This window comes from Lutjanus erythropterus, chromosome 9 (genome assembly GCF_056507025.1).
Source record: "Lutjanus erythropterus isolate fLutEry1 chromosome 9, fLutEry1.hap2, whole genome shotgun sequence".
NCBI lineage: Eukaryota > Metazoa > Chordata > Actinopteri > Lutjaniformes > Lutjanidae > Lutjanus > Lutjanus erythropterus.
The window spans coordinates 1,200,813-1,344,991 of NC_139325.1; the positions used below are offsets into that span (position 1 = coordinate 1,200,813).

A 144,179-nucleotide genomic window follows, 5' to 3' on the forward strand; every position below is an offset into this window, starting at 1 on the left:
CTTGCATAAGAGCAAATGTGATCTTACAGTAAGCACACAATCATTTCCCCAGCAGTGTCAGTGTTCATTACTATCGTCTTGCTTGTATCCTGAAGATTAAACCCACATCTGGTCAGAGACTGTGTACACACATTCCAACAAGCTGATTAATCCTGGACTTGAGCTTACATAATAAAAGCAACAGTAATAACTAGAGTTAGGACTGTAATCATTATCAGTCATAACCATTTCACATATGGAGCCCAGACACAGATTTGCTTAATAATTCAGTTTGACTTTTGCAACATAACTGCCTGCTTTTATTCTCATTTTAAAGGGCTATACATTTACATTGTGCAGGGGTGATGACTGGAAGTGCACTATTAAAGTTTGTGTTAATGCTCTGTGATACATCAGGACATTATATTTTTTCTTACCACAGATGAGTGTTTAAAATCATAACTTAATGTGGTTGGAATTGCCTTCATTCTCCCTTTTCTGCCTCCTGCTCTGTCCCTGCCATGGCTGTTCTTGCTGTTTGCCCCAGGTATGTGCCGAAAACACCTTTCGTGCACAATTCAACCTGCACTGCCTGTTATAGTTGTCTTTAATTTAGCAGTTGTGATATGCTGTGCAGAATCTGACTGTCCTCCTGCCCACCTGCATCCAGTTAGAGCACCCTGCCAGAAGTGGTGAGGGGATGTAACACAAAATTACAGTGCAGTCTCATCAGGTGTATTCTGCCTTTCAACAAGTGGACTTTTCTTAGTTTCCTTAGTTTCTTTAGTTTTGTTTATTTTGGACTGAGTTTTAGATTTTGTAACATTCACTGTTTTTAGAATTTATATCAAGGCTTTTTTAGTATTAATTGTAATAAAGTAATTTTTTCCCTCACATTCATTTTTGGTTGTTTTGATTTGTCTATTAATAACCTTGATTGCCTTGATTATGTTGATTATTACAAATAAAATATTCGCTTTAACTGTGAAAACGCATCTCTGCCTCCATCAGTAATGACCCTGTGTGCTTTACTATCTACTTTCTTAACAGTATTCAAGGTTCTTTTTTTGTAATAATTAAGTCTTTATTGGTTTGAAAGGCTCAGTACATGGCATACATATATTACTTTATGAGAAATACAAGGCACATATTTTTATAAAATGGAGGTGGACTCCAGTACATAAAGAAAAATTAACAAATAAGTCTAGAAGGAGAGCAGAAAACAAACAAACAAACAAAATGTCACACATATGTCCCCATACATCACTCTACAGGCTCACATAATCACAGGGCAAGTTCATAATTACGTAGGCCTACGCTCCATTTTGATTTAAGTCCATAACCAGTCCCAAGGAGATACTCCTTCCTCCTGATCGCCAGTTATTTTACTGAGCAGACATTCATAAGATGCTATTTCCACCATTGCATTAACCCATTCTTTCAATTCTGGGCCCTCTGTTGCATTCCAGTGTCTTAAAATATCTAAACATACGGTTATTAGACCCACAGTAATAACAGAAAATGCACACTTGGACATGTTTGGCATTTAGGACTGACAACATTGCACTTAAAGGGATTTCTGAACCAAACCAACTACTTAAAATATCTAATACTCTAATCCAGAGCAGTCTGACCGAATTGCGTTCCCATACACAGTGCAGGAAAGTTCCTATTTCAGTTTAACATTTCCAACAGCTATTATTATTTAACACCTTGATTCTGTAGCGTTGTGACGGTGTATGATAATATCTAGGCAGTACCTTATCTTGTGTGAGCTTCCCCCTCGCTTCTGTCACATATTTACCACATCCTGAAACAATTTTAGGCCATCTGTCACCGTCAGTTTCTTCCCTGACGTCCCTTTGCCAAATCAATTTCATGTTAAGAGACATATAACACAAAAGGGAATTAATTACTCAATAAAACTGTGAGGCCTTGTGGTTTTCCAGTGGTAATTTGAGGTAGTTTATAATTATGTTACCAGTATTCAAGGTTCTTTAAAGCATTTCCTGGGGTGAAATTCCCCAGGTGGCGTCGGCTTTTTCTCTGTTCTTCCCTTATTGACACCACCTCACCAACCAAACCCCTCACCACATTTGCATTTTTAATGCAGTGCTTACCTTCGAATCAAAGGTATGAATAAACAGCCTGCTTACAGTAATATCACATGTGAAGCCAGTAATGAGGCAGATCTTTTGCTATTATTATATATTATGCTATATTTAATTTTCTATTGCATAACAATAGAAAAGGAACATTTTGTTGCATCAAGATGTCTTTGGGAGAAATTAAAGGAATGTCATGTGTATAATATATCCCTGCAGGAAAACAAGCATCATGGGTCATTTTATTAAATGCCTAAAATGACTGATGTTTATGTTTTCCAGATAAGGGTTCCTAGAGACGGTGCAAATTATTACTCTTATGCAAAGAGCATGACTTTTTTATAGAGCAACAAAGTCTCATGGGGACACAGTAGACTGCTATTATGCATCCAGTTCTACCAACAGTGGTTTCTTTTAACCTTTCCCTAACTTTAACAAGTAGTGTGTGTGTGTCTAAACCTAACCAAACCTTAACCACAGTGGTGACTGATGAGAAAATGGTCATCTGAATACTTGTTGCAACAGTTATTTGCAACAGTTTGCGAAGGCACTGACAAACAACATATTTTTGAGACTGAGGGTTTGTTTAAACTACAGTCTGCCAAGAATGACTCCTAGAGATTCTGTTAATAAAAGCTATGTGAAAAAAACTTTCTTTCAAAACATAAAGAGCGTATTGTTGTAGTGAGCATATTGAAAAAGTCGACAGGGACTCTAAAAGCAAATTCCCTCTAAAACTGGCACATTACGTCACTAAAATAAAATTCTTGCCAGGGAGCATAGTACAGGCAACAATTATGTTTCAATTGGCTAAATCAAATTAGTAGTATATAAACATAGTTTCTAAAAGACTTTGACATAGTAGTCAGCTGTTTTCATCCCATCTCCTACCAAGTGTCTGTATTAGTTTCTTTTACCTGTGACCGCATACCTTCCCTGATTTTGCCTTATCAGATCAATCACTCAACAGTGACAAATTATGTCATCTTGGTGATGTGAGCACAATTGCTTTGGATGAAGATAAAAAAATACAGCAAATACAGTAGGGGGTCAGTTCTTCTCAAGCTTCAAGCTATGATTCTGTAGGTACGTCTCTAGCATCATTTCTGGGGGTGCGGCCCTACTGTTATGTTTATATCTGCCGTTGAAATCAGGTGACGTAGTGTAAAGAGCGAGAAAGTCCAAGTATGGAGGAGGGGTGATGGATGGTTGTGTCAAACAAACACATGACTTTCATCCTGGAGATCAGGGTTTGAGTCCTGTGTGAAACCAATAGTCAGTGCTATATACATATTTGCCAGCTTTGGGAAAGAATACAGAATAATTCAGCCTTCTGGTGTGAATTTATGTAAAACTGTGGCATAAATTAATGTCCATTAATTTTTTTTTTTCTCCCTGCCCCTACAGGAAAATGAAGACGTGAGATTTTACAAATTCCATGCCAATGTCCTTTAAAGCCATTCTTAAGAAACAGGAATTATTAATTCCAGGAAGTCTTCTTTGGTGCTGACCGGGTGGAAACTGTAGAGTCATGGGTCTCATACACACGATACAGTGCCAGAAACAGGTTGTGATAATGAAAAGGGGGAAAATAAAGTGTCAAATATAGGAAAATTGTAATATTGGGAGGAAATAAAGAGAGTCTCTAGGGAAAATCAGGAGGGTTGACAAGTAAAGCTATATACATAAGTTATACAACTTTATTTTTCTACCTGGATGTTGTGAATTTATTATTGCTAACTTATTGGAGCTAAACTGACAGTAGAGGATACTTACAGTTTTGGGTATACTTCATAATTTGATGCATAGAGCCACTGAATTAGCTGCCATATTTGAGTTCTGGAGTGAGAATGAAGTGTGAAATGAAAATTGACACATTTTGGCGATCAGGTAGCTCAGTTGGTGTAAAGCATGCAAGCGTTGTACAGAGGCTCAGAGTCCTCAGCATCAGCCATGGGTTTAATTCTGAACCTTTGCTGCATGTCTTTCTCCTTCTCTCTCCCCCATTTCCTCCCATTTCATCTCTACTCTGTCCTCTCAAAATAGAGTACTAAATAAAAAAAAAGTCTTTAGAAAGAAAAATCACATATTTTGTTGCAACTTCTTAACTGCAGACTTGTTAAATTTTATAGCCGCTTATATCCTGCTCCATTTAAAATGTAAAAACTGATGCCGGAACAAGATAGTCGCAGGATGACAACGCAGGGTCGCAAGAAAAATACAAACAAATCAAAGTAATTTTTTAAAGACATGGTGCTGGCTCATCTGACCCAGCAAGAAACCAAATCCTAATCCAGAGTTCACCGCTGCATAATCAGTCTCTCTTCCTACTTTCTTGTCTGTCATTATTGTAAATGGTCAAATAACAAGAAGCCTTAACCAGAGTCAACCCATGTCATGTAATTTCCTGAAAAAGATTTCTGAGGAATTGCATCAGCTGATGATGATGATGATGATGATGATGATGCATGTTGACAGTGCACTTTCTTCTTTATTATGAGTAACTTTCATGTCTAACAGGAAGTAATACAAGGCCTGAGCCAAAACATGTCCATTCCAAACTTGAAAACTTTTACTTTACTGTCAGTGGAGCCGCTGAATCTCCACCCAACACTTTTTTCACTTTTTCTTGCTACACCTCCTTTATTTCTGTTTTATTTTGCACTACAGGATGAAATTATCCATCACTCCCACAAAAAAAAACAAGTCATTTTATTGTGCATGCTGACCTCCTTTCTATGGGCCTCCTTTCCTTTCCTTTCCTTTCCTTCTTTCTTCATCTCTCCTTCCTCACCTTCACCTCCACCCTCTATCGGCCTCTCCCTTGAAGCGAGCGAAAACAGTTTTGACAAGCATGCAGTTTCTCAGCGATTTCAATCCATTAAACTTAATGATAATAGCCCTTCACTCTGCATCCGACCTCCAGCTCCTCTCACTCCTTATTTGTTATGAGTGATGTAGTGTTTGGCACTGAATGCCCTAATCTGTCTCTATCCAAAAAGGCCCTGCCCTCCTCGCAGCCTTTCCCAACAGTGCCTCGCTCTGCGTTGCTGACGTCTGTCTTTCCTGCGTCTGTGCCAGGAAAACCCAGATAAGTGATGAAGTAGAAAAGGAAATGCAGGAAGAACCGAAAGAGAGTATTTGGAAAGGCTTTTCTCCTCGCTGATGGGCAGATCCTTGTTGTTCATAGTTGAACAATGAATGCGATAAAGAAAATTCTATTTATATTAGAGCTTTCCTTTTTACTGTCAAACATGATTCACTCGTGCCATCATTTCCGCCCTGAAAAACAAAATGTAATTCTGGATTACTGCTCTTTTTATGATGTTCTAAAGTCATTTATTCACAACACTTTATAACCTATGCAACCTGTAAACTGCTTTGTGGGTTGTTAACGCACTGTGAAGCGAATATGATCTGTGCGTGTGTGTGTGAGAGAGAGAGCGAGTTCATGGTATGTGCAGTGCAGTACAATGGAGGCGCATTCCATTCTTGCGGGGGCTGGACGACTCCTGCAAGAACAAATGCTCGCCTTCTACGCTGACACACATGCACACACACACACACACACATAAATGCAAACACATGCAGCATGACCGTGTGCACACACACACTCCACATGCTCCTCCGCCCACTCTTATCAGCTGTTATTTGTTCCCATACTCACATTAATCCTGGCCTCCCGCTCATGTTGTGGAGATAAGGACGGCCTGACACAAGGTGCAATTAATCATTAGGGACCGATGCTGGAACAAGACGGTCGCAGGATGACAACGCAGGGTCACAAGAAAAATACAAACTAATCAAAGTCATTTTTTTTAAAGACATCCTGCTGGCTCGTCTGACCCAGCAAGAAACTTCAGCATCCCGGGTTCAAATCCAAATCTAGAGTTCACTGCTGCATAATCAGTCTCTCTTCCTACTTTCTCGTCTGTCTTTATTGTAAATGGTCCAGTAACAAGAAGCCTTAACCTGTGTCTTAACCCATGTCATGGAATTTCCTGAAAAACATTTATGATGCATTTAAAATGCTGATCTGTTACTTAAAGGTCATGTTGCACAGTTGACAGTATTGAGAAAAATTAAGGATATTAAGCACTGTATTTTGGGGAAGGCCTGAGTCAGTAAGACTTTTTTATTACAGCTTTAAAGGGGGAGTTCACCCCAAAATCAAAAATGCATATTGTTCTCCTGGCCTGTAGTGCTATTTATCCATCTAGATTTTGTGTGTGTGTGTGTGTGTGTGTGTGTGTGTGTGTGTGTGTGTGTGTGTGAGTTGCAGAGTTTTGGAGATACCAGCTGTTCTCTCTAATATAATGGGACTAAATAGCTTGTGGTGCTCAACACGCCAAAAATACGTTTGAAAAATTCAAAACCAGTGTGAGCAGTTTTAGGTAGGAACTACTTTCTATGTAGTATAAAAGAAAGTAGTTCTGGTATATTTTGCTGCAGAAAGAAAAGAAAAATACTTTCTAGATGGATAAATAGCACTACAGGTCAGGGGAAAAATATGTAGTTTTTATTTTTTGGTGAACTGTCCCTTTAAACCTGTGCAGTGATCTGTTGTATTAAGTTAAAGGAAAACTATGGGTATTACATCTTGGATTTTTATTGTTACTTATCTTGCATATCAGTTATCATGGCACTGAACTCACCAATGATTTTGGAATGTCACAGCATTGCTAAAAAAGGGTTTGTTAGGGAAAGACATTCAAAATGTCATGTTGCCAGACAGGTTGTAAACAAGGTCATGGGTTGGCTAAACATATTTAAAAGAGAAAACTAAGGAAACATTAAAATTATTTATCCCAATTGTCTGTTGTACAGCCACCAGCATCTTCCTGGTTCGACTTTGATCTGTCCTACTTGCGTTGGTGTTGCACACTTGCTGTTTTCCGGTGCAGTGAGGAATTACTGGCAACTTTCTGGGTGTGCTCACTTTCAGTTCTCCATAAAATACAACAGCAGCTAATCTGGCTAAAGTGCCGACTTGTTTACATCCCCATCTAATTGACTGACTGCTGTGTTTTTTCATACTTATCCGGCCAATTTTTGGAATGCCACAGCAACCCATGATCTCAGGAGTTACTTTATAGAGAACTTGTCAGTTTGACATATATGCTTATTCATTTTCCTGCAAGGAATGATGAAGAGTTACCATTCTCATGTCTGCATGAGCATAAAAAAGATGCCAAAGCAAGGACTATATACAGGTCTCCTGTTGTCACTGTGGAAATGCCAGAAGGGTAAATGTCCAACCAGCACATTTAACCACAATTTAAGATTTTTGTACACATTAAACAAACAGGATATAAAGGTAAGAGGCATCTTCAGGGGTGTTTGTGGGTGCTTTTGTCATGTACATACAATGGTGGTATCAGTCCTCTAATCCACTGGTTCCCAACTTGGGGGCCCAGAAATCACAGACAGTCCCCAAGACTCAAAATCAGATTTGCACATGTCAACTAAAATCAAAATTTCCAGGGTTCGTACACTTTTTTTCAAAGCCAAATTCAAGCACTTTTCAAGGATTTTTGAGGTGCATTTTCAAGCTTTTCCGGCACCTTAAAGCTGTGGTAAATGACATATTTATACGCAAATTTATACGCAATGTCACCTCTTCATTGCATTAAATCAGATGTTACTGTACTGTTATTGACCACAATTATGTTTTGTGATAGAATTCTACGGGTGACCAATTTCAGGGAAAACACATTGAAGTTTTATGTTTCAAAATGTGCCACCTGTCACTGAATAGACTTGACTTGCAAATTTTGTGCATTCCTTAATTGATAGTTGAAAATGCTGATTCATTGCTTAATCTTTAACAATTAATAAGATGCAAAACATGTTTTTTTTTTCTCATTTTTTGCTGTTTATTTTGGACAGTAAAACTTTTGAATGAATTACTTATTCTTTTGGTGAATGTGTGTGTGTGCTTTTGAGCTGAGGGGGCCCCATTTTCTTTAGATACAAGCAGAGGGGGCTCCAAGGAAAAAAGTTAGGAACCACTGCTCTAATCTAACTCTCAGCAACAAAGTCGTGACAGTTTTCATAACCAGATGATGACAATGAAAAAAATGCAATAATGAACTCATCTTTAATAAATAAGTGAATACTGATACAGTAGAATAGAAACTAGAAAGCAGCACAAATACCAATCTAAGTATAATGGTTGATGTTCGCTGTTTGTAAAAACTAATTCATATTTTGTGCACAACTAGGTTAATTACAGTAGATCAAAGTTGGAGCAGGAAGCCACCCTGTAAACTGTGATTCATGTTTACAACACACAGTTTGGGTGATAATTTTGCTGTTCTCCTTCATTTTATTTTCCAGATAAGTTTGTAGTAAAGTGCAGGTTTAAAAGCTGTAATTGTCTGATGACTTTTGTTTATTGCCTGTTAGTTATTATTTTAGCAGTGTTCCCATGTTCCTACATCCCAGCAATGAACTTTGTGATAATAACATTAATATTATAGACAAGAATGTAGAAATAAGACCAAAGTTCTAATCTGGTAGAATCATCCTTTAAGAAAAGTGTTTCTGTGTGATTAAAAGGGCTGCAGGTTTGTCTGAGAGTCTCAGAAAACACATCCTACACACATCAGTTCCTGTTATCCGGTAATTGCTAGCTGCCTCTGATCCCATCAAAAAAAATTACAGAGGAAGAAATAATGATCCCTGGATTACTTTTGAGGGTTTTTGTGGAGACAGCTGCTGGATTACAGTTAGCTGAGCTTTCCCCTGAAAGGAACAGCAGAATGGCCTGCGAAACAGACGTGTGGTCACTTAATGTACACCACGAGTCCGCAGGTTTCATTCCCATCAAACACAGCTCATTTCACTGCTTCATTTGCCTCAGGTTCAAATAAGACATACGTTTATCGTACCACAAAGCTGTGTGATCCCACAAGAGTCGATCCCTGGGCCCCTTCTTTTCCCTCTATATATAAATGGCTCAGCCTTTGTCTCCAAAACTGTATTTGCTGTCATATTTGCACATGATACCAGTGTGTTTCAGTCCAATAAAATCTTTGAAATTCTAATGAAATCAATTAAGACAGAGATGTCTAAGGTTACAAATTGGTTCAAGGTAAGTAAACATTCAACCAGCCATTCTCAAACTTAAGAAAGCTATGGCCCAATATGAAATCTGAAAAACTTCTGCGGCTGACCAAAACCTTTAATCACAGCTCTGACCAACAGACTAATCATAACCACGATGAGAGATAAGTTACACTCTAGTGTTAATATGACAGGTCACCAAATACAGTTTAACAACTTTTAAACTAGGTCAGAAAATTAAGGAATAACACATAGTTTAAATCCCATGGCTTTGTGTGTTTTATTACTTCTGATTACTTTAAAGAAAAAAATATTATAATTTTAAATTTACAAAAATGAAACATAATAATGTTTTATTATTTTTTCATGACCTCTGAAGGCCTACCTGCAGGCCACACTTTGGGAACCACTGTATTAAGAAATATAACATTATCATTTTTGCTACTAAAAACAACTATTATTGCAGAGATAAGGCAAAGATAAATACTAATGGTGTACCTATCACCCAAGTCTCTAGTGCCTGATTTTTAGCTGTTGTAGAAGACAGAAAGCTTTACGTGGAAGCAACAAATTGACTACATCTCCAAAAAATTGCAAAAAACATTAGAGTCACCAATGTAGTCGATACCATCATTAACACTAATATTTTTTATTACAACTTAATATACCCATATTCTCCTTGTTGTAATATTGTAAGGGCCAGTACATTTTCAAGCCACTTTTTCTTCAGAGAAGGTACATTAGAGCTGCAACATTTTCTAAATTGAGGACACCCTCCGCCCTGTTGTTTCATAAGCTGAATATTTTGTCCTTATTTTACATTAATAGTTTTGGATTTTTGTTTTGTCGTAGTTTTCTTTGTTTTTTCTGTGCACATCTTTTATCTTTTATTATTTATTTTTGCATCATAGTTTCTTCTATCACTTCATCTATCTGTGTGAGACCTGTGCTATAAAAAAGGAACTTTAGGTTCTGAATCTAAAATATTTAGACTCAATATTGTAATCAGTCATTGTAGTTGCTCAATATCAATTATAATGGGGGAGACCCACGATAAGCCTTGTAGGCTTTTGGCCTCCCTTGCATATTCTTGTTATTATTTATATTGTCATGTTTATGCGTTTTAATATGTGGTAAATAAATCAAATCAAGCTGCAGCAAAATCTTCCTCTGGTCTGAATTATTTCAAGATATTCTCCATGTTCTTTATCTTTTATTCTCCATCCTTTTCATCCTTCCTCTGAGTTTCTCCTCTTTCTTGGCTTCAGGTCTTGGCTTTCCTGTCAGCGACACTTCATAGCGCAAACCGAGCCACTTCCCCTGCATATGATGGTTGTAGTTGAGAAAATCCCCCTTTCTCAGACAAACACTGGACAAACAAGGTCAAAGCATTAAGTGGAATCAAATGTTGTTTGTCTGTGAGTGAAATGAAAGTGAAAGAGTCAGGATAGTGTTTGTGAGAGTGAGTGTTAAACCTGGAACAGCTGCCAGCCACGGTTGTATTACAGTCATACACTTGCAGCTTCTTGCCTCACACAGTTTCCTTGAAATGATAAGCTTGTGGAAAATCAGAGGTGACGTCCTTTACCTTTGACCTTTTCAGATTTCTCATGCTAACACTTGTATTATCAGTGTGTATTTACCCTCCTGGCCTTCACCTATGACCACCTCCAAACAGGACAATGGTGTAGTGTAGCAGGGAGAGGGTGGTCTCTGTGATAGCGCTGACCCCGATACACTCCACGTTTCCACTTCCTCCACTGCTCCCAGACGATGCATCATTCCTTACCATGTGACAGTTACACTGTCAGCTCCATGTATAGTGCTCTCATCAGGGACCTTTCAGCTTTTTCCTGCCTCCGCCTGGACGTCTGTCTTTGTCTGCCTGTCTGTCTGGATATAAAAACACCCTCCAGCAGATAATTTACGAGTATCTGTTTCTCTGCTAGACTGCTATACCTAGATCAGACTAGACCCACATTTCTATCTCTACAGACTGTCATAATATTTGATTGTGATGCGTGATGCTGTCAGAATATGCTGACCACAACTATTAGCTTGCTGTCCCGCAAACCCTGTCTGCAAACATTTTCAAAACTCAAATTTTTTCAACATCTATGCATGGCAACTAGACAATGCTTAAGGTTAGGGAAAAACTGTGGCTTTACCCAAAACATTTGGGAACACTCATAGTTACAATTGATAACTAGAATTACCCAAGTTTAAAGAAATTCCATCCAGCTGTACCTGAGAGATCATGTTGACAAGAATGGGATGGACATGAGATCACACTGATCTTGACCTTGGACCACCAAAATCTAATCATTAATCCAAGTGGATGTTTCTGCCTTGTCTGAAGAAATTCAAGGCGTTCTTGTGATATTGTGTTCACAAGAATGGGACAGACAGACAATGCCCCCCAAAAAAGGATAATAAAGGATAAAGGATGATATAACAAGGTGTGGCAAGGCAGGGAGTCATCCAGTGAGTTGTGTTGTGTAGTTATGGACCGGGTCTTCAAGGCCTTCCATGATGTGAAAAAGGTGATTGGTCAGGAGTGGGTAGACTTCCGGGATCAAAAGGTAGACCCTCAGAGAGAACTGGGTAATAGAAGGCAGAGGATTTTAGGTGTCCTAATTGCAGATTCAGATGTCTACCACTATGACATCTTACACAATTGTAGTGCCCAAAGCTTACTTTCCTGACGTCCCAAGTCTGTTGGATCATGCCATTTTTTGGTTGATCCTGGCATACATAACCTTCAAGAGAACCTTCTGTCACGTTTGCGACAGGTATCAGGTTAGTCAGCCGGTCTGTCTCTTGGTCCAAACAAAAATGTCTCAAAAGTTATGGGATGGGTTACCATTAAATTTTAACTTAATAACTGAGGTGATCTCACCTTTCTATCATCATATCAGACTTTTGATTAATCCAGTGCTTTTTTTTGTATATATGTGGGGCCTTTTCCTGGCTACATTCACAGGACAGCTGAAGATGTAGGAAACTAACCAGGAAAGGTGAAGAGAGAGTCAAGGGATCACTTACAGCAAAACGCCACAGGCGACAGTCGAACCCACGGCTGCTGCTGAGGACTCACAGCCTCGTTACATGGGGCGCATGCTGTACCAGCTGAGCTACCAGGGTGTCTCCAGTGCTTTGGTTTTTGACCTAATACTTGCAAAACTAATGGCACTCTCATCATCCAGCTGTTCTGGTTAAGTCTTCATAAACAAGTGTTTGCATGCAGCTACAATGAACTTGGTAGACATCATACCTGCTAACATCAGCACATTCACATTTGTCATTGTGAGCATGTTAAGCACATTGGCTTTAGTAATCAGCTCAACACCACAATGTGCTTAACTACAACCTCTGCAGACTCTTGGTCTTGTTTGACCCTCTAATTGTGGGACCTGTCAAATATGTTGGTTTAAAGCAAGATCAAGATTGTGTAACATGAAGAGATAAAATTTAATTTGCAACTTGATGGTCCCCACATGAAATTCTGTTGACACCTGACCTTCCTTCTGGCACTGACATTCGATCAAATCTCCGACTTGTACGCATAGAACCTCCAAATGTAATGAGTGTCATGAACTTTACTGAGCACATTCATGCTCCCCAAAGAATGAACCCTTTCCATCTGCACACCATGTGGCTCATGATCTAATAAGCATAGAGGAAAGAACTGTGCTGAGCACACTTTGCTGCTCCCAAAGAGATAAACCCATCCATGTGTCCATTTTCTTCCACTTATCTTGGGTTGGGTCCTAGGTCTATCCCTGGTCTCCTCCCAGTTGGACATACCCAGAAAACCTCCAAAGGAAGGAGGTCTAGGAGGCATCCTAATCAGATGCCCGAACCCACTTCAGTTTGCTCATTTTATGCAAAGGAGCAGCAGCTTTACTCCGAGTTCCTGCTGGATATCCTCACCCCTGACTCTGTCTCTAAGGTTGATCACTAAGGTTGATCTCTAAGTTTCCAGCTTACAGAGGAAACTCATTTAGGCTTGTATGCACATCTCATTCTTTCAGTCACTACTCAAAGCTCATGACCATAGGTGAGGGTTGGAATGTAGATCAACTGGAAAATTAAAAGCTTTGCCTTCCAGCTCAGCTCCCTCTTCACCATGACCGTCACCACACCTATCCACCTGTCTCACGCTCCATTTTATGCACTTGTGAACAAAATCCTGACATACTTAAACTCCTTTTTTTGGGGGGAGCAACTCACTCCCAACCTGGAGGGAGCAATCCACCATATTCTGGCAGAGAAACCCTTTGGATTTTAATGACTTCATGATCAGGAATCCTGCAAATGGAATTGAACAGAACACAACCCCATTCACTGTGGAGTTGTATTTCTCACAGAGCGTTTGCGAGTGGAGTCATTTGACTGAACAATGCTCGTTCCTCAGCACTGCTGGGTGGAGGATACCACTGGGTGGGAGAAGAATTACGGGTGGGGGTGGAGGGTACTTCCCAGAGCATTAAGAACTGCTGAGTGAGGATATGATGAAAGGGTCTTGAGTTTCCAGTGGGGCTGATGAAATGAATGACCTCTATATTCTTACGGAGAATGAGTCTTTTCTGGACTCTAAATGAAGCTGTGAACAATGGACAGAGAAGCAAAACATGAGTGAAAAGAAGACAAGCAACAAGCAAGTGTCAGCTGAAAATAATAAGTGTCCATTGTTGGACAGTAATGAGCTTTTATTGTTGGGCTGTTTGACATAAAATTACTACTTACACTTTTTCCAGTTAGCCATAAATGATGTGGCATATTGATGGTGAGGTTAAGATGGAAGAATGTGTATTCCGTCAACAACATGTAATTCATTCACTCATTTCTACTGCTTTGCCTTGCATTCTGGTTACTTAATGAACATTTCAGCCTAAAGCCACATGCCACAACATTAGCTTTCCCTCAACCCACAAGGCAGCAGGTGGAGAGGCGCACACTGCACGCATTTCAACACGCTGCAAACGGCTGCTTTCAATTAGTGGTGTGAATGTGTGTGTGTGAGAGACCAGGGTTTACATACACGGCCATTTTCGTAACCCCATGTGTTGGACTAATCACCCCAGGGTGTGTAGATTAAATAGCGATGCAAATGTGTGTGTGTGTGGGGCCGGGGGGGGTATTTGTATGGAGCTGCTGTAGGAAATGCTCTTATTACAAGATCACCTAAAGTTAGGATAACAATGCACTGAAACAAATCTAAGCCTGTTGACTTTTCACTGTTTGGAGAGATTTTCTTTAATCAGTTTGCTAAATTCCTTTAAAACCCCTCCTGCCTCCTGCCAGACAAACTGCTCTCTTTGACAGTGCGATATGTTTGGACATGTCTGAAAGAGTGAAAGAGTGAGCAACACACAGACAGGAAAAACTATGTGTAAATATGTATCTACAGTCAAAGAGTCACAGATATATATTTGTTTCTGATTATTTAGGTATTTTTATTTAGCTTTTCACACAAAATGTGTGTTTGTTGTATTCAGAGATAGTATGGATATCATTAATTAATGAATCAAGTGGCTCCCCAACTTTTCATGGCATTCTCTGAAAGGGGAAACAAAGTCATACCAACACCATGTAAAGTGATAAAACCAGTAAAAATATTTAGCAAATCAGGCCAACATGACATGAATTTATAACATTATCTAGAACATGATCTGGATGTTTCTTTTCATTCACATTTTTTTATGAGGTTATTAAATTGTAATTAACACTGAAGAAGCTTTTTCTGCTACAGTGACAATGAAATCAAGAGCAACATTGACTTAGTCTTCTTTTGGATTTGACTGATGTGTTTGCCTGGCCATCTTGTTGTTTATATGTTTTGCCTTTTGAATAAATCATATTTTCTTGAATACTGACAGTTTTGTGAGAATCAAACATGCTTCGTTAAAAAAAAAAAAATTCTCACACATTAATTAGATTAATTCACTGTCCTCTATTGCCATCCTTTGCAATCGTACTAAATCCCTAATTGTCAGTGTTTCTGATTTTTTTTTTGCACTACATATCACCACAGAAAATAATAAGCTCTCCAAGTACCACCATTATGACTGATGTTAAAATACATTAGCATAGGCCTACCCTACTTAGCTAAGTTCACACAGGAGGCAGAATTAACTCTAATTTATTCCTTATTCATTTCTAATTTCTAAGATTATTGTCCTTGTATGTTGCCACAGCCACACAGTGTAGCTTGTAACAAATCATTATTGACGTATGCGTGTGCTGTGTCTGAACGTGACCGTGTAGCAGGCTGATATTAAAATAAAAATATGACAGGACAAACTTATATTAAACTACATTTCAGTGATTTCACATTTTAAGTTTTTTCATTTGAAACTTTGTAGTACTTTGATATGTTTTAAATGAATTTATTTCACTTTTAAAATCTTAGGAGATTCTTCAATGTACCATTAGAGGGAGCTTGAGTACCACCAGTGGTATTTATACCAAAGTTTGAGAATCAAGGCCAAATGTCAGAAAGTCATTTGTTAATTGTCAGAAAATATTTTTTAATTGTAAATTGAATCTTTAATTCAACTTCAATTTAAACTATTTAGTAATGAGCAAACCATCTGACAATTTCTTAGCTGCAAAAGACAGTTTTAGCTCGCTCAGTCAGTTAGTTGGTTGCTCCACTCTTTTGTGGTAACAAGTTTCTCCCCTGGAGACTGAAATTTGTCATAAAGATCAAGTGCCTGTGTGTGTGTGTGTGAAGATGTTTGTTTGTGTTAATGCCAATGCTCTAAAAGGGGACGTGGCAGTGAGAGTGGTTGATAACAAAAAGGTGCACAACATCTAAACAGATTCATTTAACATGACCGAAGTCATGAACCATCGTACACTCTTGTTGGAGGTGTCACTGGACTCAACAGAGCTCCTTTCTCATTGCTGAATCTTAGACTTTACTATAGTTGTGCTCACTCTCATAACCAGAACTGTTTGTAGAGCTGCATGTCATTTTTCAACCAAAAATATAATTTTCTGGATCCAGCTTGAGAGAAGTCTTTGGGTTTTGGACTGTTTATTGGACAAGAGAAGCAATTTGAAGACATAACTTTGAGCTTTGTGGTGTGCATTTTTCTCAATTTGTTAATATTTAATTAACTAAATGATCAATCATGAAAATAATCGGCAAATTAATCGATAATGAGAATAATCATTAGTTTTAGCCCTAACTGTTTGCAATAAAGCCGTGCGACAAGTGTTACTGAACTTGGCAGAGGCTTCCTTTTTCACTGGTGTGAGTTACTGCCCCTGCCCCCATGTACTTTCTGGCTGTGGAGGTCAAGTGTTTGTGAGGTTGTGTGTGTGTGGACGCATGCACGTACATGTTTGTAGCTATTGCGGATTCACAGTTGTTTTAAAACAAATTGGAATCTGAGAAAGAGAGAGGGAGGCAACAGAGCGTCATTTGCTCCACCTAACATGACCCCAACTAGGATAAGCTATTTGAAAATAGATGGATCAATTGATGTTTGCTCCTTTTAAATATTTGCACAGGCTCAAGTGTGTGTGTGTGATTGTGAGGTTAGGTTTCTGCGTAAATTCTTTGGGTCATGTCCACAGCTGTTCTCAACATTCCACACTGGAGTCTGCTGGACTTCCAGGAGCTGGCACACACACTCTCACTCTCTCTCTCTCACTCTCTCTCTCTCTCTCTCACACACACACACACACACACACACACACACACACACACACACTATTGCATCATGCCACTATGCACAAAGGTCAACTGTGTACTTTGGCAGCGTCAGTTAAAGTAATACCACTAATACAAAGGTTTAACCATGACTGTGTGTTGCTTCATTAGCCAACAGTAAAGCAGCAGTAAAGAGTGTCTATACGTTATGAGAGACCTTCTGCTACAGCTGTGTATTAGCATTAGCTGCTAACATATGTGCCTGAAAACAGAGGTCAGTAAGTCACTGCTTGTTGAGCAGGTTGTCATGGTGATCAGTGATTACAACCTATAGGAATGCAAGTGTGTTGATAGAGAAAGAGAGGGGGCAGATCTGACTCACTTGAGAGTTGTTTCTGTGGTGTGTGACAAATGTGTGTGTTGGTTTGCGCCTATGCACTTCTCAGTGAGTATGAGTGTGTGGGCCGCTGTATATTTTTTATAATGAGTTGAGCAAATAGGGACTTTACATACAAGCCACACATTCACCACGTAGATACCGAAAAGCACTTCATGCAGATGTCACATACATCTTGCAGCATACACACACCTCTCAGGCGGGCTTGGGGAGTGACAGATTAAATACAGAAAAAAGGCATAATCAGATTACATACATTTAGTAAAAATGGGGACTGGTGCAGGATTAAAACAATACAAGAAAATGAAGAACGATGTTCGACCATGTGCACTGTACACACATAACATCACTTCACGAGTCTCAAAACTACACTCTGGTTTCAGTGAAACCAGCTAATCATACAGTTGCCAATTCGTTATGACGGCCCCTAAAATGCTTTCACTGGGTGACAATTTCAACATTATTTTGTCTTTAAATCAGAAAAAAGGAACAGCCTCACAGAACAGTGCTCCTGTCAGCTGTAAAAATGCAAAAAAACGAAAATCCAAGGACTCACCACTACTTTAAAGAAACATTTACAGATAGGATCTACACAGACCAACTGCTAATGAAAAAGAAATCAAGTCAAGACTACTGATACTACTGCCTCTGAGAACTATTTTAGGGCTGTGGGTGGTGAACAGGATGATGTGTGGGTAAAACTGCAAACTGCAGATAAGTTTATGGCAGTTTACTTTAAGTTCGAGCATGCAATGTTGATCATATAATTAAAAAGGTACATTAAAATGTGTACAATTACCCCTATTAATCTATACGTGCAATCACACATGATAGAAAAAGGAATAGATGGGAAAAAAAGTAAAATAACAAATTAGGTTACAGTTTCACCATATATGTTATTAGGGGAGATAATCAGGTTACATTATTTTAATATTGTGATACTAGGATTAGGTTACTGACTACATTTTTTAACAGTAATTAGTGGTATTAGAATACATTTATAGAGTGACCCTCCCAACCCTGCTCTTGATACTGTACTATCACTCAAACCTTATTTTCTTTGTCTTTCTCCATGCAGCTCAGAAAAGTGCTTGCTTAGAAATAAATGTCACTCCTCTGTCTCTGCTTCAGCATTGTGGTCAGAAACAGAACTCTCACACATGCAGAAGGGAAAGTGCAGTTTGACATCTGAATGTTTCCTATACGCCCTACAGTGCAGAATGTGGTCTTAAATCAAAGCGCATGAAAGAACCAGATACTAATGATAAAAATGCGCACAGTATAAATATACACTGAAATGTGAGATTATCTACAACATTAACCACCAATCTGAGTTTACGATCACCCGGCCTTCACTGGGAAATCCCTCTGTCCAGCAGCTTCACCTCCGTCAGCAGTTAAGAAAACAGCACCCTGCCATGATGTCACCAATAAAGTGCCCTGAACACGAGCTGATGTGAAGTACAAAACTGTGGCTGGCAGAGTTTCAGTCCAGACAGGTGTTGACATTTGGAATAAATAAGACGTGCTGATAACTGTTCTGAAAGCTCTTTTGGCAAGCTCATCCAGAGCTGTTGCATAATAAGGTGATGAGGGAAAACATTCATCACTTTATGGCCTTTAAAGAATTAGCTCCATGTTGAAAACCTCCCTTAGTCATTACTGTAATTGGACAATGAAATAAAATCATTTATCAAACATATTTGGAGCTTAAACACATCTGCCAACATCTGTATTACAGGTGCAGTGCTCTGCAGACTGAGCCCTAATGGTATAACCAAAAGATGACAGGTAGCAAGATTAAGGAAATCCTCCTTGAAACTTTTTTTAATTTATACATCCTGGTATTTTCAGGAAATTAAGTGACATTCACATGACTTTGGTGATCACTTTTTAAAAAAAATTATTTTTCAGTAGTCAGAAGAAGTTAGTTGCTAATAAACTGCAAAGACATTCATGACATTCATGTTGTTCGTGATTTTCAGTCTGAATCAGCCCAGTAGTTCACTTTAGCTCACTTCAGTTCCAACAACCTGACACAGAAGAAAAAACAAACATCCTGTCACCCTCCTCTGGCTCTGGTGGCTCAAACATGTCTGGACATGTCCAATAAAGCTGCTGGACAGAGCATCCACATTTCAGGTCGTTTTCAGCAGAGAAAACTGCTAATTTATTCCTGATTTTGTGTTCTGCTTTAATATACTTGGGGATCTTTTAAATCAAATTTCTATGTTGTGACAAACTCACAACACACATTTATTGTTGCTTTACAATGTAAAGGGGGTGTCAAACTCAATCACAGAAGGGGCCAAAATTTAACTACTGGAGCACCTGCCCCTTTGACCCTTGATGCCCAAAGTGCCCTTTTGTCAAAGTGTTTTTTGTTTGTTTGTTTGTTTGTTTTTTGTAAGTGTGTGTGTAAAAGTCTGTCTGTGTAGCCCAAAATAATAAATAAAACAAAATAATAATAATTCAGATCTACCCTCGGTTGGTCACATGATCCACGTAGATGTGCCCTCACTGCCCAGATGTGCCCTGTAGCTAAGCGCTGCTAAGCAACGGATCGCCCTCTACAGTTCGGCACGCATGTGATCCGCGGACCACATGTGAGCATCACAGTTTTACTGTCACTGTTACTTTTGTATAAGTTATAATAACTGAAATCTCAATGCAGAGTTGCAGTGAACAGACAGGACAGATGCTGCTGTGTGCAGCGCATCTCTGTAAAGAGCAACTGATTTAAAAGCCGTCACATCACCTTGAGTGAAATCCAGACCATAACTTTTTTCACTGATGTAACTATGCTATCACCAAAGAAACAGATCATAAAACTGTGATGTTCATTGAAACTTTGATGATATCAGCTGTCTTAACTTCTACACAGCTCCTCCCTGCTCACCGGTGCAGCTCTGTCTCACCCCGTCTGTAGCACAGTGTGTCTGCTGATTGATTGATTGATTGTGACTTCTAACCAATCAGATGTGCTGCTGTAGGCGGGACATTGAGCCAGACTACAGAGCATAGTTGTGTATTATACTGTACAGTGTATAATGATCTAATATATGTATAGTATATACATAGTACAGCACTGTATAAGTTTGAAGTTTTTAATATTATTACCATTATCATTACTATTATCATTATTATTACATTACATAACTATGGTGATAATTACAGACAGACAAAGATCAAAGACAAGTGCGTTTTTAAAATAATTTAACCATAATCCCACCACTTTTTTATTTTTTGCTGATCCGAAAAATGATCCGATCCGTTACTCAAAACCGTGATACGATCTGTGAGCATCCTGTGTGTGTGTGTGTGTGTGTGTGTGTGTGTGTGTGTCTCACTCTGCACACACCTCTCATAAGTTATAGCTGCTAGTTAACCACACACAGCGTGCTGAGGGGAAAAAGTATGTCAGGCCTCTTTTTGTTTCTATATGTTTCTTTTGTCATGGGCAAAGTGCATTAGAGATCTGTATCATTTAATGTCAAGTGAGTTGCAGTGTTTTTTCAATGTTTCTAGAGGCAATGAGGCATAGGCTGTTATTTCACTAAAACTATGCAATGTACATGCATATTCACATAATTTTGGACTATTACAGTATAAATACAACAACAATAACAATAATAATTAGAAGAATTTGAATTGTGATTTTCTCAACCTCTCATTTAAACATATCAGTACTTGTTTCTAACATTTGTATATATACACACAAATTCAATATAATATGCATAAATAAATATATAACTTTTATAACCTTGCTGTCTTGCGCAAAGTGGATAGTCAAACTGAATAAAAGCACAAATACATTTAAATACATGATTTCTATATCATTTAATTCTTTTTTTACTTTATTTTTAGCACTACAAATAATAAAGGGCAGATTATGAATCAGCACCATGGAGCAAATTTGTGGGCCCCTTTTAACTTTGAGCACCTGCCCCTCCAAAGGTCTCTGCACGGCCCTGCAGGTGGGGGTTACATTTGAAAATGCTTGCTTTTTGTCTGCACACAAGATATCGCACACTTTAAGCATACAAACCCTCAGTGGCACTGCATTTGGCATAAAAATATGCTCATATAATAATATTACAAACCCATCAGTCCATCAGGTACAGATGAACATATTGACCTGCTCAATTTAACATTAAGGCCAAAACACACTGAGAACTTCAACAGAAAAGTCAACTGTAGCTTCTATGGCGAACTGCAGGCTTCAGATTTAAAATGTAACACCACAGAACCAGCAGTATTTTAGGAAAAGGTTAAACTGCACACTGACACACACTGAGGAGATGAAGAGGAGAGACAGTCTGGACTCTTCATCATCACTTACAATAATACAGCAATTAAGTATTTAAAAGTACACAAATCAGACTTGGAGTAAAAAAAAATCACGCACCACATAAGTGTACATTAATATTATGATTCATGATCATAAAAAGTTTTTTATATCAAGTCGACACATCTGTCCATATTGACTCTCTCTCTCTCTCTCTCTCTCTCTCTCTCTCTCTCCCTCTCTCTCTCTCTCTCTCTCTCTGCTGTGGGTCAGTCTTATTTTTATTTTTACCTGGTTTCAGGTGGAGCTGCAGCTCATCTCCCTCCTCATATACTTGTGTTCCTTTGTACTGAGTCAGTTGCCTAAACAGACAAACCTGTTTACATTGTCGTTTGACAGAAGCTCGCGTCTTCGCGACTGCGAGCTGATTTATTTCTCGAGTTGCACGGCAGCTGACGCAGTGCATTGTGGGACTTGTAGTATGAGTGGTGGGAGTGCTATTTACCGACGGGCCATTCATAATAGACTGAATCACGGGCCAGATGTGGCCCGCGGGCCTTGAGTTTGACACATGTGCTTTACATGAACTTCAACAAATGTTATCATGCTAACATGCTAAAGTAAGATGGTGAACATCATAAACATAACACCCACTAAATATTTTAGCATCTTAGAGTTTTTATTGTGAGCATGTTAGGATTCTGATGCTAGCATTTAGCTCAAAGCACAGGTGTACACAAGTCTCACAGAGTCACTTGCATGGCTGTAGAGTCTACTTACCTTTAAAAAAAAAAGGAAGAAATCACCCATGAGCATGTCTACGAAATTGGCCAATTCCATTTACAGGCACTCTAGATGTTTTGAACATGAGTCGCTGTGTCAAAAATCACTCCCTATTCACTAAGAAGCGTTCTATATTACTGAGCACTTTTTAAGTATCTGAATTCTGAGTGTGTAAATGTGTCCACAATGTTACGAGTGTGGAGTGTGACTTTTCAAAAGTAAAAGAAAAAAAAGAAATAGCACATAGTGTCCTCAAAAGTCCACACCTTGCAATGCATGGGATTTTATAGATGCATAAATTATTAATTGAGTGTCTATTGCATAGGGATTAGTGAATGAGGAAGTGATATAGCCAGTGTCTTGAGTTAGTAGAGAAAAAGTGACAGAAAGTCTCATCACCTTGGTAAAATGATCTTTGTCAGTTAAGGTCATATGATCCATTTTTCATCATTAACAACAGAAAACATCAGTTTCTGCTCTGCTTAAAACTTGTGCTGTGCTTTTCATTATTCAGTCAGACCATGTAAACCACATGTGTCAAACTCAAATATATGAGGAGGAAGATGAGCTGCAGCTCCACCTGAAACCAGGTAAAAATAAAAATAAGACTGACCCACAGCAGAGAGAGAGAGAGAGAGAGAGAGAGAGAGAGAGAGAGAGAAAATATGGACAGATGTGTCGACTTGATATAAAAAACTTTTTATGATCATTAATGTACACTTCTGTGGTGTGCGATTTTTTTTTTTACTCCAAGTCTGATTTGTGTACTTTTAAATACTTAATTGCTGTATTATTGTAAGTGATGATGAAGAGTCCAGACTGTCTCTCCTCTTCATCTCCTCAGTGTGTGTCAGTGTGCAGTTTAACCTTTTCCTAAAATACTGCTGGTTCTGTGGTGTTACATTTTAAATCTGAAGCCTGCAGTGCACCATAGAAGCTACAGTTGACTTTTCTGTTGAAGTTCTCAGTGTGTTTTGGCCTTAATGTTAAATTGAGCAGGTCAATATGTTCATCTGTACCTGATGGGCTGATGGGTTTGTAATATTATTATATGAGCATATTTTTATGTCAAATGCAGTGCCATTGAGGGTTTGCATGATTAAAGTGTGCGATATCCTGTGTGCAGACAAAAGGCAAGCATTTTCAAATGTAACCCCCACCTGGATATGTGAGCTGAAATATTCTGAGCTGAAATATTCTCGTTTTCTTTTGCTATTTGTTGAAGAAAAAAAATACTTTAAATCATATTTATTTTATTGAGGAAAAAGTTGTCGCAGTCTGGCTGTTCAAATTCATATTTCTGAATAAATTATAGTCAGTTTTAGACAGTTTAATAAATGTTAATCCTGTTTGGCCCGCGACTTAGACTGTGTTTTAAATTTTGGCCCCTTCTGTGATTGAGTTTGACACCCCTGATGTAAACAATCTCAAAGGAAGCAAAATGTCAGCAATCCATCAAATGCAGTTTGTTTTTGTTTTTTTTATCACTGTGGTACTAAGCTTTCATTTGCATATATATACAACAAAAGAGCCTCGACCATGTTTACGAGTTTCAGCTGTCAGCAGGCAATTCAAGTTCACTCTAGCAAGAGAAGCAAAAACAGAAACAAGAGAGGCACTATTGTTTTTGTGGTCCAACCACTCTGGATGTCTGAAACTTGCCATTTTACACCATTTGGTTTGTCATCAAGCTTATCAAAATGAAAGTATGAGCCCTACCCAATCATTACACGGTCTCTGTTTCACAAACCATCATTAGGTGAAGAGAATTGGAGACCGGCCCACTGTTCCACTCATTCAGTACAGGACTACAAACGTCATTTTACTGATGAAAATGCCGTCTGACATTTAGCTCATGGTGAGTGATAGTGGTCAACAAACGGTAAAATTACAACCCAATCTCCGGTGTAAATATCCACTACAGTTTACAGAACAACATCCTGGAGTAATTTGACCCACAGTACTTCACATACATACTATTGATCAAGGCCGTACAGCCAGGGCAGACTACAGGTCCACTGACATCCATGTGGGTTGTGGAAAGATATTAAAAAGCTCATCTACTCTTAAATTCATGATAATTCACTCTCTGCTGTCTGATTCTCTGCTCTCTGTACCATCAGCCCTCATCACCAACGTTCTATTCCCTGAGATCAAATGAAAAAGCCAGCAAAATATACCAATGTAAATAGTATTAAAAGTGTTAAGTTCAATTAACAGAAATTACCATAATTTGTAATTAGAGATCAAGGAAACGTGTTACACGTGAATGCTACAGCTGTGGAGTCTCCCTTTGAAATTTCTGTTTCACAGTGGAATAACTGTTTTGCACATATGGTTCACATAAATCAGAGTCCAGATTAATGCAGAATTTTTGCAGAATGAGTTAGTGTCTGTTTATGAGTTGTAGGAAATCATTAATAATCTTGTAGAAGGCGTAGATGTTTATAACTGTAAAATTGAGCAAAATGTTAATGGAATTTGGCAGCAGTGAGACAGGCAAGCACTTAACTCATCATTTAGGGTGTGTTATTTCAGAGCAATGGGCTTTTGTTTTCAGGATAACCGGCTTAACTTTACATTGACAATTATAAGCATCTCATCGACTCACAGTGGAGGACTCGTCGTCGCTTGTTATTTTCAGTTTACGCGGTTGTGCACATCCTGTAGTCCTGCAGGAGCTCTGCGGGAGGTTTCAAAGGGAAACAACTTGGTTCAACCATAGAACATACAGACTATTTAAAATGCAAACTATGACCAACTCCAACTCACTATTTGGACTTCAGTTCTCATTTTTACATGCACAATGGCAACAAACTGCTCCTTTAAAGATATCAGTATCAATTTTTTGGTATGTGATATGACAGTAATGGGGGATCATACTGTGTTTTGGGGTTCAAGGCAATTTAAAATTGAATTCTGTGGTGTCCATAATCATAAATATTGAAATTATATTAACAAGGATCAGAGCATGCAATATGATTAATGCAATGCTTACGACTTCAGGTTTGTTTTTTCATTGCTACTCGAATTACTTAAAGGCAATTCACTAGCTGCTGCAAACACAACTGTTTAAAAATAGCCAACAAACAAATGCAAAGTGATCTTTGGATAACTGTCTCAAACAATGTCAGGAGACTGAGTGGACTGTGACATGCTGGTTGCCATGGTAAGTTTCATTACAGTTGGTTGCCATGAATATTAATTAATGCAAGCTGAAATAACTCCTTGCAGACGCACACTGCACATCTAAACTAATAGATCAAGATCAAACTGGGCTCAGGACACCCTCAGTGTCTAATTCAGACACACAGGTACTCTTTAGTGTCTGTATGAGAAGCAGCAGTATTTAAATAATTTTGATGTAAACCGACCCGTAATAGGTGATGTAGTATAAAGAGCGAGAAAGTCTACATATGGAGGACGAGGACAAACAGACTTTTTCCAGATGGCCAGGGTTCATGTCCCATTGAAATTAAAAGTCAATGTAAGGGTTTGGGTAAAGTTTTAAGGCACATAACTTGCATGATTTACTTCACTTACGTCATTTGACTTAAGCAGCTACATGTACTCATTGTGACCCAAACCATGATCTTTTTCTAAAGCTAGTAGTTTTGGTGCCTGAATTTAACCTGACTGCAACTGTTTCACAACATTAACCACATGTTAAAAGAGAGGAAGAGGAGAGGAGAGCAGAGAGCCGCTTCTGAGACGCGTTGAGGTGCTGCTGGTGGAATCACAAGCAGCACAGCTCCAGCTGACATGACGCAGCTTTAAAGCAACGCAGCCGCACCTGGTGAAATTTACCTGTAAAGTTACCTTGAGGCTAAGTATGTTATGTCATTGAGAGTTATCTTGACTAAGCACACTGGAACACTGTGAGGAGAAGAATGAGCTAAAAGTCAAGCTAACCAGTGTAGACTAGCCCTGTCCACTGCCTGCTGGACAGCGCTCACAAGCTGACGTGTGCTTCTCACTCAGATCCTCTCCGTCTGCTGTCTCCATGTCCTGTGGACACCATGAACATGTTTTGGTATGGCTGAAAGTTGTCAACCAACTTCACTGAGAAGCTGACTAGTGTCATGGAGACATACGGACAAGAGGCATCTCTTATATTTCATGTCATTTTCTTTTTTCCTCTCTAAAATCAACCTGTCAGTTTCCAGCTAAAGGATGTCTAACAAAAACAAAACTGAAACTGACATCCCTACCTCTACAATAAAGTGTTTTAGATAACCTGGTTAAACTGTTGGCTTATTAACAACCAGTCTGATCTTCTGAGTAGCTGCACATCAATAGAACAGGTTGCAGAAACATCAAAACATCTTAATCTGTGCTAAAGACCACAGATAATGTTTTTATTCTCTACTAATATAACTCATCCTGGATAAAAATGATTTAGCTTGCAGCACTTAAACAACTACACAGGACTGCACGGATGATTTTGTCCCAGAGCCAGTCCCCTAAAACATGGTGTATCTGTTTGTTCGTCTCCTGGGGCAAAAGAAACAAAACAGACACCACATGAATCAAAATAAAATATTCTTTTAATAGCTCACTTGGCCAACATGACAGCAGAAAGTCTATCCCATCTGTGTCCAAGTTTCCGTTATTGTGAAACTCCCCTGGCAGAGACGTGCAACCAAACCAGAGAACTTCAGGATGTTAACCATCACACACAGCGAGGACATGGCAAACACGATGATCTGACGGAGATTACAGAAAATTTAATGACATTTAATGAAGTCATGTTGGCAGGTGTTTAGCAGCATTTACAGTCCAGCATAGAACTCATGGAGCTTGTAAGAGATGGACAACTGCTGGTGTTGACAATTGGAATTAATAATGAAGAAATTACACACACCCACGCCTACACACACTGTCACATCCTGTACATAATTCCAGCTCTCAGGGATCAATTTAGCCTTAAAAACATCTTAATTTGGAACTTGAATGCATCCAGTAACACGCATGATCTCAGCATCCCTGTTATGACCTGATCTACGGTTGGAGGCTTCAGAGAAATAAATTGTTTGTGGTTTCAGATTCTCTGAGTGACGGAGGAGGTCTGATATAATGTTGCAGCAACTCCACCCACTCCCCTCAGAAATGATCATCAATCATATTAGTCAGTGGTCAGTGAGATTTACAGTCCATATCATACAGTATTGTATCATTTACCACTCTGTGGAGATCCAGTGTGGTTGTCAGTGAAAGCATGTGGATTCTTTCCGCCTGCTAACAGCTCACATTTGTGTATTTTCATCCTCATGGTCTATGTGTCAGCTGTTGGTCCTTGAGACTGGAATGTATAATGTGTTTAGGCTTCACTATACTTTCTGTACATATAAAGTGGGTGTGAATTAAACACTCACACTCACCCATAAACAGACAGAGAGCTTGCAGGACATTGTTTGGGTTCACATGGAGCCTGGTGGTCACAAATAAAACTGTTAGATGGTTGCATCCAGTGGTGGACTCGGTCAGCGACGAGGTACCAGCGTGACAAAAGTTGTGATGCATTTATGCTGATTTATATGCTGCTGCAATCCCAGGTTTAGATTCATTAAAAGAGGGCACTGTATCATGTTTTTCCCACTGGAAGCTCACTGCAGAGAGCATTTTAGCAAGTTTTTCCCCCTTTTTTACTTTTTTTTTTTTTCACTGACAGGGCTCCTTAAAGTGCACCTTATCATGTTTTCTTCACTGGAAGTTCACTCTAAAGGGCACTTAACCATGTTCTCTCCACTAGAAGGGCACTCTAGAGGGTATTTTATCATGTTTTCTCCACTCAAACGGTGCTTTTTCATGTTTCTTTCATGAACCTTATCACATTTTCTCCGATGGAAGGTCACTCTAAAGGGCATTTAAGTATGTTCTTTCTAAAGGAAGGGCACTATAGAGGTCTCTTTAGCACTGAAATACACTCTAGCAGTTGCTTTATCATGTTTTCTGCTCTGGAAGATTATGTCAGAGAGCACTTTGGCACATTTTTTCCACTGTAACGTCAATTTGAATAAGACATAGCTTTGGTCATCATCTCAAATACCGAACCAGCTGGTGATATTTTCTATTTTCCATGAATTTCTAATGAATTTGAATGTTTCTTATTAACAAGTATTGTGTGTGACATGTCTTCTTCCTCTGTTCCATGGAGCTCAATTTTATCCACAAACTATTAAAAAAAATCAATGAGTCATACCATTTCTTCGGATGACATGTTCTTTCTTGCATGAACACGCACGAGTTTACTTTGACTCAATGCTGTTATACTCAGTAGAGCCCCATGTATACAGGTATTAATCCACAGGTGAAAATAATCCCTGACAAAAATACCTTTTCTTTCTTGATCTTTTTTCTAAGCTTTGTTGATGTGGGGCTGAGAGGTGGAGATGGCTTCTTCTTTTTTCTTGTTCTCATGGTGAATCGCAACCAGGCGGAGCATTATAGCCACCAACTGCCATGTTACATCATTCCTATATCCTGGTATCAGTCCAGTGTTTTGGAGTGAGCTCTCCGATTGCAAACACCTTGCCTTGCCCTTGCTTTCAAGTGTGTAGATTAACCTATAGTGACTGACAAACCTGTGAAAAACACAAGAGACCATATCTAGAAGCAGTGTTTGGTTTGACCATCTGGACTAAAAACATGATTTCCTTGTAATCCATTTTTGGCAAGATGGCCCACATGAGCTGCTACCCATAAAACCTGTTGATCAGTTCCACCCTAATAATTCTGAATAAAGATAGAAACTTTCATAGAGAAAATCTTGTGTGCATGTTGAAGAGGTGTGTTTGAGACTAGCCAGAGCTGAACATATTTCAATCAGGAGAGACTAAGAGTAAAAGAGAAATGGTTTATTGGCACGTGCATGATATATGAACATGAACAGTCTTTGGCGGTTAGACCCCATTGAGGTGAAACAATATGTATATATATAAATGGGGGTGATGAAGCTGTAGTGAAGAGAACCCCCCGGGGTCTAGACACTGGTGGTGGAGAAGAGGTGCAAAGCAGAGACTGGTGAGGTGAAGTGGCTCTGGACTCCTGCTGCCTGGACCTGAAGATTGGAGGAGAGGGCTTCAGGGAGGATCGCGGTGAACATCTTGTGGCTCTAGACTCCTGCTGCCTGGACCTGAAGGCTGGAGGAGAGGGCGTCAGGGAGGATCGAGGTGAACATCTTGTGGCTACTTGGGTCCAATGACTGGAGGAGAGAGGGGCGGAGGAGGGTCGCGCGACTGTCTGAATGACAACTGATGGAGCAAAGACAGAGGCAATTTAAAGTTTTGACAGCAGCAAATTGACTGGCTATCGCGACCATGGCAAAATCTGATTGGATAGTAAAGACGGAGGTGAACGCCCACAAACAGCTGATTAGAGGGAATAGGAGGAGAGAGCTGGAGTAAAGGAAATTTATGAATGAAGGCAGTGTAATAGAAGGTCTTCCTGATTGAACTTACGCTGAGCTTCATTTCAATCAGGAGAGACTAACAGTAAAAGAGAAATTGTTTATTGGCACGTGCATGATATATGAACATGAACAGTCTTTGGCGGTTAGACCCCATTGAGGTGAAACAATATGTATATATATATAAATAGGGGTGATGATGCTGTAGTGAAGAGAACCCCCCCAAAAAAAATAAAATAATAAGAGACGATACACAGATTAAATCATGCATCCTTACCTCAGCAGACAGCACGATTCTAATGAGATAAACCATAAGAGTTAGGCACAGAAATAAAAATGAAAGCACAACAAGCTGAAAAGGAGATGGTAGTTAGCAATAAAGAAATGCGATCAGAATACGATGGACTGGGTGAAATAGGCAACTAGGATCGTGCAAGCAGAGGTGAGAGAGCACAGCCAATGTGGGGTCTACCGCAATAGGCTGCATGCAAAGAAGGAAGTAGAGTTGACTGAAGGAAAAACTTAACCCCCCCCCCAAAAAAAAGAAGGCAGCCACAGAATGGCTGAATGACCATAGGGTTGGTAAAAGGAAAAGTATGCCTGAGGTGAGGAGTAGTAAACACTGTGATGAGGACTAGAAAATACTTAAAGAATGAACAAAGTGTGATCTGGATAGGGTTGGAAGAAGGTCAGACCAACTAAAGAAATAAAGGTGTACAATCAAAGAAACAGACGGAGATGCACAGATAGGCGACGCTTGTAGCCCAAAAGACAGGATAGGGAGGCAATGCCGGCATTTGGCCTGGTCATTGGAAATAGAGTTGCAGCAAAAGGATTTTTTTTTTTTTTTTTTTTTTTGAAACAAAGGATAGGGAGGCAATGCCAGCATTTGGCCTGGTCATTGGAAATAGACAGAGTTGCAGCAAGAGGATTTTTTTTTTATTTTATTTTTTTTTTGAAACACAGGATAGGGAGGCAATGCCGGCATTTGGCCTGGTCATTGGAAAGAGACAGAGTTGCAGCATGGAGGTTTTTGCATGAGGTCCACTGACCAGTTTTCACTTATCTTGATGAAAGACACAATAGGGAGGCAATGCCGGCAGTCGCCTGGTCGTTGGAAATAGAAAAAGTTGCAGCATTGAGGTTTTGCATGAGGTCCACTGACCAATTTTCACTTAACTTGAAGAAAGACAGGATAGGGAGGCAACACCAGCGATCACCTGGTCGTTGGAATAGACAGAGTTGCACCATGGAGGTTTTTGCATGAGGTCCACTGACCACTTTTACTTATCTAGAATGAGACAGGATAGGAAGGCAATGCTTGCTGACCGCCTGATCGAATAGATGAGAATGGAAAGGTACAGAGAACAAGACGAATGCTGAAATTGCACAGAAGTGAAATAGAGAAGATGTAAACACCATGGATCAAGCACCACCACCAGTTATATGTTGTTTAAACTGAAAATAAGAGTTCAGAGGTATTTGATTAGCACACAGCACTGATGTCTGGATAAATGTAGGACGTGAAGCAGAGATGACCAGCAGCCTGGTTGTAGCAGGGATGAGGGAGAATGCCTTGATTTGCATAAGAGGCAGCTGAAGAGGCTGTCCTGAATTTGCTGTGGATACAAAATCCATTATTAAACATTAACAAGAACCTTCTTGAAAGATAGTAGACCAACATTTGATAAGGAATTCCCTGAGTAGGAACAGTGGAGAGTGAGGCTAGTGATTGGTCAGATTTTATATTTATTTAATTATCTATTTATTTATTTTATTTATTATTATTTTATTTTATTATATATTTATTTATTTATTTATTTTTATTTATTTTTTATTTTTATTTTTTTCAACGACACCACGCGAAGCAGGCGCTGCCGCATTAAGTAACAGGACTTGATGGTAGTGATGAAATGAAACCAGATCTAACGTAATGACTATATTAGGGTAAATGATTTAGAAGGAGTAGCAAATCCTCTAGTTCCAAGAAGCTATAAAATGGTAATGAATACTGCGTTGAGTCCATGTAGAGAGAAAATTGCATATTGAGAGCTATAACACCTAGACAAATAAAACAATGAACGGACAGAGTGACCGGGTATACTAGGAGAAACTGAAACGCTCTTAACAACACTTAGCCAGGTTGAAACAGTCTGGGGAAGAAGGGACCTTGAGTGGGAGCCTTAGCAGGAACTGCTGGCACCTGGGCAAAGTCGTCAGAAAGTCTGGAATTGATGGGAGAGAGCATCAGCTCAAGAGTTGGAATGATCAGGCATGTGTCGGGCAGTGATGATGAAGTAAATGATGGAGACTACGTGATGCTTCTCAGGACTTAAATTCTTATTACTTGTCTATAAGCACTGAAAGGTCTAGGCCTAAATACATCTGATTACTGGTATGAAAGAAGCAGACCCCTCAGATAATCTGGAACAGGTTATCCAGTATTCACAGGATCTGAACCAAGCAAGGTGACCAGCCTTACTTTCTATGCTCTCCCTTGTGGAACAACTTCCAGAATACCTGAGGTCAGCTGAACTATTAGCTCATTAAAAAACAGGGCTTAAACACTATTACCTACTACAGCTTACCAGTGAAGTCAATATGAACCTTTTATTTATTTATTTATGTTTTGATGTTGCTTTGCTTATGCTTTAAATGCCATTCCCGTAACGATTTAACAATACACTTGCTTGTCTTAATGAATTCAAATGCAATTTTAATGATTTCTAAGATCTGAAAAGCACCTTTAATTGACTCGAGTCTGGATGGTGCTATTAAAATAAAGCTGCCTTTGCCTTGCCTCATGATGGCATGATCTCTTGAAGAGGAGCGCACTATATTGATGATGCCGACATGATTGACGCATAACACTGAATGCGTTGCACTTCCTGCAAGCCCCAAAACCTGGCATGAGACTGAATAAATATATCTCTTATAGTGCAGGGTGCGATCGAAACTGGCAGAGGAGGGAGGCCGGTGGCAGCGACCACTGCCTTGAAGAAAACACCCCCGAAACTATGGATAGACCCGCATCCGTGAAACCCCCACCCCCCCCAAAAAAACTAAGAATCAGAGGACTGCGCCAGCTCATATAGTGGGAGCGCCAACCAGCGAACTAGCATGAAGACACCATGCAGTCGGAGCGCAGCCTTCGTCTAAGAGATAAATCCTGCAGATTGGCACAGAGGACGCCATATGCAGGAGCTAAATAGGGGCGACTCTGAAGATGACGCGCTGACAAAGATGAGAGGCTCATGGAGGGAGAGAACTGAAATTTTGATATGTATGACAGCGCAGGAGGAATTTGGAAATCATGACTGTAGTTCTCTAAAGGGAGGACTGGGCTCACACTGATTGCACTTACCTATCAACATAATTCCCTGTATGGCTGCCGGCTCTTGCACATATTATGTTACTAGGTTTTTTTTTTTTGGTTTTTTTTTGGTTTTTTTGTTTTTTTTATCGTAACTATGTGCCAAGAACTACCAAACGAAATTTCATTATGTGTAAGCATAAGGACAATAAAGACACTTGAACTTCATCTCACGGCGTTACAGGTCTGCTTGGGCTGCAACAGCCGAGAAGACGCATGGCAAATATTGGAATCCCTCCTGATGCCATACGGCCTACCTAGGAGGGTCTGGAACGGCTGAAGCTGGGGAACCTGAGAGGTTCCCGTAGCGGAGGGTGACTGCAGCATGGGGCCTGACAGCACAGAGTCGCTGAGGAGCGGACGGGTTGAGGCGGTCTCCGGCGCTTTGAGGCGTGCGTCGATGGCATGAGTAGAGTCGGTAGACTGCAGGGAGGAGGGCAAGGAGTTGTCCACGTCGCCTGGGATAGAGGAGAGGAGGGAGCGGAGATCGAGGTGCAGTGGAGGCCTCCTCTTAACGCTGAGGAAGCCTGGTTTCCTGGTTCTTAGTGGCCGTGAGAACACGGCGGGGGCCGACTGACGTTGAATCTTGCCCTGGGAGCAAACTCTGATGAACACGGCACTTGTTTGGCCAACTCACGATTTAGAAGAGCGCATGCCCGCTGCAGGAGAAACGCTGGTTCACGAATATGGATAAGAAGCTTGGCCTCGTCTGGAGGCCATCAGAAGAGAGGGAGGAAGTCGGGGCTGGAGCCCTCGAGGGAATCGAGGTTGTAGTAGGACTCACTTGAGGCACACCAGGGAGCAAATGGTGAGTAAAACATGAGCCAGTCGCGTGACTGACTGAATGACAACTGATGGAGCAAAGACAGAGGCAATTTAAAGTTTTGGCAGCAGCAAATTGACTGGCTATCCCGACCGTGGCAAAATCTGATTGGATAGTAAAGACGGAGGTGAACGCCCACAAACAGCTGATTAGAGGGAATAGGAGGAGAGAGCTGGAGTAAAGGAAAGTTATGAATGAAGGCAGTGTAATAGAAGGTCTTCCTGATTGAACTTATGCTGAGCTTCATTAGTATTCACAGGAGTTTTATTTCCTCTGTCCACTGTAAAACAGATAAGAGCCTCATTTCAGCAGCATGTACTGATGCAACTTGAACAACTTGTTTTGTGACATTCTGTGGATTTATAGACCCATCAGTAAATATCTGTGAAGATAGCTCATGAGAGCAGTGCCCAATGAGTTGATCGGCACAGCTTGTGCTCAGTGACAAATTATGCCTCCGCCCGCCGAAGGTGCCAGGCCAGAGGCATACTGTTCTCTGGTTGTCCGGCCGTACGTGAGTCCGTGCGTCCGTCCGTCACAGACTTTTGTTTGCGCGATAACTTTTGAATGGGTGGACAGATTTGCACCAAATCTTGTGTGCTAACACTCTATAACAGGTACATGAACTGATTAAATTTTGGAGACCAATGCTTTCAAGATGGCCGCAAAATGGCCGCCTGACAGACCTGTCTCTAAAAACACACTTATGCCAATAACTTGGTCAATTTTAAACCTTTTTTATATTTGACTTTGATATATTTTTGAATAACTATGTTGGATACTTTTAGGTAATAAAGGTAATGGCTTGTTCCTTGCAATCTTTTCTCATTAACTGTATACTGAATCAATAGAGCCATAATTCTCAAACTCCTGGGACACTTGCAAATAGGATTTATAATGAATTAATGGTTTCAATCAGGTGTAGGGAACACAGAAAGTCACAGTTGTATGAAACTGTTGCAGGCAGAGGCATCAGAATCGACGATTTAGCGTCGACTTCTACCTGTTGTCATTATATTTTTCCCTCTGCAATTTTGCCTGACTTGTGATGACTGCTGCTCATCAAGGACAGACGGCAATATTGTTTACTAAACATCTGAAAATATTGCTTGTGGAGTATTTTTGGGACTTAAAAGTGACTGGACTGTGCATAGGAGAAGCCTGGCAATCAGAGGCACAAAGTCTATGTGTGCAGTGGTCACAGGAAAAGGAAAAGTCTGTGACAGGACTGTCGTGTCTGTGTTTTGTACTGAGCAGGGGCAATTTTAGAGGGAGGCATGAGGGGGGTATCCATATGCCAACATTATCCTAAAGTATGATAAGTTATCTGTCCAGTGAGAGTTGGACTTCTAGATTCTAGATTCTAGACTCTAGACTGTTTGATGATTATTTCTAAATGTACATTGTTTTCTATTTAAAGTAGCCTACTTTTAATTGTTTACAAGTAAATTTACTTAAATAATAACTCATTAAAGTAAGTAAAGTATTTTTCATGATGGAGGGTACATGCTTAGTAACGTAATCTATTGGAGTACAAAAAGTAATCTAATCTGATTAGTTTCATCATGTTTGGATTACTTCAAAATGAAACATTCAGATTATTGCATCTTATACAAAAATAATGTCTGCAGCCTCAAATATTTGAGTTCCACAAATATTTGCATTTCTTTTTAAACATTTCAAAACTTTTTCAATGCAAATAAGATAAAAAAAAAGTCCACAATGTGATATTTATCACAATATTAAAAAACAAAGACAAATTACAACTCCACATTTGAATAACAAATCTCATGTGTACAGCATTTATGTCTGTATATGTTTTTTCAGACAATTGCACAAGTCCCTCCAATCCGAGTCCCAAGAAAGAATCAAGTAATTCGGCCCAAGTCTCAAGCAAGTACCAAGTTTTTTTGTCATGGGCAAGTCAAGTCAAGTCAAGTTACAAGGTTATGTCGAGTCAAGTCGAGTCAAGTCACAAGGTTGTCAAGTCAAGTCGAGTCAAGTCACAAGGTTGTCGAGTCAAGTCAAGTCGCAGATTATTTCAAGTCAAGTCTCTCACTATTGTTCTTCATCCAAAAAAGAGCATGCAGTCTAGTCTGATCTATTCTTACATTACATGTTTGATCATTTAGACCAAGGTAGATGGGGAAAGGCTACATTCCAATAAAGATGTGACATGTTTCAAACAAACTTGTAGTTTTTGTATCCAAAGTTGACCACTTTTGGGACACTCGCCGTTGCCATGATTCCTGCTGAAGGGGGAAGACTAACAGTAGTCAGGTCTGTTGTCCTGGGCCCAGGTTGGAGGGTGCAGGGGGTGCCAGGACCATAGATAAAGAAACAATAAACATTAAATTATGGAGTAATTATTTAAAATATTTCAAAACAGGCCTATTTGTGGAAAAAATCTAATATTTGAGTTATCATAATAGCCCCCCCCCCCAAAGTTGTCCTTAATATAGTGAAGAAACAAAGTATAGTGAAAAACTAACAAAACAAAAACAAACAGCGAAGCTATATGTTTACCAGCCTTGTAACGTAATACTGTCCAGCTCTAATGTTAACATCCATAGGTATAAAAGCCACGACACGTCATGTTTTTGACAGGAACAGCTGACTGACTGTCAGAGAGGAGGCAGAGAGAGGAGGAGAGCAGAGCGCTGCGGTCAGGTGAAGGAGGGGCTTGTTGCACCGTGGTGAAGCGGGCGCGCGCGGGGGGAGGAGAGAGAGGAGACAGCAGCAGTCAAGTGAAAGAGTGATGTGGGAGGGGCTCGTTTGTCGTGTCTCAAGTCGAGTCGAGTCTCAAGTCTCTGACCCTCCAAGTCCGAGTCGAGTTGCAAGTCGTCAAATTTACTCGAGTCCGAGTCCCTATGACTCGAGTCCAATTGTCTGTGTTTTTTCCTTTTAACAGGGATAGTAATGATTAACCATTAATCGATTATTTGACAGCAATTAAAAATGCATTAATCAATAGCAAGAAATGGCAGTAATTATGACTCATTTGATATTGCTCTGTCTGACAGAGAATGAAGACACTAAAACTTCAACTTAAAATTAATAAAATGAGGGGAAAAAAAGATGAATAATTGATTAATAAAGTTTTAGCTTTTTCAATTGCTGGTTAAGAAAATTTCACAAAATTTGCTTAATGTGCTTCTGCTTTACTTCTTCAAAAAAGTCAAATAAAAGTAGCCATCTATGACCTAAGTATGCAAATAATGAATTGTCTTTAGCAATGACTGCTCAAAGTATGAATAAATTGCAAAACAAAAACAATGCAGCAGTCACTAGCAGCACCTTATGAAATAGAATAATGAACCATGTAATTTCACGAAATGTATTATCACTGTGCAATACAGTTACAATAGAGGCAATTTTTTTATTGTGATATTGCAATATTTGATATAATGTCACAGTACATCCTTAATAATTATTTGATATCTCTGACTGAGTTTCATAGTAAATAATAATAATTTGCTTGAGAACACTGGTGGAAGCCATTAGTTCCAAAAAAGACTTCATGTAAACCCCAGAATTTCCCTTCATCTCCTACTTATTAAAAAGGATTTATTTTTTAGACATGAAGCCAAAAGTTTATTTGTAGTCCCAGGCTATACAACATACTCTACTACGGCTGTCATGTGGGACCCAAAAACAAACAGAGCTGCGACCCGCTGGGCCCTGCCCTGTGGCTGAAGGAGCTGGACTCCAGAGGACTGGTGAGGAGAGGGGTCGGCAGGGGCTGTGAGACTCTAGAGAGTGTGTGGCTCAGTTCCAGTGTTGGTACAGAGCAGCATGTTCAGACCTGCTGCCTCAGAGGAGCAGACAGACAAACAGACTGGCCTCTGTTATCTCTCTGTCAGTGTACAGGCTCGGTTTCTGTGCTGCAGCTGAGATCACTGCCACTCATCAGTCAGCAAGCTCATCAATCACACACACACACAAAGAAATACTTCGTTACTGTAGTTAAGTAGACTTTTCAGATATCTGTACTTTACTTGAGTAATTATTTTCCTGAGAACTTTTTACTTTTACTTTAACATAGATATCTACTATATATACTATATATTTTATGCATTTTCAAAACAGGTTTGTCACCTTAGTTTGAATGCATCTTTGAGGATTTTTTATTTATTTTTTTTTTGGTATCATTTTGTGCCTCCCTCCCAACATCAAGCCTGTTTTCAACCTCAGTAGATGGGACAATAACACATAGGAAAGATGACTCCTTGGTGTATCCATCAGTGCATATCATGAATAACAGACAAAAATGACGTAACAAGACATAACAAGATATAAAACAATGTAAAAGATGTAAGAAAATAAAAAATTACATGACAAAAATGGCATAACAAGATGACAAATTACAAAAAAGATGAACAGAACATAACAGGATCAAAAACTATGTAAAAAAAAAAAAAAAAAAAAACAAGATGAAAATGATGGACAAAGAAGAAAAACCTTGTAAAAGTCAAGACCAAAAAGAGGTAACAAGATGAATAAAGTGTAACAGGATGAAAATGTAATGTAAAGTGCATAATAAGATGAAAAAGTTGTAAAAGTCATGACAAGATGTAACATGATGAAAAAGACATAACAAGACGAAAAAACGTAACAAGACAAAAAACAACATAAAACGACGAAAAACGGCATACCAAGCTGAAAAAGGTGTAACAAGATGAAAATCAATATTAAAGGTGTAGCAAGAAAAAAGACAGAACAAGAAGAAAAATTATGTAACAAGACGATAAAGACGCAACAAAACAAAAAACAATGTAAAAGATATAGAGAGATGAAAAAACAAAAGAGACGTAACAGGAAGAAAAAAGGTAAAAGAAAAAAAGGATGTAAAAGAAGTAACAAGACAAACAAGACGCAAGACAAAAAGACCTTTTGTGACTGCATCTTGCACGGTTGTGATGATATCATGTGGTTCGCCTTTTCATAAACTCATGCCAGCTTGGTTTGACTCGGTTTGACTTGGCCTGTCAGCCCAGCGAGGCAGGGATTTGCATTTCCATTACAGCAAGGCTACCCACTTAAAGGTGTGTCTTTAACTGAAGACAAACTTCATTCAAGTTGAACAACGGTGGATAGACACTTCATGTCTATAAATTCTTCACAACGAAGGTCCCCCATTATTTTGTTATTTAGATGCTTTTATTATAAAGCAGCAGAATCAGGAAATCTGGGGTTTTCACTGGCAGTGACTCGAAGAACATGAAATAGTAAATAGGCTGACACGTAGGTACAGACAGCGACGCAGGACAGAAACTTAATTTCAAACCACAAAGATGAACTTCTAAAGAACTGAGAGTTGAACACAAAGTCACAGACGCTTCTAGAAACTTCTTTCTCTCTGTCATCCTGCACGGATCAGGCCCACAGTTTGCCATGATGACACACACCACACATGTACCCACATGGATTTACAAGGTGAAAACAATACCAGCCAGGCTGTACACTTAAATTAAAACAGCTTCCTGTTTCATGGTGAATTATGTCTCATCCTGGCAACGTCATTTGATGAAAACACACAAGCTTCGTTATTTAGTGTCATCAAGGTCTTAAGACTTTTCTGATCACACATGAGGTGGATCTGCTGAGAGCAATTTGTAAGACTACAGGGCCCGTAATTTCGTGGTTCCAGTAGGTGTCACTATGACTGATTCATGATATGGTGTGATTCATACCTCTGTGGGTGGGGCACCAGTGCATTGAAAGTTATGATGCTCTTAATTTTCTTCAGGAAGGCCACTCTAGAGGGCACTTAACCACATTTTGTCCACTGGAAGGGCACTCTGGAGGGCACTTTGTCACGTTTTATCCACCAGAGGAGCACTCTAGAGCATGTGTCAACTCAAGGCCCGCGGGGAGCATGTCAATATGGACAGATGTGTCGACTTGAAATAAAAAACTTTTTATGATCATGAATCATAATATTAATGTGCCACTGAGGGTTTGTATGGTTAAAGTGTGAGATATCATGTGTGCAGACAAAAAGCAAGCATTTTCAAATGTAACCCCCACCTGGATATGTGAGCTTAAATATTCTGAGCTGAAATAGTCAGTTTTAGACTATAGAATTTTGGCCTCTTCTGTGATTGAGTTTGAACTTAGAACTTTGATTTGTCCACTCTGGAGGGTACTTTGGGCACTATATAACATGTTGTCCACTGGGGGGGCACTTTAGAAGGTACTATGTTTTGTCTGCTGCAAGGGGTACTTCATAATATTTTGTCCACTGGAAGTACTTAGGGTACTTTCTAATATCTTGTCCACTGTAAGGGCACTTTAGAGTATACTTAGGGTACTTTATAACCTGCTATCCACTGGAAGGACATTCTAGAGGTTACTTTATAATGCTTTGTCCACTGGAAGGGCACTGTAGAGGGTTATTTACAATGTTTTGTCCACTGCAAGGGGTACTTTATAATATTTTGTCCACTGGAAGGACACTCTTGAGGGCACTTTATATTGTTTTATCCACTGGACGTGCACTCTAGAGGGTATTTTATAATTTTTGTCCCCCTGGAAGAGCACTCTAGAGGGGACTTCATAACATTTTGTCCACTGGAAGGGCGCTCTGGTGGGCACTTTTATCATGTTTTATCCACTGGAAGGGCACAGTAGGACACACTTTTCCTCATTTTCTTAACTGGAAGGGCACCCTATCCTAGAGGGCACTTTATCATGTTTTATGTATCATGATGGCATCCAGGAGGGCACTTTTATGGTGCTTTTTTTTTCAAGGGGCACCAGGTCCATCAGTGTCCGTGCTATGTTGCTAAAATCATCGGAAAACCAAGGACATGGTTATAAACATTAAAGTGTCAGCTATGTCTTTTCATACTGTAGTGTAGTGTTGTTTGTGGGGGCAGTGTTGTGCTATGTGGGAGGGGGCAGTCTGGCTTCATGGGTGGAGTGAGCTCACCTGTGGGTGATTAGATTGTCTGGGACCCGCGGGAAGGAGAACTGCCAAAAGGGAAAGGCTAGGGTTGTTTCAGTCTCTCTGGGGAGCGGAATTGTCCATTAAAGTTTAGCGGCCCTGCGCTCACTTTCCGGGGGGTGGGGGCCGTTCGCGACTTATAGTGTCGCCGGCAATGAAGACAGGAAGGTAGGGGAGCGTTTCCAGTGTTAGGAGGAGAGGCTGGTTGCCTCCTTTAGGTAGCTAGGCGGGAGAACTAGTTGAGAGTGAGCCGGCCGCTACCACTTTCCAGCCACAGACAGCTTCCAGCCCGTTGCCGCTTGTGGTGAGAGGGCTCCGTCCCTCAGCTGCTTCGAGCCGGCCACACCGCTTCCCAGCCACGGACAGCTCTCGGCCCGCCGCCGTTTGCTGTAAGAAGGCTCTGTCCCTCAGCCGCTTCCCTGGGGAATTGGACGGCGCCTCCAGCTCAGACCCCGGGGGGGGGGGGGGGGGTCTCATCGGCTCCGCCAGTTGAGTTGTCTCTTTTTATCCTTTCAAGTTGGAGGTTGACGGCAAGAGTGAGTGTGTGTCAGAGTCCTGGGATGTCGAGTCTTTACTGAAGCACTTCCGGATTGAACAGAAAGGTTTTAGCCCTTCCGACCTGTTAACTGTACGTGACATGCTTTCCAAACATTTATCTGTGTTTACTAATGGGGATCACGATCTGGGTAGGATGCCTCTCACTTTACACCAGATTGACACCAGTGATGCAAAACCTGTGAAATTGCCGCCCTGTCGTGTCCCGCTTCATTTGCAGCAAGAGGTATCAGACCATATTAAAGCCCCTGTGGTTCTAGTCAGAAAGCGTGGGGGGGGGCTTCGTTTTTGTGTTGATTATAGGAAGTTGAATGATCTCACCCGGAAGGATGCATACCCCCTCCCTAGGATTGATGATGCGCTTGACAGTTTGCACAAGGCTTGTTGGTTTTCCGCTCTGGACTTGGCTAGTGGTTACTGGCAGGTCGAGGTGGACCCATGAGACAAACATAAGACTTTTTTGAATTTAATGTGCTGAGTTTTGGATTGTGTAACAGCCCCAGCACCTTTCAGAGGCTGATGGATCTGGTGTTGGCAGACCTCCAGTGGACTACTTGTTTAGTCTATTTAGATGACATCATTGTATTTGGTCGTACATTTTCTGAGCATTTGTCACAGCTTGATGAGGTCCTGTCTAAATTAGGCCAGGCTAATTTGAAAGTGAAGCCAGAAAAGTGCAATCTTTTTTCCACGCAGGTGCAGTACTTGGGGCATATTATATCTGCCCAGGGGTACAGGCGGACCCTGTTAAGGTGCAGGCGGTGCGTGAGTGGCCAGTGCCCAAGAATCAAACTGAAGTGAGGAGTTTTGTTGGTCTGGCCTATTATTATAGGAGGTTCATACAAGGGTTTGCAGACATTGCCCGTCCCCTGCACCAGCTTACAGAAAAAGGCAGCCGATTTAAATGGACAGATGCGTGTCAGATAGCATTTGAGCAGCTGAAAGGCAGTTTGATGTCAGCCCCTGTACTAGCCTACCCTGATCCTAATAGGCCCTTTATCTTGGATACTGATGCTAGTGATGCAGGTATTGGGGCTGTCCTTTCTCAAGAAGAGGGGGGGCGTGAAAGGGTCATAGCCTATGCCAGTAGAGCACTGACTAAGCAGGAACGGAAGTATACCACCACCAAGAAAGAGCTGTTGAGCATGGTTACTTTCACAAAATATTTCAAGCACTATCTACTGGGCAGGGAGTTTATATTGCGGACAGATCATAACTCTCTGAGGTGGTTGCATAATTTTCAGGGTTTGGAGGGGTAGACGGCTCGGTGGGTAGAACAGCTGGCTAATTTTCAGTATCAGATTGTGCACCGCCCAGGGAAAGTACATGCTAACGCTGATGCTCTTTCTAGGCTACCAGCCTTTTTAAACGATGCTCCCACCCACCTTAGTTCAGCGGAGGTGGTTGAAGAAGGGACAGAGCCCACTTTTTCTATTTGTGCAGTACAGAGAACAGGGCAGGAGACATAGGTGGATGAGCTAGCCGTGGCTCAGGGAGAGGATGCAGAGTTGCAGAAAATCATTCAACTCAAAACAGCAGGGGGACATCAGGGTTCAGAGCCGCCTATAGATCCGGTGATTCAAAAGTATGCTCCAGTGTGGGCTCAGCTGCATGTTCAGAGCTCCAGGTTAGCGAGGGTTCCCCCAGCTTATTCAAATGCAGCCTCGCAAGTACAAACAGTTCTCCCAAAGTCCTTGGTGCCCCAGGTGTTGAACCAGTTGCATAATGCCCCCACCGGTGGTCATTTGGGGGTGCAAAAGTTTCAGGCTAAGGTGAAAGATCGTTTTTATTGGCCAGGGTGGTTTAGTGATGTGCAACAGTGGTGTCGGGAGTGTGTGGAGTGTGGATCCCATAAAGAGTGTGGTCAGCAGTTGTGTGCCCCATTGCAGTCATCTGTTACCTCAAGACAATATGAACGGGTGGTGCTGGATATCTTGGGGTCCCTGCCTGAGACCCCCAACTTGAATAAGTACATCTTGGTGGTAGGAGATTATTTTTCCAAGTGGACAGAGTCTTTTCCCCTCCCAAACCAGGAAGCCAAAACTGTTGCTAAAGTTCTGGTGGAGGAATGGGTTTGCCGGTTTGGTGCCCCCCGTACTATTCATACTGATCAGGGTCGAAACTTTGAATCTACTCTGTTTAGGGAGCTGTGTTGCCTTTTGGACATTCATAAGACACGGACCTCACCCTATCACCCTCAGTCCAATGGCATGATTGAGAGGTTTAATAGGACTCTTTTGTCTATGCTAGCCCATTTTGTTGATGAGAATCAGTCTAACTGGGATATTTTGTTACCCTATGTCATGATGGCATATCGCAGTAGCGTGCATGCTAGTACAGGGTTCACCCCGTACAGGGTAGTTTTCGGCCGTGAGATTGTGCTCCCAGTAGATGTTATGCTTAACCTGGGTGAAGAGGGGAGGGTCTCTTCTGTTAGCGAGTATGTGAGTCGGTTATCTGACACTCTCTCCACAGTCGTAGATGCAGTTAAAGGACACCAAATCAAGGCTTTGGGCCGTCAGAAGGCAGGTTTTGATTTCAGGGCCAACTGTCAGTATTACACTGAGGGTGAGTTAGTGTGGCTTCGGTGTAAAGCTAAAAAAGAAGGAGTATGCCCAAAATTGCAGAGGAAGTTTAAAGGCCCCTATAGAGTAGTACAACAGGTGACAGAAGTGTTGTACAAACTAGTGCCATCAGAGGGAGGCCCTGATGTTGTTGTGCATTTCAATCGACTCAAACCTTTTGTTTCAACCCTCTCAGGGGAAGATGCCTCGGATGGAGTAAACCATCGGCAGCAACATCCCTGGGCAAGTCATTCAGGAACCCCCTTCCGTGCCAACTGGGGTCGCCATTGAGAACCTTCTAGATCGGCGGCCACGACTAGGCCCCTGATGAGGCAATCTGAAAATGGCAGTGGAATAGAGACATGAGCGACCCTAGCGGAGGGGATTGGAGAAACACTCGAGCCTGACACTGGACCAGGGAGAAGACCACATCCTGTTGCAAGGGCGGAGCAGGCTACAGCTGGGCCAGGGCAACAGCCTGCAGTAGAGACAGCAGTTCATCAGGGACGGATGGACCCGCAGGAGTCAGAGGCAGTCATCCACCTCCTTTAAGCCCTGGGGCCATGACACTAGGCCCACATGCAGACAGGGTGCATGTGGGCAAGGGCTCCCAGATGGAGACAACAGCTCGACGCTAGAGAAGGCCACCAGTGTGGTCACGTGACTATAAAATGTGAAGTTGACTAGGGGACGAGTCCCATTTAGGGGAGGGGGGAGTGTAGTGTAGTGTTGTTTGTGGGGGCAGTGTTGTGCTCTGTGGGAGGGGGCAGTCTGGCTTAATGGGTGGAGTGAGCTCACCTGTGGGTGATTAGATTGTCTGGGACCCGCGGGAAGGAGAACTGCCAAAAGGGAAAGGCTAGGGTTGTTTCAGTCTCTCTGGGGAGCGGAATTGTCTGGACGCTACGGGGCACGTCGCCCGTTAAAGTTTACCGGCCCGGCGCTCACTTTCCGGGGGGTGGGGGCCGTTCGCGACTTATAGTGTCGCCGGCGGTGAAGACAGGAAGGTAGGGGAGCGTTTCCAGTGTTAGGAGGAGAGGCTGGTTGCCTCCTTTAGGTAGCTAGGCGGGAGAACTAGTTGAGAGTGAGCCGGCCGCTACCGCTTTCCAGCCACGGACAGCTTCCAGCCCATCGGCGCTTGTGGTGAGAAGTCTCCGTCCCTCAGCTGCTTCGAGCCGGCCACACCGCTTCCCAGCCACGGACAGTTCTCGGCCCGCCGCCGTTTGCTGTAAGAAGGCTCCGTCCCTCAGCCGCTTTCCCCGGGAAATTGGACGGCGCTTCCAGCTCAGACCCCTGGGGGGGTTCTCATCGGCTCCGCCAGTTGAGTTGTCTCTTTTTATCCTTTCAAGTTCTGTAGTTGTTTAAGGGTTAGGGGGGTTTAATAGTCCTACAGTGGGGAACAGCGGCAGAGCAGGAAGACAGTAGGGGGGAAAAACTGGGGTGGATTCTCTCTTGTGTGTACTGAGGGTGAATTGCCGTGTTGGCGTGAGTTTCCAGTGGGTTTGCAGTGTAGTCTGCGAGATTGCTGTGCACAGTTGAATCCTCCCTGAGAGAGGGTGTAGTTCAAATGCATGGTGTGATTTCCTGAGGTGAAGCCTCCAGTTGATCCAGTCCCAACGCCCAGTACTGGCCTGCTGTGTCCGCCTCCCCCCTTGGACTGTCGTTTTTATTGTCAATCCTTTAATAAAGATGAATTAATATTTTTCCAACACTAGTGGTGTGGTTGTCATTCCTTCAGCCTCTTACTTGGTCGAACAGGTCCACTACTTTTTGTTAAAAACCGAACTAAAACAGATCTGATATTACAATACTTTTATCACTAATATTCTCACTCAGTATATTTTGCCACGAAAGATGGGTCTAAAGTTTATTCCTAATTGGTGGTTAGTGTATATGGGCATTTTGTTCATTTTGCGTTTTTAAATTATTCATGAATTTAGAGTGTGTGAAGCTTTTTCTCTCCAGCTGTCTGGAACTCTACACTTCCTGAAACTCAGTAGAAGCTCTGTGATATTTCAGAAAGCTGAAGTTTATGTAAATGTATACAGTGCTGTTTACTGTTCCCATTTCCACTATTTGGATAGGTAATTACACACACACACACACACACACACACACACACACGGGGGAGAGAGAGAGCGAAAGAGAGAGAGAGAGAAGGAGAGAGAGAGCCCTCCCTCCGTCCTCCGGTTTCCTGTCAGAGCAGAGTGTGTGAATGCAGTGTGTGTGTCTGTGTGTGTGTGTATGGATGGTTCAGCAGTGACTCTCCAGCTGCTGAGCGGAGTGGAGCGCACAGCACAGCGGACACACTAAACTCAATTCCACTGGACTCTCGCGTGTCTGACCTTTAATGTGAATGAGAAGCAGTGGACGGAGGACACACAGACATGGAGACACCGCGCTCTTCTTTATCTATACCGGGAGCTTTATCTGTCTTTTTCTTCACGCTGCTGCTGGAGCCCGGGACTGCCGGTGAGTAACGCAGATCCGAAACTTATTTACCAACACTCTGCCTGTGTATTACACTCCTATGAGCTAATACACTCCTCACTTAAGTCACTGTCACTGTATTTCAACCAAACTTAGATTGTTTCGTTGTAACGAGCCTGAGAAAGTTTTCTTTTAGCGAGTTACGCATGGCTCTCTCCAGAGAGCCTAGACGAGCCAGGCGCAACAGGTGACTCATACAGCGGCTCACACACTGCTCAGCACCGCTCCTCACTGCTGGTGTACTCTGACATGAGCTCACTGTGCTGACTGTTTCAAACAGCACGTGTTTTTACACAAGACAGATGCATTTCTTAAAAAAAAAAAAAAAAAAAAAAAAAAATCTAAAAACAGTATCACTTTTTGATATTAAGTACAAAATAAATTACTTTTAAAGATCCTAATCCAGGGTTTCATGTATGTCTCTTGTCCTGCACACACCACCTTCTGTTGAACTCCTCAGAGATATGACAAAACCCCCTGCATAGAGTTTTCCACTGTGATTTCCCTCTAAGTAGCTTTAGTTTAAAAGGACATTCTGTTTACTTGTCTTGAGTACCATTCAGTCTGTGTAAACTGTGTAAAGTATTCTGTGGCTCTGAGGGGTGCTCTCTGAAGTCATCGGGGTTATCTCAGATTAGTCTCAAGGCTTCAGATGTTTACCAGAAAGCCTGTGTTATGAACTATCGACATGGAGTTTGAGGTCTAACTAAATATGAGTGTTGAGTTGCATTATCAAATTTGTTGGATGTAATGTTTTTGGTTAGACATATGTTATGGACTAAAGGTCTTGGCCTCTTGCTGCTTCACTTTTAAAAGGATAGTTCAGATTATTTGAAGTCAGGTTGTATGAGGTACTTATTGATAGACAGAGGATTGCAGTTGGCACACCTGCAGTTTGGAGAAGCAGAGAGGAGGAGAAGTTAAACAATGTCCCCGACGTGGACTGGATCAGCAACAACAGGTATCTTTGCTACTTCTGAAATCACTATCTGTTTAAGTATATGTTTTAATTAGAATATTTTCACCACTTTACCTCGCCATTAGGCAGCTATCACTCTCTCCAAAACCAACCAAACTCCATGAGTGAAATCGCTAATTTTACTTTGCAGTGTATGGGAGTTGCTGGTCTGCCACTGCTTAAATCTGTTAGTTTGTTTTTGTGTGACTTGGTTTGTTTTGTGTGGCTTTGGTGTTTTAAAAAGATAGTTTAGACTCAGTCACACAATAACACAAACAAACTAACAAATCAAGGCAGCAGTGGATCAGCAACTCCTGTGTTCTGTGATGTAAAATTGGTGGTGTTTCACTCATGGAGTTTGGTGGTTTGGAGAGGGCGATATTAAGCGTATATAACTGTGGTCTCCCAGCAGAAAAGGCTGTGTCCTGGCCAAGTGAAGGAGCGCAAACATTCTAAATATAGTATACAGATATTGATTTTTTTAGGTGGCCCTTTTTGGTGTGTTTTGCTGCTGACACTGTCCACAGCTGTACATTGCTTGGCTTTCTATACCAGTTCTCCTGCTACTGCTCCAAAGACAACTAACTTAATCATTCTTTCTTACATGACTCAGTCCTCCAGATTCATTAAAGTGCAGTACTGAACTGCAGGGCTGCACCTTTATGGTTGGGAAAAAAACTCCTTATCTGATTCTGTCTGCCAGTAACATACAGTGAATGTTCTTTATCAGCTTGTTATTGAAGCTGCATGTTTTCACTGAAATATTCAAGCTCAAGGCTGTAGGGTTTTATAACTGCACTAGTACATCAGATGGAAATATTTTAGATGTGTTCTTCATAATTTTATACAAGTTTCCAAATAATGTAGCCTGACATATTTAGTATCTTCGTAAACTTTTGGATCTCCACTAGAATTTAAAACACATTTTTGCAGGTTTGATCAATGTTTGACTGCACAGTAGGAGTTTGTATTCAGTGGCCCACCTAGTTCCTCTGTTCTTACATGGTTGTAATGGAAAAGTGTTTTCTGGGTAATGTGTTTAAATCTGCTTGTAAGTTTGTGTGGTGTTAGGCCCGCTTTCCCTCCTCTACACTGTAATCTCATGTGTTAACAGTGGCAATTTAATAGACTTGGCCACTTTCCATCTGTCATACCGTAATACCTCCCATTTCAGCAAACCACAGAAACTTCCCCACGATTGTTGACAGGTAAATGAAAATGAGAAGTCTGCCTCATGCACAAAATGTGTCATCCCCGTTCTCCCTGCCTTCTCCCCTCTTCTTCTCTCCTTTTTCTTCTCCCCCTCTCTCTGCTGTTTGTTCCTGCCCTCCTCCCACACTGGGGCCTATTTTGAACCTGGAAATCCCACATACCAGAAGGACTGTGTGGTCCTGCTGCATTGTATGTGTCACAAATAGACACGCACACCAACACACACTCAAGAAGACATACAAACTTCCACCCACATGCCCCCATGCTCACACACACACGAGCACTCCCTGTTATTCTGACTTCTCCAGAGCACCTCAGCCCCGGAGGAAGCCGCTCACCACTCTCCCAATACCGGAGCAGCTTGACATTGTGGTTATCCAAACAGCAGGGCCGGACTTTGTTGTTTTTATCTTTTCTTTCTTTGTTTGCTTTCAATTGATGTGGATAACCATCCGCTCGGCGGGCTGTCACAGGAAGGTTCCTTCTTCCTTCCTTTTCAGGGAATCTTCACGGTGTCTGGGCAGAGGCCACCGTGTGCTCGCACATTTCCCAATCCCTGTGTTTAGCCAAGATAGCACCGGACACAAGCTATTTTGAAGGTGCCAATCAAAAATCAAGGCAGAAAGGCAGAGACAAAGCTATGAGTGGGGAAGTGGATAAATATATTCTCCAAGTTTCTTGCTGTGTTTACTAGGGATGGGTACTGTTCACATTTGAACAGATACAGTACTGGTACCTGGTATTCAGTACTGGTACCAAATGGTACCTTTTTGTGTAGGATTACACAGGCTGACAATGAACTTCATTTTAGTGCTGAAAAGGTCTGTATAAGTTGATGTTCATGCACAGCCAGTCAGGGTTTCCACCATCTGGAAAGTTTGTTTAGTTTATGTAATGTAACTTGCATAATAGTGTCAATTGTGTGGCACTGTGGGATAATGGCTTGTGCCTTTTACGTGCTGCACATAGTGCTTAGAGACCACCCTCATTTCCCATGATGCATTGTTGATAGTTTAAATGTTACTTTATGTTAGTGTTTGTAATGTCTTTCAGTGGTTTATTGTGGCTTATGCTTATGTAGGCCATTGTTATTTCTGTGCTGATTTATTGTTTCAACCATGAGTGGCTTGTACATTTCTTCACTCCAGCTGTATTGTCAAGTTGGACATTGGTCCTGCGGTTTCTCTGTGATGTATGCTAATACAGAATAGATGTGAAAAGTGCTGTTCACTTCTCAGTTTGCACTGCTTAATATAGTATTTTACAAAAAGAAAACACTTGGGGTTTGGGGTTTAGATTGGAACACAGATTGGTGATATGAGTCCAATATCTGATCAATGACTTACATCAACATCAGGCCCCAATACTAGTACTGGATCAGATCAGTCTCATCTCTAAACACCACACAAAATAAAGTTCCTCCCTACCTCCCTTTTAAGAAGAAAAAAACTTTAAAAATTAACAATAATTGTGAGACCCCCTGCAATAGCTCTGAGGACCCCATAGGAGCTGTGGACCTCGTGTTGAAGACCTGAGGCTCTAAGTTACTCTCTTACCTAGGTAGACGCTCTATTACTGAGATTTGGATCAGATCGATTGAATGTGAATCAGTAGTCTGTAGTGATAACGTAATTCGGTTGGTACCTTTAAAAGTATAGAATTCGGTACCAAACCTCAATGTTTACTTTACTGGGCTTCAGTGAGCACAAGAACAGAGGGAAGAAGAGAGAAAGGGTCACTCAATTTAACCTCCTTTAAAGTGCTCTCCTTTAATTTTTACCATATTAGTCAACTTCCCCTCGTGCTCTACCCTCTTGATTTGCTTCACCGACTCTCTGGGTCAAAGAGAAGGAGGGATGGAGGCAGCGGTGGCAGACGGAGGGATGAAACCTGAGAGAGAGTTAAGGGAGAAAGATAAAGACGGGAGGAATGAGAGGATTACAGCCAAGTTGGAGAGGGGCGGATTAAGCGGGAGTTGTGGAGGTGGGAGGATAACTTTCAGGGGCAGAGGGAGCGAGCTGAGCCGCCTGTTGTGGCAGTTATGTAGCCCCACACAGCCTCATGCCAGTTGTCTCCCCTCATTTCAGTGACAGGACGAGACCGAAAAGAAGAAAGATTCAGCAGAGATTTTTTCAGTTAGCATGTGTGTTGCTTGTATTGCTCCAGATAACTGTCATCTGTTTTAAGGGTTTTATAGGCTTAGATTTGGAGCTACACACAGGGATGTAGGCTCATTAAACTATTACACTCTGTACATGTGGACACCTGGGAGCACCCTTTTATTTTGAAATTCCACCCATTATTTATAGCCCCAGACATGGCAGAAATACACACTCACACCTCTCCAGAACCATGTGTAATACTACACATAGCTGGCACTTTAATTTATTATTCAAATCTGGCAACATAACACCAAGATTTAACTGTTAAACGAACATGTGTGCTTTTCTGACAACGTTTAACTGTTCTGAAAGACGCACAGTTTTTTACGCTGAGATCATGTGTAGAATAGCAGCAGATCGCCAAAGCCCTATGTTTTTATTATTGTGGGATATAAGGACAGGTATATGGACAGTATAACAACTTTGTTTTGAATTAATAAGGACATCAATGAGGAGGATCAGAACCATTGAGTTCAGAAGTTATTATTTCATCTACACTAAAGCAACATTATTTGGCGCCCCCAGTTTCAGAGTGTATGTTACTACATTATTTTTTTATGATTACATTACTTATAATCAAAATCTAGCTAGTCAACAACTTTGCCAGCGGCCAAACATGAAGCAAGTGCAACAACACAAGACCAAACAAGCTGGCTAACATTACTTACAATTTCAACAGCAAGAAGGCCAGCTCAGCGTCTGCCTTGCAGCCTTTTATTTTACAAAGCTCCAGCCAACAACTGAAGCCAGTCTGACATTTATTTTCGTCCGGCAGCGTCTTGCTTGGTCACTCACTCTTTCTTTTCTTCCTCTGTCAACATCCCCTTTGGTTTCTTTGCGTCTGCCACGATGTCCCAAGAGCCCAAGTCTGGTTACGCTGTCTGCTCGCCTGGTTTTGGTATTGTGACCATTTTGGTGCCCTCCCCGTCAGGATTTAACCCCCTTCAGCCCCGAATCTGAAAACGTCATCATTAATTAACTCCGGCCTTCCAAACCAGTGTAGCTAACTGAGCTAACTGATCTAACTAGCTAATGGCAGCAAGTTACAGCTAGCAGCAGCTAGTGGTTACTTTAGTGTCCATCAGGAAACTGTAAAATACAGAGGCTTGAGGCAGAGCATCTGGATGACATCAGAAGGAAAATCAGAAAACGTTTTCTTCATAAAATATGATCCAGTTTCCAGTTTCAAATCAATGACATAGTTGATGGCGTGTGACATAGTGCCTTAAAGTATTTCACACTTGTCACAACACATCCACTAAAGTTACACAGTGTTAGACTAGGCCTTCAGGGCACAGTGTGGGCATAACAGAGGCAAAATTTACTCTGTTACAAGTCAGTGCATTATAATGAAACTATTATTTTACGGTGGAATAGTGTTATGATATCACTTAAACTGTATAGTTTGTAGAATTACACCTGCCACTGGTACCAACAGCTGCAGCAGGAGTAGTCTGCATCAGCCTATGCACCATCAGTCACATTTTCAGTGTTCTTTCTTTCTATGCTTAAACCTGAAATTTTTGCAATATTGCAAATCCTGATTGACGTCACCTTTTTCCAAGTGAGCCTTGCCCACTTAAAACCATTGAGAAGGATACAGACCTTAAACACACACAGAAATCTCTCAAGTGAAAAATCCAGAACTGTTCAAACTATGGCAGAAACATTTGGTGTTCGTGTAGGATCCCATCACTCATAGTAAGAAACTAATTGATTTTTTTTTTTTTTTTTTTTTCAGTTTTTGTGACACTGCCTGGCTAGTGTCCAGATTTTTCACTTTCTACCCATTTACATTGGAGGTTTGGGGCAGTCTTTCCTGTATATGGGTAATAAACTGCAGTCAAGTTTCCTGTCTGTCCTCCCATCCACTATGAGCTCACATCCTCAGAGGTTTGGAAAAAGAGGGAAAGGGGAAGAGATGAGGAGAGGGGAGGGGAGGAAACAGAGGGGGTTATTTCAGCTGACGGGATGAGGTGCTCTGTTTGCACTGACAGTATATGACAGGCAGCTTCACTGCATAGACATGCATATGCACAGTTCTGCTTTACATAAGCTCCAGCAGATGCATAGTGCAAAGTTTGCATTGGAATATGCATTTTTGTTGCAGAACATAGATTCATTGTTGTTTAGATGATGTTAGAGGCCATTGGACATGATGGGACAACAGATATCTTATTATGATAGACTTTCATGGGTGGTTGCAGCAACTTCTTTACACTTTATACAGAATAAACAAGCACAATATAACAATATAAGTGTTAATTAGTGAGCTTTAGAGGTGCTGCAGGTAGAATTTGAACAGAGACAGACAAGCTGTTTGCAGACAGTCATTATACGAAGCTAACCTAGCCATCTCCTGGTTTCATGTTTACCATACACACGAGTTTGGTATCAATCTTCTCCTCAAACTCTTGGCAAGAAAGTAAGGATTTCCCAAAATGTCTCACTATTTCTTTAGTATGGATTTGTCACATGATTGAATTCATCAACACTAATGTACGAGCATCATAAGAAGTAAAGTATAACAGTATAATTTGCAAAAAGAGATATTACTTTTGGAATTATATATGTTTATTGGCCATGTTGGTGAAGTCCATGCGATTAAAGTAGTTTAACTACTGTTTTCAGTAACTTGCTGGTAGTTCAGCTAGATTCATATTTGCGTGGTGATTCAAGTACTTATAGTACTATTTTCTGCCATTTTTGTGTAATTAACTACTAAATTACTAAACAGTATTGGGCCATACAAGGAAAGGAATGTTTATTTTTATTTTTATTTTGCCATTGCTTCTCTACTGTAATTGAACCCGTCCCGCCCCTGTGAAGGCATGTCCAGGCATGCCACCACCCCACACTTGACCTTTGTGTGCATGTTTAAAATGTTCTGAATTTGAATTTGTAACACTAAGTTTACATACACTGGGTGTCAACTGGCAATGGTCAAGCATAGATTATTGCTACTTGCTAACAAACAGAAAAGTTGTTTAATGCTATTTTTTACACTTACCAGCTAACTGAGAAATCATGCTTGGTGCAGTACTTCCCACTTAGATTCCAGTTTCTGTAGGGCAGGTGCCATACAAATCCAAAACTGAAGCCTTGCACTTGCATAGTAGTTAACAGTAGAGTATTTGATTTCTTTTGGTTTGTGTCTGACCTTTGAACAAGTATAACATAAACTCACTGGAATCTTTTGCACAGCTTTTATCATGGTAGAAAAAATTCCACTCTGCAAATTCGTGCCACAAGCAGAATTTCTTTAGTCATTTCAGGAAACAGCTTTGTTTTTATTTACTGGGATCATATTACATCTCCATCGTGAAGACACTTGTCTTCACTTTCTCTGGTGCTGACAAAGTGAAACACGGCCATTTATCAGGGTTATTCATTGATCTCACTGCCAGACAGAAGCAGGCCTCAGTAGCATGATTTCCCTCCTGCAGTAACAGGAGCACAAAGAAATCTCACATTTCAATAACAGCCCCTTCAGGAGCCATCAAGAGTGTGGTTAATGACAGTCCATGCTTCCCTCCTCCTCCTCCACTTTCCTGTGACGCACTGAGGTCACTTGTGTTTTCGTACTATAATTCCTACACATGGAGCAGCAGCAGGATAAAGTGCAGCGGTAATAAAAGAGAAAGTCAAAGTGCTTTAGCAGCTGTAACAATGACCCACATACCACCACAGACCTTCATGCACAGTTACCCTTTAACTTTCTGTACCGGCACAATCTACTGGAACTTCAAAGAAAAAGGTGTAAAGCTGTAGCCTCTAACTATCTAAGATCAACAGTGCTGTTATTTTACCATAAAGCCAATGTTTGTCATTTGCCTTTGAATCATTTGATGTACAATTCACATTCCTTTTACTCAGACTCATAACTCAAAGCATAAAAGTCCAAAAATCTTCTTCATTATTAAGAGAAATCCAGGTGAACATCCATGATAACAGTAAAAACTGGAACTGCTGCTTGCTAATGCAGCATGGCTTTACATGGTGTGGATAGAGAGGCAAAGTCACGCCCCTTCCTTTAGAAACTTAAGAAAAAATATGAACTGTAGTCTTTAGCAAGATATAAATTACTTTTTGATCCCGTTTCAACTGAACGATGAATCACACATATAATGTTTGTTGATTTAAAAGATAATTTTACAAGTCTAGAAAGCTGCTGTTTGTCGTAAAACTGTTGAAGTATTACACTGTGACTTCACACAGAAATTGACACAGAAGCTACGTTCTTTCCCTTCATGGCTGATAAACTCTTATCTTATAAAATTATGTTTTAAATTGCCAAACATCATATATGTTGATATTCTTGGCAGAGTTCAAATGGGATTAAAAAAATCATTTGTCTCTCACCATTGACTACCTGTCATATTTTTTTTCCAAAGTAGTGTCCCATGGGGCATGCCGAAAGGGCATCATCACCTCTCAATTCACCAAACTGACCCTTCCAATGCCCCCCCCAACCTTTTTTTTCCTCATTGTTCCAGTAACAGTTGAGCAAGCTGGGTATCCAGCGGAACCTTGGTCTACTTTCTTCTTTCCTGTTTCCTAGTCTTTGTTGAAAAGAAATCAAAGTTTGAAGATGGTTAAAAGATGTGGCTTGAGGACCTGTAAAAGCGACATATACAGTTAGATTGTAATTTAGCTGATGTTATGATTGATGCAGATTAGCTAGCTAGTTAGCCAGAGTTTTGCTTACATTAGCTATGAGATGTAACTGGCTAGCTTAGAACTGTTGTGGAATAGCTAGCTAGTTAGCTAGGGATTGATACAGTGCAAAACAGTAGTTAACTACCTAGCTAATGATCTATGTAAATTAGTCAGCTTGTTGGCTAGTGTTTTGCTAATATTAGCTAACATTAGGTAACTTAAGATGTGACTATATACCCAGCAACATCTTTTAACTATCTTCAAAATTCAGTTTTATTTTCAACATAGATGAGCCTAGCATAGCATAAATAGAGGAAACAGGTAAGGAGAACATTGACCAAGGTTCCAAAGGGGGTGGCGCTTATGAAGGGTCAAATGTAATCATAATATATGTAATATACAATATATAATCCAACCTCAGACTAAAGAGCTGGGCCAAGGTGTGCTCAACAACTGACTCGTGGACACATTATTAGGTAATAGTTCCTGTTTGCATTATCCAAGGTATGATGAGAATAGTGATGGCAAACTTCTAAAACGTATTTACCAGTGACATGAATGAAAGCATGATGAATGAACACACACATAAATGAACACAAGGCTGTGCTTTTTCATGTCATGTGATTATTTGATATAAAGCAAAAAAGTTTAATTTCTAAAAATGTTGTGTCTCTTTAAAAGAAATATGCGCCAAAAGGGAGCACTGTGAAAACCAAACAAACATACAGTAGTCTGGTTTCAACGGGTTAAACAGAGTTCATTATTTACCAGCACACACTGGCCACCAATCAACAGCTGACGGTTAATGAGCTCTTAATGTGTAATGAGTATTACACAACAGTACAATAAAGATTAATCAACACCATAAAAGACTTACTGAGCTCACTGGCTGCGCAGAGTGTAACTCTACCCCCGTTACTCATTCACATTCATTCGGTCTCTGCGGCACTTTGCAGCACTAAACCAGCATGTTTTATTTGTCTCTCCGCTTGTGAGTGGGTGTCAGTGCTCTGCTATTTCACGCTCTCTGTTCTGCCCCAAACTAGACTCTGTGTGACAGAATGTGTCTTGAAAGTATATTAACTGTGCTTCCTGTTAAATGGATAATCCAGCCTGTGCAGACTACGATCGGGTGTCACACACATCCACCCATACAAACATGCACCGTTAAAGGAGAATCGCTAGAGTTTGACGGCACGAGGATTGGTGATGGGAGTCAAACTTGAAGTCCTTATCAGCTTGTCAGTTGATTTCACGATATCACGGACTTGGCTGTATGCAGTTGTTTTGTCAGTGTGTTGGATTTCAGACGTGCAGGCTGTTTGCGAAAGAGGAGGAGGTGGCTATCTGTCATATCAGACTCCTCTCTCCTTATTCAATCAGTAGAGGAGACTCTTAAAAAGTCTGTTTTTATTTGTATCTCTGTACCAGATATTCATCTGAATGGTTTTATACTGATAATAACTACTCAAGTGCATAATCAAGTACAATTTACTGCAGTACCAGGGATAGCACTCATATTTCTAAGCACTGGCCCCGTGGATCAGCAAGCCCCTAAAATTGGGGACACTACATTTTTGGTGGCCTAAATGTAAATGTATATAAAAACTATACAGAAAAGGCAATTTAACGTAACTTGATACAGACTCCTTAAATGTGAGACTTGTGTTGTCCACTTTTAAAGGGACATTTCACCCCCCCCAAAAAAAAAAAAAATTTCCCGGGCCTATAGTGCTGTTCATTTGAGTTACAGAGTTTTGGAGATATCAGCCACAGATACAATTTTATGGGACAAATGGCACTAGGCTGCAGTAAAATCCACTGGAAGTACTTTCTTCCTACTAGACAGAAAGTAGTTTCAACATGAAACTGCTCACAACAATGTCTGTGAAATGTCTTGAGTATCTGGGTCATGAGTTTTGGAAAGAGACAATTGTTTTGAATATTTCAAATGTATTTTTTCGGTGCTTTGAGCACCACAAGCTGAGTGCCATTTAGTCCCAAAAAAAAAACAAACTATATATGTGTGGCGATTCAACCAAAAAAATCAAGATGTTGATATTAGACGAAGTGTTTAATAGAGCGGCTGGCCCAGTGCAATTAAATCCTGTGGATCCAGTTAGAATACCTAATTAAAAATTACCTACTGATGTGTAAAAACGCTGATGGCTAAAAATTCAGCCCTACAACAGGTTGCAAGCATCACTTCCAACAATGCCAAGACTGCCACTGGTTAAACGCCACCAGCTTCACAGACCCAGGCTCGGCAAGTGGAGACAAGACATGGAGGGAACTGCTACATCGATATTTTTAGCAGAAGTACAGATTAAAAGCTGAAAAGAGAAAACTAGAGAGATGCTAACAATATGATTGATAAGGGAGAAACCAAAAGCACAGCACAGCGCAGCAGTGTGATGGTAAAATTTAATGGGATTTGTAGCTTTTCGGACACTAAGAAATTAGTTGTTGTTTCACACATGGCTCACTTCCAACAACTAAGCTCTGGTTCTTGAACCGGTTCTGGAATCTTGGTGCTATTTGGTGAACCAGCTCGCATTTGCATCAGTGGAACCATTGCAATCAAGGATGTCATGGGAACCAACTTATCAGGTTCTGAATCCAATTCATTTTTGGATTAAATGCTCGGAATGCCTCAAAAATTAGGTTCTTCAACCAAATGGGACCGCTTCCATGTTGGTGGAAAAGGACCCAGATTGTAGAAGCCCAGGAAAACATCTCCTTTTTTTAAGAGAGACCAAAGAAAGAAACCCTCAGTGAATTAATGTATTGAGTTAAACAAACTAGTTGAACAGCTGCTTCACCCGTTGTCATGAGGACTTGAACCAGAGCCCCTCACTGCTGTTCATGTATCTGATATACTGTACATGGTACAGAGCTGGAAGGAATTTGGTGTCTGCTCAGTGAAGCTGAACCGGGACAGATTCTTGGCGACACACAGGCTTAAACTCAGACCTCCCAGCTGAAGGAGGGTTTTCTCCAACTCTAAAACCACTCCGCTACACCACAACACCTGCAGACTACACACAGAGCTTCATTCCCACCCTGTAAGTCAGTCGGTTATATTTGAACACAAAAGCCACACGGAGAAACCCTCTGTTCCTTTCTAGACTGTGACATGTAACCTTCAGGCTAACATGGCTTACCTGAGTTCTTTTCACAGCCCCTCCTAGGCCAGCAGTCAGGGGGCTTGGAGCCAGAGAGGCAGGTCTGAACAGGTCACAACATAGAGGAGGAGATCAGAGAGGCGTGGGCAGCTCAAGTCATGCTAAAGAGAATGACAGGGATAAGATTGAATTGATTACACTTCCAGCCCAGGCAGCACACGACCTACTGTACCACATGTAATACCTCCCCACCAGCCAGAGTGATGATATCAAACAATGTGACCATATCCCTTTAACGTGAGGCTCAGGATCATGACTGCTGATTTCAGCTGCAAACCTGTTAAACATGAAAAGAACATCCAGTAAATGAGCAGCAAGATCATGTGGCGTCAGTGCCACTTCTAAGTATGTGCCTGTGTTTATAATCGGCCATGTTAGTCATTCTGGTCATGTTTCCTGGAGACCTGGTGAATCATTTGTTAGATGAATCTGACTTCACATTTCTCAAGTTTGTCTGTTCATGTCTTACTTCCAGAAAATCTTGAGTATTTACCTCAGATCAGAAAACGCTCCACATCCTGTGCCTGACACATGCATGAATTTAGCAAAAAATGTAACTTGATTCATGTCTTTTTTTAAGGAAATCCCTCTTGCACATAGTGTTTTTGAGGGTTCCGTGAGGTTTTGGATTATGTATCTAAAGTGGTTTGATCTGAGGAGTTGCTGCAGCTTGGTACAGCCTGCCCATTGATTCAGCTGTGGTTGCCTTTGTTGATACATACAGACATTTGAGGTGGCTAATCTGGAAAGTCGCAGTACAGGCCAACGGAGGTGTTGCCCTGGTTGTTGCCTGTGTTGACAGTTGTTTGTAGTCCTGACCTGGTTACAGTCAGGCAGCGGATGCTGTCCTGTGATTCTAACCTATGTACAGTAGGTGGTTTCCAGTCACTATGTGTATATCCTGGATACCAGAGCCTGAGAGGCCTGAGGGTTGCCCTTGAATCAGGCAGTATATACATTCGCTGGAGGGTGCTGCTCAGGGTCAAAAGTTACTGTGGAGAATAAGAGTTTCTAACAACAGCACACATGGTGAGACTGGAGGATGTAATGATAAACCTCTGGAAAAAGAGGCAAATGCAGAGGCGGCTGTGCAGCCATGAACATTGCAACATGCAATCACAATGAGAGATCTTTTTGCTCACTCACTGAAATATTTTTTCCAATAGAAATTATTAAAGTAGAAGAGAAAAATATTAAAACTTCTTCATTTTCTGACTTTGAACTATTGGCTATGCTGCCACCATGACTGCTGGTGGTACTGCTCTGGAAATTGGGAAATGTCAAAAGTGCTGCCTGACTATGGGCTTCTAGGGCTGCTTATAAAGTGTTATCATTGCATTGATAAAAAAAAATAAAATAAAATAATAATAATAATAATGATAATTAAAAAAAAAAGAGTTTTTTGATTCAAAAAGTTATTTTAAGCACGTGCAGCCCAAAACATTTGAGATGGGCCCAGTTGTACTGTTTAATAAACACATTCTCCCATGATCCCCTTGATCTTGAGTGAGCGGAAACATCAAGCGTGGGTAGAAACTTGAAATTGATTAGGTATGAAATTTAATGTTTCGCCAGCATTGACAGCTAAAAGAAAATGAATTGGGGCACAATACGTGGGAAAGGGTCATATGACCTGTGGTTGTGCAATTTTTTTTTCATGTTTTGGTGGAGCTGTTGTATTATTATGCACTGTGCTGTAATGTTGAGCCTAGGCTTTGTATTTGTGCTGAATGTGCCTTTAATGGAGTGTATCATGTCATAGCACCTAGTGCTATGCCGTTGTCCCAAGTTAAATTGTTGTTGTCAGAGACTGTAGCGATTATAGTATGTGTTGTATGAGCATGTGTTCTGTCTTAGTCAGTGTGTGGTTTTATCTGAAGATTTTCATCTGGGTGGGGTTGGTGTTGATTTTACATTTAGTCTATCGCGAATGCTACAGCTTTTTTTTTTTTTTTTTTATCTCAGTCAGTCATTGGTACTATGGAACAGAAAAACGACAGTCACTCATAAAATGTTCCAGTTAACATTTTTCTGCTTCAGGCCAGAGCAAGAATCAGACAACTGGCATTAAAATTGTTGTATTTTCAATGTGATAACAGTACTTTCGTGTGTGTTCTGCAGGTATGCCCCCTTTTTACCCCATTCATCAGCTTTGTAAGTTCTGCGACCTGGAGCTGTCCTCCTGTAGTGGGACAGGGACCTGCATGTCCAACTGCTCCATCACATCCATCTGTGTGGAAGTCAGCGAAGTCTGTGTCGCTATCTGGTAGGTACCTGAGAGCAGGAAACTGCCTCCATCTCTGGGAAGTGATTTACGAGATAGCTCTTTATGTTTACATGTTTTTACATTCTGTTTTGTCTGACTGTCTCTTAGGAGAAAGAACGAGACAGGCTTCTCCATCGAAACCCTCTGTCACGACCCGTCCAAGCCACTGTATGGCATTATGCTGGATGACTACAACAGCTCCTCCTGTGTGATGAAGGAGAAGAACACGACGAGTGGAATGGCTCACTTCTGCTCTTGTACTGAAGAAGAGTGTAATGACAAATTGTTATTCTCTCCCAGTAAGTGCTTGAAAATAACACCCTCTAATGAGGTTAAAGCTGCACATATATTAATTTCTAACACAGATCTAATGATGTGTGTAATGTCAAAGGGGTCACTTGTAGTGATTAACCCACAGAAAATATCCATGCACCTCTTTTTAAAAAGTTTGGCTTTTTTCGGGCTTTTGGCCTTAATTTGACAGTGACAGATGAAGAAAAACAGGAAATGTGGGACAGAGATTGGATGACATTCAGCAAATGGGCCTGGACGGAATCAACCCTTGTCCCCAGGGGTAACAACTCAGGTACATGTGCGCGCACGTTCCAGCAGGTCAGCTATTGGCAGAGGTGTGGACTTGAGTTTCAAATCTGATTACTTGAAACCTGACTTCACAAAATCAAAAAAGACTTGAAACTCTATTTGTACTTTAACATCAATGACTCGCAACTTCACTCACACCTGAGCATTTCTACTGGAATATATTAGAAACCCTACACCAAGCCCAAAATATTTATAAAAGTGTACCAGGAATCAATTTGTGTCCTGAATTGGCTAACGTTAACACTATTCACTCTCAGAAAGTCATCACTTTATTCCCCAACACAAAGAAGTAACGTTATCTTAAAAAATTATACAAAAGATTTTTTTCACAAACAAAAACTATGCAGAGATCAATAAAAAACAAATTGCAGTATGCAAAACATGCAGGAATTAATTTTACAGATGGAAATGCAACAACTTCCAACTTTGTTCAAACATTTGAACATAAAGGATGTTAAGTTGAGGCTCTGTTGCTAGGACTCAAAGCAGAGGCGGTCTTGACTCAGGACTTGAGGGCAAAGACTTGAAACTTGCAAAACAATGACTTGGTCCCACCTCCAGCTCCATGGCCATCCACCACTTTCCTGCAGCTCATATGAAGCATTAAGTATTTTCAGCTCACTGTTTTAGCTTTAGCCTTTTTAGCTTTACATTCCACCTTGCCAGTTGCCAGCTGGAACCTTTTTTTTTAAAAAAATGCTGCTCTGATTGCTTTTAACTGTTAAGAACTTTTGAAAACTGCTTGTGTCAATTGGATTATTTGATTGATTTTATGGTCTGCTGATACTATTTTATGGATTACTTTTATCTGATCGAATGCCGCTAGCTTACATGCTTCATTTTTAGCCTGTAGCATCTTTCAGCTCGTTGTTTTACCTTTCGCTTTTTTAGCTTTACGTGTCATGTCACATCCATTTGCCAACTGGTTTGTTTGAATGCTGCTGTGCTTGCTTTTAACTTTAAACAGCTCCTTGTATCCATTGGATTATTTGATTGATTTTATGTTGTGTCTTTACTATTTCATGGACTGGCTAAGAAATATTTTTATCCTATTGACTGCTGCTAGCTTACTTGGTTTGTTTTTAGCCTGGTGGCTTGGCTACCTTGTCACTTTTACTTGGATTAGGGTTAGGGTTAGGGTTAGGGGTTAGGGTTAGGGTTAGTTGTTGTTTGTTTGTTGGGTCCCAGTCCCTATTAGTTTTGTTCCACCGGATACTTTTCTATTTGACATCCCTGTGATAATCACTTAGAGAAGCTCAAGGTGATTTGCAGTCAAGCAATTTGTATGTCCCAAATATCTTGTAATTGTTAACATTCAGCCCCATAATCTGAATCCAGCTCCTTCAGCTCTAACACTGGCTGCTAGAACAAATGCTAATGTTACTCAGTGTCTGCTGAATGTGTAATTGTTTGCTAACTTGTGGTTCAAGTGGCTAAAAAAAATCAATTAAGGCTGCTTTAAAGGATAGGGCTGGCAATGCTTTATATTTTTCTTATCACAAACAAATTCGATGAAAAAGCCAAACCAAGTTCATACAAAGTAGTTGTCCTTTCTGTGGCACTTAGCCTCATGCACATTTATTCCTTACTGCTTTAACAGCTGCTCAAAATATATAGTGTCTTTTAACTCTTTTTAAAACAGCTCGACACTGTAGTTTTAAGTAACAGTTACTCAAAAAGGAGAAAAAAATGCATCTGTTGGGAACTGTCATCAGCAGCAGATTCGTACACATTTGGCACTCTTGTGAGTATTTATAACACAGGGCAGTGTATTAAAAGTGGGATTGAGTAAAAATAAACTACAGTGTGTGTGTTCATGGTAATGAAGGAACACAATACATCAGTATGAGTCATTAATGTGTGTATTTTCTTTTCTTTTTTTTTGATGGAACCCAGCTTTGTGGCACAGAGGATATACTAGGCTCAGGGTTAGAGGGGTTACTTACAATACAGTTACTAATTACCCATTAAAAATGTAGTCAGTAACCTAATCCAAGGATTACAATATTAAAGTAACATAATTTGATTACTCTCCATTACTTTTGGATAATACCAGCAGTTTGTCTGTATAATTAATATTAAAGGCTGTTCTATGTAGGTAATGTTAGCAGTTTGTGTGTGTCTATGTAGCTAAAGTTAGGTGTTGTTCTGTGTAGCTAACATTAGCGGTTGATCTGTGTAGCATTAGTGGTTGGTCTCTGTAGTGGTTGATTTATATCGCTGTTGGTTAGATTGTTTGGCTAATGTTAGTGGTTTGTCATGGCAAAATGACTAAATAGTCAAACCATTTATTAGCATTAGCTGGTTTCACTGATAGTGGTGTTGAGACTCGTGAAGAGAAATGTGTGTGCTCTGTACATGGCAGTATATCGTTCATTATTTACAAATGTATTTCAAAGTTGTAACCCAGCAAATATCCCAGTTTTACTTAATGTAACTGTAATCTGATTACATCTTATTTTTATTTAACTATGATGGAATACAGTTCCTATTTTGCTATCCTAATTACATAATTCTGTTACATGTAATCCTTTACTCTCCGAGCCTGACTAGGCTTTGATACATACACAGCACTTGTTAGTTGATATTTGCATAATTGGTTTTGGTCTTTTTGTGGGATTTGTTGATGATAAGAACCATGGCCACATCCTTTAAAATGTATTTACATCTATTTACATCTGCTCTGGATGTCTGCATTATATTAACCTCACCCACTTTAAATATGCCAAAGCTTGGTAAAAGAAGAGTACATAACATTTCCATTTGACATTACATTATTTATCTAATTCATGCATCCGTTGCAGCATACGTGGTCGACCAACTATAATAATCAGCTGATTATCTGTTCAGAGAGCAGTGCAGTTGATCAGAAACTGCTTAGCAGAGCAAAACATGACCACCCTTTCCTCATTTTTCAACTGTAAATGAGTAAACAAGCTCATAAGTGTGTCATTTTTTGCCTCTCCATTTCCTCTGTTTAACCAGTTGTCTATTACTGCTACTTTCTGTCATTTATCAGTAACTCTTTGATATCTTCTTCCCCCCCCCCTCCCCCTCCCTCTTCACTTTCTCTCCAACCACAGATGAGGAAACTGTGTGTATTTTGGCATGTAAAGCTGTTCACATGCATTTCAGAAGTAGTGGGCGGTTTCTTCGGTCACATTAAGGTTGCTACCGTCTTATGGAGAGAGCGCATCGTCATCACAAACAGGAAGTGGAAAACGTGGTGTTTGCATCACACATAAACAGCGTTTGGGGGAATCCTCAGTTTGGTCACAGATACGCAGTTGGGCGCGTTCTGCGCTCTGTGTTTCTCTTCAACATCTCTGGGTGTCTGTCTCGGCCTCTGTGTGTGTGTGTGTGTGTGTGTGTGTGTGTGTGTGTGTGTGTGTGCAGGCCAGCCACGCTGGAGAGCTCAGACATATGGTTTCCTGTCTGTGTTTAACTCAAATCAGAAACATCTCCAGCACGTGGTGAACAGGCCTCATGGACACAGAACACCTCTGTAGTGGATGACAGTAAGGTAGACTCAGTCTGCAGCTGTGTTACAGTATTACTAAAGCAGAACAGGTTCCTCTTCCTAACTGTTAACAAACAGATCATACATCAACTTGATGAGCCGTTTTCCTTTCTGAGGTCTGATTTTGAGAATTTTAAATGCGAGCTTGACAAGTGACAAACACTGTATTAAGATAACTCAAAATTTGGACACACAAAATCAAGGATATAAAGCTTTCAAACCACTGAAGTTACAGTAAGTGTGACTGTCAGTGGGTGAAGTGACCCTTCAACTTTTAAAGCATCAGTGTGCAGGATTTTGTTGCATCTAGCCCACCTGTTAGAATTCAGCAGCTTGATTACTGTCCATATGCTTCAAACTATGGCCCCGAAGGTACCTCACTCACATCATTTCTGGAGGTGTCCCTTTAGCAACAAAGTCAGGTAGACGTGGTATTAAAAACTCTAGGGTGGTTGAATAGGTCAAACAAACAGGACTTTCACCAAGGAGACAAGGATTTTACGTCCCATGTGAAACCAAATGTCAACGTTGAGTTCTTTTTAAGATGTTACATAAGTGATGTAAGTTCTGTATGTAAGGTTCATAAGTAAGTGACATAGGTTGCATACGTATGTACATGAACTTACCTAAGTAACATGCTTATTTTAACCCAAAGCATGATCTTATCCTAAAGATAATGAAATCGTTTTATTGCCTAAATACAGACATAGCTTTTGGGCCTTTATTTTGAAAGTCTACCTGGATGTTTGCAATTTGTTAATGCTCACTTGACAGCGGAGCCCAAGCCCCCAGGAAGAGCATCAAGTTCTTGAAGCCAATTTGACACAGTGGCCAAACTGTGTAATGACAACAGCACATGATGCACTGCAGCCCCATTTCCATAGACTGACAGTGTGAAAGAAGTAGCTGTAAAACAGTGGATATATTTTTTTGAGCACCACATTCCCCGTAAAATGGCTTGTTTTGCTCTAGGGGTTTGATCCATTCTGTCTAATAACATTTGGACAGTCTAAGAGGGGCTGCATGATTATATCATTTTATCCCTATTCATGTTAACTGCTCGGCTAAAGGAAGTCTCTACTGCGTGTGTACTGCTCTGTGGGCTGCACAATGCAAAAGCATATGCGGAAGATCACACAGGGAAGTCAGCTTTATGTGGCACTGAGTTGCTCTCATAGGAAGGAATGGAGTCCTGCCTCCAACACTGTATCCAGGTCTCCTTACTACAGTCATGACAGAGCCCTGCATGTGCAAAACAGATGCTAGAGGGGTGCCTGCAATGTCATAGCTTGAAACACTGACAAAGCTGCTGTATTTGACAAGTTGGAAGTAAAAATGTGTTGTATCTAGCGGTTGTGGTTGTAGAATACTTTCAACTGATTACTGCTTGCTTCACCCTCCCATTCCAATGGTGTTGTGAAAAATGTTCAAGGCTCTCTCTAGAGTCACTGTTTGGTTTGTCTGTTCTGGACGACTGTGGTGGTTCAACATGGTGGTCTCAGTGGAGGAGGACCTGCGCCAACTGTAGATATAAAAGCCTCATTCTAATGTAATGAAAACACAACAATTCTTCTTTTCAGGTGATTATACACCAATGAAAACATACTTAGGAATATTTTATTCCATTTCTGCCATATTCTGCCACTAAACTCCTGTAAATCTTACAAAGTGGACCTTCTAATTTATACAAATCAGGTATACTTGTTCACGGGTAAATAGCTCTTCATTACTAACTTTAAAGGAAAGCTGCATGCATTAGCCATATCATCGCTGCATCAAAATTGGCACCCTTGCTCCCTATACCGCCCTTTATAATTGGCATGTTCTTTAATTTGATATCCTCCCTTGCTCCCGGTGATGTCTGAATCTCACAGTGATGAATGCAGCCACTGAATCCTCCTCTCGAAACCACATTTCAAAGAATCTATGTGCTGCAATTATTTGTTGCAAATTGAGCCCAACCTCGCTGGCACGGTTTCACCTGCACACAGCAATTATGTGGGCAGTAAATTAGCTGTAATTTAAATATGCGCGGCCGTGACGAGCACTGGTGGGCAGTTTGTTTGTTTTTTTCCGATTTATTGCATACATTTAGTAAACAAGCTGGAATTCTGACATTGTAAAGTACAGTGAATGAGACCTTTATTTCTGTTTACTCTGAAATAGCTGCTGGTGTGTAGCTGATGCTGCACTCTGATCTTCCTGTTATGGATCCTCACAGTGTTCAATAAGCATGGAACAGCACCACTGGATAATATTATAAAGACCTTCTGTAGGGGAAGCCTGGGAACTGAAAACCTGAGAACTTGATTCTAAATTTGGCATGTTCAGCAGCTTTATCAAGGATGTGCTCAGTAGTTTGTGTAAATCCTATCTTTGTGTCTGTCAGTCTGTATCTCTCACTGAAATACACACACACACACACACACACACACACACACACACACACAGTCCTGAGGGTAAGGGTTGTGGTTCCTTCCTCCCATTGAGGACACATGCAGCAGGAAGTTCTTGTTTGTTTATTGGCCTGCTGCCATGGCTTATTCCTCTACAAATGCCTCACATTGTTCTCCCCCTGCATTACATTCTTATGACGTGTCTGCAATAGTGTTTGTGCATGTGTTTTACTGCTCCAGAGTCACACTTGTGGGTTCTCCTGTGTGTGAGCGAGTGTGTTTGTGCACCCAAACATGTGCGACAAATGTCACCGTGAGGAGGTGAACATTGTGATCCGGGAGCAGCGAATGCTAACAGGTCCTGTTGGGATTTTGATGGACAGCTCAGTGGAAGTTAATCAGACAGGAAGACGTGTGCTGTGTTATCACTGTCTCAGTGTGGTGACATGATGAAGTAGTGGATCAGAGCTGCTGTTTATCTGAGCCGCTGCACAGCTGTGTCCAGTTTAGAGACTTAACCAATGAAAAGGCACTATGGTTGAAGCATTCTCAGTTTCTGCTTTCTTGGTTAACCATCGTGATGAGGCACGCAGTTTTGCCTTTATCTGTGGCAGACAGACAAAATGAAATTTGAAGGCTGACTAATCAATATTTTTATATTAAGGATAAGTCAAATGACTCACAGTTAAAGGTGTAATAGTGACAAATCCAAAGACAACAATCCCCTAACACAGTGGTTCCCAAACTTTTCTGTCATCCTCCCCTTCAGAGGCTGTGAAAAATTATCAATCATTAGCAATAATTGGGAAAGTAACTGATAAAAAAAGGATTCAACTTTAATTTAATTAACTGTTAAATCATAATTTAAATTCTAGTGAAATAAAGGTTAGCATCAGCAAACTTGTTTGTCACATATATTAATTTAACCACTGCCCACTTGTGAAACACACTTATCCTTGATTCTTTGGCAATATTGTTCATGTGACAATCATGCCAAAAAAGCCTTATACATAGTCAGTGAATTACCTACAGCTGATGGTGGTGGACACACCCACCAGTTTAGAGAAGCAGCAGGAATATTGGAGTAGGAAGCTAAGCACTGTACTGCTGTGGACAGGGTCAGCACCAAAACTTATTTCAGACACCTAAAAAAAATTTGTACTGGTTAAGTATTTGCTATATTTAGAGTATTTTCACGGCTTTACCTTGTCAGACAGCCTTTTCTGACAGCAAAGTGCAGTTTTATATGGTAAGTATCAACAAAAACACTCATTTTACCTCCAGAACATGAGAATTGCTGTTCTACCACTGCCTCGATCAGCTATTTTGTTTGTGTTAATGACTGACTTTTGTATAAGAAAAAAGGCTTAATTTGGATTCATCAAAGTTACACAATAACAATTAAACTAACTGATCAAGGTGGCAGCAGGACAACAGCTCCTGTGTTCTGTGAACTGTTTTTGTTGAAGGATCTGGAGAGAGTGATATTTGACTCATATAACTGTGTTTCCTGTCAGAAAAGGCTGTCTGATGGCAAGATAAAAGCAGTGAAAATATAGCAATAGTTATACTAATGTAGGGGGCCTTTTGTTAGGTGGCTAAAATATGTTAAACTGCTGATGCTCACCACAGCAGTACATCACCTAGCTTCCTACACTGCTACTCCTGCTGCTTCTCCAAACTGGGGCATGCTGACCGCCATCTACTGTAGGTCATACACACACTATGGATAAATACATCATACAGCCAAGATCAAAAAAGCCAACCTGTCGCTTTAAGCCTGACTCGTTTAAGAAAAGAGTCTGAAATGAGACTGGACAGAACAGTTTGTCATTTAACCTTTTTTACTCTGTAGGATAAGCAAGTTTTGGTGATAGTTTGGGCTTGGTTTGTCCTATCTCACTGTATTCAGGTTTCTTTTTAATGTCAGATTTGGACAGTATGTTCCTAAGTTAAATTATTAGTTTGGACAAATCCCCATCTGACATATTTTCAAATCTAACCAGATTAGTGTGGCCTTACTACATTAGTATCATCATTTTGACTTGCTGCACGTTCCCAGTCATTGTGCCAAGAACATAACAACTGATCAGAGATGATCCCTCTCACTCACACTCTGTGACACAGCATTTGTTTCTAATTAAAAGCCCATAAAGATGATTTGGAGCAGACTAACGCCGCGTCTTAGCCAGTGTCAGTTAGCTGCACATGTGTTTTGGAGCTTGTGAACTAGTTTGAGTGGGAGGGGAGGCACCGATAGTAAATACTGTCTTGTCATAGTAACATGCTATTTGTTTTAGGGCTGTATTTGCAGCTGTGAAAGTCAGTTTTACATGGTTGGAGGCACGCTATGTGTGGAATGAGATGAAAGTAGAACTAATTCATTCCTGACATGGATTCCTTCACTTGCACAGTCTGTGTTTTTGTGCAGATGTCGCCTGATCTACTCCATGTCAATCCATGGGTTATTTTGGCTTTCCTCATGACATTTATTGGGGATTTTTGATATCAGGTGGGTGTTTCTATTTTGATGATAAAGAAGAACAAGAGATAAAAATAAGAAAAAAGAAAAAATGAATTGAAACAGCTCTTGATGCAACTGGCAAAGAGGAAGAGGGGAAGAGGACGGATATAGAGCTATAAAGGAAAAAGTGGCTGTGTGCATGTTCCAAGATCTGTTTTTTTTATTCTTATTTTTTACAGTTCCCCCTTAACTGTGGAATCTTGGCTTGTCCTCAGTGTGTGAGTACATCAGTCACTCCGTCTGCTTTATAGAAAAATGACTCAAGCAGCAGGCCCACTCTGAGATGCATAAAAAGGAGGGAGGGAAGAAGAACAGCGTGAGGCAAAAATGACAGAATGGTGTCCAGCACAGAGAACACTGAGATGAGGAGAGGAAGTACAACCCCAATTCCAAAAAAGTTGAAATGTTGTGTAAAACGCAAAAAAAAAACAAAAAAGCAGAATGCAATGATCTGCAAAAACTTTTATTTAATTGAATACAGCATAAAGACAAGATATTTAATGTTCACCCTGATTAACCTTGATGTCTTTTTTGTAAATATACACTTTTTCTGAATTTGATGCCTGCAGTACGTACCACTGTGATACATCAGCTTTTCTTTTAACAACACTCAGTAAGTGTTTGTGAGCTGAGGACACTAATTGTTGAAGTTTTGAAAGTGAAATTCTTTCTCATTCTTGCTTGATATACGGCTTCACGTGCTCAACAGCTCAGGGTCTCTGTTGTCGTGTTTTGTGCTTCATAATGCACCACACATTTTCAATAGACAGGTCTGGAGACAGCTCTGGACTTCAGGCAGGTCAGTCTAGTACCTGAACTACCAAACCTGTATGTACCTCTCAGTATTAATGGTTACCCATGATGCCAAGGGCACTAACACACCCCCATCCCACCACAGGTGTTTGCTATGGAAGTTAGCTCTGGAAACACTATGGTTGCAGCAACAAATTGTGTTTACAGACAGAGTTTTTCCAACATGTTCCTGAGCCCATATAGTATCTTTTATTCAATCATGTGGCTTTTAATGCAGTGCTGCCCGAGAGGTCAAAGGTCATGGGCATTCAATGTTGGTGCTCAGCTTCATCGCTTACATGCAGCAATTTCTCCAGAATCTCTGAATATTTTAATGATATTAAGGATTACAGATGGTGAAATCCATAAATTCTTGCATTTCTGCATTGAGAAACTGGCCCATTGAGGACGCCCCATTAATAGCCAATCATGATTCTATTTTCTGATACCAATTAACCTGTTAACCTGTGGAATTTTCCAAAAAGGTGTTTTTAAGCATCCCACAACTTTCCCAGTCTTTTGTTGCCCCTGTAACAACTTTTTTGAGACATGTTGCAGGCATCAAATTCAGAATGAGTGTATATTTACAAAAAACAATCAAGTTTATCAGTTTGAACATTGAATATCTTGTCTTTGTGGGGAGCCCCTGTGACTCAGCTGTAGACTGTACAACCCATTTGCGGCATGTCATCTCTCTCTCTCTTTCTCTCTCTACCTCCTTTCCTGTCATATCCTGCTGTCCCTCTCTAATAAAGGCAAAATGCCCAAAAAATAATCTTTAAAAAAATAATATCTTGTCTTCATACTGTATTCAGTTGCATACAAGTTGAACAGTACATGCAAAACAGCATTCTTTACGTTTTACCCAATGTCCCAGCTTTTTCAGAATCTGAGTTTTAGATGGAGAGGCAGAAACGGAGTGACAGAGAGATGCTGGAGGGAGGGGATGGAGTGCTGGAGAGATATGAGCCATGTTTATGAAACAGTCTGCGGTGTAAAGGCAGTGCTGTTACCATAACAAGTAAATAGTGAGTGTGATATTCAGTTTTAGTCAGTGTCACCAGCCTCCCTGTGGTTGGATTCCTCCATGCTCCCCTTTAATATGATACCAGCCTGGATAAAGGCAGGTTATTTATATACATTCAGGAGGGTAAAAACTCGACAGGGAGGGACAGTAAACAACTTTAAACTTTTTAATATGAGGTTCATGAAGTGAAATAAAACCCATACATAATGCATAACATGAACAAACACAGGAGCCTTTTGGGGCACTGTGCAGAGTTATGAGATTAGATTAAAACTGCTACTACTTTCTTTCTGCAGTGGAATCTGCTGGAAGTAGTTAAGAATCTACAAGTAGAAAGAAAGTAGTTCCTACATGAAACTGCTCACAACAATCTGTGAATTAGCTTGAGTAATTCAGTCATGTTTTTTGGAAATTGACACTGGTTTCAAACTTTTCAAAAGTGTTTTTGATGCTTTGATCACCACAGGCCGAGTGCCATTTAGTCCCATTATATTGGAGAGAAGACAGCCATCTCTATGGTTGAAACTCTGCAACTCACACCAAAACAAAAGAGATCTAGATGGATAAACATCACTATAGGCCAGGGGAAAAATATGTATTATTGATGTCGCTGTTCCTTTAAGAATCCATCCAACATGTACCATGAGAAATGCTTTTATTTTCCTCATTGTATAGATATGTGTAAAGCCTCTTTTCATTATTCAGTTTTATGCATTTCATTGACTTTGTGAAATCAAAGCTACAAAGTCAGCCATAGATCTTGTACTGCAGCATCCTATCAGCACATACTGTAGCTGCTATTTGTAGACATCATAAAGCTATCAAATGCGAGACATGACATCATGCTTCACCTGTTTGCCGTTATCGTCTCCATATATTTTTACAGCTGGTTTATGGTAGGTGTGCCACAGGGCCTGGCGAAACAGTGCTTTATTATATTTTGAAAGATGTAAGGAGAGTTTACAATGCTAATCAGCAAAAAAAATCTGAATCTGACTGATCAGCAGCTTTCAGTCATTGATAAAATATCACATCAGAAGGGAACTGCTGGCTTTGAATGAACATGTTTGATCAAGCCATCATGAATAAGGACATTTAAGGCCTCATTAGAAGCTCTCTGCTGGCACAGAAGACAAACTGGCACAGCGGAGGACTGTTGGAAGCGTGCTTCAGCCTCCTCAGTGTTTATAATGGCTTCCATCTATCCACCCATCACCTGCTTCAAACATGAAATCATGTCTGGCTCTGTCATTTTCCGAGGAAAAATAGTTCCTTTTTAATATCCAACTCACAACTTTGTTATTCACCAAACACTGTGAGGATCCAAGTAATTAACAACTGGTCAGAGCATTAAGAGCGTGAGTCAGGGGATGGCAGCATTTGAAATCCCAGCATTCACATCCTGAAACACACACACACACACACACACACACACAGATGACGTGTGTAATTGCCAGCCGGAGGCGAGGATCCCTCTATTAGTCCGAATGATGTGTCAAACCTCATTGAATGCTGCATGAGAACGCTCTGGCATCCTGATTGGAAAAGGCAACACGAGTCCTATTACCAGTTTGTCTTGGCTCCATCCACCAATTGGATGTGTTTCTGCCTCAAATACACACACTCACACACTCTAATCATGGCAGAAAGACAGTGAGGAAATAAAGCTGAAACCTCAAAAACCTCCAAGCAATCTTTAAACCCTTAAAGCACACACACACACACAGACACATGGAATTTGAGAAGCAGGGTCTGACTGTCTGGCCGTCTTATTTCGTAACCCGCTTTTTGAAGTTGTCTCAAATCTAAAAATTTCTGCGTGTGTTTGTGTTTAGTAGGTTTGATTTATAGCATCCGCGGCTTTGCCCGAAGCAATTTCAGAAAGATTAACTGCCTTACAATCATACACACACATACAGCCACACAACCACAAAATGAAGATATTATATAAAGATATTATTCATCCCACTGTGAGTAGTTTTACCTTGCATGACCGCACAGCACGCCAGTACATGATGGATTCAAAGGCAATCACTTCTTTAGAGTGAGAGAAAGTTTAAAGGACGTGAATCAGAATCAGACAAATGTCTTGTTTTGTCCACAACTCAACAATATGCAGTTTACTGTCAGAGAGGAGTAAAGAAAACAGAAAATCAGAGCGAAAATCAGAGAATATGAACACTTGTCTTAAAAAGTAATGCTTACTTCACATAGTAGCTCAGTCTTCTTCATGGTGCCATTGCAGTTTAACCCTCCAACCATGTTGTTGTAAATATCTATCAAGCCACAAATAAAGTTGTTGTGAATGTTTCTTTTTTGTGCTGTTGTGTCACAAAACTGTCAAAACACAGTAAGAAGATCAGACAAATTGACTGTGTGGCTAATTACAAAAGCACTAATGGAGCTGAAGCGGCAACCTCTGGAGCTGAAAAGCGGAGCCAATGTAGAAGTATCAAAAACAACAGGTTGTCAAATTGGCCACAAAAGTGCTTCAAAGATGCCAAGCTTTACAGTAGAAAAAAAATGATTGCAGTCTGGGAAAAAAAGTCAATGTTGTGCAATGTAGGTGCAGCTATTATAGAATTGATTAAACGTGATGCACTTGTTGATGTTACATTTATGAGAAAAGTTAGCAGAGGGGTAGCTTGCTAAAAAGGCTGATGCTCCCAGTGTTTTAAGGTGAGCTAGGTAGCCACATAATTTCCTAGATGTCCTGCACAGATGTTAAACACTCACAAACACACACACAGCCTGGACCAATCACTGGACTAGACTTGCTTGAACAAGCCCATCTCATTATCATACCATAAAAGCATCAGGAAAATGTCAATCTTGGAACCAGTCGGCTATCGTCTAATGATGGTTTAGCCTCTGGGGGCAACAACCAGCAGACTCAATGGATATTGTTTACAGTCTGACTACAATCTGGAGAATAGAGTTGGAGTTGAGAGACGACTTCTATGATTGGACTCTTTAAAAGGCTAAATCATCATTGGACGGGAAACCTTGATTTACAAATTTCTTGCAAGATTTGTATGCATTGTTTCTTCATTGTGTATTGTACAAAGGAATTATGTTTCATAATGTGATAATGCTGTGGTTAGGATCTGTGTAAGTTTAGGGACAAAAAACACTTGGTTAGGTTTGAGAAAGATGATGGTTTGAGTTAAAATGATCACTCTCACAGGTCTTGGGTTCCCTTTTAAGCACAATCTTCTGAGATTGCAAGTCAGCCCGTGCATTCTGCCCCTTTGTGCTCTCCACATGGATGTTTAGCTGCATGCCACCAAAGCCCACTCTAATGTTTGGTCAGTTCTGTTCTGACTCCAACAGGAACCAAAACTCTCCTGATACCAAAGATTTGTCCCTTCCCTCAAGATTAGGAAAATGGTAAATGTGGTGAGAAAAATTGAAAATATTAGGTAGGAAACATAGGAAATAAATGAATGATAACTATTATTTATTGATGCATAAAATTTGAGTTTTGTCTTGTCTGATAACCTGCAATACCTTCAGGGCTTCATGGTACATGGCTGTGAGCACCACATGTGTGGAAAATTTGAATGCAAAATAGTTGCAGGGTGGTGCGACTTCTTCAATGGTCAATCAATGGTCCGAGCACCTCCAGCCTGCCAATGTGGCAGCTCTGCTCAGGAAGGTAATGTTAGACTAGAGTGAGACACTCTTTGAAAAGGTGCCCAGCCAGAGCAGACCAGGCCGGGACAGGCCAAGCTGAGGCAGACAGGCTCTCGACTGTTTTCTCCCCGCCGCTGGAGCTCTGAGGGTTGGCTGCCATTCTGTCCGGGCTGGCAGTCAGAGGCAGAGGAGGTAGTTAATGCTATAGCTCATGCAGCTGTAAAGGCTGCTCACACTGTTGGCAGTGTCCACTGTAGACCTATTGGCTGAGCGCACAGTCAGCTCCCTGCTGGGATCACAGACTTGAAGATACAGACACATATGCACAGTATATGTGTTTTTTTTTTAACTCATTGTTACAGTGGAAAGTACATGATTTACAGCTCACCACGGAGCAGGGAACAGCCTGTTGCTTGCATAGCAAGGGCCTCAAGAATGTCTTCCCTGTGGTGGGAAGGCTTGTGTTGGACTGTTAATGTATGAGTAGTGGGAGGAAACTAAAGTTTTCTGCTCCTGCTGCTGCATGCAGCACCCAAAACACACACATAAAGCTGCATGTCCTTCAAAGCCCTGCCCTTACACCACTACCTTCCCTTTTTCTGTGGAAATGAGGGAGAGGAATGTCATGTATCCCAAGAGTTTGTCATGCATGCTTGATAAAACATGGCAATAAAGGAAATCCAGACATTGTTTGAATTCTAAACTATTACTATATAGTATCGCTAGTGGCGGGGTCCACCATTTCAAACTTTCCAGTCAGTGCTAATGCAAACCAAACATTTCTGTTTGTCTTTCCAGAAACCGTTACTTGGTAATCAGTTTTAAATATTGCAGTAAGGAATGGAACAAGAAGGAGCAGCTACAGTGAGCTGTTAGTCGAAGAGCAGCAGGTGACAGACTTTATAGCTCTAACTTCTCAACAGCCCAGTAGCCCTTTCCTTTATTGACCAGCTTCTTTATTAAAACAACCTGCTTTGGTTTGGCTGTGCTGTAAACATGTACACCAGCAGTTCTACTGTTGTATATCTGACAAAGTAGCTGCTCTAAAAGTGCGCTGAAAGTCTTGCACTTTCTACTCAAATGCTACTCAAGTGAGCATTAATTATGTTTTATCTACAATAGGGACATCCAAGAGGGCTCTTTTGTAGCCTATTTCGGAGCATATGTACTCCGCTGGGGAAAGAACTACAACTCTGGAAGGATAACACCCTGATCATACTGATGTCCAACTTGGCAAACTTGGCAAAGTCCATCAGTGCTTGCAAATAACCACAGGGATTTTTAAAAGGATATTTTTGGGGTTTTTTCATGCCTTAATTTGATGGAGACAACTGAAGTGAACAGGAAAGGGGGAAATGGGGGGGATTACGTGGAGTAAATGGCCACAGGCTGGAATTGTACCTATTGCTGCTGCAATACATAGGGTACATAGGGTGTGTGTGCTACCAATTGAGCCCCCCTTACCACAGGATTTCAACCAAGACTTCAATCTTGAATTGTGTTCACCTTTTTTCCAAAACTAACTGACCAACAAAAACTAAGTGTAAATGTTGAAATGCAGATTTAGACCAACTTGTAACTTCTCTAGTAAACCCTAACCTAAGCTACTGTGTCAACACACTTTCTAGGCTTTTACTTGTAAGCAGTCACTTAAAAAGCTTCTATCGGTCCAAAATGACTGCTGCTTCTGCTCTTAAATGGCACTTTATACATGTGTTGGTGGTTTCAGAAAACAGAGTCAGCCCACTTTAGCTTCAGACAGTCAGGGAAAACACAGCACATGCTGCTGGCCAACATGACAGTGAACTGTCATGACTCATGTTTGCAGCCTTCACTGCAGTGAGCCCACGCTATATTATAAACCTCTTCATAGATGACTTTGATCATTCAGTTCAAAGTCAGTCTTAATGTCACCAAGAACCCACAAGCACTTCAGCTCTTATATCTGGGAATTTTATAACCTGGTAGTGGCTAAATACAATTCTGGCATGATGCTGTTGGGTTTACCCTCCACTACGTCATGGTTTGTGAATACTGTGTGTGTTGATCTAGTTTAGTAGTATTAATCCAACATCAATCCTCCCATTAAGTATATTTTCAGTCTTATGTGTCGCTTAGCTTCTTGCTCTTGCGCATGCCAAATACTTTCCACCTTTTTATTCATCTCTCTCTGTCTTTTTTTCCAGTTGTGGATCCTACCACGGATGATTCGTTGGTGTCTGTGATTCTGGTGAGCCTGCTGCCCCTGCTGGTGATGGGGATTGTGGTCGTGGGAATGTTCTACTGGTACCGAGCCTACCGGCAACGCATGCACAGCCAGGAGTGGGAGAGCAGCATTAAGAAACGCAAGGCAAAACCTGTGTTGGACTGCAGTGATGCCTGTGCCATCATGATGGACGATGATAGGTCGGACAGCAGCTCGACACATGCCAACAGCCTTAACCACAACACTGAGCCGCTGCCTATAGAGCTGGATCTGCTGGTAAGCATACCTTCAAGTATTTCTGGTTGTTTGTGTGATCGTATCTAAAATTTGAGCTAAAATCATAACTTTTGATCCCGTCCAGGTTGGAAAGGGTCGCTTCGCCCAGGTATACAAGGCTAAGCTGAAGCAGACCACCTCAGATCAGTTTGAAACAGTGGCTGTGAAGATCTTCCCATATGAGGAGTATGCATCCTGGAAGAACGAAAAAGACATCTTCTCCAACACAGACCTCCGCCACGAGAACATCCTCCACTTCCTGACAGCCGAGGAGAGGAAGGTGGAGAAACAGTACTGGCTCATCACTGCCTTCCACCACAGAGGAAACCTACAGGTGAGACCTCCACTGTCAGGTGATCAGACATGAGTGGGGCAGCGTTAGTCCATGTTGTAAATTACAATTCTCTTAGCAGTCCTTAGTAGTAGATAGCCTCTTTTTTTGTGGAAGATGCTATTATTCAGTTCAATGAGCAAGCACCAGGTGACAGTGGTGAGGAAAAACTTACTTTTAAGAGGCAGAAACCCTTAAGAAGAAAAGGAGAGAGAACATAAATTAGCACAATGCAAGTCTCACATTGAGATTTTAAAGTAATACTAGTAGTAATAATATTCAGGCAGATGCTATTAGCACACACATGTCAGTAACCAACAATGCCATTAGTAGCTGGGGAAGAATAGCCACCTGGCTCTTTATATCCAGGCGTATATAACCTTGCATGGCAGAGACAAGCACCGCAGTGTTTGTAGACAGCAATGCTATTTGCACTCAGTAAATAGGCTGTAAATAGCAACATTGGCTTATTACCCCCGCCTAACCCTAACCAAGTAGTTTTGCTTGCCTTAACTGCACGGCAACTGAAAATCCTAAACTGAAAAAAAAAAATGAATAAGTTAAATAAGTCTAAACATTTGATGCCGAAATCAACTTCTACATAGACTCAAAAATGAATCTTCCATGGGAGAGTCCTGTGCTTAACCTTCATCCCTCGCAAACTCTTACTTAGGGAGACTTTACCGCTCCTTATAGCTTAACTAAGGGGGTCAGGCATGAATGGCTAAAGAGCTGCCATGTGCCTCACCAGTGTGCAAATAGACACTCCATAATATGAATAATAATCAGCATCAGCAATCAGGTGTCAGTAACCATCAATGCTATTTGCACTAAGGATAGAGTAGTCAGTGTGGCTTTTATGCCATGCTAGGCTGTATATAGCCTAGCATGGCAGAGACAAGCACCCAGGTATCCATATACAACAATGCTATTTGCACCCAGGGTGTGAACAGCCACATTGGCACTCAGGGCAGAGACAGACCATGCCTAATTATACCCAAATGGTTTTGTTGCGTAAACCTAACCAAACCATGACTGAAAACTTATAATAATAATAATAATAATAATAATAATAATAATAATAATAATAATAATTAAAATTTTATAAATACATCAACTAAGTCTTAAAATTTTATATCAAACCCCCACTGGCCCACGGGAAATCCTGTGCTTAACCAATTTATCCACTGCAAACTCTTTATATTTACAGAGACTTTGTTGCTCTTCGTAGATAATTTAGGGGTGTTTGGTGTAAATAGCTTAATAGGTACCATGTGCATATTCACACCCAGGTGCAAATAGACTCTGTAATGGAAATGATAATTAGTATCCAAGTAGCCAACAATACTATTTGCACCCAGGGTGGAATAGCCAGTGCAGCTATTTACACCCTCCTGGTGATGCCTAAACATAATCAAACTGTGACTGAAAACATTATTTTTAAAAACTGCTCGGCATGGGGCTTGAACTGGAGCTTCCTCCGGGGGTAAATAGCTGAATAGCAGCACTGGGACTACTCTCACCCACATTGAAATTGTATGTTTCTGTATAAATGTGTCTGAAATTCTCCTGCATTAGTTTTTCACAATGCTTACCAATCCCATCATCCCTCTGCCCTCCAGGAGCACCTGACGCGTAATGTGATCAGCTGGGAGGAGCTGCAGGTGCTGGGAAGCTCCCTGGCCCGGGGTGTCGCCCACCTCCACAGTGACCGTCTCCCCTGTGGACGCCCTAAGGTAGGACTGTGTGAATATGTCCAGGTGATAGTTGACAAACAGAATAAAAGAGCGACATACATCACAGGTACAAAATATTGATAATGCCCTATTGATGGTCAGATTAGACAGAAAGTCCAAAGCCTCACTGTAAGTGTAATGAACCCCAAAAGCATTGGTAGTTTTGTTAATCATCCTTCTCTACCAGTCATAGAATTAAAAAAATTGTAGTGAAAGATTGTGGGGTCTACTTTGATGCTTTTTATATTTTTCAATTGGTACTTAAGCATTATTTTTGACTTCATACTTGCATTGTGTCTGAAGGTGGCCATAGTCCACAGAGACCTGAAGAGCTCCAACATCTTGGTGAAGAACGACATGACGTGCTGCCTGTGTGACTTTGGGCTGGGACTGCGACTGGACAGCAGCCTGTCTGTGGATGACCTCGCCAACAGTGGACAGGTCAGTTGAAAAGTCTTTTAATGACTTCGTTCTTTACTATGAGACCTCTTGCTTTTCATAATAAAGTTGAAAGACCACACTGGCTCTTTTGTATTTGAGTAAGGCACTGATCTCTTGCCTGCAGTCTGGTAGATGGAAATGTAAGAAACTTGTCCACAGTCATCATTTGTAAATATGACCAGTGGTGGGACAATACAAAAATGCACAGTAAAAAATATTCTGATACAAGTAAAAGTCTTGCATTGAGTTTTGAAAATTAGATAATAATCATCAAATCTACTTTAAGAATCAAAAGTAAAAGTACTCATTCTGCAGACAAATAGCTCCTGTGACTGATATACTATAATGTAAAACATTATTACCTGTACTTCATCTGAGTGTGTTTCCATTTCATGCTACTTTATACATCATTTTAGAGGAAAATATTTTTTTACTGCACAACATTTATTTGATAACTTAAGTTACTAGTTACTTTGCAAATACAAAACATATGATGTTTTGTAAAAATCAAACTACGTTATAGACAAGTAGAGATGGAATAATTAGTTGATTGACTGATTAGTCAATTGACAGAAGAAAATTGGCTGACTATTTTGATAGTTTAAGTAATTTTGCAGGTAAAAATATTTAATGGTTTCAACTTTTGAAAAGTATGATGCTGCTATTCCTAAACATTTTAATGTATTATTGTATTTATATAGTTTTGAGGTTTGTACAATTGTTTGGACAAAATAATCAATGTGAAAGTGTCTCCTTGGACTGCACAGAGACACAAAACAAGAATAGAGTAGACAGACGAGTACTACAAAGAGACATAAAACTTCCATAAGGAGACAAAAATGTCCATAAGAAGACATAAAACTGTAAAACTATAAAAATCTGGGTGTACCCCTCTAAAGAAGAAGTAGGAGGGCCTTTTACAAATCTGTGCTCAGGGGCTCATTGTCTCCTAATTGTCCATGCATTAGAAAGTACAATATTTGCCTCAGAAATGTAGTGAAGTAGAAGTATAAAATAAGTCAAAGTCAAAGTCAGTTTTATTGTCAATTTCTTCACATGTGCTTGACATACAAAGCAACCGAAATTACGTTTCTCGCTGTCCCAAGCGTAGACAAAGACAACAGTAAAGTGCAGATGCACAACAAGACAACAAGACAAATCCTAACACTAGTGTAATATTAAAATAAATAATTCGTAAGTAGATTAGGGCTTATCCCATAGCTAGTTTTTCTAACATAACAAGATGTAACCAGACAAGACAAGACTTAAGTACAGTAAGGTGTTTCACAGTGTGCATTTGAGAAGTACTGTGTTGTGAGGTAGCTCCTCAGGTTGTAGTTGGTAGGAATTAAGGTTTTTTGGTGCAAGGACAGTCCATGGCAAATTGTAGCAGCAGTAATGAATATTAAATGGTAAAAATAGCAGCAGGTGTGTGCAAAATTGCATGTGCAAGGTAGTCATCAATGATAGTAGATGTAAGGGTTTTTTAGTGCAAAAACAGTCCATGGCAAATGTAGCAGCAGTAGTAATAATGGTAGTAGATAATAGATGGTAAAAATAGCAGCAGTTGTGTGCAAATTGCATGTTCAAAGGAGTGCAAAGTCTTTACACATTCAGTTCGTCTCAGTTCCAGTCCAGAGGGGGGAGTCCAGTGTGTTCACTTAGACTCCTAACAGTCTGGTGGCCCTGCTGGCTGAGGCTGAGAGTGGGGAGGGGAGAGAGTTCAGCAGTCTCACGGCCTGATGGATGAAGCTGTTGGTGAGTCTGTTGGTGCGGGAACGGAGGCTCCTGTACCTCTTTCCAGAGGGCAGGAGGCTGAACAGATTATGTGCAGGGTGGCTTGCATCGTTGACTATTGTAATGGCTTTGCGGGTGAGGCGGGTGGTGTATATGTCTTGCAGGGGAGGGAGTGATACACCAATTATCCTCTCTGCTGCTCTCACGATGCGTTGTAGAGCTTTTCTATTGTAGTCAGTGCAGCTCCCGCCCCACACAGTGATGCAGCTGGAAAGGATGCTCTCGATGGTTCCTCTGTAGAATGTGGTCATGATGGGTGGTGGAGCACTTGCCCTCTTGAGTTTGCGCAGGAAGTAGAGGCGTTGCTGTGCTTTCTTGGCCAGTGATGCAGTGTTGGTGGTCCAGGAGAGGTCCTCACTAATGTGCACCCCCAGGAACTTGGTGCTGCTCACCCTCTCCACTGCAGCGCCGTCGATGGTCAGTGGGGGGTGTTGTGTGTGGCCTCTCTGGAAGTTGACAACAATCTCTTTGGTCTTGCTGATGTTCAGCAGGAGGTTGTTGTCTTTGCCCCACTTGGTCAGGAGCTCGACCTCTTTCCTGTAGTGGGTCTCATTGCCCTTGGTGATGAGCCCCACCAGGGTGGTGTCGTCCGCAAACTTCACAAGGTGGTTGGAGCTGTAGGTTGGTGTGCAGTCATGCGTCAGCAGGGTGAACAACAGGGGACTGAGCACACAGCCTTGAGGGGCCCCTGTGCTCAGGGTGATGCTGTTGGAGACATTGTTGCCAACATGCACCACTTGAGGCGTCTGGGTGGATTTGATGTGTGACATGACTAGTCGTTCAAAGCACTTCATGACGATGGAAGTCAGTACCACAGGATGGTAGTCATTGAAGCAGGATGGGGATGATTTCTTCGGCACAGGTATGATGGTGGCAGCCTTGAAGCCTGATGGGACAATGGCTTGCCTCAGGGAGGTGTTGAAGATGTCTGTGAAGACATCCTTCAGTTCCTCTGCGCAGTCTTTCAGCACTCTGCCAGGGATGTTGTCTGGACCCGCTGCTTTCCAGGTGTTGATGGCGGAGAGTGTCCTCTTCACGCTGGCAGCCGTCAGACACAGGGGCTGGTCGTGCGGAGGTGGTGATGTTTTCTGTGGCCGAGTGTTGTTCTGTGCTTCGAAGCATGCAAAGAAGCTGTTCAGGTTGTTGAGCAGAGTGGTGTCACTCTCACAGCTTTGCAGCGCCTGCTTGTAGTCTGTGATAGCCTGAATGCCCTGCCATAGGCTCTGTTCATCCTTGCTATCCTTGAAGTGGGAGGTTATCTTGTGTGTGTGGTCTTGTTTTGCTTTCCTGATGCCACGGGACAGGTTGGCTCTCGCTGTTCTCAAGCCTTATTGGTCCCCAGCTCTGAAGGCTTTGTCTCTGGCCTTCAGTAGCCTGTGGACATCCTCTGTCAGCCATGGCTTCCGGTTAGCTCGAGTCGTGATGGTCTTCATATGGGTCACGTCATCGATGCATTTGGTGATATAGGAGGTCACCGTGTCTGTGTATTCCTCAATGTCTGTGATATTGTTGTATGTGGCTGCTTCTCTGAACATCTCCCAATCGGTCGACTCGAAACAGTCCTGGAGAGCGGAGGTGGCCTCCTGCGGCCACATCCTTACCTCTTTGAGAGCTGGTTTGATGACTTTCACTCTCTGTCTGTATGCTGGCATTAGCATAACAGTGAGGTGATCCGAGGCGCTGATGTGGGGGAGGGGGGTGGCTTTGTATGCTCCTTTGTGTTGCGTGTAGACTTGGTCCAATATGTTGTCTCCTCTTGTGGGAAAATTTACATGCTGGTGAAACTTTGGGAGAACAGTTTTGAGTTCAGCATGATTGAAATCGCCGGCGAGGATGATGAAACTGTTGGGGTGTGCGGTTTGTTGTTCACTGATAGCTTGGTAGAGTTCATTCAGCGCCGCATATCTATCGCCGTTGTTGTTAGTTGGGGGAATATAAGTCGCGACCAGCATGATCGAACTTATCTCCCTGGGCAGGTAGAAAGGGCGACACTTCACGATCATGAACTCTGCTAGTGGTGAGCAGTGTTTGCATACTATAGTAGCGTCTCTGCACCACACATCGCGGATGAAAACACAGACTCCGCCGCCACAGGTCTTTCCTCCGTCTACGAGAGCTCTGTTGGCTCTGTAGCATGCTAACTGCTCCAGTTGTATAGCTGAGTCCGGAATGTTGTCATTTAGCCATGTCTCAGTGAAAACTAGCACACAACAGTCACTCACTTTGCAATTCGCTAATCTCAGAAGTCGGATGTTGTCCATTTTGTTGTCCAGTGATCGTACATTGGCCAGAAGAATAGATGGAATGGCTGGGTGAGTTGGCTTAGCCTCTAGCCTAGCATGGACACCTCGGCGCTTGCCCTGTTTCCTCATCCTTGCACACCGCTTCCGACGCCTCCTTTCTGTGGGAGGGGTAGCAGGTGAGTCCGGTGAGACGGCAGGCCAGCGTAGTATTCGGAGCTCCCTTAGCGTCTCTATTTCCGTGTTCGAAACTTGGCAGATCTCACTTCTCCAAATGTGTAGGAGAGCCTGTCGACTGTACATATATTCCGACGTAGACTGACGAGGCAAACTTGCCGACAAACACTTACTTGACGAACAAAACATCGCTTTTCTGGGAGAGCGTGAGGTCGCTGCGTCTACACGTGCCGCCATCTTGCTAGGTAAATTAAATAAATGAAAATGTTCAAGTAAAGTACCTAAAAATTGCACTCATGTCCCTTCCCATACTCTGGGATACCTTCTAGTCAGTCTAGACCAGTGTTTCTAAAACTTATTACACCACATACCACTTCAGAAAATATTGAGCTGTCCATGGACCACCTAACTGTTCTGCACAGTTTGGTGATTGCAAGTTTAGTGAACACTTCACTAGTGAATCTTAAGTAGCCAGTAGCTCTTTCACTGTTGTCAGAGGAAGTAAAAAAAGATGTAACAAGACAAAAGAGACATCAGATGAAAAAGACATAACAAGACATAAAAGAATGTAAAAGATGCAACAAGACAAAAGACAACATAAAAAGACGCAGCAAGATGAAGAAACATGTAAAATATGTCACAAGACAAAAAAGACAACAGGACGAAAAAGACATAGCAAGATAGAAAAAATGCAACAAAGATGAAAAACAATATAAAAGACTGATGTGATTTACTTGTATACTTTGAGTACATTTCAGAACCTGTACTTATTCACTATTACTGCAGTAAAATAGTTGAATCATTACTTCTGTTTTGTACACAAGTATCTGTACTGACTCCTCTGACTGGCATTCACTTCATTTTCAACACAGCTGCTCTAAATATTGAAATATTCTCTTCCTGAGCTGCGGTCTTCCCGTTTATTTTACCTTTGCTTAATTTCTGACATTCCTTTGCGTACCACTAGAGGGAGCTTGCGTGCCAGCCTTGATACACATACCAGAGTTTGAGAAACTAGGGTCGAGGCTAACAGTGGGTACAAACCAAAGCACTACTGTCAGGAAGCGGAGTATCTGCTGTTATGATACCTCTCAGTGTTTGCCATCAAAGTCGGGTATTAAAACAGCTCTGGTGAGATGTGAGCTGGCTCTGTTTGTTTTGCCTTCCTCTCTCTAAGTCTCCGCATGTGTTCGTGTGTTTTGTTGGGATGCACCTCATTTGCTGACAGAAGAAATGTGACAGAGACAGACAGGCAATCAAGGGATGAAGGGAGAGGTAGAGGCTTTGTTGTGACTTGCAGGCTCCTCGAGGCAGCTCTCAGCTCGCTCTCAATATCCCTCTCAGTTTGTCACTGCGACTTTGTCCTTCTTCTTTATGATTTATGATACATTGGCTGGAAATGCAGCAGGGACAGGTGAGACAGTGTTGACTAATTTGTTAAACAGACATCTGTGCCCCCTTTGCACATACATACCCTCTACTCACACAAAAGTACACATACAGCACATGCAAATGCAGAAAACACCTGCCTATGACTCATATCACTACTTCCTTCAGTCTTTTCTTGGTCATGAGCAGAACTGAGATACTTTACACTTCATATTTTTATCCATTCATGTTCAAATTAAGATCCATGGCAGTCACATTGTGTTCCATCCACAACTGGAAGTTGGAAATTCCCAACTGGTAGGTTGTAATTATAACCTGTGTGTGTATTCATGCGGTCCAGAAGTGAAGAAGAAGCTACATTTTCTTTGCCTTGCATTTAAAAAAAATGTTTCACGTGCAGCTGCAGGTATTATGTCAGCAATATTTTGCAAACACATCCAGCAAGCTTGTTCGACTTTGTGTATTTAACCACAAAGGTATTCTGATAGATTTAAAAGGAAGCTGAATACCAGACTTCAAAGTTCTTTGAGGGTTATAAAAGCGGCAGTGAAAGTGATGTTGTTCAGCGTATACTCATATTTTAGTTTTCCAAATCTTACATGTCGGATCATTATGTAACAGCTTTGTGGTCGGAAAGTGCTGATGGAGCAGCATCAGAAACCATCATGCAAATTAACACTGATTCATACAAAAACATTACTCATTACAAGCTACTGAAGCCGCTACACTGCTACACCGTGTCACATCATCAGCTGCTTCCCACTTGTACCAGACCAGAGGTACACAACCAGCATCTGATGACTGATGAAAAACACTTGTAGCTTTATTGACTTGAACACATGACTCATGCCTAAGGCCTTCACATGCTGACTTTAGATCCTCCCTAAATCCAAAGTGGGAGTCGATATGTGATTAGATTACAAATAAAACCCAGTAATCTCACTTTACAACAGGTACCTGTCTAAGTGTGTAGCACTCAGACACTCTCTCTCCATTTCCATTGTGATTGATGCATCATCAGAAGAAAACAAAAAAAGCTACAGATCAAAAAAAATAAATTGTGACCTTTAGCTATTACAGGTACAGAACGCCAGTACAGAAATATCTCACCAGATTTGAATGAGCATCATCACATTATCAAAATGGCAATGGATTGCTATACTGTCAACTGCAATTGCCAGCTAAGTTATTTTCCTTCTAGCTGGAGGGTCGTGGATTGGGACTTAACATATGACTTGGAACCTATTAGGACATTAGCTGGGACTTTGAATTTATTAACCTTAAGGCGGGACTTGACTTGAAATTTGTTTGTCTTGACCTGAAACTTAATGTTCTTGACATGGGATGTATATTGGAATTCATTAGTCCTCAGTTGGGACTTGACTTGAGATTTGTTACCTTTTGACTTAGCTTGGGCTTTATTTTGTCTTGAAGTGAAGTCATAAATCATATAAGTTTGGACTCCTTGAGTTAGGACTTGACTGAGACCTTGCTAATATTGATTTGGAACCTATTGGACATGCCTTAGAATTTATTAGTCTTGCATTGGGACTTGACTTGAGATCGTTTGGTCTTCACTTGGGATTTGACATGGGACTTATTTTTTATAACTTGGGATCTTCTGACCTTAATTTCAGACTCAACCTGAAATTTATTCGGTATTGACTTTGAACTTACATGTCTTTAGTTGTTACTTGAATTGAAAATTTATTTATCTTAATTTGGGACCTGAGTCAAGATTTGTCAATTTTGATTTGGGATTTGAGATGGGACTTGTTAATCCTAACTTGGTACCTATTGGCCTTAACTTTAGACTTGGCCTGTAATTTATCAGTATTGACCTGGAACTTACTGGTATTGAGGGGATACTTGACTTGAAATTTATTAGTCTTAAATTGGGACTTGACTTGAGATTTGCTGGTTTTGATTTTGATTGATTTGGGACTTGTTGATCGTTATTGGTCTTGACTTTGGCCTTGAAATTAACTGGTCTTGGGTAAGGACCCATTTGTTTTGAGTTGGGACTTGCCTGACAACTTGTTGATCTTGAGTTTGGACTTGACTTGGGATGTCATAGCCAAGACTTGAGATTTAGTTGTAACTTGCAAAGCAATGACTTTTTCCAACCTCCGGTTGTGCAGAACTCCCATCAGTTACAAGGAACTCATCTGTAGAGTACAGCAACACTGCAACACATCAGCAACATGGAAACTTTCACAGTCTAATTTTAAAAGTCGCATCACAAAGTAAGCTGTTCTCAGTGCAGTTGCTGATGTGTGTAATTTGATAAACCGCAAACAGTTGAATAACTTGGAAAGAAAACCTGTCACCAGTGTAGTTCTGTAACTTGTCCAATATCCAGTAACGGATGAATCAGGAGGTGAGTCAGGTTTATTGTCACTGAGCCCAACAGTTGCAACAGCAGTAACTCAGAAGGCAGACAATAAGAGAAAGTAAACATTACACTCCTGCTGACTGATTAAGTGTTTCATGTCAAAGTGATGTGCCAGCATGAGAGTGAGATGCAGTTATTCCTGTTATCTTATGTCAACCTAGTTAGATACCTGAAACAAGAAGTGCATTCAGTGTATGATCAGTGTACTTATTTGTGTGTTAACCCTTCGTGGTATCTCTGTGCTGCAGGTGGGTACAGCACGTTATATGGCCCCGGAGGTGCTGGAGGCCCGACTGAATCTGGAGAACATCGAGTCCTTCAAACAAACCGACATCTACTCCATGGCCCTTGTGCTTTGGGAGATGACGTCAAGGTGTGAAGCTATCGGAGGTCAGTACACGCACACACACCCAAACCACAGATAGACATTTTCAGTATTTGCTTGTTCAGGAAATGGCAAGTATGACGTGTAACACACTCGCACACACAACTGAACAAATCCTGCTGAGGTCAAATGTCAGCCACTGAGATAACTCAAGAGTGACAACATGTCATGAGTTTCGGGTTATCACAACACTCAGCGTGTGAGCGGACTGGCTGCTAGTGATGTCACAATGTCCTTACATGTAGCGGTGGAAGCAGCATGTAAAGGTGTGTGTCATATCTGTAATGTAATGTGAGAAATATCCAGTGGGGCTGGAGCTTGTCTGCAGCCAGTCTCGCACAGTACTGGACCGATGAACCTGGAATTTTTTGTGCACATTTATGACTGTATACTCGACAACATCTTGTGGTTTCAGATATTCAGAATTTTTGAAAAACCTTGAAATACCTATAAAACTAAGGTATGACCTACAATACACCAACTGCTGGCTAAAGACAAAAAAAACAAATTAAACAACAGCACTGTGATCCATTACAGTTACTGCAAAAAATATAACATTAAATCACAGTTTCTAATCAAAATGTTGGTGATGATTCTTTTTGGGGTTGCATGGTGGAGATCCGCTCTTTACTGAGTGACCTCCTTTAGTTTCAATAATCCTCCTTTCAAATTTCTATTCCAGGCCAGAATAACTGTTTTTGTTTGCCTATTTCATGTTAATTAGAATTCAAATTAATGTCAAATGTTTGCCAAATGAGTAAGTGTTGGTTTACAAGTCGTAACAAATCATTACTAATCTTGCAGGAAGTGTAGATATTTATAACGATTAAACTGAGCAATAAGTTAATGGAGTCTGGTGGGCAGTGGGACAGGCAGCCACTTAATTCACTCCAGAGTGTGTATTTTCAGAGCAGTGTGCGTTTGTTTTCACTTTACATTGACAAACAATTGACAGTTATAAGCAGCTGATCAACTTACATTACAGGACTCTTCATCACTTTTTGTTGTCAGTTTGCGATGTTGCATGTGTCCTGCACTCCTGCAGAGCTCCTGCAGTCTGCAGATCTTTCCGCAGATCTGGGGAGGAGGGAGCAGGGGGAAACAACTCAGTTTAACCATAGATCTTATATACAGTCTGTGACTCCAACTCACTTTTTGGAGTGCTGGACTTATTTTTTGCATGCGCTATTGCTACATATCGCTCCTTTATCTCTTGTCCCAGCTGCCAGAAACATCTTAAAGGGTAACTTTGATCCCTACCAACCTGGACCTTATTTCCTTATGATTTTGTGTCTAAAGTGACTAAACAATTTTTAAAACGGATACAGTATCAAACAAGATTACTGCAGCTGTTATAAGTAAAACTGAGCTGCAGTGAAATTCATCCAGGCAACTTTGCTCAGTCAAAGTATGTCCACTAAAATTGTTTGTTTCGCCACTGACCTAGGTTTTTTAAAAAACAGCGTTTTAAAACCAAATCTCCGTCCAGACGAGTGTTTTGGCACCGTTTCATGCAAAATCCCCGTCCTACTTATGTTCTACATCATGTTGTCCTCTCTCTATATATATGGTAAAACTAATAACGGTGGGCTTGTTGTGGGGAGAAATGAGGTTGCTTGTGTAGTATAAACATTTTGAAGTTGCAGTAAAACCATGCCGCTTTTCATTGTTAAAATGAAGGGAAACACTTGATATGTGATTACATCTTTGCAACTTTTCATTTATTTGAAACTTAACTTTAGAGATTGGGAACAAAGGGGTATGGGGGGTCTCTTGAGCGCGCTTCTGCAGTCTCCCAGAGACAACGCTGAGCTGCAGAAGCACACCAAGTGCGCTCAAGAGATTCACTCATCTCTATAAAAGGAAAGGTCCGTCACACAGCAAGTTTTGCCTATCTTGGCCACCCTACATTTTATTGGCCAATTGTTTTAAAAATGAATTTGGGTGCCACACTTTATGATAGTGGGCTTATTGTGGGGAGAAATAAAGGGCAATTGTGATGCTTTGGTGACTGTGGGACATAGACCGTTTGCATATGAAAAGAGAAAAAAATCAGGAACTTCAGGCAAAAATGTTTATGATGTTGATGATGTTTTGTCGTTTGAAAACCAGCATTGTACAGTGATGGCGGAGTATCCCTTACGCAGGATGAAAATATGAAGGCCTGGTCGTCCAAAGACAGGTTGGACACGGGGATAAGGGTCCCATCCACCAGTCCAATCACCTGGGGAATGCCAGCCATAACGTGGAAGCTCTGGTGTGCCTCTATGATGCCCTCTCTCCTCGCAGGCATCTTGATGTCCCCTTGTGCATGACGCACAAAGACCCTGGTCACAGCCTCCACACTCCATGAAACCGATGCCTTGCTCAGCCTGAATCCGTCTCCCACCACCTCCAAGAAACTACCTACTGCGTAAAAACGCAAAGCTGCCAGAAGCTGTACCTCTGGGCTGAGAGCGAAGTTGCACTTGGTAGCTCTAAATGTACAGGGACACAAGTGCAAGCAGATTCAGGATCTCCTCACGTGGCAGCCGGTACTTGGGACAGGATTGCAATGTCTAAGAGGACATCAAGCGGACTGAAGTTTGTCCTTATAAAATGGTTGACATGAACCAAATGACTACGCGGACGGTGACGCCTTTGATTCATTTGATTGAGCGCAACGATATGCTGTATTACAGCCATAATCTAGTCCACAATGAAGCAAACAGAGGCGATGCGCATGGTCGCTTATATAGCTGGTGATGCCCACTTGATTAGTTTCCAGCCGGCCTCATTAGACGAATCAATTTGTCAAGTATCTGTCAGATATCCAGTATAAAGTGGTGGGGAACAGACTGTAGCCTAATCAGAAAAAACATATCGTCAGTTAGTCAGCTCCATTAAACGAATACATAAATAAATAAATGAATAAATAAATAAATAAATACATGAATAAATAAAAATATTTTTTTCAGAATATTCATTATTCATTATTATTTTTCATGAGGTTAATTTTAAACTAATTATGTAATTTGCGCAAGGAGTCTAGATGTGAATTATACTGCAACTGTCCATTTAAAAAGCATAATTTTGGCCTAATAAAGGTAAAACTCTGTTTAGATGAACGGAGCGCATCACTAAGAGACAGCTTACGAGTGGTTCAGACCGCCCTTCTTAAGATATACCTTCAGAAGATATATCTTAGCTAAGGAGACTCTGGGAAACAGCCCGTAAGCTTAAGGGAGACCTTAAGATACAACTTACGACGTACGTAGCGCTACGGAGGCTCTGGGAAACGGGGTCCAGCTCAGTGATCACAAAGATAGACCTTTTTAGATCCTTACACCTATTGCTAACATGTAGTTCAAGTGTGTATCTACTGTACGCCTGTGGGTTTGCGATTGTATGTGACCTACATAGTGCAGACGGAGGGTCAGGCTACCATTTCCTGTTATGCAGTGAAGGGGGGGGGTTGTGTGTCAACAGGGAGTCTGATGGTCATGTCTGTCGGACAGCACCTCGACCTCAGTTCCAGGTCTGCAGCAGGAATCTGAGGAATGTCTGATATGTGAGGGAGACAATCTGAACTCTGCTGTTGCCTTCTTTGGGCAGGAAATCAGGGAGAGCAAGAGCAGATACTGTACCTGTTTCTGCTGGGTGAGTGTGTGTGTGTGTGTGTGTGTGTGTGTGTGTGAGAGAGACAGAGAGAGAGAGAGAGAGAGAGAGAGAGAGAGAGTCTATGCTCATGTGGGTTATACATCCTCACAAGATTAGGAAGATTAAAGTGAGAACAGGTTGAAGTGTATGTATTTTTGTGAGCAGCTGAAAAGTTTATATCAAAGTGTCACTGTCAATTTCATAGCCATGTCTGTCTTGATGCTGCTTTTTTTCCCCTGGACTTCCCTTGTACAGTATCCCTGAGGATAAGGGCAAGACATATTGCAGCAGGTCACAAAAACTGACACAGCCTCTTCCACTTCCCTCACAGTTAAATCCGGTTGAACTCTAGTGGTAATAACAATAAATAGTCTGACAGAACACTGTGTAAATTTTCACCTTGTGGAACACAGTTGCACCAAAGGCCTTAGAGGCAATACAGAGGCCCTGAGGGGTAACTGAGAAAAAAACATAATAAATCAGTGATCCATTTTCTAAGTCTGATCTACATCATTTTGTATCCTTAAGAACAGGTGAAAAAAAGGGTTTTGCCAGAATAAACTTTCTAATTTCCAAATTTTTTCCATCTGTGAAAAAGGTAGATTTTTTTGGCCAAGTGAAAAAATAAGAAATGTGTTTTAATCCATGCTAATCTTCTTTAGCAAAAGAAAGACATGACAGCAATGTTGCATAGAATGCTAACACATAATATTTGTAACTTCTGTTTAGAGGATATGAAGAAATTAAATCACCTTTAGACCTTTTTAGAACATGGGGTAGTGGTGCACTTCAGCCTCTTGTGGCCAAAATAAGTATTACAACAACAAACACTGTTCGTAGGTCATAAACACAGGCAACAGTTTAGATTAGATTTAGGAAAAGGATTATGAGCATTTCTTTTCCTCACTTGCCTCTCAGTGTTTCCATACTGTTGTTTACTACATCCGGCTATTTATGCTTTCTTCTGCTTTTTGCCTCAGTACATAAGTAAATTCCATATTCCTTTCATTCCTGGTGCTTTCGCTGCCTCATTTGACTGACAGCCTACTAGTGTTACACGGCAGGTTTGCTTTACAAAGTCAGCAAACACATGGACAGTGCAGTTTAGGAACGCACCCCACTGGACTGCACAGCCCAGCCTGTTGCACTTAGACATACAGAAGATTGAGTTTGAACAGAAGATTACAGATTGAATATGTATTTTTTTCCTTCATGTTAAAACAAACAGCACGACCAAATGATGGGCTCAGACATACTAGACATACATTAGTAACTGTAAAGAGATCCCATGTGTGATCCCACTGTAAAAGACGAGGGCACAAAATCCACATTCCTCATTCTGTGTAAAAATACATTCTCAAGTTCAGCCAACACTAATGTGAGGCTTCAGCAGTCTCAGCCACACTGAGTGGATGTCCTCCAAAGTTATGCATTCTGTTTTGTATGAAATTTTCTCCTAATATTTCCATTGATGGTGTTCCCCTGGTGAGCCAAACAGTGTAAAAATGACAAAACTCACAATTCCAAGGCAGCTGGATGCAATAGATTTTTCAGTTTTGAACTCAATAAACTTAAAGCTTTGAATTTTACATACTTTTATTTTAAAAAATATTGAGTAAATTAATTGAAGTGAAAATACATATTAAAATTTTAATATTTTAATTTAAAACTATTTAGTTTTTCAGGCACTAAAGAAAAGACAAATCAGGTTTGCAGCTCAATGTGACTGTTTTTTAGTTTCTAAAACTCAAAGATTCATTATCTAAAGAAGATTAGTAAATGATCTCAACTGAAGATTATAGGTGAGTAAAAGTTTTTAAACTTTAGTTCAAAACTTAAGAGTTTGAGTCGGGCTCATAACTCAAAAATCTATTGTAATGCAATACCTTGAAATTTTAAGTCTCTCTATATATTTTTTTTATTCACAGTGCAGCAGAATTAAATGTCTTCATGGTCATGTGACCACTTAATTTGAACTTCCTCTTTGAAACTTTAGCTGAATTTTGGAATTAAATTATACCCAGAAACAGAAGGATTCTGTCCATTACAGTGTATTCCAGTTATGAGGAGACTGTTTCACAGTCGAGAGGAGGAATGATTGTAGCAGCCAACAACTCTCTCACAGAATGGTGTGCGAGTATTTAATTAACACCATCTTGAAAAGTCCAAACATATCTTTTAACTCTATAGCCAAGTCTTAACTGTCAGACAACCGCTTAGACTGGACAAAATGTCCTCACTTTCCAAAAATGTCCTCAGTCTTGGTGTTTAAAACTCAAATTGGACCTTGCATAGATACACACACACACACACACACACACACACACACACACTCTCCTGTTTCCTCCGCCCTACTCTCCTGGGAGTAGAGAGGGAGTCTCTCCAGTCCACCTCCTTCCCTCCGCCTGGTGGGCTTTTGTAGACAGACTGAGACATTTAGAACTAGACAGTCACATTCCAACATGTGTGTGTTTGTCTGTGTATGTGTTTATTTCAGAGAGAGGTACATAGAAACAGAGAAAGGTACGAGACAGATGACCTTATCTAGCCCTGTGTCAGTGTCTCAATCTGGGACCGTGTGTATGTGTCCTGTGTGTCCACCCCAACAACAGAGGACAGAATAGTGGATAGAAATACTACCCTGTGCTGGCGTTGTTGTTGTGGTCAGTTATAGTACTTTCTCTGTGTGTCGCTGAGCATTTTATTTACATATCCTGAATTAGCCTGCAGGGCGCGGCAGGGCCTGCATGTTCTGTCTGAGCTGAGGGTTATGCAGGGTAATGGAGCAGGGCGAAGAGTTTGCGCTGTGCCAAGCAAAAGGCTTGTGGTCCATGAAGGGAGACAGCCTTTGGCAACAGCTGGTGAGGGGGTGATGGTTATACCCTGCAGAGGCAGAGCCTGAGGGACAGAAGATATTTCCGAGGAAAAAGAAGACAGAAATACGCTCATTCACTTTCTTGCCGAAAAATAGATTAGAAGATGGACACCATTCTCATCTGTTTCAAGTCTGGAGCTGAGGCCAGAGGGTAATTAGCCTAGCTTAGCATACATGCTAAACCTACCAGTGCATCTAAAGCCAAATCATTTAACATGTTGCATCTCTTTGTTTAATCCAAACAGGATAACAAAGGAAAGTAATTGCTAGTATTTTCTATAACTCTTTCCAGTTGCAGTGACTTTGTGGAGTCTTGCCTGCACAGAAGTATTGAACAAACAGATAAAGCTTTGTTTAAAGAATAATTACAACATGTAACACCCCCTAAAACCACAACTTGTAATTTTTACATTTACAGACCAGTCACAGTGTTTTACTTTGTGAATATTTGACACATTCATAGGTGTATTTTTTTTCAACTTTGTAGAAAGCTAAGCTAGCCCTGTTTCCTGTCTTTATGCTAAGCTAAACTGCCTTTTGGCTCTAGCACTGTAGTTCGCTCATAGACATGAGATTGATATCATTCTCCTTATCTTAATCTCCATAAGAAAGCAAATATGTTTATGTCCCAAGATTATCAAAATACACCTTACTCATTAAAATCATGCAAAATCTAATTCTGAAGCTAAGTTCTGTTTTTATTTTTATGAGGATGATGCACAATGATCATAATCAATAAACATCACCTTATATGTGCTGATGTTAGCCAAGTGGCTAATCTGTTTAACAACCAGCAAATTAACAATTTCCACATTTGAATGTCTAACAACAATTAGACCTGTATATTTTGTTGAGTTGTGTCCCAAATGTTTCCAAACATATTCAAACCTAGACAATTTCTGTGTTGAGGATTTTTTGGGCGGACACTGAGACATGGCTCGGTGACATGTCAGAGCCATGGTCCCCCAAGACTATATAAGGCCCATGAACTGACACACGAACAACACTGCCTTCCCCTCCCCAACAATCAGTTATGAATGTACCTTCAGCAACTCTCTCAGTCTAATCAGCCCAGCACTTCACTTCAACTCACTTCAGTTCCAACAACCCGACACAGAAGAAAAAAAAATACTATCCTGTCACCATCCTCTGGTGGCTCAAACATGTCTGGACATGTCCAATAAAGCTGCTGGACTGAGTGTCTGTGTTTCAGATTGTTTTCAGGTTGTAGTAGTGTTTGACACTGAGTGGAGTTGACATGCGCCAGCACTTCAGAACAGAGAAAACTGATCAGTTTTCATGATTTTGAGACCTAATTTTATATACTTGTATATATATATTTTTATCATTCATATTTAGCTGGATGATTAATAAATTTCAGTAGTGCGACAAACTCAGAACACACATTTAGTTTTGCTTTACATTTACATCTTTAAACTTTCACAGAGCTCTGGTCTCAAACCTACTGCAGCAATTCAGCCCACAGCTTTCACTGCAGGTGTACTGATGCTTTGTTTGGATGGAAAGAAATTTTAGTTTTAATGAGAGTGGTTTATCAGAGTTTATGCAGGTCCATTTCTTCTTATGTAGTTTGTGTTGCATCGATGTGGGATTCAGTCTCATGTTATACGCCTGTTCAAACACTAAAGGTCTCTTCAACACCAAACATGGAGCTTTGTTTCTTTCAAGATAGCAGATCCCAGACAGTGTAAGCAGCCACAGAGGGTTGTGCTAACCTCCAGGCCACAAAGGTTTCAGACAGATAATCTGAAAAGGAAACTGTCGTAAACCACTTTCCACCCCTTAGATTGGATATACCAGGGCTTTAACCACGGGCCCCAGACAGCGAGGGCAAAGTGAGACTGAGGCTCTGGTTGCAGTCTCTTGTCAAATCTGTTCTCAAACCACAGATGAAATTCTTCTCATAGCTTTCAAATGTCTAGATCTGCTGTAGGGAGGCAGGCTGCACTTCCCCTATAGACTGCAGTCATAGTCTCTATGTCTGTCTACATCTCTAAAATATCCCAGATATCATTCAGAAACATGAGGTTTCTTGCATGGCCAAATCGCCATGCAAGCGTGAAATGAGACCTTTTCTACTCAGTCATGCCTTGATGTTTAGAGAGCGCTCCACCTTTTCTTTTTATTTCTGTTTTCAGCTTTCTCATTTTAGGCCGGCTCACGCTCTGCTGTTCTGAGTTTCAACTGTATCCAGTCCAGGAAAATGTGTGGTATTTATACTAGCTCCACAGCAGGAGATCTAAACAGCAGAGCACTGAGGACAATACCGGCCCTGGCATAAATAACCTCCAGGGGACTGGGCCGGGCCCGGCTGGGTCCTGTTTTAAAACACTAAAAACGGGGGAAGTTCCACATGTCAAAAACAGGAAGTGTGGGCCTGTAGAGTCAGCTTCTCTGCACGCAGTCCCGATCCCAGCCCTCCAACTTCCTGTCCGGGGGTTCCACTCCAACCTTCCCACTTCCTGTGTTTGAGGACGCAGCGGCAGAGACCACAGGGGCCTGACTTAAATGAAACTGCAGAAGCTTTTCCTAGATTTCATTATACCATGCCATCATTTCCAGCTACCCAATGAGATTATGGGAACTATAGAGAGAAAATAATCTCACCACAATGTCCATTTAGTAGCTGCTTTAGAGTTTTTGATCATATCACATGATCCTCGTCAGGTGGAGTTTGCTGAGTAAGTCAAACGGCATTCTAAAGTCCAGGGGTTCCCAAACTCTCATGTCAAGGACCTCCACAATATGTCTATAGGATGGGCTTTTAAGACCATTAAGTCTTCACAGTCCATCTGTGATCAAACTGGGCTCACTATAAATCACAAACAATCAAAACAGCCAACCCTATTTCTTCCCCTGCTCCAATATCCAAAACAATGTGATGAAAGTTAAAATATTCTACTCCTTCTTTTGCTGGGGACCCCCTACAAAACACTCAAGGAATGCAACTGGGTCCCTGGAACCCAGTTTGAAAACCAATGGCATAGTCAGCACTACATAGGCTAGTCCAATCCATACCAAAAACAAAAAGTCAAGACTAATTTAGACTACTAAGAAATTTACAGATTCAGTCACCCCAACTTCACTAGAAAAATGAATGTAGAGGTGTACTAAATGCAAGCCACGTATTATTAAGCAGAAACCTCTTGTGGTTGTAGTAATTATGACAGAAGCAAAGAAGAAAGTCATGTTTAAAGAGCATCCACATCATGAGGTGGTTGGCGTGAACAGAGGACTTTCACCCAGCAGACTGGCATTCAAGTCCCAGAAATCAAATGTCAGTGTTCTCTTAAGTCAAGTTTTACGTTGCACTGCATTGCGTGACTTCTGTCTCTTCACACTGACATACGTGATGCACTTATTTTATCCCAAAATGAGATCTTTTCCTAAACAAACTAACTAATTAGTTTTGTTGCCTAAACCTAACCAAGTTGCTGCCATTTCACGTTAACCACATTTAACATCACATGACCTATGTAATTTACTTGAAGGCGCTTGTGTAGAATTTAGTGGCCTCTCATGGTGAGTTTGCATGCAGCAGATTTGCAACGCCTCATCTCATTCTCCCCTTCCAAGTGTATAGGAGAACCTATGGTGTCCGAAAAACACAAACTCCATATCTAGAGCCAGTGTTTGGTTTGTCTGTTCTGGGCTACTGTTATAAACATGTCATTCTAAGGTAACAAAAGAACAAAAACGCTTATTTCCTGGGGATTATACATTATTGAAAACACACTTCTGAATAATATATTCTCTTTCTGCTGCGTTGTATATTCTGCCAATAAATCCCTGTAAATCTTACACACTGGATCTTTAAGGTTTGATATACCTGTCGCTGGTACTCTCCACCAGTCACATATGCCCTTTTGGGATTCATTGGCAATCGAACTACTCCTCCCTTTAGGTATGAGGGTGTGTCGAATTCAAAGTGAAGAAATCTAATCCAAACCAGACATACTTGCTGTGTCTTGTCATGGTTGCACAGCTATGATCGAACAGTTGCTGTTTTAGTTCCAACTGGGCAATCTGCATGATGAAGACCATGTGAAATTGATGAAAGCACCAGAAAAGTAACTGAACAAACCATGTGTTTATATTATTGCTATGTCAAAGGTCAAGAATGATCGGAAGACAAGTCAATGTATGTGTTGGTACCTTTCAGATATTTTTGTGAGAAAGACTGCAACACTTGTGCTGCAGTGATGATTAAATTAATTTTTAGTGCCCAGAGCAAAACTCAGATGCTGCCAAATCTATCACACCTAAAAAGTAAACATAGGTGAATGATACTGTGTTTGACAGGTTGTGAAATACAGGACGTGAAAATTGTTAAATGCAAAAAACAAGAGGAGGTACACAGAGCAGCGTGCGTACACTAGTTGTTGAATATGCGTATCATATTGTGGTTCAGATGGGAAAAGGAGGATGACTTTGCAGCAAGTAGTGTCTCATTTCACAGCAACTGCGAGATCCTGAGAGCCTTCTCTCTTTGGAGCTGAAGACAGACTGCAGCTGTTGTGAGTTCAGTTTCATGAGGTCTGGACCCAATCCCGGAACTTTGTTTTTCATTTTTCATGGTTTCGATATTATGCTCTCTCGTTTTCTCTGCTAGTTCTTCAACATGAAATAGTAAAAAAAAAAAAAAAAAAGACAGATTGTGATTTTGGTGTCCTGTATGGTCTGAGGCTGAGACTAATTACTTGTTAGCGGAAGCCATTTGTTGTTTTTAGAAACAATCATTCGTCAAGTGCCAGAACGAGCATTTTCCTTCCCATGCACACATCATAAAAGACATTTTATTTCCCACTGTCAGCATTATCGGTGCCAGTGCACAAAGCTGCAGCTCAGTGGTTTTGGGGTAGAATGACATCATAGCAGGATGCTTTTACACTTTCTAATCACATTAACTCAACAGGCCACCTGTTTCACTATGTCTTCCTGTTTCCCTTCTTCTTTTTTACCTTAAAACTTTCACCATGCCATGCAATGTGCACTTGTTTTGTGTTCATGTTAAAATTGTGCCATTCATCTAGATCTTATCATCGTGTATTTGACAGGAAGATGGCATGATGGCACGGCCAACATGATGCAACAAAAGGATATTATCTGCACTTGAGAGTCAGGTGATGATTTGCAGTCCATATCTGATCCACGCATTGCGTTTGTGTTTGCAGAGGTGAAGGACTACGAGCCTGCGTACGGGTCTAAAGTGCGAGAGCACCCCTGTGTGGAGAGCATGAAGGACAACGTGCTGAGAGACAGAGGAAGACCTGAGATCCCTGACTCCTGGCTCAGGCATCAGGTCAGAAACATGCTGTGCTGCTGCACATTTACATACATTACATAGAAAAGATATGTGCTCTTATTCATTCTGTAGATATTTATTTTTACATGGACAAAGCACTTAAGCACATCATAAAAGGGCTGATTTCCAACTGTTGTCCCATGGCCACAATCAACACACTCTTTTAATTTATACATTTAGAAGGTAGATGATTTTAGTATATGCAGAGAGAAATGGTTTAGACTTTATGTAATGAATATTTTAAATGCATAAACATGATGATATGAATATATGTAATACTAATAATAGTACATATTAGTATGGGGAAGTAGTGCCTATACACATTGATGGATTGTAATATATTCCAACAAAAAATAAATTGTGTAGCATTATCATTCTTTTACATTACATAGAAAGACACATCTGCATATATTTTCACTTAACGTTTTGGTCCTTGGTTCATGACATTGCTTTCAATATACACAACACACTTAGTAAGTGAATTGGGATTTGCTACAAACACTATGGTACCTGCAATGGATAGCTGTTTTCAGCTTGTCTATGTCAGGTCTATATTGTATCTATTCCTCTCAAATAAACCATAAATAAATACTTTAAAGTTGCATAAAATGGAAATATTCAAGTACAGTACAAGTCCCTAAAAAGTTACTTTTCCTACGACCTGCCCCTTTTTGCTCCATTAACAGTTCTTACTAGCTAGCTAAGCAATGTTAATCATTAGCTGGTTAGTTGCATCTGATAGCTAATGTTAGCAAATACTAGCTAATCTACATCAATCATTACCTAGCTAGTTAGCAAGTGTTCTGCTAACATTAGCTAACTTAAGATGTGACCATATAACCAATATGTGACTTTTACAGGTGTATTTAGAATGGGGTCTCACACCCTGCTCTCTTCCTCCCTCTACAGGGTGTGGCGGTGATCTGTGCCACCATCATGGAATGCTGGGACCACGACCCTGAGGCCCGACTCACGGCCCACTGCGTCGCTGAGCGCATCTCGGAGATGGAGGACGAGATAGACAAACTGTCCAGCCGCAGCTCCTCAGCGGAGAAGATCCCGGAGGAACTGAAGATCCCGATAGAGGTGGAGATCCCGGAGGAGATGGTGAAAATCACAGAAATACAGGACATCATAGCCGTGGACTGCTCTGTGAGCGACGAGAAGTGAGAGGAAGTTCCACGTTTTCAAGGACTCAGAGGGAGATTCTTCAATAAGGGCACCTTTTCTACTTTGATGGGATTGAAGAAATAAATCTCTACAGTGATGTTCAGGAGTTGACCTCCTGCGTCCTGGGAGTTGAGTCACAGTGTCATATGTTATTCTAGCCTGGCAGAGAGGGACTCTGAAATGTAACAACCTGCCTTAATCAGCTGAAAAGCTAAAGAGCCAAAAAGCCAAAGTTTAACTGGAAGCTTCCAAAGATGTGCTGAGCATGGAGACAGTATTTTTATTAAGAGTGAGACAGGCTTTTCTCTCTTTATGAGACATAAACAGGGCAATAACTATTAAACCAAAGACATTTGATGTGCACTTTACCATGTAATACTTATGCATTACAGATGTTTCATATGTTCATGTATTCTAACATGTTGGAGTTGAGGGGAGTTTTTACCTAAAAGTGCCTTTGTGAGCCAGCAGACATGTCACCTTAAAGGGACAGTGGTGATTATTTTAAGTGGGGTTGTATGAGGTACCTGTCCATAGGCAGCATATTACTTACAGTTGACGGCGGTCGACATGCCAGAGTTTGGAGAAGCAGCAGGAGTGTAGGAGGCTAACCAGTGTACTGCTGTGGACAGGGTCAGCAGCAGTCAGCAGCAGTCTGTCAGCTGCAGTCTGTCTAAAATGTATTTTAGCCACCTAAAAAAAACAAAATCAATATCCAGTATTTCCATAATTCAATATTTGTCACAATGAACTGCTATATTTGGAATACTGTCACCACTTTTCCTTGCTGTCAGGCAGCCTTTTCCAGCAGGTGTAACATAAGGCAAATATCGCTCTCTCCAAACCAACCAAACTCCATTTACAAAAACAGTGATTTTACCTTGCATAACATGGGAGTTGCTGGTCTTTCACTACTTCGATTGATTGGTTTGTTTGCATTATTGTGTAACATTGGTGTTTTAAAAGGTTAGTTTTGGATTCACAGAAACCACACAACAACACAAATAAAGTAATTAGTTGAGGCAGTCTTGGACCAGCAACTCCTGTAAAATTACTGTTTTTGTTTTTGTTTTGGTTTCAAGAGAGCAATATTTGCCTCATATAACAGTGGTTTCTCATTAGAAAACATTGTCTGATATAAAGTGGTGGAAATATTCTAAACATAGCATACACTTGAACTGACAATAGTATATGTAATACACTAACTATAGATAAGTTCATCATATAACCTCACTTCAAAAAGTCCAAACTATCCCTTTAACACTAATGATGCTATAGACTCCATTCTCGACAGCAGGAATCCAAAGGAATGTGCGTGTCTGTGTCTGTGTCTGTGTGTGTGTGTGTGTGTGTGTGTGTGTGTGTGTGTGTGTGTGTGTGTGTGTGTGTGTGTCTACTCGTGTCTGTGTGAGTGTGTGTGTGTGTGTGTGTGTGTGTGTGTTGTTTTTACCCAGCTATACTTAAACCTTGTTTGCCAGATAAACAAGCACAATGTACATAGAGACAATAACTGTACATAAGAGACAAATCAGCCAAAAAGGGAAAGTAATCCTACTACTTATCTTTGAATGCAGAGATTAAAAGACTTTATAGAGATGTATTTTTTAAACCGTTTTGTATGTTTTCTGTCTATATCAACAGGATACTGAGGAGAGTGCCAAAGATCTTTTACCCTGCCTTACATACAGTATGTGTTATATGTAAAATATTGTAAATCTTTTATGAATTAAAGATATTTGTGTATACTGAGATTCTGTTCTTACTCATTCTGTGATCCAACCAAACCTGAGAGCAAGATATGAGATACTGTAGACTGTGCTTAGTCTGCAGTACATTTCCATTTTTATTCAATATTCTTACCATTAATATTCATGTATTTTAGCTCAGATTGGAAGGCCTTATCTTAAACTATAGTTTAACAAATAAGGTAGGTGGTTGAGTATTATCTCTCTGCCACCTTCCTAGGTACATTATTCCATTTTTCAAGGCCTTATTGAAAAGTAGGAAGAAATTGGCCAATAATCACCTCATAAAAATGAACAAAAAAAGCTCATATGTTGGTCTTGCTGTCTCAGTGCAACATATATATATATATATATATATATATATATATATATATATATATATATATATATATATATATATACAGCATGTACACAATAGTGCAAGGGACATAACGAGACAGCAGCCAGTAAACAATTACTATAACAAAAAAATACTATCTCTTGAGGTAGTATGACAGTTGTATGAGTAACTACATTGTCAAAACATGACAATGTAGTATAATGTAATATGGTGTAGCATGTTATATAATATATAGCATATGTAATGGTATGGCATGTATAATAATCATGTATGTATATGATATAATATAAAAGTATAATACAATAATAGATAGTCATAATAATAATGACAGATAGTAATGATAATGCAACACAGTGGGACAGTAGTAGTTGCAGTGGGAAGTAGATAATGTATGCAATCCAGCAATTAATATATTATGAATAAAATGTATAGACATAGTATCAATAGTATATAATATATAATAATGCAGTTAAAGTAACATATTTAGCATATAGTAGAAGCTGCTAGCAGCATGGAACAGGCCCTCATACCCATCGGGATGTGAGCCCATGGCAACCCCATCACCGCACCAGACCAGTCAGTAAGGCTCTGAATTGTCACGTATTTTGGATGCCACAGGAAGGAGTTTGATGCCACCTCCTGTCTCCACTATATGGCACAGCAGAACACCCACTATATGTTATGTTCCAGTACATGAAGTGTAAACAATTAAATTTACATGAAATTTTCATGTAAATCAGACAATGACTGTCACACAAGACTTGCTTCCTGTTGCCAGTAGGTGGTGCAATGAGCATAACTACTGACTGGGATGTAAATGTGATCATATAGGGAAATTACAGGAACTTCCAATTTTATGGTGAGACATCAGAACTTGACACCATGCCACTCCCTTCAACAATAGCCAAATAAGTTTTGATCAGTTTGCTAGGAGGAGTTTGTTAAAATACAATGTGCTGAAAGCACCAAAATTGTCCACGAAATACAAAAATGGTCAGCTTCCTGTTGAGTTTAGGCTGTGGCTCCATGAGACGTTTTTGTACACCTGGACATTATACATGTGCCTACAGATTTTTGTACATATTGATGACATGTACCACAGGGGCCACTTCATTGAAATATTGTAGGACACATGATGGAGCCATTTTGCACACTGCACACTAACTAAATCTTATTCTGTAGATGTATTTAGCCCAGGTATCTCATCAAACATGTTAGATTTTGGGTGGATTCAACCATGAAGCGCAAAGTTAAAACAACTTCCGGTTTCATGGCAAAACATTAAAACTTGATGCTACACAACAGTGTTGTCCCTCAACAGTATAACTTTAGAGAGAGTACAGTGACTGATTGACAGCTGAACATTATGCTGTCACTTAAGTTGACCTTTGACATTTTGGACAAAGATAAATTTAAAAAACCCACGGCAAAACTAAACTTTAAATAAACTACATGACACTAGACATTAGAGTATGACGAAGTCTGTCTTGTGCAGACTGGTCAAAAGCTTTAAATACCCATGTGAGTTTAGGCAAGAGCCACAATAACCTTTGGGAAAACTAAAAAAGTAGAAGAGGTTATCCTCCATTTGTCTCCTCTAACATTAACACTCATAAACATTTCATACAATTAATTAATTAATTCTTGAACTTATCTGAGTCCATAAAAAGCCTCTTTCAAGGAGCAGCTGCCTCTGTGGCCAAGGAAGGAAGAAACTGTTGTGCAGCCATCAGTGAACATATATTGTGACCAAGTCAAACCAAATAACACACAAGGGGAAAACAAGATGGATGCCAACTACAACTAATACAAGGCAAAAATTAACTAAAGCCTGACCCCCTCTGACTTGGCAGTACATGGTTCGGTCAGATGAGCTGGCTTTCAGATTTAAGAGTTCCCACCCCTCAGACACACCTTTTAATTCAGGATTCAAATGATGGGACTGAGCATAACATTGGTATGGATACCAGCTCATGTAGGACTGAGAGGGAATGAGGAGGCAACAACAAAAAATGACATTGACATACTAGTTCCTTTAAGTAAATCAGAAGCACACGTTAAAAGAAAGGTGGCAAAAACAATGGGAAGAAGAAAGAACAGGCAGGTGGCTTTATGGAATTCAACAAAAAGTAGGAGTGATGAGGAAAACTTCAAGATCCCACAGAGAGGAATCTCTAATATCAAGATTACAATTTGGCCATTCAGGACTTAATAGCACACTCTGGAAAATAAACAAACATAACTCAGGAAACTGTGACTTTTGTGATCAAGAGGAAACTATACAACATGTTATAATTCATTGTCCAAAATATGATTTTGAGAGAAGGGAACTTATATTAAACCTCAAAGAAATTAAGTTGAATTTGGACATGAGATATTTTACAGAGAAGTTCAAGTGAGAAATGTTATCAAGCACTGTTACAGTACCTTAGATGAACAAACCTGATAAAGAGAATATAACTGTGGTATTTAATTGTCTAACTTTCAGTGTTTTTTTTTTTTTATTATTCGGAGCAAGTAGAGTTAAGTTAGATTCCCGATCCACACTCCATACCAGTTGGTGGCGGTAATGCACCATAACGTTATTTGCCAAACGCCATGAAACACCAAGAAGAAGAAGAAGAAGAAGAAGAAGAAGAAGACACACCTTTTGCTCAACCAGGAAGTGAACCGCCCCCAACAACCACAGTAAGTCAAAGACTAAAAAACACATGGTTAATATAACAAAAGAGCTTGTTAAACCCCACAGTGTGAGAATACAAGAAAGTTAACAAGATTTATAGATATCTTAAAAAGTGTCGTGAAGTATTTGGGTGTGGTTGACTAAAGATGAAATTAACTTATGCTTAGCATGACTGTTAGCATTTGTGGCTATTAGCATGTGTGGATGTTAGCATGTGTAGCTGTTAGCATGGCAGTCAACACGTGGCTGCGGTCATCAAACATTTAGCACTCTTATTTTAAAGACACCACTCGTACAGAGCAGCAAAATATTATCTGCATCTCCAACCATTTACAGAAATGCACTAAAATGGTAAAACTACTGGTGTTAAAATGTTTTCTCATCTGTTTATCTATCTAGACAGTTTTGGTGAGTTGCAGAGTTTTGAAAATGTCTGTCTGTGTTGTCTTGAATATAAAGAAACTAAATGGCTCTCAACTTGTGGTAAAAAAAAAAAAAGTTTAACAGCAATGTCTCTTTCTCCAGTTTCATGTAGGATTTTTTTTTCTTTCTGCAGTCATATCTACAGGTTTTGGGAGGGTTACTTTAAAAATGTATTCCAAGTTACTAATTACCTGTGTAATCAATAACTTAACCCAAGTATCACAAAATTGAATTAACGCAATTTGATTGCTTTCTGTTACTTTTGGATTGCCTCAACATACAATATGGTGAAATTGTTTAGCCTGGTGTTTAAAGGGTATGGCCCATTGACGAAAATCATATGTTCAAGCCTGGACTTATCAACCATGTGAAGTTTCAGGGAAATTCGACCACGTACACAAAAAAGTTAATACACCTTCTTGTGCCGTGAGGAAGAGGATGAAAAAAAAAATAATAATGATAATAATGCAGTAAACATGAACAACAGCAACATGTGCAGCATCTCTTTAGCTGCTACATACGTTCTGTGCACTGTTTCTAACAGTGTTTTTCTGTTGTTTGGTGAAGGGCAGAGAGTGCACAGGTTTTTTTTGGGGGGGGGGGGGTTGCAGGAAACAGGGCAGATGAGATTCCTGAACCGAAACAGTAAAGTTCTGCGGGCTGGAAAACCAAAACAATAAGCTGAGAGATGGTAAAAAGAGCTGCAGTCTGGTGATAATTCTCTGTGGGTTTGCCCATACAAGCGATTCCTTTCATATGACCATCACTTTCTTTCCATCGCTCATATAAAATTAATAATAAGTGCAGATTTAAGAGAGCTCTGGAAGTCTTTAAAGTTGAGTCATACATGGCTCTGGTACAGACACAGAGTGAGACATTCTGAAATATCTCTACAATAAATCATTGTTCATGATTAACAATAGGCATTATGTATTATTTAGTGTATGTTCTTTTAGCGGACTATTTGCAGTTGTTTCTTTCCATGTAAGAACATTTGATAGGATGCTACATAACCTGTCTTTACTCAGGGGTGACAACAACTGATAAAGTTGGCATTGATTTTCTTTGCAATCACTTTCCATGCATTATAGTTTTTGTTAAAGGGACAATTCACCCCAAATCAAAAATATATATCTTTCTTCTTACCTGTAGTGCTGTTTCTCCATCTAAATTGTTTTGGCCTGAGTGGCTGGAGATATTGGCTGTAGATGTATGTTTTCTCCCTAATATACTGGAAACAAATGGAGGTTACAGCTCAGCAAAGAGGATGGCATTAATGTTTACATCCAGGGCTGTCACACGTATGAGCCTCTCATTCAAGAGTAGATGCACGCCTCCTTCTGCACAAGTGTAGTTTGGTAGAAAGACAGTAGTTCCTATACATGAAACTGCTCACAACAAGGTCGGTTGTGTTGGTTATCTTGAGTAACTGGGTCATGAGTTATGGAAAGACACATTGTTGGTTTCCAGATTTACTGTAATTTGTTCAGTTATTTTGGTGCTTTGAGCAGCACAGGCTAAGTGACATCCAGTTACATTATATTCAAGAGAAGGCAGACATCTTTATGGCTGATATCTCCAAAACCTTCACATATTATAGTAATTGTTTCTGGAGATATTCAAGATTTAACACAAATCAACTTTTTTGCAACACTAGAATTACATTTGCTTTTACCCTGAGGAAATGTAAGCTTTTGTATGATGTGAGCTCTTGAAAACAGCTTTTAAGGCTCATTGCTGTAAGAGCTGAGTATTGCTTGTGTTTTATTCTGCACTTTTACTAAATAGTTTTTTATAGTTTTTTATCTCTTCCGAGCATTCTTACTGTGCATGTCATTCTTAGTTATACCATGGTCTCGTTTAATACTCTTTTCTCATTGGCTGGCAGGTGTGCATTAAAACCATTAAATGAACACATAGTTTGGCTCAAGTTTAATCACCATTCAAAATTCATCTGCTATAGCAGCATGACAGAGCTCAGCACTATTCTATAGTGCTATACAGTATAGAAACAAGGCTGATTTAAACAAAAAAATGTGTTAGTTACGAAAAAATAACTCGGACACTTCATTAACTCAGCTTCAGAGGGAGGAAATGCACTGCTGTGACATCGCTCATAGATGTGGACAGTTCACTCACATGACTTCCAGTTAGGAAGCAGTCGCTCATTATCAACTGTGCCAAGCCAGCTGAGTTTGGTTGTAAAAGGGAATGAAAATGTTCCTTGTCATGACAATGTGCGTTAAATGGTTTAATGTTACTTTGCAGAGGCAAAGTGCCTCCACGTCGTGCCTTCAAATGGTTTAAGGTACACCTGCTCATTGATTATCCCTTTCTTGAACATCCAATCTTCCTTTTGCTTCTCCTGCATTATCCATTTCTTCTATCCTCATCTGTCCTGTGTTAGTTTTTTGTCCTATTTAGCTCATTCCTCAGATCATTTTACTAATCCCTCCTTATTTATATTCTGTTTCAGCCTCGCCTCCATCCTTTTTTAGATTTTTTTTCCCCTTCTCTTCACACTCCATCTATTTTTTTTCTGCTTTTTTCCACCTCAATCCTCTCTTTAGGAACTGCACCACCCCAGCCTGCTGTCCACAGACTAGAAATGGTGCCAGAATCATTTACTGGTAAGAAATAAAACTTTATTTTAAAACACTGTACGGGGTCAGGCCAGGGTGAAGCAAAGTAACAGATTACAGCTGTCTAATGAGAATCTCCCAATTCCACTTGTGGTCCTTTTTTATGTTTTTACTCCCATGGAAGCATGACTTGATCTTCCAAAGGCTGAGACACATTTTGTGATTCTGGGTTTATGATACTCTTCCCAGACCCTTTAGATTTATTTCATGGTCATGTGGCTAAAAACGGAGCTGTTTCCAGCGCTCTGAAATAGTTATATTTTTGAGATTTGGGGTTTTCATGGGAACATCACATGTAGAAAAATCCCACTTAATCATATCTAAGTACAAAAAATGTCACTGCAATGCTGCACACTCAATGTCCTCCTCAGTCAAATTCTATTGCTACATAATGCCAATCAGCTTGTCAGAGGCAGGGTGAAAAGTCTAAACTTGACATTATAGAAATAACTTTTTTAGTTCATGCTCATTTCAGTTATTTTAACACCAAAGCTGTTTTGAGAACTCCTGCACACCTGGTGCAACCACACACTTTTAAATTTCAATTATTTTCCCTTCGTTTGAGCGCTTTCACTAAAAACAGCTGTTTACTGTTGCAGAAAACTACAACGAAAGTAGTGAGACTAAACCAAAATGGTAAATTTGGAGGCTGTAAAACCAAAACAATGAGCTGAACCACAGCAAAGCTCTGGACCAGCGTTGTAAACATGAAAGTGTGTGACTGACTTATTGATCGAGTGATAAAGGACGCAAACGGTCCTGAATTATGTCCTCAGGAGGTGATACTGCACAAAATAGCATTAAAACAACAATTAAATTTCTGCATCAAGTAGGAAACCCACCTTACAGACAATGGAATATATCAGCATTAATATCTCTATTGTTGCACATAGATTAACTTAAAGGAATAGTTCTCTCAAAAATGGAAATTCAGACGTTATCTTCTCACCCTCATGTTGACTGAGGGTCAGGTTTAGGTTTTTCACAAGAAAAGAGTTTTGCAGAATCTCCCAAACATTGGAAGTGAATGGTTACAAGCTTTCAAGCATAAAAATCTAAACATAAAATGCCTCCACACTGCTCATCTGGTGTAGTCCAGGTCACCTAAAGCCCAAACATGTCAAGTTAACTTGAAAGATGTCATTTACACCATGTTTTTAGCCTAGCGTTCACACTGTCTGAACTGGGTGTGTGTGGTATGATGGTTTGCCCACGCAAATGAACGGCATGCTGGGACTTTAGGGGACGCTGTTTTCCTGTGAAACTCCAGCTGTGTTTTGAAGACTAAAAAACTAAACCCGACTTCCAATTGACATGACAGAGAGTAGATAATGTCTGAATTTTCATTTTTTTTTAATCAAGCTATCCCTTTAAGATATTTTTAAAACTCTTCATAGTCATTTGGGTCGTGGTGTCAGGTAGTTTATTCCACCTTTGACAAGCCTGATAGGAGAATTAATGTTCTGTTACCAAGCTTAAATTCTGGTTTTGGCAAGGCATACATAAGAGTTGGGCAATAATCCTCTCTGGATTCGTCATTACAAGTTACAGTGCACCTTTCATACTGTTTTACTCCTAGTCAGTTGATCAGTTGTTGCTGAAAGCAGGCAGCTGCCAGCAAGAGTAGAGTTCTGCGATCAATTGAGCAGACTAACCCACTCATTGACAGTGTGTTGTGTTGCGTGGAAATGTTTGTAGTGGAACGACCAGTGATTCAGACAGTGTGTGCGTGTGTGTGTGTGTGCGTGTGCGTGTGTGTGTGTGTGTGTGTGTGTGTGTGTTTGTCTATGTGTGCGGTGCAGACATTCCTCTGCAGACCAGAGTTTGTACCAGAGAAATGTAATGACAGGTCTGCAGGGCCCATGAACCGGTTCTGGTACAGGGAAATGGCAGCAGAGGGTACCACATCACACACACACACACACACACACACACATACACACACTGCCCTTCTTTCCTTCCTCTCTCTGCCCCTTCATCTCTTGTTCTTTCCATCTTAAAGCCCCAGTAGTTCTCCTCATGGCAGTCTTTGTTGGTGTATTCCTGGCATCACTGACTCTCCTCAGGGGCAAACATCCTGTGTCCAGAATTAACTCCTGGCCTCTTTTCCATTCTTTTATAGGCCTCAGTAGCTCTGCAGTGTGTTGTATATATTCCAGAGGCCTCTCTCTGTCTACTCTCTGTGTTGAAATCACCAGTGTGGATCAGTCAGCCTCCCACCGTCACTGTTTTCACAGATCACTTCCAGGTGTGATGCACCTGCCTGGCACAGATGACGGGATTACAGCTTCATTTTCCCACCCAGTGTTTAGCACATGTAACACAGGGAACCACAATAATGTGGGCACAGCCCTTCAGGGTGTAATCACTGAAACAATTACTGCCATGCTATTATTTCACTGCAGTGTGCAGGGAAACAAATGTTCTGTATTCTGTAAATGACTTCCACTAGTTTTCCAGTACCTCATGACTTGTGTTGAGAGAAAGAACATGTCTGCCCCCTAGTGGAAAAAACACAACCAGCAATCAGGCTTTGACTAATTCCTTCTTTAAAGCACACACTGATTCTCCATGAAAATGCTGTCTTAGTGTTTTCACTTGGTAAATACTGTTCTAAAGGAGACTGCCATCTGGTCTGACATCTTAAATGTATCACAGGTTTTGACCCAGTAATTCTTGAGTTTAAAGATTTTTTTACAACAAGTATAAAGACTGAATATTCAGATTCAGCCTGCAGCAATCTGAAACACAGGCAAATGGTAATGTTTGCTTAGAAATGACAATTTAATATCCCAAAATGTTCCTGATGGGTAAGAGCTGAACACAAATTGATCATCCCTTAAAAATTTCACTTATGTTACCATATATGTTAAATTGCTCATATACATGTAGGTGTACTGCCATTTCCTCAGACTACCTGACAAATGTTCAGATAGTGCAAATGAGTATTAATAGTGAGTCCAATTTACATGGATACAAGTCTGCAAGTATAATTTTTTTAACATCTTATTTCATAACAGTCAGCATAGCCATATTTATAGTAATTCATAGTTATTCATTATTGAACACACAAATATATAATGCAGTTGGTGAGGTCAGCAGAAGTCACAGTCAGCAGGATTTGAAGGTTTTTATGAGTGTTGGTCAGCCTTTCTGCTCCACAGTCCTATTTTGCTGCAATAAAAATGATTGTAGTGAGATGAACAGACAGAGAACTTTATCTTATTGCATTAGTACATCTTATTAGATAGTATTGAACATTACTGGGAACATAATTTGCTGTTTAAAAAAGGTATGCAATTGCAACAGCTGGCATATAGCAAGATGTTTAAAATTGCTTAAGAATTGTGATATCAAATCATGGGGCCTCTGGTGAATCCAATAAACTCTTATAATATATAACATGTTTCAAACAAAGAATTTTATCCAATCTTTCAACTCCTTAAATGATCATGACAAATAAAACATAAACAGGACGTTGCCTTCCATCTCATCTAAATCACATAACAAACAATTGTGTGCACAGCTATCTTAACGTTTGGTTAAATTCTGCTGTTGGTTTTCATGGGACAAAGTGTTCATAATTTAGGTCTGCCACAAATATGAGCAAACCATCTTTCCGAAAAGCGATTACCACTGGTTATCATGAATATTATACTGCAATTTGTTTTGTAAAATAAAACATAAATAAATCAGAAAAAAAATGAAAAGATTTCTGTAGTTCAGGGATGTCCATGAAAAATGTCCCAGCTAAATGTACGTAAAGTTAATGTTGTTCGGGCAAATTCGCAAGTCTTATTATCTCACATTAAGTCATTTGGAGGTTCCCATCTGATCTTACAACTGACAGCCAAGCCTGGTGTAAACAACACTCATCTATATGTATGCTATATATGTCAGCACTGTTGAATGAAAACTAAATATAACTGGACAACTTCTTGCAACTAATGTATTATTTCTGCTTTGTCCTAGTTTGCCACTTAGTCTCCACTTCCAACATTAACAACATTTGCATGCTCAATGAAAAAGATTATATCATTTGTAGAAAGTGATATGCTGACAATTAATTCATCTACTTTAACATCTACTTTGAGAAGCTAAATCATGAATATTTACAACCTCTCATGCTACTATAACAGCCTCCACTCCTCTGGGAAGACTCTCTACAGTTTTGGAAGCTGGCTGCATGAATTTGCTCCCACACAGCCACAGAAGTGTTCATGAGGTTGACCACTAATCTAGGGCAGGGGTGTCCAGGGTTTTCCTACAGTATATCCTGTATTGCTGTCAGCTCAATGAGAAACGGGAGAAAAAAGATGTTGACGACTCTTGTTCTGAGCCAGCACTGTAATGTCTTTAGTGAAAAGGTGATAAGGATCGTGGTAATAAGGATCTTCTGCACCAGGTAAACAATCAGTTTCTGGCCAGTAATCAGGCCACGTTTCTCTTTCTTTCATGCTTTCCTCGGCCTCAGTGGCGAGCTCGGCCCCTCTCTCCTCTTTCCACAGCCTCTCCTGTTCCTCCTGGAGTCCGATGTAGGTGCGATGGAACGTGTGGAAGATCGATGTAGAAGGGAAAGACAGAATGAGGATCCCTGACAGGATGCTGATCAGTGCCGCCAGTTGACCGGGGATGCTGTGGGGCACCATGTCGCCGTACCCCACCGTGGTCACAGAAATGATGGACCACCAGTAAGACGCTGGGATGCTGCTGAAGCTGAGCTGGGGGGTTCTGGCGGCGTTGGGAGCCAGCTCACTCTCAGCGAGGTGCACCAGTGGGGAGAAGAGGGTCACAGCAACGCACACGAAGAGCAGCAGCAGGCCGAAGTCTGTTATACTGCGCTGGATGGTCAGCCCCAAGGTCTTCAGCCCCGTAGAGTGACGAGCCAGCTTCATCACATACAGGATACGCAGGGCCCGCATCACACGCAGGATTAGACCCAGTTTATCCAGGGTGCTCTTTCCTGCACCTGCCATGATATCCTGCACAGACTCGTCAGCGAGCTCCAGTAACAGTGAGATGTAGTAGGGCAAGATGGCAGCTGCATCAATGATGTTCAGAGGGCAACGGACAAACCTCAACTTGTTCTGTGAGTGGAAAAATCTCACCAGGAATTCTAAGGTGAACCAAGCAACACATACAGACTCCACAACAAACATGCTGCGGCACTTTTGGGAGCATGAACCCTGTGGAGACAACAAAAGACAAAGGTACTGAGTGAGTTTTACAACCAAACAAATCAGGTGAAGTTTCAGAAAAATGGTGTACATGTATTGCTAAAGTACTCTACTAATTTCCTTGCATGTTTCACCCCCTTAACTTTCATTTCAGTTCTTCTCAGTAAAGCAACCTTAAGTAACCATTGCTCTTTTTAAGGCTATGTTATCATTGTCAAAGCTGCCAATTGACCCATCCTCAGTCCTGCCTTTCTTTGCTCAGTTAAGCGAGCTTGCTACTTGGTGGAACCTCTGTCAACTTTCTCCTTTCCTGTTTTAATTCTTAGATATGCTATGTGCTAAACTTGTCTATATTGTAGGGAAAAGCAAATTTTAAAGGTGGTTAAAAGATGTTGATTAGTGGAGATCTTAAGTTAGCTGGATCAGGCGCGGCATTAATGGGTCTGGGCTCACCCACTTGTACAACTGGCCCACCTTAAATGACTGGGAGAACATGTATTTTCTTAACTTTTATGTTTAATTATTAAAGCATATCAGCATGTCAATACACCCTTAAGACAAAAAAAAATTCCATTTCCATTTGAAAAAAAGACAACATTTATTTGGCTATTATCACATGTGAGGGCTGGACCAATCAGAACGGGCCATTATTCATCGCCCCAGACATGTTAAGCTCACACACATGTCATTCTATGGTGGTTGTTCTGCAGAAAAGGATGACCGGTATATTGAGGAAAGCTTATCATTGTCTTATTTTATGCCTGTAAATGTATTTCTCATTGACACTAGAACTTCCAGAAAATACAGACAATACAGGAAGTACAGCTAAATATTCCTGCCTGACTTGATTGTCTTCAGATTACCTTCACAACACAGACATGTTAAGATTATGAATGGATAGCACAGAGCACCGAGCTCTCTCCTGTTAAAAGTCAATGTAGCTCACCCATTATTCTGATTGCACTGTTTCTCTCTCTCCTTGCAATTAATTTAAAGAAAAATCTAGCCAGATCAAATGAAAATGTATTTAAAGGAATTGTAATGTCAGTTTTCTTAATGCATTGATGTATTGATCTACTTGATACATAGCAAAAATGTAGATAAGGAGATATCCTGTGCCACTTGAAATAAATACAAACTGTCATTGTGAAATAATAAGCTATTTTGGCACGGAAAGAGTTTAAAAATGTCATACTCAGCTGATACCAGTCATTTTTGTGAGACTACCAGATGGAAACAGTATTAACTTTTGTAATTAAAAGCCAAAGTGGCTGTGGCCCACCCAAAATTGAAATCCTGGTGCCATGCCTGAACTGGATAGCTAAAAATTGATGAAGTTAGCCAGAAGTTAGCTGGCATTGTATGTAACTATGTATGTAACTATCCAACAATTGATGTAAGTTAGCTAGGTAGTTAGCTGGTGTTAGATTAGTTAGCTTAAGATGTGGCTATATTACTTTTCGAAAGAAAGTTGACTGAGGTTCCAAAAGGGATGGGACATAGTGTCACTTGTTTTTTACCTTTTCTTCTTTGTAGGACTTGGAGGACTTTTGTTTCACAAGAAGAAAAATTCTGAGAACTCAGAATTTTATTTCACAAGACTGATTACAACAGTCCTAGCAAATGATGGGCAGTACTCTGTGTTTTGACTTGATTCTAAAAGACTGTACGAATCATTGCTTTGGTTCATACATACCGTTGCTTCTTCCTGTTGTTGGTCTGACATGGTGCTGACACAGAGGCTGACGACAGTGACCACCACCATGATGACAGACAGGACGGCAAATACTTTGCCAGCTAAACCTGACTGGGGGTTCTCCACTGCTTCTCCCAGCTTGTGGAACAGGCTGCCTTCCACCACACGAGTCCTCAGCTCCCTCCTTCTTTGCCGCCACGTGTCCTCCTTGAGCTTTTGCTTGGCCACCTCCTCCACAGCAGACATCATGTGATGGCGGCAGCAGGGCTCCATCAGCTTTGGATCGATGCCCCAGTACTGCAGCTCACCGTGCAGGGCCACATTGCAGATCTCGTGCACCAGGCGCAACTGTCCTTTTGCCAGGAAGTTGAAGATGGCTCGGAAGGCTAAAGGGTCACGGTCAAAGAAGAATTCATGTCGCATCTCGTCATAGTCATCACAAAACTCTGCTATTTCCCTCAGGGTGGTGCAGAAGCGCAGATGACTCAGGCGGCTCTGGGGGACGTCCTCCAGGGTGCTCCAGGGGAAGGTGTACCGGGTGCCTCCCACATTGATGAGAGCCTGCTGGGAGGGATCAATGTACTGGCGCAAGGCCTCTGGCCCACGGAGCAGCTGACCACGCTGGAAGTACAAGCCTTTGACTACAGCAGCCTGTGTGTTTGTGAAAACATGGCCATAACTGTCTTCACTACTGAGGGACTGGTCATCAAAGCCAGTACCGATGATGGCCATGGTGGTAGGATGGTGTTTTGCAGACTTGCACTGTAGTTACAATATTGTGTCCTATTGGAGATTCGATGGAAAACCTGAAATTATAATATATTGGTAATTCATTCAAGGTTCTATTTTTGTAACTTATGTTGTGTATAACACAGTTGACCCTTCCTAAGTGCCACCCCTCTTTTCTCTAATAACAGCTGATCATGCTTCATACCCAGTAGAAACTTGGTCATCTTTCCAGTGCGTGCTATGTGCTAGGCTTGTCAATATTGAAAAGAACAAAATTTAGAAGATGGTTAAAATATGTTACTGCGAGACATGTGAGTGATACACATGTATAGTCACATGTTAATTTAGCTAATGTTTGCAAAACGCTAGTCAGCTAATGCTTCATTAGCAAATTACCTAGCATTCTGCTAAGATTAGCGTTCAGATGTTTTCAGAGTTTTAGGCCTTACTGTCTTGTAGCTCATTGTTTTGATTTTCTGGCCTGCAAATTCTGATCCTAGCAAACCCAGTTCAGTCAGCAAGAGGTAACTGTTTTCAACAAACACGCTGTCACAAACCCTGGTGCTGGACAACCTGTGAACACTTTACTGCTGTCCAGCACCAAATGGCAGACAGACACAGTTAGCGACACCAAGCTAACAGGACAGTGAACACTGGACAGAGATTCATTAGGTAGCCAGAGACACAGCTCCAAATGAATGCTTATGTTGCTCTGTATTTGGTCAAACATGTTGGCCAAAATAAATGTGTAAGACAATATGTCAAATGTTGTGTTTTCAGCATGTTCCACTGGCCCTGAGGGGGCAAGAATAATTTAACGTAGCTTTAAAGTTGTTTTATTTTTTGTGTGTCGCTATATTAATAAAGAAGTCAGCCTATCATTGGGATTTTCCTATGATTCTGTGATCAACCGTGATCAGATTTTATGCTGCACAGGACGCGAGTCTGACAGCTCACTGTGGCTGCTCCATCTTGTTCCATTACTCCCTGCAGTATTTCAAACTAGTCCACTGTCAAAAAATGTCGAAAATGACAATTTTCTTGTTTTGTAGATGCATTTTTGATGCTAACTTCACTGACAAACACATTGCATTTCCTGTGACTACATAATAAAAATCTCCTTGTTTTATACTAGTTAAATGCTTTAAATGTGATGCTGCAGCAGTAGAAAATGCTTGGTTTGTATCAGCAGTAAATTAATACAGCGTTTTTTTTCAAAATTATCACCACAGACACCAAAATTTCGTAAACCTGCAAATATATAAATATTGCAATACTTTTCTGACTGGGCCATAGGCTCATTTATCATTATATTATCTCATTCTCCACTGAAAACCAAAACTAACAATTCATCTAACAGTTCATCTTTTAATTGCAAGAGGGTTGTTTTTTTTTTAAAACTTTGGTAGTTTGGGTTTGTTGTCAGTTAATAACAGTTTAAAATGTAACATTTTTATAATATGTATTTTCATGACAAAATGTTGTTCATAAAAAGTTCAGCAACTCACCTTAACTTGCTGTCAGGGTTGCCTCTGATCCATTAACGGAATTTATTCAGAAACTGTGATGTGCAACAGCTGCAAATGTGTCTTCATAGCTGGAGAACTGTGAAGGTGAAAAACTGAACAAAACTCTTACAGATGATCTCTCCATTCATCCTTCGCTCTCTTCCTCCGTTAACTCCAGTGTTTGGGTGACTAATGGATGACCTGCAGTCATCCTGAATGTAATCAGGACAGTTTGTGTTCAGTTGGGTCTAAAAAAAAATATCATCCATTAACTTTGTCACACTCTGAGCTTTTGGCTTTAATGCATCAAAAGCCTGACAGACAATGAACTGACTCATCCAGGATTAATGAGATTAATATCAAGAGGATAAAGAGCCAGACAAGATAAGCACTCAAATGCAACAGAGTACATAACACAGACGTTATATGAACAGTAGACAGATGTGCATTTGGGAATTTTAAAGGAAAAAGTCAAAATGTAATATATTCAACTTGTACTTGTTTGTGGATCTGCAATAAAAAAGAAAAATCATTATCTGTATTTTTTAACATCAACTGGGTGTAGACAGAGATTTTCAATTGCATCAAAATGGGTTATGGGTTAGGCACTGGCCACCCCTGAAATTTGATTGGCCAAGTGCCCCAAGTGCCACTATAGTACATTATCCTCAAATCTGTCCAGTCAAGAGTGGGACCTTAGTTTGAACCAACTCTTTTGCTGACAAGTCTTCTTTAAATGTGCATTGTTTTCTTTTGCATGTAACCTACTTTTAATTTTTTACAAGGTTAATTTGCTTTTTGGATCATTTTACAACACAGCGTTGTATAATGAGTCTTTAGTTGTGGGTCCATTTTTGCTTTACATGAAACAACAATTATATACAGAAAATGGGTGAATAAATAATAAATAGAATTAACTTTTTCATGGTGGAACAATGAATTAAGGAGCTTTACAGCCTGTGTATCGAGGTACAGTGAACGTACAATTTCTTACTTTCTTACTTATTGAATAAGCTTTATATTTGAATGGTTGTGTTATGAAAAGTAGATGTAAGAAATGGTAAATTAATGCTAAGCCAGTGTGTGTGCGCCCATGTACATGCACATACTTCATGCCACCCCTGCATAAGTGAGAGCCCTACTTGGGCCACCCCAGTCAAAAAGTGTGGACATGCCCCTGCTCCCAAAGCAAATATTTGGGATATTCAATATTATATTGATATATAAATATTCAGGAACTAAGATAACATATAAGCTTGAAGTGGAAATGTGAAAGACAAACAATAGACTGCACATGTTCACGCTGCTGCTTCACTCATTTTGTGTGCACACAGAGGCACAGAGCTCATGAATCCTCACCTGGTTTAGTTCATTGACACCTGTTAGATATACTCACTTAGCTGGATTAACACAGACTCATGTTGTGACTTTTAAATTGGTGCCCGACTACTGATCTATGTTTGATTTCTACAAGCTCCCTGTTGACCTGCGGAGTTCTAGTAAAACATCCCAGCTCAATAATCAAGCCTCCTGTGTTTTTCAGATCAATACCGACACACATAATAAATTGTCACACAATGCTGCAGTTACACACTGATGAGTAAAGGATAACGAAGGATAAATCTGAATTTCGGAATGAAATATGTGGACGCTTAATCAAGACCAGTCTGATTTTATTTTTTATTTGAAACAAGACTCTCTTAACAGAAAATAAAAATAAGCAGGTTAATATGAGGTAAGACACAATAGCATTTTGAAACACTACATGCTTGATATATGATTCATGAGTGCAACATAGAAATAACCTCAGACATTTCAAACCTGTTACCTTTCTGTTTTTGTTACATTTATATAGATGGAAGGAATATGTAAAACACTGCAAATCAGTGTTATTATTTTGACACTTAAACACTGCTGTCACTGTGACAGAAACATGTGAGTGCAGGTGAGTCCAGGTGAAGCACATGCTGCAATGCCACCGCAACTGCCAGATGCAACCAGTGGAGATTTGTAGTTTTTGTTTGTTTGTTTGTTTGTTTTTGTTTTTGTTTTTTGTTTTTTGTTTTTTTTTTTGTATAGTATAATATACTGCCAGTATTGGATTTTTATTTGTTAGGGATGGGAAAAAAAACTAAATTCTCTTAAGTATCATGATTCTTTTTTAATTTTCAGAATGCTGAATCAGTTTTTTTCTTTATATAATTAATTTGCCCCAGCACTAACACAGGATGGGAATTCCCATTAAAACACTAACAGATGTTAGTGACCACTGTAATATTATCTTAACAAACCATTTTAATTCTCATGCTCAACATAAAACGCCATGTGCTGATAGTTCGAGACATATATTTTCTCTGATCTGTGGAAAAAACGAATAGCTGCACATTTATGCTGTGTGCAGTTTTCAGTGGCTCTATTCATTTGGGCTAAGAATCTTAAGTACCGTCTTATTTTTTATTCTTATAATAGTTTACTTCAAAAAGTATTTTATTACCAACTATAATATGCTGGTAAAAAGCAAACAAAGATTTCAATACACTGTAATATTAAGTCAGAATACTTAAGAATTCCAACAAATCAGTACCCAGGTATTGTGATTGTATCAAATCAGGAGATAAATGTATTGTCCCAGTCCTGATATTTATGTATCTCCTATTGTGCCTAACTTAAGTGGATCATAACATATCAGGTATGGAATCAATCTGCAGATGTTATGCTTTAAGATGAGATCAAACCTTTCAATGGACATTAGTTTTTGAGCCATGACAAAATCCAAAATGTGGCCTGCAACAGACTGGTTGGTAAGCCTTGTTTTTAGCCTAGCAGTTGTTGCACCCTACTGGCTGGTTAAGAGGAGTGATGAGTCAGTAGTGTACAACTGGACAGTCAATAAGATACATTTTCCAAGGTTTTTCAAAAATTGTAAATCCCTGCCACTACGAGAGGTCCTTGAGCAGACAGTCATACGCTATAAAGTAAAAGGACACTTTAATAATGTTCCCCAGGCAGGTCTTCTCTACAACAAATACAAGTATGTTAGTATTTTCTGTAACAAGTTATAGGGCATGATGTGAGTAGATCTTGACATTTACAAGTATTTATATTTATTTCTCATTTTAGAACAGTGAGTGGAGGACGCTGTAAGGCTAAGAGCTGAAGAATGAGAAAAGAAAAAAGCATTTGATGGTGGTGGTAAGAATGCCCTGATCATCCATAACAGATGAAGAAAGCAGGTCAGAGAAGCTCTTCACTGACATTTCTTCACAAGTCCTTTTTCCAGATTGTGTATCTCGTCCAGGACAAAGTCCGCGTCCTGTCTGCTGACCTGAGGGCTGATGATGATCGTCCTGAAGAAGTTGGCCTTGTCTCCATGCGGCTGGTAGCCGACCATCATACTGCCCTTCTTCATCATCCGTTCTTTCACCACTGAAGCCACCGACAGGAGGAGGGAGGGGACGCTGTGAGAACATTCTAACAAAAGACACAATTTGGTCATCTCCTCATGTCAACATGTTAAAATATAATTAAATACGTACAGTGTGGAGTTTTGACCAGAACTCAGGGCCATCTGGAAGGTTCCTCAGACTTGGTGGAATGTACCAGAAGCAAACATTTGTATATTCAGACTGTAGACAGGAAGTTCAACTACTCCAGATAACATAAATTATAATGCTAAATAACAGACGGTGAGATATATGGCTTTAGTATGAAATTGTGGATAAACTTGCAAAAACGTACCTCCATCATCAGATGGAACCCTTCTCTTTTACTGGTCTCTTGTGCAAGATACCTGCAAAAAAAATAATAATAAAAGCATATTTAGACACTAATTATGATTTAGCACATAAGTTGTTTAGGTTTATATGCTGGCAGCTTTGGCAATAAACAGTATTGAATTCTACAGTCCAATCAAATGTGACCATAAACAGTCTCAGAACTGTGTCTATTCGCAAACTTACCACTAGAGTGCACTGTCCACAAGCTGACGCCTGTAAATCAACGGTACTCGAGGTGAGTTGATGTCTAAATGACTTATAGTAGAATATTTAACATTAATAATGCTTACTGTGAGATTAGTTAAAATATAATTCACTTCAGCTTCTTCCTCAGTCTGCATGCTTAATGATTATAAGTGCTATAGTACTGCACTTCATTTGTTGCTGTGAAATTGTCATTTATACTGCCCAAACTGTTTGTATTCATGTGTAGCTAACACGAATATCCTCAGTTAATCCCTCTTTACCATACACTTAATTTTTTCAATTCTTTTTAGCCTAAAGACTAATTTGATGTCACTAGAGCTGAACAATTAATTGAGTAATCCATCATTAAAGGAATCACCAATTATTTTGATAGTTTATTAATCCATTTGAGTACTTTCTGAAAAAAAAACATTGTGCATATTTTCAGGTTTACATCATGTTGGACTTAGGGAAAGACTGGTCAACATTTTTCACCATTTTCTGACATTTTATGGACTGAACAACTAATCAATTAATCGACAGATTAATCTATGTTGAAAATTATTGTTAGTTGTAGTCCTAGATGCCCCCCTATCTGTCAAGTTTTTCTAGTCATAAATTTGTAATAATGATTATAACAATATGATGGTCATTGACATGCTCTATTCTGTCCCATAAGATGTTTCAGGAGTTTTGGGGTTGATACTATTTATTACACAGATTTGGTGTACAATTTAACCGTTTTTGATCAATCAAGAATTGACAGAAATGGTCAGATTGGGGATTGCTCAGAGATCCCCTCATTGTCATTACACACAGGGAAGTCCCATCAAATAGTAAAGGTGAAAATAACACATTTATACTGTATGCAAAAACCTGCAAGGTTTGGGCCCAAAACTGCATGGGAGCAGCATAAAGTGGACATGTCTGTAAAGGGGAGACTCGTGGGTATCCATAGAAAGCATTTTAAGATCCAGATATCTTGAGATGAGACATCAAAAGACCCTTTCATGCGGTGCCAGTTTTCACACACCAAAATTTAGCTTAACTTTGAAGCGCTGCCTTTCTCAACAAGCTGCCATCCTTCTACTTTCATATTGTTCCAGTATCTTCACTTGCGAGCCCACTGAATCGGTGTCTTCTTTTTTGGTAGAAGACTTCATCAACATCCAGTGATGAAATTCTGTCTTTGCCTGCATTAATTCAGGTTTCATAGTGTTGTCACCGAGTGTTGGCTGCAGCCCTGCAGTGTGTCTGTTTCCTCAGACTAACCTGGCCATGGGGAAGGCTCTCTCCACCCTCTGCTCCCAGCTCTTGGGTTCCCAAAGCCTTCAACATGAGCCAGAACTTGAAGGCGTCTGGCTTCCTGCTGAGGTAGGAGGCCTGAGCAGAGCAGCAGCACTGGAGGAGACTCTGAGGAAGCAGAACTACGGCATGTATTCATTTCATGTGGACACAAATTATTGTGAATGTTGCAATAACATCCAGAAGGGCTTGTGTTTTAATTACTGACATCACAAATCAAGAAAGCAATTATAAAATTATACATTCAGTGCATATATTATTCATTATAGCATATACTGTGTCAGGTTGTAAAGGGATTAATGTAATCAGACTGATCAGACAATTTTTATGGAACAAGTTTCAACATGTTATGAACAAAAGACATTTGCTTTGTTCCCATGCAGAAAAATTTAAGCAGGCATTTATACATCTGTGCCACTGTTTATATTTTATCCTCCTGAAGCAAATAGCCAAAATATTTAAGCAAAAACAATAACTCCCTGTCTTTCTAAAAGCTTAATCTGGAAGTTAATACTACTTTAAATGTGCAGCAAGTAATTTCTGCCACTAGGGGTCCCTCAATCAAAACAATAACAAAACATAGACTTTGATGATGTTGTGAAGTAGCATGGGATCATGGGAGATGTTTTCATTGTTAAACAAATAAAACCGACTAGACAGAAATCTCGCTCATGGGCAAAGCAATGTGCTGAAGTTTTATTCCCGTCATGTTTAGTCATGTTTACTGACTTCTTTGCTCACTCTAATTAGAACTTAAAACAACTAGTGACCAAATGAAACATACCTACATATTTATCTTGAATAAAATTATGTATGTCTCTGGATTTTGTGGGAAACTTTTAGGTTAATGTAAGACCACCACACAATGAAACATGGGATTACTCGTTTTTCATCATTTTAAAGTTGAAATGTTACATATTACACCTTTAATGCATAAAGCCAGAGATGATTAGCTTAGCTTAGTGCATCAGTAGGAAACTCTATCTTAAACATGTTAATAAGTAAACTTAAGTGATACTGGAGTTGGATTTTGCTACCTTTGGATAGATTCAGACTGATTCCCTGTTTCCAGTCTGTATGCTAAGCTAAGCTAAACATCTCCTGGTCATAGCTTCATATTCAGCACACAGACATGAAAGTGGTTTTTAATCTTCTTGTCTATCACTATCTGTATTTTTTGTGGTTGGTTTTGCATGGCATATGTCAGCTGCACACAGGGTTGCCAGGTTTTCCAGCAGAATTGGGCTACTTTTTAAATAGGAAGTACTACGAATTTGGTAATAGAGCAAGCCACTTGCTGGCCTTTCAGCTATGTAAAGCTCATAAAGCCTTGAATTGAAATTCAATTAATTTAACCAGATTAACAGTAGATGAGGCAGAAACAATGACACGTCCAATTACAGAAGAAGAAGTCACAGAAAATATTCTCAGACTTAAAAATAACAAATTTCCAGGGGTAGATGGCCTTCCTGGAGAATATTATAAAACCTTGGTAAATGAGTTAACTCCAGTTTTGTGTAGTCTACAACTACGCCCTAACAGAAGGGCACCCCCCTCGGTCATGGTCAGATACAGTGATAAGTGTTATTCATAAGGACAATAAAGACCCGACTCTATGTAGATCTTATCGCCCTATCAGTCTCCTATGTGTAGATCTTAAAATCTTGACCTCCATTATAGCAAATAGAATACAAAAATACATTAGAAAACTTATAAAGCCAGAACAGACAGGTTTTATTAACAATAGACAGAGAACCGATAATGTAAGAAGAGCCTTGAACCTACAATCACTTGCAGCCAGGTGGGACGCCCCGTCAATGCTTAGACGCTGAGAAGGCATTTGACAGGGTCCACTGCACCTTCTTGGAACAGACTCTCAGCAAAATGGGCTTCAATGATATATTTGTGAGGTGGATTAAAAATTTTTATAAAAATCCCAGATCCAGAGTTAGAGTAAACGAGCATTACTCAGAATTTTTCCTGCTGGGACGTGGTACACGTCAAGGAGATGCTCTGTCACCCTCTTTGTTTGCTCTCAGCATTGAACCGTTAGCCGAACTGATAAGATCTGATCCCCTTATACAGGCAATACTTGATGAAGGAAATAATCAGCACAAACTGGCACTCTTCGCAGATGATATATTAATATTTTCTCTCCTACATGATCTTAAGGACTACAGTAAAGTGTCGGGCTATAAGGTTAATATGAACAAATCTGAAGCCGCGATGATCGTTGGGGACTGGCCCTCCCAGTTAGATGACCTGGTCTCTTTTAGAAGATCCAATCAGGGATTCAGATATCTTGGTGTTTTTATTACACCTAAAACCACACAATTATTTTACTATTTAACTACGATAAACTGATCAAAGAAATTAAAAAGGATTTAAATAGATGGGGTATGCTTCCCTTGTCACTCTTTGGTAGAATAAAGTCCGTGAGAAAGAATATTCTACCAAGACTACTATTCTTATTTCAGTCCCTCCCGATCTTAGTACCACAATCCATATTTAAGCTATTAGAAAAGCTAATATCAAAATTCATCTGGCAAAACCAAAGACCAAGAATACAGTTGAAAGTATTGATGTCAGCAAAAGAGAAAGGAGGCCTGAACCTGCCTAATCTAAAATGTTACTATTGGGCAGCCCAGCTGGGAGCGGTGGTGGCATGGGTTGTCAGGGACCTAGAGACTGGATGGGTCTCTATTGAACAAAACTCCATGGCAGGGGTACCCCTGTCTAGTCTTCCATTTCTTAGCCAGCAATCTCAGAAAAAACTAAAAAATCTATGATTTATGGATCATACACACATTGAAGGTCTGGAATTAAGTTCAAAAACAACTGAAGGGAGCTGCAGCTCTGTCACAGGCTATGCATATAGTAGGGAATATAGAGTTTTTACCATCCATGTCTGACAGGGCTTATAAAAGATGGAAGGAGACTGGTCTGATAATAATAAATCAACTCCTGGATGGGCATGTATTTAGATCCTTTTCACAACTTAGAAACAAGTTTGCCTTGCCTTCATGTGACCTATATAGATATTTACAAATCAGACATTACAAATAATACAGACTGGGAAAAATACGAAAGGAACCTACAAATATAGAAAGTCATTTTATACATCTGTTTGAACATTGTTCGTCAACAAAAAAATCAAGTATCTAAGATGTACAAAAAATTGAGGCTGGATATGTCAGATAATATACTACACATCAAGCAACAATGGGAACTGGAGCTGAATGCAATAATAGATGATGACTCTTGGGAAAACATATGTTCCAGTTGCCACAAGGGGATTGGAAGCCAACTATATAAGGAATTTGACTGGAAGGTCAAATTCAGTTTCTTCAGGACACCGTTAACAACTTTTGTCTTCAAAAACAATCCCAGCAACAAATGCTTGAGGAACTGCGGTATGGTCACCGACCATATCCATATATTTTGGGACTGCCCGAAAATACAAATATTTTGGAAAAATTTCAAAAAAGAACTGGAAAAAATTTTGGCAATGGACCTTCCTATGGACTCTCTGTTATTTTTATTAGATGTGTTTCCTGACTACCTGTTTACCACAGAACAATGTTATATATAACGTTTTGTTGATGATCACAAGAAAAACAATTACTATTAATTGGATGAAACCGAACCCTCCCATGATCGCTCAATGGTTACAGAAAGTAAAACATGTCTACATGATGGAACATATGACTGCCCTGTTACAGCTAAAAGTACCTATTTTTATGAGAAGGTGGACCCCAGTTATTGACTATCTCACCTAAGACTCTTATAACTCAATTGACTTATTTTTATTCATTTATTGTTTTTATTTATTGTTTTAAATATCCCTTTTTTGGAGTTACAAAACTAGATAAGGCATACATGCTCTACCTTGTACAGTGCTATTTCTGCATGACAGATGAGACCCAACCTCAAGATGATTCTTTTTTTTTCTGTTTTGTTTTCTTTTGTGATGTTAAATGCCTGTTAATGTGCATTAAAGGCAATAAAGTTAAAAAAAAAAAAAAAAAAAAAAAAAAAAGAATTGGGCTATTTTTGAAGTGTTGCTGTGGGTTGAATTTTTTGGTCAGCTTGTTTGGTAGACCTGTTTTGCATACAAATTTCATGAATGCACACACAGAACATGCCATGCTCAGGCAGGGGGGACGCTGGAAAAGGGTAGAGAAAGAAAAAAGACAACAACAGGTTAGTTTGTGCATCACAGACACAGAGCTACATTTTATTTAATATATATCTAATAACACAAGGCCAAAAGAACTCCTGAGGAAGCTTTTTTAATGCTGGCAGACTAAACCTTTATGGTGTTACTTTGTATATATTCCAAATGGGCTGATTTTTGGGGCAGTGTTATTGGCTGTTGGGTTGGTTTGGGGCTGGGTTTGATCTGCTATTTGGCTGTTTTTTCCACACAGACCTGGCAACCCTTGCTGCTATATGTGTGCTGTCCTTCAGACTTGATGCTAGCTGCCTCTGACAGATGTCTCTCTCCAGTTCTCTAACGGAGCAAACTGCTCAGTCAGCTCACCCTTCAGCCTGGTAATGAGAGGCTACAAGGCGACTACTCTGTGGTGAACTGTGCCTGTCAGGTCTGCCCCAGGCCCAGAATGAGGGGATGTGTACTCCATTTGGCAGGAGAGCTAACACACATAGGCTACTACTCTTTGTTACTACACTGCACACTTAGGAAACTGGCTAGACTGGAGTTTTATTTGTTCAGGAGAATGGGATAATGCCTGTGGCCACAGCTGTTGGCAGCACTGAGGCATAAAAAAGGTTTGTCAAGTATTTTTTTTGTTTTATTTATTTTTTTAAAACTCTGACTCACAGAGGTTCAGCATACAGTCAAGAATGTGGACAAAGAAATTAGGTTGATTGGTCCAGTAGCATTGAAGATTATCTGTAGACAAGCTCAAGATTGCAAGAGATCACATGATCCCCTCCCGGTGGAGGGAACACGGAGCTGCTTCTTCGGAAGAACAACACCTGATATCACAAGCACATCCTGACCCTTTTGATAAGCACTTCATAATCATCCTGTCTCAACCCTTCTTTGTTTTCCTTATTCCATAAGACAGAGGTACACTTGTGATTCTTTGTCAGTTCCTTTTACACTCTGTGTGACTGTGTACTGATCCTTTGCAAAGCTCTATTAAAACACCACAAAGACAATCTTGGTCTTCGTGCCTGTTTTCATTTTCAGATTTTCCACCACAGAAGTGAATGGGAAACAGCGAAAATGTGAAGGATGGAAATGTGATATAATCATACCTTTAGTTGTGTTTCTGTTTGTCAAATTCTCTTTCTCCCTTAATTATGCATGCAAAGAGAAAACTGAAAATTTCTCATGTCTGCATGAGTTTGCTGCAAAGGTATAGCCTTCTTTTGGGGCTATGTGAACCATAAATGTTGAGAATCACTAAGTTTGTGTGGATCAGAGGAGCTATAAGCTGATAAGTGAGCTTGTCTTACCGTTTTGTCTCTGACCAGGAAAGCACAGCACTGCAGACACGCCATCAGCATCTTGTGAGGGTTCCAGGCCACAGAGTTGGCTCTTATCAGACACAAGTGACACAGCAGAGAGATCGTTTACAGTCAGCATGTTATCACTGAAGACATCTGAACACTGGCTGGATTCCACTTTACTATGTGTGAAGATGATGGCACTTTAAGAACTGAGGAAACAGCTGTCTCTTCATCATTACAGGCACAGTCGCTATGAAATGTTCACTAACAGGGATATTGCTTTGATTTGATCAAACTGTTACCTGTGGATGCCTTTTAACAAGTGTTTATGCTTCTTAGACATCAGAGCTCCCCCACCCCAACAGGCCTGAGGGACAGGAGAAAGAGGAGGCATTTATACAGATAGTCAGAGATGGGGACTTTAGCTTGAATCAGACCTGAGTCACACATTTGATTACTTTAGACTCAACTTGACAAAATCAAGAGAGACTTGCAACTTGACTTGGACTCGGTGACTCAGGACTTCACTCGGACTTGAGCCTTTTGACTTGAAAATACTTGATACCTTCCACCAAACCCAAACATTCAAATTAACTTAATTCCCCATACAGACTTTGTTTGAACCAATCTGACAGTGTCCAGTCAACTTACAGGAGAGAACCATGAAGAAGTAGCCTATTGATCTCCAGTTGGACAAAATAACACCAAAGATAACTTTGCTCATGTATAAAAACTCTGTAGTGGTCAGGAAAAATGAATTGCAATTTGAAAATTATGTACAGATGCAACAACTTCCAACTTTGTTGAACATTTGAAGTTGCACAAAGAACACTAAGTTGAAGTTAATATTAGCACAGTTCACAAGCTAGAGCTTAGCTTTAGCCTTAACTTTAGCTTAACAGCTAAGTATAGCTAGACAGCTATAGCTATCAGCTATCAATGAGGCTAGAAACTCACTTGTTGACTTGTTTAGGGCTCGAAACTCAAGGTTTAGACTTGGGACTTGTCAGTCTTGACTTGGGACTAGGAGTGTTGTGATATACCTGTATTGATGGTCACCATGATATTTGTCATGTTAAGAATACACATATGATAATATTGTGTAATTAACCCAGCGTCTTAAACATAGTCTATGTTTCTAAAACATTTCTGTTTCTTTCTGTTCTTGTCTTTGTTGGAAACATTTGGGAAAATGTAAGTGCACAACTCAACAAAATATATAACATGTCTAACATTTTCAGACATTTTAACACAGAAAAGTTACATACTATACCTTTAAGAGTAATTTTACTTTTTTAGGCAGTTATGGTTACAGACTCTGTCTCCATCTCCCTACAGTTGTATTTGAGTGTATTTAATTTGCCAAAAAGGTGACAAAATACACAATTAACAAAGTTAAATATGAACTTGACTGATAGCAGTGAAAATGCAATATTGTGACAGCCCTACTTAGGACTTTTCCACAAAGACTTGAGACTTACGTGTGACTTGCAAAACGACTTGATAGTGACTTAACACTGCTGATAGTCAGGGAAAATTATTGGAGACAAAAATGAAAAAACTGAATGAATGAATGAATGAATGAATGAATGAATGAATGAGCTCATGTCCACATGCAGCCACAGGTTGTACTTCTCACAGATGTCTGCTATTTCCTCAGTGGGATCAAAAGCTCCAAGCACTGTGGTCCCTGCTGTGGTGTTTACCATGAAGGACTCTGCACCCTGAACACACACACACACACACACACACACACACACACACACACACACACACACACACACAAAGAGTTGCTTCTTAATGGTGTTGCAATATTTGCACTTCATGAGATATGTAGTAGGTAAGATGGCTTCCTCACCTCACTCTTAGCTGTCTTTATTTGCTGCTCTGGAGCCGAGGGATCATCATCTTCCCTCTGACAAACACAAAATAATTCAGTTTGTGATAAAAGAGCAAATGAATTAACATTTAGCAGTTTCAATTTCCACAGAAACACCATTCAGGATGGGAATCATTTCAATGCTAACTCTCTGAGTGACTCTAGTCAGGCCACTCCTGGATATCAGGAGGATTATAAAGTGTGTGTGAGAGGCAGTTTACCTCTTATCAGATGGAACCACATACACATTCTTAGTGCCGATGCCCAGAAAAGCTGCTGCTTTGGAAATGGAGTAATGACACTGAAAGAGATTAAACAAGAGTCTGTCAATACAAATGTCTGCTAGAGTAGATATTCATTTATTCAAACACAACAAACACGGTGAAGATAATCACAAATAACAGATCTCATTTCTATCTTAGAATATGAATGGCTATTTAAACTGTAAAGGTCTGCTAGATATGTGAGTTAGGCGTCCCTCAGGAGGGGACAGATTTCATCTGATTAGTCAAGTAAATCATTCATTCCAACATTTACTTAAGTGAAAAAATATTTGCAAACCATTTTTCTCTCATTAATAGAGGGAAAGAATAAAATAATTTATATAATTCCAAAATCAAAAGAAAACTGTTTTGATAGAAAAATGCACCTGTTTAGTTGAAGAATGTTGCTGGTTCATTTGAGAGAAAGTGGTTCCTGCATATATGTTGTCATGTTTTAACAGTAGGGACACTAAATACAGTAAGCTGGAACAACAGTATACACTGTTAACACTACAACAAAGACATCTAAAAATGGTACAGTGTGAAGCGAATGAGAAAAAGACCATATAAAAATCCACAAAATGCAAAAGTAAAGTGCATAGAGAACAAGCATGTGGTTGTATGACATCATCTCGCCATAAAGACCAGACTCTGCAAAAGTACACACAAGTACGGGCTTTAAAATGTACCAGCTGTAAATGAACCCTACTTTTTCTCCACAGTTGAGTCTCCCTCTCTGCCTGATTTGTCCTGGTATGTCTTTTACGTCATTTTCATCTTCTCACATCTTTTACCCGTTTTCACAGTATTTGTCTTGTTACACTTTGTTATGTCATTTTTGTCTTGTCATTCCTTTATGTTGTTTTCATAATTCTTCATTTTTATGTATTTTGCATCGTTTTCGTCTTGTTACATCTTTTCTGTAATTTTTTTTTGTTATGTCTTGTTACATTGTTTTCGTCTTGTCAGTGTTGTATGTTTTCTTCATCTTCCTACATCTTTAACGTTGTTTTTGTCTTGTTACATCTTTTACATAGTTTTCATCTTGCCAGTCTTTTACGTTTGTTTTCAACTTCCTACATCTTTAACGTTGTTTTTGTCTTATTACATGTTTTATGTTGTTTTCATCTTGCTACATCTTTAACAATGTTTTCATCTTATCAGTGTTGTACATTTTCTTCATCTTCCTACATCTTTAACGTTGTTTTTGTCTTGTTACGTCTTTTACATTGTTTTCGTCTTGCCAGTCTTTTACGTTGTTTTCATCTTGTCAGTCTTTTACTTCAATTCGTTGCATATTTGAGATTGTTTTCATCTTGTTACATATTTGAGATTGTTTTCATCTTGTTAAATATTTTAGATTGTTTTCATCTTGTTACATCTTTTATGTATTTTTCTTTTATGTTTTCGTCTTTTGTCTTTTACATTTTCGTCTTGTTATGTCTCTTGTGCAACAGATGAATGAGAAATCATTAAGTAAAGTATTTCTGAAAACTCTACATGAGTAAAAGAGACTAAAGTGAAGTATTTGTACTAAGTTCATTCCTCTGATTATGACACAATCAGCATCATAGACAGCTACAGACACTTTGGTCATCATCATCAACATCATCATCATCACCATCGCTATCATCATAATCATGTTCAAAGAAACAACCCTACACACTCAGCCAAGTGATCAGCCTTAGTGCAAATTAACTCTCCCCGTAGCCTGCATTCAGAGGGGAAATAGCTGTGGGGATGAAGGAGTGGTTGTACCTGTTTCTCTTAACAGTGGGGAATCTTAGCCAGAAGTTCACAGGCATAAATTAGAATGTTTAGTGTAGGGGTGCTGTGGGATTGAACAGTTTTCGCCTTCCTCCTTACCTGTTGATAAACTTAGTTTTTTAACATTTTTGGCCTTGATGTTGACGTTCCCAAACCAGCAAATTAAATAAAAATATTGAAACTCAGTATAAGAGCTATGAAATAAAAGTATGAGAGACTTGTCAACATGAAATTGAGATCTTTGAGGCCTTTTTGTGCAGCACCCCAGAGAAGCAATTAAAGTTCAGCTTATTATCAACTAAAATCCCGAGATATAGGTCTACCACCTGTCAGTTGATGATAGTACACTGAGAGGTAGTGGGTTGGTGCCCGAAATCGATACTCATGTCCTTCATTTTTGACACATCGTGTCCTTAGTTTTTGACAATTGTAGAAATAAGTTGCCACAGCAATGTACAAATTCATCAACAACAGGACCGTGGCTCTTTTCATTGGCATGGAGGAGACCAGCTGTCCATATACAGAATATAGAGGGATGGAGAAAGGACACAGCCTTGGGGAGACCCTGTGGATGATGTCAGTTCCTCTGACATGCATCCATTCACCCTCACTCTTTGTGTTGTTTTTGTTAAGAAATCAAGGATCCAGCTCACAAGAGTAAAATCTAAAACAAAATTCTTGATGGCCTTGTCTACCTCTATCACATAGTTTAGTTAAAGGTTTAGTATCATGTTAAAACACCAAAGTTACACAAAAAGACAATTTCTACAGTTATTCTAAAATATATGTTCTCTAACCAGTTGTTCTTCCTGTATCACTGTGACATTAATGGATGCAGGAAGAACAATAGATTTTGCAGCAGGACAGCTCAGCTTTCTCGGTAAATATAGCAGCACTGAGGAATTTATTTCTTCAACTGACTACATTTGCCATCTACACTGACAGGACATCCATGTGAAAAGTGCAAAATTTTTCTTTTAATTTGATCATTTCCAATGAGCCCTACCTCCAGTGATATGAAGATGACCAGTCATTGGACATCGAGCCACCTGGAGGAGAAACAGCACACAGGTGTTATGTGTTAGTGTGAAAGAAAGGTGCATTGATGCTCAGGACCCTGAATTCATCATCATATTCTAAGCTGGATGAAATAATTAGCAATAAATAAATAAAAAAAGATGAATATATATTAGCTGTCATAGCAACAGAGGAGTGATTGTACCTCCTTCCTCCCAGCCAATCATCTCCATCATCTTCCTCAGCACAACATCCTCCATCAGTGTAAAGACTGGAGCCACCTCATACGTGTACCTGAGGAACACCAGATGTTCACAGAATTACTAAATTTGCAAGATTTTTAACTTTGTTTTAACATATTTACAAGTACAATTCATTATTGTCTGTTATTACAATGTATTGTGTGACTCACAGACTGGGTTTGAGGGCCTCCACAATGAAGCTTGCCACCATGGAATAGGGCTCCATCCCCGCATAAAGCTGGTTGAAGAAACTAGGATGAGCTGCAGAGATGATAGAGAATAGATTCAGAACAGTTCTTCACATGAGCACTGGTTTGAGATGCTGCAGTCCTGCATCTTTTAATCTTTATACGATCCTAACTTTTACAAAAGATAATGCAATATTAGATCTTTTGCTGCAAGAAGTTGAGATAAGTGTGAATTATTGTTTGCTTCTGCTGGTGAGTAGTGAGTTGGAAAAACCAATGGTTGTCTGAGTCCTTAACTTGCACAAAACATGACTAAGGTTGTGTTATCTAACATCTGACAGCCCACGGCAGCCCTTCATTTTTTACCAGCTGTGACAGTGTGGCCTAGTTAGTATACTTGTGTGTGTGTGTGTGTGTGTGTGTGTGTGTGTGTGTGAGTGAGAGAGAGAGAGAGAGAGAGAGAGACAGAGAGAGAGAGAGAGACAGAGAGAGAGAGAGATCAGGGCAAAATGTGGTCCTGGAGACACCTACTGTATCTATCTGTCTATCTGTGGACTGGGGGTGATATGATTCTCCAAATCCACCATTCAATTTGACTTTCGATTTTAAGGTCACGATTCAATTTGATTGTTTGATTTTGATTTTCACTGATGGCTATGCCCTTGTTACACTTTCAGGTCTTGACTTGTAAAGATCAACAGTGTTGTGTTTACAAACACAGGGGCAATGTATAAGTTACTGTCGCTATCCCCTCTCACCAGCAGGTGTCTCTGGTGTGGTGTGACTGTGTAGAGCAGATGGGAGGAGACACAGAGAGTGAGAGTTATGGCCGTTGTTGAATAAAACTCCTCAACAGTTTGTCGTTGCCTGTGCTCACTAAACAACGTAACAAATTGACAACGAGGATGAGCGCTTCAGTTTCGAGCCCACCGCCCTTTCTTCATCATGTTGGAGAGCTGCCAATACTGTTCATTACATGGTGAAAAATCTTCGACAACTACATGCTAGTGATAAATGCTAGAGGAGACGCATGGCTGGATGCAAGATGACACGCAGTTCTGCTACACTGCTTGGGACCGGAGGGTCAACGGCTATTCTATACTCTACCGGAACAAGGTACGACATTTGAGGAGGCCATGACAGCACTTGAAAAACACTTCATCCCGAAAGTCAATGTGCTAGCATGCAGACATGCATTCAGGCAGCGCATTCAACGAGCTGATGAAACTGCAAGCCAGTATGTTGCGGCTTTGAGAGCCTTATCTGCGACTGTGGTTTTGGACAAATGGAGAGTGAACTGATACGAGATCAGCTAATTGCTAATGCTCATCTCAGTGCTGTGAAAGACAAGTTGCTACTGGAGGATAATCTCACACCGGACAAAGCCCTTACAATCGCTTGCCAAGTGGAGGCAGCGGTGAAAAATGCCACGCCGCTGTCTTCTGCTCACACGGCCATGACCGCACCAGTACAGACTGTGGATGCTATAAACACACGTTTTCGGGGGAAAAGAGGAGCACGGCCAGCTAAAGAACACGCACCTACACCACCTCCAGGACATCACAAACAGGCAAGTGGTAACCACCAACAACACCCGTGTTTCAGATGTGGATCTAATAAACACTTGGCTAATGATAAAAACTGTCCAGCTGCCAAAGTGAAGTGTAACAACTGTGACAAAAAGGGACATTTTTCCAAGGTATGCAAATGAGCAGTGAGTGTGGTGAGAGAAGTTGTAGTTCCAGAGGTAACAATACTAGGTGTGGACGATGTCAAGCTCGTGGCTGCAGCTTTTGATAAAATAACCTGTCAAGTGGAGGTTGAAGCACCACAAGGAAACTCTCAGGTCCTTGAGCTAATTGTAGACACTGGAGCCTCTGTATCTATCTTGCCAGAGACCATCTACAAGCAACATTTCACAAACCACCCACTGACAAAGCCCAAAGTTAAACTAGTCACATATGCAAAAGCTGACTTGCATGTTGTCGGCTGCCTACAAGCAACTGCCACTGTAACAAGCTGAGCCAACAAAGTTCCAGTTCTCTTCTAGCTGGATCACCACTACTGGGCCAGGACCTGACTAAAGCACTCAAGATTAGCATCATTGGTGGCAAAGTGAGCTACAATGGGGAGGACGATGCAAAAACACCCCCTACTGACACACGGAAATCCACAGTGTACAACATTGATTCTGCTCCAGTCTACCACCTTGGATGTGTGAAAGGCTTCATTCACAAAAGTGCAAGTAAACAGCGCAGTGCAACCTGTACACCAAAAACTGAGACGCCTACCACTGAGCATACGCAAGGAGGTATCAGCAGAGCTCAAGCACTTGCTCCAAGCAGGCATCATTGAACGAGTGGATGCATCTGAATGGGTGAGTCCTCTAGTGGTGGCACAGAAACGCAGAGGAGGTTTGAGGCTTTGTGTTGATCTCCGCGAACCCAATAAGAGTGTGATCATGAACTGTCATCCTCTTCCTCATATGGAGGACTTGTTCACTGAACTGGCTGGTGCAACACATTATAGCCAGATTGATTTGAGCTCAGCGTACCACCAACTGCCTCTTCATCCTGAAAGCCGCAGCCTCACCGCCTTCATAACCCATGAAGGACTCTTTCAGTTCACGAGTCCCTTTTGGCCTGGCATCAGCACCATCTGCCTTCCAGAAAATGATGCAAACACTACTGAAAGATTTACCTGGAGTAGAGAACCCCTTGGACGACGACATAGTACATGGAGACTCCAAGGAAAGGCATGATGAGCGCCTGCAGGCTGTCCTTCAGCGCCTTCAGGATGCCGGCCTGCAGGTCAACCTTGATAAAAGCTCATTTGGTCAGACAAGTATCCCATTCCTGGGACATGTCTTCTCCAAGGAAGGCCTGCGCCCCAGCCCAGACCACCTGGCTGCCATTGCTGAAGCCCCTGCACCAAAACACATGGCAGCACTACGCTCCTTCCTGGGCTTGATCTCCTGGTTCAGCAAGTTCCTGCCAAGCCACGCGACAGTGGTAGAGCCACTTTGACAGTTACTTCGAATAAGCACACAGGCTGAACTTCAGTGGACTGATGTAGCAGAAAACAGCTTCGCTAAGCTCAAAGCAATGCTACTGAAAAGTCCACCACTCACCATCTATGACCCTACGCTGCCCACGTTCATCACAACGGATGCCTCAGACTACGGACTGGGTGCTGCCCTGACCCAGTTGCACTCAGACGATGGGGAACGCATTGTTGCCTTTGCTTCAAGTAGTACTCCACAATTGAGAAAGAGGCTCTCGCCTGTGTATGGGCAGTTGAAAGGTGGAGGACTTATGTGTGGGGACGCAGGGTGGCCTAGAGTGAAGAAGTCTCTTCCGGTTGAGGTTCAACTGTACTTCCTGGTACTGTTGTAACCATTCAATATTGGACCCAAAATACGAGCACAGCCTGGAGACAGAGAGAGATTCAAAACAGTTTATTGTGGGTTCTTTTGAAGGTTGAGGCTGGTTTGAATGGCTGAGCAGGGCAGGCAATGGAGCTGGTGGCTGAAGACAGAGGCAAGGCTGGTCTGAATGGCTGAGCAGGGCAGGCAGTGGAGCTGGTGGCTGAAGACAGAGGCGAGGCTGGTTTGAGCAGAGCTGGCGTGGAGGATCTGAGGCACAGGGAAAAAGGGTGTTACAGAGATCCAGAAAAAACATCCAAAAAACACACTACAAAACTTTTAGCTGACAAGAGCCTAGATATCTGTAGTCTGAGCCGGGGTATATACTGCAGTGGCTTGATGGTGGATTGGGTGCAGGTGAGCAGGAGAGCAGCTGCAGAGGATTAGGTGGATGAGCAGGAGGAGGGAACCAAGAGTTACGCCCAACAACAGAGGCAGGAGGAGGGAGCCGAGAGTCCACGCCCAGCAACACGGACAGAGACAAACATGACACACTGGGGGAAGGGAAAACATGAAACACAAGGAAAGGGAGAGACAAGGCCCAAACTCTAACAGTACCCCCCCTCTAATGGGAGCCTCCTGGCGACCCACCAGGCTTGTCAGGATGGGACAGATGAAACTCTCTCACCAACTGGGAGTTCATCACAACGGATGCCTAAGACTACGGACTGGGTGCTGCCCTGACCCAGTTGCACTCAGACGATGGGGAACGCATTGTTGCCTTTGCTTCAAGTAGTACTCCACAATTGAGAAAGAGGCTCTCGCCTGTGTATGGACAGTTGAAAGGTGGAGGACTTATGTGTGGGGACGCAGGGTGGCAAGGCCCAAACTCTAACAGGTACGACATGAGCTTGTACGACATGTGGCTGTCGACATTGTGGGCACATTTGAACATGGAGCCTACGACTGCAAGTTTGACATTACCCTCATTGACTACTTCAGTAAGTGGCCAGAAGTTGCCTTTACTAACACTGCAACTACGACCACTGTCACATCGTTCCTGGCTTCTGTCTTTGCCCGTGAAGGCAACCCCTGTGTCATTACAACGGATAATGGGCCACAGTTCACATCATCTGCATTTGCAGATTTTCTCAGAGAACGAGGCGTCAAGCATATCAGAACGATCGTATACCATCCTCAGGCAAATGGGTGTGTTGAACTCTTTAACAGAGTGTTAAAAGATAGTCTTCAGGCAGCACAAGTTACTCAGCAGCCCTGGAAGTCGGTGGTCACTGACATGCTGCACAGCTATCATGCAACAGCCCATGCCACAACTGGTGAATCCCCGTTCCTGCTTCTCAGAGGGAGGCCAATGCGAACAAAGCTGAACATTCTGCCACCCCCTGGAGGAAAAAGTGCAGTATGAACATGTCAGTATCAGAGTTGCCCTACAGCAGGCCAAAAGTAAGCGGTACACAGATGTCAAGAGAGGTGCCAAAACCCCTAAAACCAAACCAACCAAACATAAAGTCTATGAAGATAATTTCCTTCTTAAAACATCCCAAAGACAATCTTCTATTTTATGATTTTGTTTGTTTGGTGATAAGCTGCCATCAAGTTTTAATCAGTCAGTTCAAATTAGTGTAACATTTGGAATGTGGAATGACTGAGTTTTGATTGGCTGCTGCATGAAACTACTTTCATGGAGTTTTACAAGTGTTGAGTTGTTTCAAGTGTGTTACAGAGGGCTTCACACCATACAACCTATCTACAACTAGTTTCACCTAAGTTTCAGCTAACCATGTTAAATCTGTGAAACATTCACAGTTTGGGTAGGTTTGGCACAAAAACTACTTGGGTAGTTTTCGGATAAAACCGTGTTTGGGGTTACAATAACTATGTTATGTTATGTAGGTCACATGACGTCACTGAAACAATTCGCAAGACAAAAGTCGTGTAACGTTATGTTCCTTACAACTTTTAATCATCTTGGTTGAACCCCCAGTCACCTGCGTAAAGTCCTGCATACATTTGAGCCATACATCCACCCCTCCTCTTCTATATGTGGACCCTCACCTTCTTTATACTAGGTATTGATCTGTTTTCCTCAAGAATGAGTACTTAAGCACATCTGGATGCAACCATTTTTTTCTACCTTGACAGGGAGCTGAGGGTTGCCTACTGCACAAAAGTTGCCCAGTTCCCAGACCTTTAACCCTCCCGCTGCCCATTATTCTTAACCCTCTCCCCCTCTCTCCCCGGGTCTCTCTGACCCCCCCTCCCGCTGCCCGTTATTCTTAACCAAATCAAAGTTCGCCTTCACGCCAAGCACCACCCTGGTGTCCTACCTAACAAAGAAAAACAAAAACGTGGTGCTCCTGAGCATGCTGCACGAGGACGCGGAGATCAGCGACCGTCGGGATCGTCCTGGACTACAACCACAACAAAGGAGGCGTGGACAACCTGGACAAGGTGATCGGAACGTACAGCTGCAGAAGGATGACCGCCCGTTGGCCCATGGCCGTCTTCCACAACATCGTCAACGTCTCCTTCTACAACGCCTTCGTGATATGGAGAGAGATCAACCCTAACTGGATGAGCCATAAGCAGAACAAGAAGAGGGTATTCCTTGAGCAGCTGGGGAAAGCGCTGGTCACTCCGCTCATCGAAAGAAGGGAGCGCCTGCCCCACGCTGGACCGTCGGCCTCGCTCGTGAAAGCTGTGCAGAGCGCCAGACGTCGACCCGTGGCGGAGGAGGAGGATGAGAAGAGGAAGTGGGAGAGGGAGACGGAGAGGGAGGCTGAGGCTGCCGCAGGGCCGATCGCTAAACCGGGTGGAGCGAGTAAGAGAAAGAGGTGTCAGGTGTGCCCGAAGAAAAAAGACTGCAAAACTCACACCATGTGCTGCGGGTGTAAGAAATACATCTGCAAAGGCTGCTCGCTTCCGTACTGCCGTACGTGCACGGGTGCGGAGGTCGCACAGTGAACGTGGGACGATGGGGCAGGGTTTTGGTTTGTTTTATTTTTATTTTTATTTTGTTTTGTTTAGTTTAGTTTAGTTTAGTTTTTTCCCTTTCTGAAGCTTCCTTGGGTCGGAGGATTGTGTACTTGTACATTTCGTCAATACGGGGTCAAAACATACGTTTACACAACGTGGTTTCTCAATGTCATTTCACTGTACTGTTTTTTTCTTTTTTTTACATTCCAAAGAGTATTTGTTGTACAGTCTTCACACTGCCTTTCATACAATAAATCCCTGGTGCAGTAAAACTCTGTCTTCCACCTCATTTGTACATTGTGTTACGTGAGCAATGGTCTGAATAAGGTTGTGTCTTGCATGTGACGACTAACTCATGAGTCACCGCAGGGATACATAGAACACGCTGAAGAGAATAAGTGTACATACAATCAAAAAAAATAAATTGCAGCTGTATATACAGGCAAATTCAGATGTGTCAGTCAATCGAAGCAAGCGTTAGACAAACTCGGACCTTGGGTCGGAGAGACCCCGGGTCGGAGAGACCTGACTGGGAAACTTGGACCTCGGGTCGAAGAGACCCCGGGTTGGAGAGACCCCACTGGTAAACTCGGACCTCGGGTCGAAGAGACCCCGGGGATCCGGGGCCAAACCCCGGGTCAGATGCACACACACACACACGCGCACACACACACACCACTGGGAAACTCGGACCGCGAGTCAGAGAGACCCCGGGGAGGCTGCAGGAGAGATGTCTTTTCTTTCCGGCTGATGTAACAGCTTCAGCGCCTTTGGGTGTTTAATCTTTGGATTAAAGGTAGAATAAGTAGGATCTGTCAGTTTCTGTTTGTATACACACCAGAAGATTAGTTGGTTGTAGAGTCTCATTCCAAGGATGTCAAAGTGAGACATTTTGGGTTGGTACAGGTGGGAATGTAGGTACTGCCACACTTTTGGCAGGTCATGGGCGATGATTGAGGTGGATAATTTGTGTATGAGTGTATGCATTGTTTTTTTTTAGGAAAGTCCAGGATAATTTGCCTTTAAGTCTGTGATATCTCTCCCCTCAGTTTTGCACACCAATTTCTCAACTAGATAGATAATCATACTTCCAGGTACACATACTGTAGCTTTACTTTTCTGAGTTGATTTTTTTTTTTACATAAGACCAGGCAGTAAACCAAACTGCAAGCATTAAGCTAATCTGTCAACCCTCTTTACACTGCTATCACGTCTCATTAACTGGTCCTTGTCTTCATTGGATTCTTGGATCATGTTGCCGTTTTTGGTCATGCTTCCCGCCACCTGTTGTTTTCTGACTTTCCACATCCATTTCATTACATTTAATTTAGCAGACTTCTGTTTAAAGTGACTTTGATTTTTCCCAACACATATACATGGAGAGCAAAGTGGGGTTTATTGATCTTGCTCAAGGACTTGACAGGTGGACAGAAGACTGGGAATCTAACCAACAACCCTACAATTAATGAATATAAAAAAGCACAAAAAGGTAGTGAAAAAAAGTATTTCTAAACGGGCAAACCACCTTGGCAGGAGTGATTACATAAAATGAATGAAAAACAAATAGTAGAACAGGGTTGCTCAACAGCCATCCTAAACTGGACATATGCTGACTTAGCTGACAGCAAGTTGAGAGAGGTGTTTCTCAACTGACAGAGTACATCTGTGGTGCCACTCAGCCCTCTACCTGTATTTCCTCAATTTATCTCAATTTTGTTGAGCTTAGGACATTTTACCAATCCAAAACATTGGTTTCTAACATCCTGATGAGTTAATGAACAGCTCAGATAAATCCTATTGACTCTACCTTTAAGTCACAAATTTGAGGACTTGAGGCTTGCTTGACTAACTTACTAAAGGCTTGACTTGACTTTGACTTGGCAATCGTGATGTGAGACTTGAGACACATCAACCCGAAAGTCCTTCACCTTTTTATGAAACATCTGCATTTTTTCCAGATATTAACAGAAGTAACTTACCTTTAAAAAAAAAAAAATATATATATATATATATATGTTTCTACAAAAACCCACAAAGAAAGGTATATGAAAGTGATACAACCAGTTAAACTCTGCAGGCATGTTACTAGCTAGCATAGCTGCATTCTTACACACCCATGTGCAAATCTCACCCACTCTCCACTGATTTCATTTTGGAGGTTTGTTGTTCATGCCACAAAATGTCAAACATCAGGTGTAAGCAGGCTACAACAGTTTTCATTAATGTGAATGTATATGTATGTAAATTATCAATTGCACATAAAATTTTGAAAATGGTGGGGGATCATCAGAGTTGATTCGCACCACAGTCACGTGGGATTTGCTTGAGACTTGAAGGTCAAGACCCTCAATAGGGGTGTAGCACAACATTCTGGACCCTGTACTGTACAGAGGCATTCGCTCCCCACAGCCACAGCTATTCAAATGACACCCCCCCAACCCCCCCCCCCCCCCCCCCCCCCCAGTCCCACACCCTTGACGGTCATAATTGTTCCTGCCATCTCTCAATTAATTTTTCAATTTTCCCTAACCCTTTACCTGAGTCATATTTGCTGATGTAAAGCCTCCTGTATGGACCTAGAGTGTAGTAAACCAGCTCATACCAGCTCAATTATAATAATGATAACAATAACAGTATTACATTTTACTTGTAGCACCTTTGAAAACAACACAACAGCAGAACAAAATCAGAATCCAACAAAATATCATAATATAAAAACTTTTAAAAGAACATTCAAGTGTGATTAAAGTTAAATTAATGAAACAATAACATAAATAAAGACACAGCAAGAAAGCAAGTAAAACTATGTTTTTAAAGGATATTTAAAAGAGGACAAAATAATAAACCAGGAACCATTTTAGAGATCATGTGACTGAAGGCTTTAAACCCAGACAACTCATGTTTAAAATGTTTAAATAGTTCGAGTCTGGTGTCTACAGGCTCTGACCTCATTGTTTCCCACTGATTATGTTTGCGGAGAGATACTGAGGAGTGATGAGCAAA

General features: G+C 40.6%; 2 protein-coding genes and 1 pseudogene across 3 annotated transcripts; 1 reads left to right on the plus strand and 2 right to left on the minus strand.

Annotated features, from left to right (window-relative positions):
- The first annotated feature begins 46,169 nt into the window (after positions 1-46,169).
- tgfbr2b (transforming growth factor beta receptor 2b) lies at positions 46,170-102,476 on the plus strand. Of its 2 annotated transcripts, XM_084725887.1 has the most exons (10): positions 46,170-46,427; positions 60,743-60,887; positions 60,996-61,186; positions 77,572-77,867; positions 77,953-78,201; positions 79,821-79,934; positions 80,238-80,375; positions 88,622-88,763; positions 100,468-100,595; positions 101,508-102,476. In XM_084725887.1, the coding sequence occupies exons 1-10, from the start codon at positions 46,343-46,345 to the stop codon at positions 101,766-101,768; spliced, it is 1,749 nt and encodes a 582-aa protein (XP_084582013.1). In that variant the 5' UTR covers positions 46,170-46,342; the 3' UTR covers positions 101,769-102,476. The 2 variants fall into 2 exon arrangements, with proteins under 2 accessions (XP_084582013.1, XP_084582014.1); XM_084725888.1 differs by lacking the exons at positions 46,170-46,427; positions 60,743-60,887; positions 60,996-61,186 and adding an exon at positions 61,376-61,473.
- An 11,417-nt stretch (positions 102,477-113,893) lies between these two features.
- LOC146320933 (voltage-gated potassium channel regulatory subunit KCNG4-like) lies at positions 113,894-119,206 on the minus strand. The gene is made up of 2 exons (XM_084725820.1): positions 116,475-119,206; positions 113,894-114,787 (listed from the first exon to the last, which is right to left on the minus strand). The coding sequence occupies exons 1-2, from the start codon at positions 117,204-117,206 to the stop codon at positions 113,894-113,896; spliced, it is 1,626 nt and encodes a 541-aa protein (XP_084581946.1). The 5' UTR covers positions 117,207-119,206.
- A 2,574-nt stretch (positions 119,207-121,780) lies between these two features.
- On the minus strand, positions 121,781-133,225 carry LOC146320934 (acidic amino acid decarboxylase GADL1-like; annotated as a pseudogene).
- Between the last annotated feature and the right edge of the window lie 10,954 nt (positions 133,226-144,179).

What these genes read in the sequence shown, in the direction of transcription:
- tgfbr2b (XM_084725887.1), top strand. Translation starts at nt 46,343, where the DNA reads ATGGAGACACCGCGCTCTTCTTTATCTATACCGGGAGCTTTATCTGTC. An exon ending in GCTGGAGCCCGGGACTGCCG is followed by an intron (nt 46,428 to 60,742) that starts GTGAGTAACGCA and finishes TGTGTTCTGCAG; the next exon opens with GTATGCCCCCTTTTTACCCC. An exon ending in CAAATTGTTATTCTCTCCCA is followed by an intron (nt 61,187 to 77,571) that starts GTAAGTGCTTGA and finishes CTTTTTTTCCAG; the next exon opens with TTGTGGATCCTACCACGGAT.
- LOC146320933 (XM_084725820.1), bottom strand. Translation starts at nt 117,206, where the DNA reads ATGGCCATCATCGGTACTGGCTTTGATGACCAGTCCCTCAGTAGTGAA. An exon ending in AACAACAGGAAGAAGCAACG is followed by an intron (nt 114,788 to 116,474) that starts GTATGTATGAAC and finishes TTGTCTCCACAG; the next exon opens with GGTTCATGCTCCCAAAAGTG.